General features: G+C 39.1%; 1 pseudogene; it reads left to right on the top strand.

Moving 5' to 3' along the window:
• The first annotated feature begins 31,363 nt into the window (after positions 1 to 31,363).
• LOC138842308 (anaphase-promoting complex subunit 13 pseudogene) lies at positions 31,364 to 134,410 on the top strand (annotated as a pseudogene).
• Positions 134,411 to 144,179: the final 9,769 nt, after the last annotated feature.

The following is a 144,179-nucleotide window of genomic DNA, read 5'->3' as shown; positions in this document are numbered from 1 at the left end:
GGTAAAAACTCAGGAGGGAGAAGGACACCCTCAGAGAATTCTTAGCGAGGATGCTTTCTGGCCTGAAACCGGACCTCTCCCTTTCTAAGCTGTCATCTCCATCACAAAGCATGGAAATGTATCTATCTTTGTGCAAGGCTATATGCTCAGTGGGCTGCCCTCAGCTCAGTGTCACTGAAGAACAGCTGCTGTCACAGAGCCAGGGAGGAATATCTGTCCCAAGTTCACACAAGGGGCAGCCCTTCAGAGACTACACTTCCCGGGATTTATTTTGGCATATTTTCCCTTGGGGCTTCAAGGGTACGGAAGTGAGCCTGAGGGAGGGAGGTCGGGCTGGAAACACAAACTCTGATAACTTCTGCAGAAATTCTTCTTGGCCCTACAAAAATCCACATTTTCTAGTGATCATTTTTTAAGAAGTCTGGAAATATAACAAGTATGCACAGGCCCTGAGCACTGGATTCAAAAACTGGATAGAAACCTAGTCTGTGAGTGTGGGATGTCCTGGGCTGTGATGTCTGGGAAAGCTGAAGTTCTGACTAGCCAGACAACCTTTAGAAATAATCAAGCCAGCAGAAATGCAGAAGGAGCTTTCTATGTCTACCACCTACTACCTACCATTGGAGCCGAAATGACTAGAGACATAATTAATACTGTCAGCTGGAAAGGCCAGTCGCCCAATTTCTGCTTTACTTTTGTAATTGTTGACCCCATGGTGGAAAGAGAAATCTTAACTTTTAGATCATTATACAGGTGTTTTCAGTAGTTCAACTGTTACCCATACATTACTGCTGTCTCTTCATTTTTATTACATGTTGAGAAGAAAAAAATATGAATCACTTCATTCCAATAATTTATTTTCTATTTTGAAATTACACATTCACATGTAAGTTATTCATATCAAAAGGAGTCTACTTAAGGTTTTGACAAAACAAGCTAATAAAACACAGGGTATGCTCTGTTGAAGTAAACAATTTTACAGTCCTCTTAGTTTCTGTGTTGCTATTAGAAGCAGATGCCACTCTCAGCTCCTAGTATCTAAACAGCCAATTTCTTTCCTAGTTGGTCCCAAGTACCTGTAGGGTTATGGAGGAATTATGGATACTAAATCTATTGCTGGAAGTTAGAAAACCTTTATTATTCAAAGATGCATGGGCTTCATTCATATTCCAGGGATTCTGAAGTAAAGAATAATCTTTATTAAGTATCTATGAATGAGTGTCTTAATACATTTGACCTGTTTAAAAACTTGCAATTGTCTTGTATTACATAAGTCATTAATTAAGGTACTAATCGTCATGGGTTGAACTGTATTCCGCAAAGGTGTGCTGAAGTCCTAATCCCTGTACCTGTAAATGTGACCTAGGGTGAAATAGGGTCTTTGCAGATGTAATCTAGTTAAGATGAGGTCATACTAGATGAGGGTGGCCCTAATCCAATACCACTGGTATCCTTATAAAAAGAGAAGACAAATAGAACACACAGGGAGAAGCCCATGTGACAGCAGAGGCAGAAGTTAGACTGATGAAGTATCAACAAGCCAAGGAATGTCAAGGAGTTCTGGTAACCACCAGAAGCTAAGAGAACACAAGGAAGGATCCTCCCCTAAAGCCTTCAGAACGAACATGGCCCTGCTGACACCTGGATTTCAAACTTCTTTCACAGCCTCCAGAACTGTGAAGCAATACATTTCTGTTGTTTTAAGGCAACCAGTTTGTGATGCTTGTGATGGCAGCCTCATGAAACTAAAACACAAGTTTAAGTTTTCTTTAAATAAATGATAGTTAATTACAAGGAACTTACTGTCTTATTTAGTGACTGATATAAGTAATAGCCATGGTATTTAATATGGACAAACACAAGTTATTTTCTGGCCTATGCTTATGTATTATAATTATCTTAAACTTCAAAAAGTGAATGCCAAAGTTTCAGCATTTTGATGATGGGACGAAAACAAACAAACAAGAAGTAATGAATATTGATAAAGTTTATCTCAAAACTGCATAACTAATTTGTATTTTGGCCATGTTGCCCAAGCCTGTGTCAACGTACGAAGGAAAGCCAAAAAAGTTTCAATATCTCTATGTCATCTTTCCTTAGAAGTAGCCTTCTCCAAATCCACAGACGTTAGTATTTAACAGAGCTATACAAGCGATATTTTTACCTATTGTCTCTCCTTAAGGAACTTGATATTATTTAAAAAAATGGTTGTGGGCCTCTCTTCTTTAGGTTGTTTTCTCACTGTAGGCATGGCCAAATGCTTCAAATGAAGGTGGAAAGAAAGCGAGCCAGAAAATTCAGACTTTACCATGACAAGAGTCATGTGGCTATGTGATAAATCATGTTCATGTATGAATTATTTAGAGAGCTGGTAGAAAGAGTAACCTGGAGAAATAGTAAAGGGTAGCTGGATTCTCACTTTCAATTGGACGGTGTTCTGGGCTGAAGGAGCCCCATGTGTGATGGGGCCCTTCCATCTATGACCCCTCCACCTACGCCTTCAGCTTGGGCAGCAGATTAGAGCACAGGGAGGTTCCACATGGAGACTTGGAAGCACAGTGGAATGCCCGTCTCCATAGTTCACGAGCATCCCCTATACTGGACAATTCCCACAAACACATAGATTATTCCTTATAAGTCACCTTCACATGAAGTCCTTCCTGGTCCCCAGCAGAAAAAAACTCCCTGCTCGAGGTTTCAATCCCCTTCCTCTGCCTCTTTTCTCCTTCTTTACATAGATCTTTTTTTATTTTATTTTTTTAATTTTTTGGCTGCGCAGCATTGGGATCTTAGTTCTCTGACCAGGGATTGAACCTGTGCCCCCTGCATTGGAAGCACAGAGTCTTAACCACTGGACCACCAGGGAATTCCCTTTTGTACTTATTTATTTATTTAGGTTCTTCTTTACATGTATCTAGGTACTAAATATTTTACTTATTTAGGTTGTTTATTGTCTTTTCCCCACTAGAATGTGAATTCCAAGAGGGCCTTTTACTCCTTGGATCACGGCTCTCTTCTCAAAGAACAGTGGCTGGCCCTTGGTAGGCACTCAATATATACTTCTAGAATAAATGAACTATGGAGGGAAAGACCTCTGTACTTGCTTTATTGTTAAGTGTGAGCAGCTTTTAGTGGATTTAACTAACCACAGTTTGTGTCCAAATTACAAGACCGAACGAGGAGTGTTCTAGCTTATGCTTATATATTTCCAAGGCCTGATGGGGGAGTTTCATGAGTAGATCTCCGCAGATGGGTGACTGCTTCTCTAGGCTACCCAGTGAAGCATCTGTCACACTATAAGCATTTTATCATTTTTGAGAATTGATTATCTCCCACTGCCAAAGCCAGTATGCTTAATTACTTTTGAAGCATTTACCAGTGTACAATATCTAAGGGCTTCATAAGTCAACCAGGGGGTGGATTAGGTGCCTCCAGCACCCCTAAACTAACACAAGAAATTGCTCAACGAGGACAGAATAATAAAGCCCAAATTAAATAATTCTCACTATAAGCTTCAAACATAGCAACCTAAGAAGATGCACAGCAGCAGAAGTAAATGTTTGAAGAAGGCCCAAGAGCTCTACTAACGCCTAAGGGATTGAGTAGCGAATTCTAATCTGGTCTATTATCTGAGTGTTGCTAACTGATCAACAGCAATTTGGCCAGGCAACACTGATCAGGTCCATTTAAGAAATATTGGTGAGGTAAACTACCACAATCTGAGGCAGGTGGAGGGCTACACATGTCCTTCACCATAACTTGATCACAGTTTGAATGTTACAACCAAAGCAAGCCTACCTCCAAATTCTGCCCAAAGTACCATTTTGTTATTAGCCTGCAGGCACAAAAAGCTCTCTGAGAGCACGCTTCATGAAGGGGTCACCCTAAGGCATATATGATCATATTCTGACAGGCGATGAGTCCACCTTTAACCAATTAAGGGACAGAACTTAAAAGAAGGGACTCAGGTGATCCAAGAGATCTCTAGACTTCAAAGGCTACATTACAGGTTTTGGGCTTGCCTGGCATGGAGGGACAGTGGTGTTCATAAAGTTCTTTGTTGTGAACCACCAATGAAAAATATTTCTTACATATTTTATGCTAATTAATCAGCCCTTTGTTCCTATTTTGATAACTATCAAAATATAAGCAATGTATAAGGAGTCCCCCCATAGTGTTGATTCATAATATTTCAAATGCTGAAATTTTTTTCATATGCTAAAATAATTTAAAATGAGGTTTTAAGCTCCTTTACATGCACACATACATGATACAACTCCACCTATAATGGCAGAAATGGGGCCCGAGAAAAATTTAATGCATAAAGTGCACAGTGGAGGAAAACAAAGTGAGTGCGATGACCCTGAGTGGCTGGTGGCTGGGAATTCTGGGGTCTGGCTTCATGGTCCAACTCTGTTTTTTTGTCTGTAGTGGTTGGTAGTATCTGGCAGTAGTTTTCTACTCTGCCTTAAATATCAATGGGGATGATTCCAGGTCCTATGAACTTCCAGGGCAGGAATCTACTGATTAGATGGCACGCATGTGTTTAGCTCCTTTCGTGTTACCTCTCCCTATCCTGTAGAAGTTCAAGAACAGGACCAAGTGGGAAAGAGAAGCTAATCAGCAACTAATTAATTCACATTATCACAGGATACATTATTGTAGAATTTTTTGCTACTGAAAAAAATCCTTACAGAATCCAGAAAGCTTAAAACGTAACAACATGCAGACACTGAGTCTTTTTTTAAAAATATGAATTCATTGATCAATATGATGAGTGGGTTTTTGAAAGTGTTAATGAAAAGCATCACATCCATATTCTTGGTCTATCTGGTCATTAAAAGAAAGCAAGTGGAGGACGGTTTTTCTCTATTAAGCTTTAGGAGTTTAGGTGAATAATACAAAATATGTTTGCATTATTTGGTCTAATAACCATACATGGCATAAGACCTGATGATCGTACAGATGATTTCTGGTGGCAGTCCTCTTAGCCTATTCCAAGAATCATTTTTGAGAGTCGACTATCAAGTGTAAAGTTACTCTTCTTCTCTAAATGTCCTGTCCTATATTACATCTCATGAAAGAAAAAATTTGTATTTAAATTCTGAAATTATATTCTACTTATCTGACTGCTTTGTAACTTTTGGGCTTTTCTTCCTCATAATGGCACTTTCAGCTGCACATATGCTACCCATGGAAGCACCAACACAATGAAAATAATGAACAGACTCCTCACCCAAAGGTTCTACCATGTCCCTTTGTAATTTCTCCCTCCTGCCCCTTCCCATTTGTCTCTACTGTACCACACCCCTCCCCGGGCAGCTACAGATTTGGATACTTTCACTAAAGTTAAGTTTGCATTTTCTAGAATTTTATATCAATGAAATCGTGAATATGGTCACTCCTTTGTCTTATAGTCTTCTTATACACACAATAATTATTTTGACACTCATTTATATTATTGCAGATAACAACTCATTCCTTTTTATTATTGAGTAGTATGCCATTTTATAACTATTCCACAGTTTACATATCCATTCGTCAATTGATGGATATTGGGGTTGTTCCCAGGGTTTTGTTATTACAAATAAAATTTCTGTGAACATTCATATACAAGTCTCGCATGGACATATGCTTTCAATTTCTCTTGGGTAAATACCTTTTAGTGGAATGCCTGGATCATATAATGAGTGTATTTTTGACCTTTTAAAGAAATTGCTAGGCTCTTTTCAAAAGTGATTGTACTTCATTTAATCTATAATCTGGGGGAGAACTGACATTTTAACAATATTGAAACTTCTGGCCCATAAACCATACATTTCTTCATTTGTTTCAGCCTTTCAGCAATGTTTTGTAGTTTTTAGTATACAGGTCTTGCACATATTTCTTTAAGATTTATCACTAAGTATTTCATAGTTTTATGTAATTTTACATGGTATTGTTTTATAATTTCAATTTTCAGTTGTTACTGCTAGTATGTAGATACATAATGGAGAATTTTATACTGGTCTTGAATCCTGAAACCTTAGTAACCGCATTTAATATTTCTAGTAGTTATTTTGTAGATTTCATCAAATTTTCTATATAGATGATTATGCTGCTTGTGAATAAAGACAGTTTTTCTTCTTCTTTTCCAAACTGGATGCTATTTTGTTTCACTGACTGATTACTGTTGTTTTTTTTTTTTTTTTTGCGGTATGTGGGCCTCTAACTGTTGTGGCCTCTCCCGTTGCGGTGCACAGGCTCGGGACGCACAGGCTCAGCGGCCATGGCTCATGGGCCTAGCCGCTCCGCGGCATGTGGGATCTTCCCAGACCGGGGCATGAACCCATGTCCCCTGCATTGGCAGGCGGACTCAACCACTGCGCCACCAGGGAAGCCCTGATTGCTGTTTTTATTGCACTGGCTAGAACCTTCAGTAAAAGATCAAATAGAAGTAGTAAAAGCAGGCATCCTTGCCTTGTTACCAATCTTAGGAGGAAAGCGTTTAGGTTTTTACTATTAAGCACAGTTTTAGTCACAGGTATTTCGTAGACACCCTTCATCAATTTGAGGATGCTTTCTTCTATTTCTAGTTTTCCCCCAGTTTTTAAAATCAGGAATTGATGTTATATTTCATCAAATGCTTTTTCTGCATCTCTCGGAGATGATCATGTGGGTTTTCTGCTTTAGATTGCTAATATGGTGAATTACATTGATTAGTTGTTGAATGTTAAACCAACCTTGCATTCCAGAGATAAACACTACTTGATCACAATGTATTATTATTTCATATTATTGGAATCCATTTCCAAATTTTTTGTTTAGGATTTTTGAATCTATGTTCATGAAGAATATTGGTCTATAGTTTTCTTGTACTATCTTTGGTTTTGGTATCAGGGTCATTCTGGCCTCATGGCAAAGAAATCCCCAGTCATCAATTTTCTGGAAACTTTATATAAAATCAGTATTATTTCTTCCTTAAATGTTTGGTAGAATTCACTAGAGAAGCCAGTGGGGACTGGACTTTTGTCTGTGGGAATGTTTTTAACCACAAATTAATTTCTTTATTAGATATAGGGCTATCCAAGTTATTTATTTCTTTTTGAGTGAACTTTGTTAGTTTGTGCCTTTCAAGAAATTTGTCCGTTCATCTAAGTCAGTGGTTCTCAACAAGGGGTATTATTACACGCTCTTCACCCATGGGGCATTTGGCAATGTCTAGATACACTTTTTGTTTGTTACAATTGGGACGCAGGATATGGTACTAACATCTAGGGGGTAGAGGCTAGGGATGCTGCTAAATATTCTATGATCTCCAGGACAACCCTCACAACAAAGAATTATCTGGTCCAAAATGTCACTTTTTTTGAGGTTGAGTAACCTTGATCTACATTTCTGAATTTATTGGCATAAAGTTGTTAATGACAGTATTCCCTCATTATCTTGTTAACATCTTTAGGATCTTTCATGCTATTTCTCTCATTCCTGATGCTGGTAATTTTGCCTTCTGTTTTTCCCCCCGATCTATTTGGCTGGAAGTTTATCAATTTGATGCCCGAATCTCCGCTATAACATCCTCACCAAGTTTATCCTCTGAATAAAAATCAAAAATGATGAAAAATTTACTGGAAAGGGATATTATTTCAGTTTATACAAAAGTATATTTCCTTTGGCATGTGCTCTTTGGGTCTAATTCTGCATTCTGGGAAGTCACAGATTTTCTAAGAAAACCCTTTAATAAGATATTTGAAGACATGTTCTTGCCCTAAATCTTGCATTCTCTAAGTAAAACACTTCTTCAATTATTCTGACAGCGGGTGCATTTACTGATTAGTTGATTGAGTCAAAGCTATTGAGTAAACACTGAATTTTTAAAAAATGATATCTGATACTAAATACTGTCTTTGCTGTGTTTTCATTCTTCTCTGCATCTTTAGTACCAAGAAATTAGTTGTTATAATTCTTATGAATTATGGATATTATTTTTATCTTCTGAGCACAGAATTAACAGGATATTTGTAGTCATTGTTGGTAACATTTTAAAATGTATATAAGGAGTTATGATGATCCAAGTTATAACCGAAGGAGTTATGATGATCCAAGTTATAACCGAAGTCAGTTTGGAGCAATCATAGTCTCTCATTTTCTCTCACCTGAATGTAAACCTCTGCCAGTTTCCAAGTTCTCACACTCAAAGGCATCCTCCATGCTTAAACACGGGTCAGCTTGTATGGTATATACTACTTTAAAATGTTAATATGTAGTGGTCCATATCGGTTAAGATATAGTGGTTCCAGCTGAGCAAAATCCACTTCCTTAATATGGCTTTGAAGGCTCTTTTCTGTATGGTCCTGACTACACCTTCTTGTCTTCTCTGGTCACTTCCTTTCCCAAGAGCAGATGATCTATTCCTATCAAGGCTGTTTGCCTATCAGATCTCCTTGTTTATTCTCATATATTTCTATCCGCTTCTCCACACCTGGGAAACTCCTCCTCTCTCTTTAGATCTCTCTCAAATGTCACCTATCCTCTGAAACCCTCCTAGCCTTTTCCCTGTCTGAGGCCTCCTGAAAACTGATTTTCAACTGGAACCACATATTAGAATCACCTGGAGAGGTTTTTAAATATACCAGTGTCTAGACTAATTAAGTCAGAGTAATGCCTGGTGCACAGCAGATACTTAATGAATATTTTAAAGCAAGTAACCTATTCAATAAAATAAGAATAAATAAATAAATGGCAATAATAAAATGTATCTTCAGAACATTGAGAATAGTTTTGATATGTACTATACTGTTCATTTCTGACAGTAAGGGCTGTTACTGGTAATAAGATAATATTATTTATTCAACTTAAAGGTATTATTACATGGAGAAATTAATTAATCATGATAAAGCATTTCATCCACATGCCGTGCTAACTAAAGGATCAGAGTCACTGGGATAGATATCTTAGAAAGCAATGTTTTCATTTGTAGGAAATTAATAAATGAAGCTTTTGGAAGGAGATGTTAATTGCTATATAAAAAAATCTTTTTTCTCATGCTCTTCAAAAGGTAATTTACCTAAAGAGAAAAAAAAGTATTACTTGCATAAGATTGATATATTTTAGATCTTTGCTAACTCTATTACTTTAATAATCCTTTGAAAATGTGGTATTAACTATCCTTTTATGCCCAATCAGATCAGGGATATAAGTTAACAGGTTTACTTATCTGGTGATGTATGAGAATTGTCCCAAAGGTACCTCAATTTTGATATTTATTTAGGCTTTTGCTCACAGGTTCATATACTGGGATTTCACTTTCAAAGGAGCCAGAGTGCTGACAAAGGATATGTTATCACCCTATATCATCCACAGAGCTTTCCTTTCTCTTCCTTGAGAAACAGTTTTTCCTTAGAGTTCCCGTGGCAGGGACCCAAGTGACAGTCCTGTTACGGAGGCTTAGACAAAAGAGGCCGTAAGAGGAATTTGCTGCAACCAGGGCATCAATATACCTGGCTGGTTTGAACACGTATGACCTGTCAGAGAGCACTGCTTCGAATCTGTCCATTCTTTAGAAGGAAACTGAAGGAGACATCAGAATCTGCATGATCTAACAAACCTTGAAATCAACTTTAGGATATAGGTCCTGTTTCCCTCCTTACTGATTCTAGACCAGTGAACCAGAAGCAAGCTACTTCTGGTAGAAAGATGAGAAAGATGGAGAGATTGTTTAAGGGCCTATGAGAAATAAATGTGAATGCTGCATATGACTCTATTGTTTTTAAATGTTTCTAACAAATTACTTAGGAGTTTGGCTGTAATTTAATGCAAATGAATGAATGACAGGTCAGTGGGGTGGGCAACAGAAAAGAGCAGTATATTGGTTCAAGAGGAGATGGGTAGTTCTTTGCTTGTCTCTTTATCAGCATTTTTAATTTAAGAAATTGGTTATCTTCATTGCCCATGGAGAGTACTGCTCTTGTGTTATGTATCACATGGGTAAAAATCACTGGGAGAATTAACACAGAGTATGAATTAAAATGCAGGACTAAACTATTATTTTAAAAAAGTGCTACTGCATTATGCATCAGTTTGCATACAACCAATTCAGTCTGAATGGAAACACTCCCAGCTTTAATCTTTAGATAGGAAATCACATTATTGGAAATACGGCTATCAAGAATTTATGAAGAAATTAAATGTGTTAGTAATACAATACATAGATATTTAAGAAGTATCACGTAATTATTCCCAGGTCTTCAAATATTTTTTGACCTGTCTAAATAGAAAAATACCAATACTATAAATTGACCACACTTTAAAAGATTATTAACATTTATTGATATTCATTGTGCTGACTTTAAATATAAAGCTCCATACCTACTATATGTTACCTCAACCGCAACATATAGTGTATATGGATATGGTGTATAGAGCATATGGATATGGTGTACATGTAACTGTAGCAGGCTGCTCTATTTACCAGAATATTCTATATGCCAAATTAACAAATATTTATATATTTATAGATAAAGTAATGTTGAGGATATTTGTGAACTCTAAAACCAGTATTATCTTTTTCTGTAAATTTCAGGCCTTTGCAAAACAAATGCTAGTAAATATAAAAGTACTTGTAGATCTATTTTAGAAGATTTACAATACTACAAAAATATATTTTGACCAGTAACTATATTTTGGACATAAGCAATTTTTGTTTTTTGTCTTGAAAAGTAAAATGTATTTGAGTAAAACTACACTGTGATTCAGAAAAACACCTAAATATTGACAGGCGACACTTTTATTTCCTAATACAGCTTAAGTGAAATTTGGGGGACATAAAAATAAGAATTTTCTTTTCAATTAACTTTTTTTTTCTTTTGCGGTACGCGGGCCTCTCACTGCCGCGGCCTCTCCTGTCGCGGAGCACAGGCTCCAGACGCGCAGGCCCAGCGGCCATGGCTCACGGGCCCAGCCGCTCCACGGCACGTGGGATCCTCCCGGACCGGCGTCCCTCCCAACCACTGCGCCACCAGGGAAGCCCTTTAATTAACATTTTATTGGGATATCTAAACCAGTGTGGTCTATTGGATGACCATCTGCTCCCAGATTTGGGGCGGGCTGGAAGAGACAGTTGATTTTATTTAATTGTCAGTACTCTCTAGATAGTGAATATATACTCAAAATTTTAAAAATGTTAAGTATGAATGTCCATTTAGCACTTTAGTATCACCATAACACAATCCTAATAGTACCAAAGTATGGCCTAGAGTGTTACTTCTAAGTGAATCTAAACCCTTGTACATGAACCATCCTTAGGAGAAAAAAGTATGTATTTATTTTAGAAGCAGAAGAAAAAAAGTCATAACACCGGGAGTGAACAAAATGAGCCTCCTTGATAAACGCAGAATATTTACTAATATTCTGAAATATCCAAAGGAAATAAATCATTTTTAAAACAATGCCCTCAAAATTAGATAGCACTTTGTCCCCTTCTGATTAAATCTGACACATAAACTGCACCTGTGAGTTTTTTCTCAAAATTTTAGAAATTATCTTTTCTAATTTAATTAAGAAATTAAATTCCTTGATTGTGGCTGGAAATATCTGGAACAATACCCAGAAGTGCTGAAACAAGAGCAAGTGGGAAATAATTACCTGGAGCTTGGTTATGAAAAAATTAAGAGCTGGCAAGAGTTGAGCTACGGATGCAGAACATTATACTTTCTAATTCTCTGAGGTTTACTACATGATTCCATTTACAAGTCTTCACCTTGAAGTTTACTGTCTAAATAATACTTATCTTTTAGAGATCATTCAGTGACATAGTTTAAGATTCAGAATACATCACAACCATATAATAATTAAAACCAACAGAGCACACAACTTAGGACTAAATAACTGACATGTTATTTTTATTTTTCTTAAGGAAGAAAGTGCCTACTTGCTCAGAATATATTACTGCAGTATTTCTGATGCCATTATTGAAATAGTAACCTCCTATAATTAAAGACTCCTTTTAAAAAAGCTCTAACATAGCATTTTATTTCCTCTACTAAAAATAACAGAAATTTAATTTTAGATATAGGCCTCTGCTGGTTAATTTAGAAACCAGTGAATTTTCATCTCTAGCAAGTCCTAGATTTTCTAAATTTGTCATACAACTTTTTTTTTTAACTAGGCTTTATGATGTCCATATTAAATTGCCTTGGTATGTTATCATTTAATTAACTCCTAAGTATACTCTGTATCATGTTGTCCTTTCAAAGCCAAAAAACCATAAAGCTTGCTGGATTTGTATACATATGTTTTCTGAAGATTCCATAATCATTTAAATAGCATTCATGACCCTGTTAGCCATTTTGAGTTTTTACATAAAAATAAAAGAATGCAAAGTCAAGTTTAAACAAACTTATTAAAGCATACATAGTAAAAAAGCCAAACATATTGGCCAGCTCTTAAGTCATACTATTTGCTTTCTCTCATTGTCGTCACATCTTCGTTTACCAAAAGTATGTTACTCTAATCTTCAAATAAATGCCTTTGTCACTGCGTGCCAGAACCCAACTACAAATTGAATACAGCTGCATGCAAACATTGTCTTCAAATGCTACACAGCACACCAAATATTTAGCTCTTTGTCTAGGTTGACCTCCCACCACCAGCCAAGTCCTGTCCCAGCCTGAAAAAATGCCTTAGGGGACAAGCAATGTCCTTTTATAGAACTCTGCAAGCTGGTGACAGGACACATGCTTTCAGTACTGTGGTTAACGTACACAGTTCTGAAACTTTCTTTCACACACTGAAGCCTGCCTTGAACTAATTTAGACCAACTGCTTAGATCAGCAAATATCCAAAATTAGTACTAAATCAGGACACAAAACATAACACTGAAGGTCCATTAAGTGCTCGAGTACCAACATAACACAATCCTAATAGTGCTAAAATATGGCCTTGAGTGCTGCTCTAAGTAAATCAAAACCCTTGGATATGAGCCATCCTTAGGAGAAAAAAGTATATATTTCTTTTAGAAGCAGATAAAAAAAAGAAAACATTGCACAATCAGTTAACAAAATGAGCCTTTTTTTTACAATAATCATAACATCCTGATGACATAGCACCAACACATAATATTTAAAGTGAAGATCTTTTAATTTATTTTTTATTGAAATATAGTTGAATTACAATGTTGTGTTAATTACTGCTGTACAGCAAAGTGACTCAGTTGATAAATTTGGAATATTTACTAATATTCTGAAATACCCCAAGTTAATAAGGGACATCATTGGAAAAACGATGCCCTGGAAATTAGATGACACTTCGCCTCGTTCTGATTCTGACACATCAACTGCACCTGTGGATTTTTTCCTCAAAATTTAGAAATGATCTTTTGATATAAATGAAAAGTTTTGGGTTTTTTGGGTTTTGTTTTGTTTTTTAAGGAATCATCTGCTTGGGGTAGATCACTAAAATGCAGAATTATGAAAAACTACACCAGATAGAACAAGAAATTTACCTTCAACTATTATACCTTTGATTTATCCAGAGCAACCATCACAGAGAATTCCAAGTTATCTTACCTAACATCAGCAAATTATGGTCAGTTTTTGAGCTACAACAGCAGAGTTGAGTAGCTGTGACAGAGACTCCATGGCCTGCAAAACCTAAATATTTACTGTCAGGCCCTTTGCAGAAAAAGTTTGCCAAGCCCTGACCTAAAGGATTCAGAGCTAGGCAAGATTTCTGACTTTGTGTGAGAAAATGATTCAAGCCTGAATACCCAAGGGGATTTATGTGTTTTGCACAGCAATGTAATACCAAAAAACAGAAAATGCGGTTTGGCCATACTAAAGTGCTGTAGCTGATCTAACTGTGGACCACATTATTTGGCTGAGGTCTGCGCTATGTCACCGCAATGTGTGGAGCTCTGTTTGGAACACTGTACCTTCAGCAACTTAAGTGGACAGTGGTGCCTTATCGTGACACCACCAGCAATGTCTGTGTTAACTTGATAGGTAAACAGGGCTGAGTGGTTAAGAACCTGGGTTCTAGAGCTAGATGGACCAAGTTCCACCTCCACCATTAACCAGCCATATATGTTAGGTGAGTCTATTGACCTTCTGAACCTTCGTTTCTCCATGTCTAAAATGAGGATATTAAAAATAATAGGACTTACCTCACTGGGTTGCTTCAAGGATTAAATAAATGAGGGGGTGTGAAGTGCTTAAAACAGTGTCAGGCATGTGACACATGCACAGTAAACAGTAGCTCACAGTGTCTTCTCAGCTCAAAGCTCTGGGAGAGCCAAGATGCAAGGCTGGGGCTCTGAATTATCACAGGCTTCAGAATTCTGAAAAATGTGTGTGAGTTCTACTGGCCTCAAAGGCATAAGTACTGCTAACAGTACTGTGCTTAGTTGCCTACATTTATAATCAAAATAAATTCTAAATTTCTGTCTAATGTTATTGAAAAAAAAGATGCAATTTCCCCCATCTACCTTTAGGAACCCCAGGTTAAGAACCTCTGATTTAGGAGAAAAAATGGATTTACTCTGTACAGTTCTAGAGCTGGTAAAGCCAGGATCAACTGGTAGTCATGACAAAGATATCTTTCAGCTGAAATCATAGAGGAGCCTTAGAACAATTATTTGTGTATAAATGTTCCCCTGTTGTCTGGTAAAGAAACGTATTTCCTTTCTGGAAAATTTCCCAGCAGCTTGGGAGAGTACTCTCAGGAACACAACGGAGGGTTGTAATGGCCACTGGCTAAGACCCTCCCATGAGACAGAAGAGAAAGGGTGTTAATGTCTCCTTCCAGGTTGAGTTCTAGACACCGACAACCTCAATCAGACCAAGGGGAAAATAATCGCCCGAGGGGTCTAATCCTGAGTGACCCAGCCAAAGGTGTTTGAAAGTGGTTCTTAATTTTCCCTCCTTGTTTCCTAAAGCATTCAATAGATTGCTGACTGGCCAGTATCAGGGAATTGTGCCATTTTGATCACAACATGTAAATTAATCTAGTGAAAGAAGAATGCACAAGCATTTAATAGGACAAGGTTGTTCTATTTTGACAGCATTTTAGTTATGGGTTCAAGAGTAATTACTGAAATAAATCATCAATGGGTGGTGGCAATATTGATTTTGTGTCAGCACCTGAGTAAACCATAACCCCGCCTGGGCCTGCAGCCATGTTCATTGTCTTTTGAGCCTTATTTTTGAACTGCTATCCAAAAAAGGCTTTAGCCTCTGCACGAAATTGCTTACTGAGCTGCTTTCCCCAGGAAATCTCACTGCCCGAATCACCTCTGCCTGTCCGGCTCTCACCCGGAACAGTTTCCTTGGACCATTTTACTGCACTCTCTTAACTAGCATGAAATGCTAATACACATTGCTGTGATTTTCCAACAAAGCAAAAGGAAAATGTGATTACTGGTCACAGGGTTTTATATTAGCACTAGTTTCTGCTAATTTAAAAATAGGTTGGACTGCAGGAAAACCAATTTCCTCCTTTAATATTAGTTTGTTCTGCTGTTCTTTGTTTAATAAATATCCTCTGGGTCCAAACTAATGTGAATAGGAGAAAGAGACCTGAGTTCTCATTCTATTAAATCCAAACTCGAAATCTAGCCTGATTTAATATTGTTGGAGATGACTTTGAACTTGACCTTTAAACCAAAATAAAACAACTTCTTTGGTTTTATTTATATTTTTTGCTGGCTGGCTCAGATAGGAAATCTTTGATTTTTCAAGTTTAGTAAAGGTGAGTCAGGTAACTTCGAACAGTAGGGCACTGAATCCAGATAATCTAACCTGAAATAAACTCAGATTAAATAGTTTTTGTTTCATACCAAGAAATGCTCCTTTGGGTGATAACAAAAAGCAGATAATGAAGCAGAGCACATAAACCGAAGCTTCTACATTTGCAGAACCACAAATCTCCATCTCATTTAGTTGTCGCTTAAATTTTGAGGACTAGCTGTATGCGGGTCCTAGAAACATAACTGTTCCCATTCCTCTTTAATTGTGCTATGTTTTTTTTTTTTTGGTTTTTTTTTTTTTTTTGCGGTACGTGGGCCTCTCACTGTTGTGGCCTCTCCTGTTGCGGTGCACAGGCTCCAGACGCGCAGGCTCAGCGGCCATGGCTCAGGGGACCAGCCGCTCCGCGGCACGTGGGGTCCTCCCGGACCGGGGCACGAACCCACGTCCCCTACATCGGCAGGCGGACTCTCAACCACTGCGCCACCAGGGAAGCCCGTGCTATGTATTTTGAATAAACGTTTTTGACTTTTCTAGTTCAAAATCCAGACTCCTTTCCATTTTTTCATTTTTCCATTATTTTGCCTCTGTTGATACATATAGTATAAAAGAAGCTTCCCTTCTTCATAGCTCTACACCCCAGTCCCAGGTCATAAACCATGCATTCTCTCCGCTTCACCTGGCATTTGCTTCTGCTCATCTCCAAGGTTTTCAGAGCATCAAAAAAATTTATAATAAATATAGATAATGATACCATTTTGGCATTTGTATACCACTCTGTATTTTATTAAACTGTTATAACCTCATTTGAGAGAGGTATCATCTGTATTTTACCAATGAGAAAACTGAGCTTCAAGGAATTAATTTATGTGTCCAAGATCACACATTTCCTAAGCAGAAGAGATAATACTCGAATTCTTGTTTTCTATATCATGTCTTTCACTCTTCTACTACTTGCAGGTCAAGCAAGGTTCTTTGATTATAAATGTTTTCCAAGTTTCAACTCTTTTGCCCTTTCCCATTGAGTTTGTCTTCTTCTTCTGCCTATGTCCCGTGCCTGACTTCCCAAGTCTAAATGCCTATGTTTGGGTTGCCAGGAATACACCTGGTTCTCACAGATAAGTCCCCATACGACACATGGACGTGCATTTTTGAACCCCTGCCCAGAACAATTCCTTAATAGCGAGTGCCATTGATGTTCTATGTAACCCGCACCTTGAAGATGTTATGTTTTACCTGAGCACAGCGCCTTGCACACAGAAAACATTCAATAAATGTCTGTAGAATGAATCTGTGAGTATACCTTAGAAATCTCTAACATGCCATCAAAACATTCCCAGGCCTTCTCTAGGGGGTGTCAGGCTAATGTAAATATGAGCAGAAAACTCAGCAAATGTCAAAAGGCTATAAATAATCACTTGGTTTATCAGTGCAGGGAATTTACATATACAGACATTTCCTTTGATGAATACTAAACCTCATAATGAAAAGGAACATCTATTTAGAAAAATTAAATATACAGTGAAAAAGCATGGGCTCTGGATCAAAGGCTTGACTCCCAGTCTCAGCTTGGCTACTTTCCTCAGACAAGTTACTGAATACTTCTGAGCTCCAGTTTCTTCATTTTAAAACAGCCTCGATAACACCTCCCTCACATGATTATCAGGAGGATCAGATGGGATAATGTTTGAATTGTGCCTTTTGACACATAACAGGTACTTTATAAATGTCACTTCTATTATTTTTCTCATAAATCATGAGGGTGACATTCAAGTGTGACTTTTTAAGAAGTGATAAACTACTGAATTATCCAGATATCAAATTCTCTATAAGCATGTTACAAATATGGAGACTTCAAAAAGTGTTATTTTAAAGACTTTGGGGGGGACACAGATGCCTCAAACTCTGATCTGGGCAGAAACAGGACTCTGCCCTGTTGGAATCTTGTGACATATATTCCTTCATCTATATCGTAAGCTAGGCTCTTGAGACAATGAAAAAAAAAAGTATGGTGTGGTCCCTTTTATCAGGAGTTCAGTTTAGAGGGGTAAGGGGCACACATATGAGCAGTGAAATACAACTGAGTAGGTAAGTGGTCATATAGAAGTGTGGGCACAGTAGCAAAGAGTTCAAAGGTAGAAGCCACTGAGCTTGGGATAATTGTAGATGATGTCTCAGAGGTTATAACATTCAAGCTACTCCAGAAATTCATTTAGACTTTTTTCTACCTGCATAACAGTGTTGGAGGTGAATATCAAACAGTGTGGTTTATTCCAGGCCCCAGGCTGTCCTTGCCTTTGACCTTGAAATGTCAGTGGCTGTTGACTTCTGGCGTGTGCTTTTGGCCTTTTTCTGTAGCCCCATCTGTGACTCTACTTTGACACAGTCCCTACTGATAGTGAAGGGCTGCTGTTTGCTTTCCTTACTGACACCAAGTGAGTATGGCTTACAAATACGTCCTAGTTTAATAAAGTTTACTGTTCAAACCTGACCCTACATAAATCTCACTCACCTGTCATCTATCTCTGGGATATGTCAACTCAGAGATATTAGCACAAATCCAAGGCCGGGGAGGTCTCACTCCTCCCGAGTCAGGTTGACTGAAGTAACTCAGGAAAATAGCATCGAGGGACAGGAAGCTGAGAGCTGACAGCCTTTGCTTAATGATGATGCTAGAAACAATAACAATCAAAGGAGGAGAAAACTATTCTTAGTGCCTACGATTGTCCTAGACAATATCCTACGGGCATTTAAATACACACTTCCCATTAAATTTTTACAACACCATGAGACAAGTACTATTACCCCCAGTTTACATGTAAGAAAGCTTGGTCTAAAGACAGGGCCAAGAACTGAACACAAAAGTCTGTCTGATTACTCCAAGACCCATGTGCTTAGGTCTAAATCATGCTGTGTTTTGACTCTAGGTTCTTACTCAACTGCCAACCCTTCATTCCGTATTCTTATTTTCTGGTATTTGTCATAACATTTCAAGGGCCAATTCATATGTTTTTCTCAACAGTTCTGTAGCTTTGAAGCTTTATTGTTCCACATTTGTCAAAATTTATTGACATAGGGCTTCTAGTTACACAAATTTCTCAAAGGTCCTCTGTACTTCAGAATCCTAAATTCCTTTTTAGTCTGTTGAGTGAAGCAAGCACTTCCTATATATGCTCCCTTAACACTACACATATTTTCACAATTAAATATCCCATATTGAAAGTGGGCCTCTGTACTGTGAGCATCTCGAGGGCAACGGCTGAAAGAAAGGAAAACAAGAAAGAAGGAAGGAGGAGGCACCCGAGCTCTGCCCCTTTGGTTCCTCCTTTGATAGACTGATTTTTCCCCCTGAGTTTAGCGACTTCATTGACTCAATATTTGAGACGAATATTTTAGTTCGCAGCATGGTCTATCACTTGAGATATTTCCAAATGCATTCAAAAGCAAACCCTACTCAAAGGGTTAGTCAAACAGGTGAGTCTAGATAGAGGTAGGCGTAATTCTGAGTCAGTTACTCAGTGATGTTACCAAGGACCCAGTTTATTTACATCTCTCCACTCTGTTTTCCACAGGGTCAGCTTCATCCTAATGCTGGTTTCCATCATGGAAGCAAAGACAGTTGTAGCAATTCTAAGCATCACACCTACATACTGCGTAGTCCAGAACGGGACAGAACATTTCTTCCAGCAACTTCCTCAGAAGTTTCTAGATTTCTCTTCTATGTCTCACTGACCTAAATTGGGTCATAAATCCTTTCTTAAACCAATCTCTGTCCAGACTGGCCAGAGGAATTCCATGAGCTGATTGTGTAGGTTATCTCAACCAGTCACCACAGTGAGGAGAATCAGACTGTCCTGACTGGTTTAGACTAATATTGTGTCCACTCCTTAGCTGAGGAAAGTGCCATCTTTTCCCAGAAGCCATGAGGTACAAGTCCACAGAAAGGAGTAAGAGAGGAGTGAACACTGGGTAGACAACCAACAACAAACAGTATCCATTTATATAAAAGAAAACAAAGTAATCACCAGAATGTAAGAAAATACTTCCTGGACTAATGCTCTTGGTAACACGGAAGGGTGATTCTATCTCTAGGAGGAGCATATTAACCCTCCCAATCTGTCTATCAGTATATCATGGCACAGCCTTTTCAGAAATGTTGTCCGATCGTCTCAGGTGCTTCAAAAGAACAAGTTCTCTGTTTTTCTTTTGGACTCTTTCTAGCAATTGGCAACCAACGTCATTATTCTCAAAGGAGTCTTTTACTATCAACTGCATTTTTTGTTAGAAAGCAATTGTCATTTACTCATTTGAAAAATATTTTTGAGCACCTACTAAGTACATGATATTGCACTAGGGCCATGAGGGATACACATAAAAGATACAGTGACTGAGTTTAAAGGGCTTACATCTAACAGGGTTGAGAAAACATGCTTTTAAATAATGGATGTAAAGCAGTATTGGTACATGCTTAATGTATGGACAAAGAACCTGAAAAGTTCAGAGGCAGACAGATAATTTATAGCCATGTACACTAGGCAAGAAGAATTTGGGATGGTAATCTTTTCGAATCTGCACACTAACCAATTAAAACACTCATCGGGAAGTGCGATATTTAGTCCAATATGGCTGAAAGGATCAGCTGGATGAGAAATTTTGAACTTAGCCTTCTCTGAGAGTAGTGTGTAGAGCAGAATATATATGAAGTAGTTACAGTGTATATTAGTCAGTCTCCAACTAGGAAAACAGAAACAAATCTGTGTATTTAAAAAGAGTATATTTGGTGCAAACACTTGTTTACACAGGGAATGGAAGAGCTGAGAAGCCGAACGTGGACAGTAATGTAACCTGCAGATAAACATGGTGGGAGGCCACTGTTACCTTTAGCAGAGAGGGAAAGAAGGCAGATGTGAAGTAACCAAGACCAGAGGCCTGCATCACCCGGCAAAATCTGGAATCTTAGAGGACCTATTCAGAAGGGACTGGAGCCAAGGAGAAGATGCAGCTCCTTCTGGAGACCTACCAGAGGCAGTGGGAGGGGGAGAAATATCCCAGCTTCTTCCTCTCCCTCCCCAATCTCATGCCAGTGCCCACTCTCCCACTGGCCCAACCCTGCAAGAATCTAGCTGATATGGGAGCTGCTGGAGTCGGTCAACCACATGTGATATGGAACAGAGCTGGGAAAAGTTGGAAAGTCAAGGAATGGACCTCAGAGTAAACAGGCCCAGGAATGGCACAGTAGGAAAATGCAAGGAGTGCCACAAAGTCTTTGCCAATGATGCCCTAATAGGTGAGGCCACCTGGCAGATCTAAACAGAGTAAATTGAAGGCATAGGTGGTCCATCATGTGTGAATATTACATATGTGAACTGGGTTGAAGTTGAGATGAGGCAAAGAAAAGGTTCCTCAGTAGTTATTTAAATGAAATAGCAACTGAGAAAACAGATGACCCCTCTGAGAGAACAATGCCACCATGGGAAAGCATGGAACCAGAGGCAGAAGCCTGATGTCTTCTCAAAGAAATCAGACAATAAAACAGTGGTCCAAGCAGCACAGTCATTACACACTTCCATATACTTCCTATCTTAATGTAGGCCGACTTTTCATTTCTTTGTCAAAATATAAAAGCATATACTACATATATTTAATTATGTATTTAAAGAGTCAGGTTAGGTGAACTTTCCACATCAGAGTTTCCCATTGGGTCAAACCAATGATGACATTTCTCAGAGCAGAATCTCAGATCCCCCAAACAGCTTTTCTAGCATGACAAGAGAGCACAAGTTTTCTTTGTTGGTTGTTTTTTGATGTCTCCAAAATTGTTGTATTTCTTGATATTCTCTGTGTCCATTCATGGTTATGATGACAGTAATGAACGTAGTTCTGAAAAATTAGGATCCCAGTTTGTTTCATAACAAACTTCCGTGTATACATATTTCTCTACATAAGAAAAAGTCTGATGTCTGTTAACCCCATCATTTTATTACATTTCTTCAACTATTTTGCACAGGTCCACCCCAATTTAGTGATCTAGAACTTTTACAGAGAAAAGCAAATACAATAAAATTGTAATGATAAACTAAATGGCACTGAAGCATCCGTCACAAGTTTTTAAATACAGCTGGATGACCAAGGATAATCCAAAAGACCAAATTGTATCTCCTAATTTTGGCCATATTTCATAAAAATAGATACTGTAAATACAGTGGTGAGAATGGAATAGGGCAACAGCAGATGACACACTGTCTATAAAATTACCCAAGGGAATACAAATGAGTTCACATATCAGTGTCCAAACCCCAACAATCTAACAGCTGTGCGCCTTCTCATACTTGTCCTCAACTAATCACTCAGGCCCCTTCTTTATTTCTTATCATTCTTGGGATTGAGTCTCATCTCCAAAATTAGTCTGTTTCAGCAGATTCTTTCAAACACCCACACTTGCTATAACATCTTCAGAAATTAATGTGGCTTCAAAATAATAAGACTCCTTTGGGAGATGATTTTAAGTACCCAATAACAGATCAGTCAAACGACTAACTACATGCCCCAATTCTCTTCTCATGTCAGTAAAACAGAGAGAAATAAAGAAGGAGCCTTCTCAATGTATACTTCATATGCTATAACTCATAGGAAATGAAACCCCTATTTATTCATCTCTTTTAGTAGCATGCATTTGTCAGTTGCCTGCACTGTGGTTTATAAATTATTTTAAACTCTTACACTGCTGTTCCAAAATATAAATGTATGTGTTAATAATATTGTAGGCTTGGACTCTGCTGCTGATAATACAAGGAAAATTTAACTAGCTTATAAATGTTAAAATGTAAAAGCAAAGGAAGTCCTGCCATTCATCTTCTCTGCAATATTCAGACATTCATGAAATTGAAAGTTAATGTACCAGGGACTTTCATTATCTGACCCATTCCATCCTATCTATTAGATTCTCAAAGCACTGGAGACAGAGGACCAATATGTCACCAACACAGGACTGGAAAGGTCACAAAAACGAAGCACCAATAAAGCACTACTTCTGAATTAAATTTCACAGTGCTCAGCAGAAAATACGTTCCACAGACGAAGAGTATTTGTAAGAATGGAAGTGATAGCTAGACACAACTTAAAGAAAATAGAAAAGTATTTCTTGATTTTAAAAAGTGATGTTAAAACTATATATACCTACACAGAAAAAAAGTACGATTTTATATGCCTAATGCAGAAGAAGAAACTGCAGTGGAACCACAACAAAGTTTACAGTCACCGAGCTCACTAGCAAAACAGTGCAGTCTTGTTAAATTACTCTTCTTTCTTTTCTTAAGCATTCAGTAGAATTCTACATAGGACTTGTAAAATCAATGTGGTTTTCAATAACTTTCCATAAATTGCAACTACTGAATATATTACTTTATTTATCATGGCTTTTGCTATTTTTACTGTCTGAAATATGTACGCTTAATTCACTTGATAAAAATGAATACACCAAAATCCATGACTTCTTTTAGCTCTCTAAATTTTGAATAATTCTGAACACTAAATTATTCAACAAGTATATTTTCAAGACTTGCTGTCAATAATCTTAATAGGTGCCATGAAAATGAAAAGAGAAGTATTATGTGAGGCTTTCTTTTAAATTAGCTGCAGATATAGGAATATGTGTAAAAAGATGAAAAGCAGCACAGCCTAGGCTGAGTGGCCAATGAATCATGCAATTAAACTTATAGGAGCTCCGAGGAGGAAACAACTGCCAAGGCCTGATGGGAATAGACCGTCAACCACTGGTTCTCCAACATTAGGATTTCAGTTCCAAAGGGTCTGAGGGACTGGAATTGAGTTTCTATTTTTTTTTTAAATTAAAAATAACAATCTTGCTATTTAAAATCATTATTGCTTTACTTCTAAAAAGGACATTTAACACTAAACTTTCAAGAGAACACTGAGAACAAAAACTATGAAATAAATGGAGTTTAGTGACTAACTCACTATGTTATTATCATTTTTTTTTAATTTTGGGGAATTTTTTTTACAGACTAGGATTTGGAAGCCTTTGGTTAATTCTAAGTGCTAAGTGTATGCTTTCCTACAGAAGTGATTTATTCCTGGCCACAGGAGCTTACAGTCCAGAGAAAGAAGCAACATATATTGATGTGATAAAGTAATTAGGTAGTGAAAAATATTCATTGTGCAGTAGACTAGATACAAAAGTAACTGAGGTGATCAGAGAGCTGAGTGATCTTGGTCTGGGATGGGGTGTGACTTAGCTTGAGAGGAGGAGGGGAAGGGACATTTTAATTTTAAGTAAAAGGGAGATTTGCAGTTGATGGTAGGATGGAAAGAATAAAAATAAATGAGGTTGGTGATCAGGAGACTAGACAGATTGCAGGAACAATTTTATGTTGTGGAATATTGGGGGAATTCTCCTAAATGCACCCGTCAGTAAAATCAATGGGAGTTAAGTACACATAAAGAGATGAGGAAATTCATATCTTTTTATGGTTCTGTCAATGAAGGAGACACATATCAGTTTGGATAATAATACAAGTGAAATTAAATATGAACATTCATTCCCATCCCTTATATTTTAAAAGAGAATTTGGTAAGCATTACATTAAAAAAAATATAACACTCTTAAGAAAGGGAGAAAAATGTTTCGATAAGATTAAATTTACTTTTAAATTTAAACTATTTTTATAAGTCCCACAGGCATTTGTCAGCAATAACAGCTTTCATCCCAGGCATTACCTTTCCCTTCTCTTCTTGATATGACAGTGTTATTTATTTTCTCTTTTCCTTGCCTTTTCTACCATATCACACAATCCAACTTAACATATTCTAGTGTTAGAACACTGATTAGACAGTTGAGATTCTACTAAAATAAGAAAGAAACAGACTACAGCTTCTTGGAAAATGCAGTATAAGATCATTTCTTCTAGATTTTAATAAGAGATTAAAATCTTAGTTCTTTGAAATCAAGGAAGAAGCAGCCTGAGGTTCTACTAAAGGAACAGGGTCTTGCTTGAACAGTCCAAATGTCACTGATTCCTTAACTGTCTTGATTGAATAAATTTTTTAAAAAAAGATTTGGCTGGAAAATTTCAATGTGTGCATTCACTAATGGCTGTCATAAGTGACCACTATTTCTTTCCAGATCACTCTTGCGTACTTGGCTGCTTACAAACACTGAACCATCCGCCAAGTTTCCCTCAATCAGTCTTGGGGATAAAGATCTTGTAAGATATTTTAAAAATAACTCTTTCTCTGTTTCCCTGAACACACGGCTGCCACGTTCCCTAAGCCTACAGGTCTGTTTTAAATTCAAATGGAATCTGAGGATCTTGACAGAAAGGACCCCAGAGAGGGCCTGTCCAATTGACGATAGAGAATCCAATAAGTCTTTCCATCTTCAGCCCGAGATGTTGTGTTGGGAGGAAAAGAGGAACAGCAAGGCAAAGGGAATGCTAATAGCTGGAGCAGATTTTTTTTGTTTTGCTCCTCACCATTCACATATGCTTAAATTTACCATAAAAACTTTAAAATTAATAAGTGTGATCAGGGGGCTGGGGAGGGATGGATTGGGAGTCAGGGACTAGCAGATGCAAACTATTATATATAAGACGGATAAACAACAAGGTCCTACTGTATACCACAGGGAACTATATTCAATATCCTGTAATAAACCATAATAGAAAAGAAAAAATAAAAATTTTTATAAGTGTGATAGTTGCACAAATGGAGAGAGAAGTTAAAGCTTGACAATTTGACCTGCCTTTTTTTTTTTTTTTTTTTTTTTTTTTTTGCGGTACGCGGGCCTCTCACTGCTGTGGCCTCTCCGGCTGCGGAGCACAGGCTCCAGACGCGCAGGCTCAGCGGCCATGGCTCACGGGCCCAGCCACTCCGCAGCATGTGGGATCTTCCCGGACCAGGGCACGAACCCGTGTCCCCTGCATCGGCAGGCGGACTCTCAACCACTGCGCCACCAGGGAAGTCCTGACCTGCCTTTTCGTAGGATTTGGATTCTTTGATATATTTATTCCATATTAAATATCTGATTTTATTTTTAAGATGAAAAGAATTTGTATTCAACTTTGGCTGTTACTTAAAGACAAGGTGTTTTAGTCAGATCTAGACATTTTCACTTCATCCTCACATGAGAACAAAAGAGCAGATTTTCTACATTTCGACAGGAACCTCTATCCCTCTTAACGTTTGCCAGAGGGTAAAGCTTCTGTGTTTGGAAGATGTATAAAACTTTGCACTTCAACAATTCTCTGGTACCCGAGACTAGATTTCTTTGAGAAAAGTGCATTGTAAAGGTCAGAAGAGGTAACAATAGGAGAAAATAAACCACCTACCAATAAACCACCTACCCACTTAACACATTTCCTGTTACTATTCTCAGCCACTGCTATTAGGGCTTAATTAGATCTCCGTAACAGAATTCATTACAGAAAATCCTGGCTTAGTGAAAATACAAGGAACCCAGCTCATTCATAAACTATTAGTTATTCTGCTTTTAAGGAACTAGAATGATTTTTTTTTCTCTTGTCTTTCTTTTCCTTTCTCTAGAAGACTTGAATGAAATGTAACAAGTAGAAAAGGAGAAAAGGAAAGCACAGGGCGGGAGGGGGAAACAAATCCCCAAAGTTCACCAATCTGCCCATCTCCCAGGACATCATCCTCCACTTAATGAGACAGAAGTGTTAAGTGGAAAGAGCTTACTGAGTGGGACTAGAGTAAAACGGGACTCTGCAGACTCCTTCGCATCCTTTCCCTCCATGCCCGTTGTGACTTGTATTTGCAGGCCCTTTTATTCCCTCCTCTGTTAACAAATCACCTCAAAACCCACTGATCTCTTTGACTTCACTGTTGTAAGCAGTCCACTTTCCATCTACTTCCAGAAAGAGCATCCTCACATGTAAATTTCATTTCGTTCATCTCATGCTTAAATGGTGTCCCATTACTTATGAAATAATAAACCCACTTACAACAGAGGGACCAAGGCCCTCTCCCCCCCAACCCCGTGATCTGGCATCTACAGAGATCACCAACCTTATTATACTTCATCTCTCCTTCCTGGCACAGCTCACCTCACCCAAAGTTCTGGCTGCCCAGACAGAAACATCTGCTACTCCTTAGAATGAGAACCGCCAAGGCTGAGCTTTAACACATAAAGGCTGCCTTTACCTGGAGTGTCCTCATCTCCATCCTCATCCACCTGGAGAACATTCAGAAATCATGGGGTTCTTGGTGGACCACTAGAAAATGTTCCCTAGTGATCTATATGTACACACACATTACATAAACATATACATTCATGTACATGTATCTATGTATACACGTGTATGTGTACACCCATATACTCTGGAGGCAAATCATCACCTATTAGAGTTTAGCAAAAATAAGCTAAAATTTCAGGAAAAAAAGGATGGGAGAACTTGCCTCTCCCTTCTTCGGTATAACTGTGAGATCAGGCACAGAAACTAAGACCACGCTGTGCATTAAGTCCACTCCTTGTGAATTAGGAGAAGACCACCAGTCTATCTTAGTAGAATACCACTCCACCTGGAGGGCAAAATCTGAGAGTCACCAGGAACAGGAGCCAGGTCACACACAGAAACCTGCAGGAGGCAGGGGCCCAAATAACCAACCTACTACATGCATCCCACTGGATCCAAGTCTTACATGTCCAGTTTATTCAAACTCTGAGAGTAATAAACCCCATTAGTAAATTACTTTATATGTGAAGCAGTACCTCCTTCTGGCCTAAATTCATCTCTCTAAAGTTGCAAGGAAAGTTGGTACCCTTGTAATAACGGCCCAAAATTGGATGAACAAATTTGTGTTCATCATATTCATATTCCTCAGAGGTTTTAGACTTTGATTGTAGTTCCCTCAATCTTCATATTTAAAGGGCTAAAGACGTGATGGTTTAATCTGTCCTCCTCTGGCCTACCTGGCCGGGCCCCTATTCCTTTGTGTATTCTTACTGTGGTTACAATATCGTTCTTTAGCTTCCCTGGACTTTTACGGTCTTCAGTTTCCTTTGAATTTAAGGTCCAGTGATCTAAACTGCACAAAACCTCCCAAAGTGCCCAAACCTTGCTTTTATTTTTGCAAGGGCAGGGCTAGGATTTGTTTGGGGTTACCAGCCTTCTCACTGATTTAAATAATTTCTTTGGCATTTTAGGAAAAGAATCTGTACAGTCCATTTCCAGAACTAATGAAATTCAATTCAGTTCAACTCAAGAAATACTGAGTAAGCGATGACCATGAGCTCAACACTCTCATAACTATATTAACCAATGGTTAAAAGCCATCATTTTATGAGCTTAGTAAAGACTGGGGCATAGAACGCAATATTAGCGCTGGGCAGGATTTAGGAAATCAGCAGTTCCAATAGGCTTTACAACTTTTTATAATCCAGGAAGGATATTCTTCAAAAGAAAGCTCATGATAATGCTCAGCAAATAAAAGCTGAGCTGGTCTACTCCAAGCAGTTGTTCAGGAGACAAAAACGCTTCCGACGACCCTCCTCCACTGGATTTACACACGCATTCACAGAACACAGAGGTGGCTCTGGCCTCATCATTTAATTTACAGAAAGGCGACTGAGGTGATGAATCCAAGGTTACAGGTGAGTCAGAAGACCAAGACTGTCTGATTCCTGATCTAGTACATACTCGCCTACATTGTACTTTCATCCTTGTATTTTCCTCGTATAGAAACTCACCTAAGGAATTCCCTGGCGGTCCAGTGGTTAGGGCTCTGTGCTTTTGCTGCTGAGGGCCGGGGCTCAGTCCCTGGTCGGGGAACTAAGATCCCAAGAGCCACGTGGTGAGGCAAAAAAAAACAAACTCACCTACAATTTTTGTAATGACATTCCTCTAGATCGACTTCCTGGGTTTATCATTTACTAAGTCTGTTCCCTCTCTCCTTCCCTTCTTCCCGCCTTTCTCTTCCTTCCCCCTCCACCCCTCCCTCCCTTTCTTCCCCCCTTCCTTCTTTATAAATAAATGTGTTTCTCACACTCCCCTGTATTTGTTTAACTTTCCAAGGTCTTAAGTTGGCAGAAGCCTGACCTCAGGCTTCTTAAGTTATGCTTCCACTCAATCAGACAAATCAATCTCTATTTGCACTCTGAGCTAATTTGTCCTGAATGCATTCAGAATGCATTTACTTGTTCTAAATCCTTTAACCCACCTCATTTTCCTACATTCCTCTCCCTGATCAAGGAAGATGATCTGATTAGGGTTTCTGCTGAAAGCAGCCCCATGGTCTCTCAAAGTCTCTTTGATACCCTTGCCGGTGAAGGATGATTGGCATTAGTAATAGGCCCCTGTCAGCTCTTTTGTAGACTGTAAGCAGCAGCTGAGGCTGCTGCAAAATCCGGTGCTGCATGTTTTGAGACCTGACGAGAAACAGCAATATGCCAGCATACCTGGCAGCAACAGGAGCACAGTCCTGAAGGATGAGGATGCATCTAACAGCTGACGGAACCATAATCACACAACAGTGATAACCCTGGATTATCTGTTGCAGGGCCCTAGCATACTCTTCCCACATGGCCTGAGTTATAAATGTAATATGACACAAATGAATGACGGGCAAAGAAAGAACTTGGGCTATTTTAATTTAGAAGCTGTCAACATTTTTAATGTCAAAAGTAAATATAGGAAAAAAAAGAAAAAAAAGTAAATATAGGGAGGATGGGAGGGAGGCTCAGGAGGGAGGGGATGTGGGGACATGCATATGCATATGGCTGATTCTCTTTGTTGTACAACAGAAACAAACACAATACTGTGAAGCAATTATACTCCAATAAAGGTCTATTTAAAGAAGACTAAAAAAAAAAAAAAAAAAAAGAGATAAAGAGACCAGACAGTAGATCAGAAATATGAAAACTAATTCTTACCCCATCCTCACGATGCTTTGTTATTAGAGCCCATGACCTTCTTTGAAGAAGAGTATATGTGAGGAAGTTGAAAAACCATCAGTACAATATTCTGTAGCATTAGAGGCTCCCAAGATTGATGCTGCCCTTTAAAATAGAGCCTGCTGAGCTTGGCCAGACATTAGTTACACATCTTTTCCTTACGGCTCTGCATTATCACAAATGATCATTCTGGTCATGCCAGCCATGGAGGATTACCTCACCACATTCTAGCAGGAGGGTCAAATGAGTGGAGGATGGAGAGACAGGGAAAAGGGAGTAGAAATTGCTCTAATTTCCTAATCCAATGCGTTGTGGCTACTAAACTCAATAGGAATCTATTGACTGAAAGCAAGAACAACACTGCTGCCCATCACGGTGCCACCTGTATTTCTAATACACACATTAACTATAGTAATATCACGACTATCAACGCACACATTTAAAAAAGGCTCATGGCATATTCTGTTCAAGTTCTATGTTCCCTGAACAAAACTGTTGCTATGGAAACCTCTACCATAAGGCAGGTGTAGTTCTGCAAAGGACTATGGGCTATGAAATCAGGTTCCCATGGCAACATTTTTGTTCAAAGCCTGAAGAATCTTAAATACATATGCCAATACATATTATTACCCAGCAGGATACACAGGTGGGATTAATAAAGTTCAATATTTGCTCAACGAAAAGTTGTAATCATGGTAAAAGTAAAGGAATTAAAACCAGTTCCTATGGTTCATTTATATAAACAGAGTTTGGAGTTGTTATACTACTTCCACACGAATAAGTAAGTAGATGTGAAATATTAACAGATTACTTTCTTTCATTAAATTCAGCAGGCAGAGAAATCTTCACCAAAATGATGGGATTTAAAAATTTCAAATATATCTTCAACTCATCATTCATCCATGAGATTAAATCACTCAAATTTACCAAAGGAAATTAAGATCACACTACCCACCTGCCACAGAACCAATTATTATGGTAACCAAACAGCTAAGGGAAAAACGTCAGGATGATTCATCTATGTTATGTGAACTCATGCTAATAAAATGTGCCAGTTGGAATATTTATGATAATTGCCATTTCTAGAGCCTCAAAACATCCATATAAATATGCCAAGAACCAAATTAAGAAAAACTTATCCCTTTATCATTTACAAATAACCCAGAAAGTAATAATCATTTATTACAATAATATATTTCAGAAAATATATAAAGAAGATACACTACAGAAGGCAAAGAAGTTATCACATGGAGATGCTCGAGTACGTTTTTAAAGAATTTATCCTTCGGGGCCTCTGGAGTGTGGAGTTCCGGAGTTTGGAGGTAAGGCCTGGGTGAGGCTGTGTGGGTGTGGTTTAGGCCTAGCTCGGGGTCTCCGAGTGTAGAGGTGGGGCCCTGGGGCGGGGTGTAGGGGCGGGGATCGGGCTCTGCTCGGCAGGAGGGAGGCTCCGAGGGCAGAGAATTAGGCCCCGGGAGCCCAACAGACTCCCTGGTGCCTAAGTGGACAGGACAAGCACTGGCCCCGTTCCCTTCGCGCCCCTCCCCCACCATCTCCCCCAGGGTCTCCCTCATCCCCTTTGGACCCCTAACCGTGTGTGGGCGCCGCTGGGTGTCGGAACTCCTCCCCTCCCCCAGCCACCCCTCAGGGGTGCCGGTCCTGTAGGCCCGGCCTTTGCTTTTGCTTGCCCTTCCCTCCCTCCCGCTCCCTCAGGACCCGCATGGCTGGAGGGGCCTTGGTGGGCAGAGGATCAGGCCCGGGATCTCAGCAGCTTCCTGGGGGCCCAAGTGGGCAGGGGAAAGCTGGCCACGCTCCCTTTTGATCCTCTGCCCTCCCAATGGTTTCCCAGTTTCCCCCTTCGGGCGTGGGATCCCTTCCCCTCCCCCAACCGCCCCTCAGGGACGCCAGTCCCGTCCCGCCTCCACTTCTCCTCCCCCTTCACTCCTCCCACGCCCCACGTCCTACCCGGTCGCTGGGGGTTCCTCCCGTGTCCTTAGGTGTCCGTGGTCCCCCACCGGGGCCTGGCAGGTGCCCTAGTTGTGAGGAGACGCGAATTCCACGTCCTCCTAGTCCGCCATCTTGACTCCGCCCCTACATGTTAGTTTCTAAGAGAGTAAATCCTAAAAGTTCTCATCACAAGAAAAAATTTTTTTCTATTTAATTTTGTATCTATATGAGATGATAGACGTTCACTAAACTTACTGTGATAATCACTTCATGATATATGTAAGTCAAATCATTATGCTGTACACCTTAAACTTTTTCAGCGCTGTATGTAAATGATATTTCAACAAAACTGCAAGAAAAATTCGTGAATAAATAAATAAGGGAATGGAGGCAGTAAGTCCAACTGATTGCAGTTGAGAAGTCCAGTATTTTATCTTTCAATCTACTCTTTGAAAAGGATATTGGATAATATGTATGTCTTCACTGGGTTTATTATTTTTTTTGAGATGCACATTTTTCTCCTCTAACCTATAAACGTATTAAATACTACTCAAGGATTTTCTAACGTTAAACCTTTTGAAAAATAGGAATAAACTCGCTTGGTCTGGAAAAGCAACTCTTTTTGCATTCTCTAGGAGCTGTTCCCCAGCCGAAAGGCAAAAAGAGCTTCTTCCCCATGCATATGGTGACCTGCCATACTAAAGGAAACATTTTTCTTTTTAAAGCTTTTTTAAACCGTTTTTTTCTTAATTTCTATTTTTTTCTTGTTTTCTTTTAATTTGTATTAATTTATTTGTTTTTGTATTTTGGCCGTCCGGCGTGGCATGCAGGATGGTTCCCCAACCAGGGATTGAACCCGGGCCTCTGCACTGAAAGCACCAAATCCCAACCACTAGGCTACCAGGGAACTCCCTAAAGAAGACATTTCTTATTCCAGTTCTCATCTTCTTTTTATTCTAGTAAGAATCAGATGGGATAGTATCATTCTTTTTTTTTTTTTTTTTTGGCTGTGTTGGGTCTTCGTTGCTGCAGGCGGGCTTTCTCTAGTTGTGGTGAGCAGGGGCTACTCTTCGTTGTGGTCCGCAGGCTTCTCATTGCAGTGGCTTCTTTTGCACGGGCTCTAGGCTCACAGGCTTCAGTAGTTGTGGCACATGGGCTCTAGAGCACAGGCTCAGTAGTTGTGGCACATGGGCTTAATTGCTTCGTGGCATGTGGGATCTTCCTGGACCAGGAATCGAACCTGTGTCCCCTGCATCGGCAGGCGGATTCTTAACCACTGCGCCACCAGGTAAGTCCCAACTACATTTTCTTTAATTTGCTTTTTTTTATATTAGAAAAAGAGAGAGAGAGAAGATTTCCAACTAAACTGGATATCAAGAGTTCTATGTTTTAGAACTTTAGGGTTCAGTTTATCATGCTTTCAAAAGTTTGTGCAAGGCATACAACAAAGGCCCTGTTTCCGAGTGGGCCTAGCAATTTACCCTAGGGGCAAAAAAAGAAAAAAAAATACCCTCCATTATTGCTTTTATTAGCCCCTGAATATTAGCCCCCATTTTTAACTTTATACTGTGTGGGCTCAGGCAACCTTATTAGTTTCCTTTAGTATGTTTAATTAATACTGCCTGAGCAGCAGATTTATGTGCCCTGTCTTATAATACCAGGCAGGGGAAGCATTCCCTAGTGAGACATAATGCCTTTCCTGATAGGGATAGAATAGGATAGTTATACAGGTAGTTGTAGAAGTCCCAATAGGGGACTATACATAGAGAGGGAAACCTAGGAAACTTTGGGAGACCACTGTAAGTTAATGATCACTCAAGAAAGCTACTGGAACGTTGTGGAACGAAGCAGCCTTGCTTAACTATAAAGCCATAAATAAAAGCACAACATATGCCCCGGGCCATTAGGTGGAAGAAAAATGTCACCACCTTTCTACTGATAATCCTAGTTTGACCTCATAGGGTAAGACACTCTCCAGCCTGATATGAAGGAGGAACTAGTGATGTAAGCCTCATGTCTACTCGAAGAAGGTGATATTTTCCCCTCCCCCTTTCCTTTGACTATAAAATTGTAGCCCACTTAATCCTCAGGGCAGAGCTCTCTCACCTGCCCGCTTGCATCTCTTACCAGTGTCCTATATTAATAAATCTACTTCTTGCCTATCAAAAACAAAAAGGAGAATTTATCCTTCATTATCATTTGACATTTTCCATAGAACTTCAAAATAAAATTGATGAGCACTATAGTGAACACTCTATGAGGTTAGAAACTGTGTTTGGTTTTGCTCGTCTTTGATCCCCACAGTGTCTGGAACACATTAAACATTCAGTAAACATGTATTGAACGGATGAATCAACACCTTATCAGTTTGGGTAGCAAAGAATCTGAGGTTACTAATGGTGTCTTTCACAAAATTATATAATTAAAATTTGGGTGATTCAAGTGAAATATTCCCATTAGTTCACATTTTAAATTTAGAAATGCTTTATCATTTCTAAATTGTTTTGTAATTAGTATTGACTCCCAAACCTTTAGCAATGTTTCCTTCTCTATTTTCCCCCAGCCGTTTCATTAAGTGGTTAATGATCTACAATCAAACATATAAATGCACCAGGAAAGCTGAAAACATAAAAAAACCCTGGGGACCTTTTTATAAAGAATTCATTTTTTAAAAAAATGCAATTAACCAATTTCTAGTTTATCTGTTCTGTGAGTTATTTTTTTCTATATTAGGTTTTGGTTTTTATTTTAGTGTGGCACATCTGTTATATATATATATATATACACGCATATGTATATATATACACATATATACACATATGTATATATATACATATATAGTGAACTCTGATCTTATTTTTAAAAAATTTTTAAACCAAATTTCATAGAATTTCTCATAGTTCCCCAGAGATGCTGAAATTTTAGTCTCAGAATATGACCAGTTAACAAATTCATTTCCAGAAGTTCATGTGTTAGAATTACATTCTTAAAAGAGATAAGTGTATCATAATTTCCCAAAGCAATACGTCAGCTACAGCTTAAAGACAAACAATCCAAAAACTAGAAGATATCTCTGAAGTGCCAAGGACATTAAGGAGCCTAAATGTGGAAGAAGGGCAGGCCCTGAGCACTGTGGAAACTCATCTGGCTCTGAAAATGGGCTGCAGCTCCATCCAGGTGTCCCTGCTCAGCTGAGAGCCCTTGGATAAGCCACAGTCCTCACTAAGCCTAAACTCTCTTATAATTTAAAATGGAAATAACTCTCAATGCAGAGCGTTTTGTGAACACTGAATGAGACAATGTGTATTAAAGCACACCATGGAGTTATACTTCTTACCTCTACGTATATAAATGTAAGTTTTGTTGCCATTATTATTATTTTATTCAAACTCCCTAACTATTAAATAAACTGAGGAATAATCACAGTGGGATGATTTTTTTTTAATAGCATTTAACAGCATACATCCATTTCTCTGTTGCATCAAACTCAAGTCTGCTAGTGCCTAATTATTTTCTAAAAGGTTGGTATCCTGGAGTGAGACTACACGTTCTATCACTAGTATTTAAACCCTAAGGAGTTAGGATTTTATTTCAAGCAGTTTTGTTTTGTTTTTTTAAAGTCACTGGATTTAAACTCCAATAATACCAAAGAGTTAAGGCAATCTAATAGTTCTCAATTTTAGGAATTTCTTAACTCCTGGGAAAGTTTGGGTTGGGGACAATGTGATACTCTTGGAGAAACAGTTAGGAGGTTTGAAAGTCTCCCAAAGTTTAAGATAGGTAAATACTTCTACTATTTTTCAGAAATCTGCCAAAGAAATATGAACTTATTTTTAAAAATCCAGTAACTATTTCCATCACATTAGAGGAGAAATAGCAAAAATATAAGCAAATCAAACATATAAGGAAATATGCAAACAATTACTTAAAGAATCTAAATCAGGCCACATTGGTGGTTTTTCATTTATTCACCCACATAAAGTACATTTAATGCAGTGTTTCTTAAACTTTGGGGTAGGGAGGGCGGAAGGTATGATTTCTGGTTTTGCAAATCCTATGAAAATTAAAAGTCTGCTTCACCTGGATGACTCCTTATAACCAAGAGTTAACATATAAATAAAATTATTCCAAGTTTTCCCAGAGAAAACGAGTGGGATAATTGAAACCTCACAAAGGGGGTGTAGCCACGAGGAATGCAGAAACCTGGCTGTGGCCATGAGGACCATATTCATGTTGTGACCAGATAGACTGACTTTATATATGGCATCTACAGTAGGTATGGAAGTAAATAAGCACTGAAGAATTTCCACATACAGTATTTTGAAAAAATGAACATTGTATTTTGAGGTGCTCTATTACATTAATCAGCTTTTCAAAACAAATGGTGATTTAAATTCATGTTCACTGTTAAAAGGAAAAATAACCAAAACAATAATAACAAATCAAATCATGGTCCATCATACTCAAAACTGTAAGACTCAGGTTGACAACTGAAAAAAAACTGCCCAAGCAGAGACTTTTTTAAAATTCTTAAGCATGAAGCCAGTTTCAGCAAAACAACATCACCCGTCATGTTAAAGTTGTTAGGACCACTTGAATTGATTACATGAATTGGTGGCATTTACTATACATTTCGTTTGGTCTTCTGTATAATAGCTTTGTATGAAGGAGTTCATATTTACTTTCAAGTTTGCGGGTGTAGACCTACGTACAAATAGATGATATTAGAACATGTGTTTTTGAGTCAACACCGGAGACTCATTTTTTTAACCTTTAAAAAGTGTACTTCTATTACTTCATTCTGAAAAATACTAGATGTTGTGCCTGGCTCCAGGGATACAAAGATGTAAAACATCTGGAAAGACCCTTCTCTGGAGGCATGTGTCATCCGTGGTGGAGGAGGAAAACACATATAAACACATCCATGTAAAGTATGAGGGTGTGTGAAAACAAGTGGGCATCAAGAAAAGAGAGAGACTAAAAATCTACTTTTTTCTATTTTGGAGCAACTAAATGAACAAAATATATTACCTTTTTTCCCCCAAGCTATTAACAAGCATACTGCAGGATAACTTTCCCAATCATCGTCTGTTTTACTAGAGAACTAAAGTGAAAATTGCAATCTGTCTGCTGTAGAACATACTGGAGCAGGATCTCAAACTGATTACAGACTTGTCGAATTGTATCAGCATCGATTTCTAGCACAGGGCCCTGCGGCGTATCAGTGTGGTGCCACGTCTTAAATGCAGCGCTCAGGCTCTTGAACTGGATCCTGGGACAAACCCATGTGAGCTTTTGAGCATCACTTTTATTACAATCAGGTTGCTGTTTGGACCCTTCAGAGGTTTCTGCAGAACCATTTTAGGGGTGGCGGTGGAGGAGGGTACTTGTAGGATCCTGAGTTTCTTCACTGAGCTAAAATACTGTCAGGGATATAAAGATCACTGAACAACAGCCTATGTTAAAAACTGTATTCCTAATCTTACAAAGGCATCTACTGAGACGAAAAGTAATTCTATGAGATCACGCATTAATGTTTGCATTACCAGAAAAGGATAGGAAATACACATTTTAGACCAAAATGAAAAAAGCTTTCCAGAGTAGGATGGTATGAGTAAGTCATACTCTTGGGAACCGTTGCTTAAGAGAAATTTTGTTCATTCATTCATTAATACATAGTCACTGAATTCCTACTATGTGTCAGGCACTGTAGTTAGCCATGTGACATGGCATTAGCTGATCATTACTATGAGTACATTTAAAAAAAAGGAAAATCCTAAAACCAAAATGAGGTACTTTTTAATTTACAGAAATCACTTGCTGCTTCCTAAATAAATTAAACGATGCACAAGCTTCACCAGGTTCTACTCTGACAAATGTAGTAATCAAGGTGGCTAGGCAAACAACACTATTATGAAGCACTGCCGTTTCACCCGAGTCACGCAGGAAATATCTTTCCTTTGATCTTTACCCGCACTTACTGATAGAACTCCTCTGTCCAGTGGATAGGTCAGACACCTCTACCGCTGCACAAATATCATTCAAGAGAAAACACTATCGCCCAACTTGATTCCGTGGAAATTGGTTTTGTACAATAGAAGCCTTTTTGTTCAGACTACTGTGGCCTCCTATGGTGTAACTTTCTTTACACAGTTAATAGACTGTTAATAGAGATGGATTTTGAATTTCCCACATATGCACAAAAGGCTCATTACCATTTACATTCGTGCCTGGCTAACTAAAACGAGCAGGGGCTACCGCAAATCATTAAAGCCGAAAAACGAAATGGAACCGAGGTAAGGAAAGCCTGTTTTCTTTTTTTTTTATTTATTTTCGGTACGCGGGCCTCTCACTGTTGTGGCCTCTCCCGTTGCGGCGCACAGGCTCCGGACGCGCAGGCTCAGCGGCCATGGCTCACGGGCCCAGCCGCTTCTTGACATGTGGGGTCTTCCCGGACCGGGGCACGAACCTATGTCCCCCGCATTGGCAGGCGGACTCTCAACCACTGCGCCACCAGGGAAGCCCGAAAGCCTGTTTTCTTAAAGCTCATTTAGTATGGATTAACGTTAATTATAACAGGATAGCCCAACCTATAAAGAAAAACTGTGCTTTGTTTCTAGATGTTCAGAAATGTAGATAGGCTCCTGGCTTAATTTTAAAGTTCATTTTAACATCTGGACATTGGGATGCTAGTTTGTCAAACATTCATTTCTAAAAAATAAGTCTGAACTTGAAACGTTGATTCTAATTAGAAATGAAACAAATAGTTTTCAGGCAAGAGAATAAGAAATAATGGAGGTAAAGGAAGGGATATAGAAAAACCATGTGTACTTAATTTCTCCACCTGAAAGCACTGAAATTCTTACTCACCCTCAGTGGGTCCAGAGGCCACCCTAACCCCCATACCCCACCTCCCATGGATTTGGAGATGCTGCCGCTTCCACATCCCTTCTGTTCTCCCCGTACAAGCCCCATGCTCCTGGTCTCCTCAACTTTTCTGGTTTCCCTCTTTCTCCTTACCCACGTGTGAGAGTATACCTTCCTCTGGATGTGTGGGAGTAAGTGGGAAAGAGAGAAAGTCTCCACCATGACTCTGGGAATTACTGGGAAGGACACACCAATTGACATCCTACCTCCTCCTCCCTTTCTTCTTCTTCTTTTTTTTTTTTTTTTGTGGTACGCGGGCCTCTCACTGTTGTGGCCTCTCCCGTTGCGGAGCACAGGCTCCGGACGCGCAGGCTCAGCGTCCATGGCTCACGGGCCCAGTCGCTCCACGGCATGTGGGATCTTCCCGGACCGGGGCACGAACTCGTGTCCCCTGCATCGGCAGGTGGACTCTCAACCACTGCGCCACCAGGGAAGCCCTGCCTCCCTTTCTTAGGACCTCTTCTCACCCACGATGCCCTCGAGTCCAGCAACGTATATTCCAATCCTCTTAAACTCTAATCCCAGCCTCAGCTCCTGGGCCCAACGGCCACACATCTGGGAAGCCCCTCTCCAAGCTCCAGACAGAAGATGGAGATGTGTTCCAGCTCCTCGTGTTGGGAACAGTAGGACTGAGATTCATAAACATAAGGTTGTCTTTTACTGTTAGAAGGCTCCTTCACACAAAAGCAGTTGCCCTTGGATAAGATTCACTTGGAATTTGTAAACTCTTTCTTTTTGGCACTATTCCTACAGTTTTGTCTGCATTGCTTGCAGTGAGTAGCAAAAAAAGAATGTACGGAGGAGTCAGATAAATGTAGGTGAATCTGACATTTCAATGTATTAAGACATCAAATTGACCATGTAGGATGAAAGGGTCCCAAGGGGTAACTGTAACTTGCTGGTGTCACAGTCCTAAATCCAGATTCTGGATTATAACCAAGTTCCTAATGTCATCAGTGATGGGACATGCTGCTTCTTCTCTCCAGGCCAGAGACAGGTCCAGGCAAGCGGTGATTGGTCCAGGATACTGAACGGGCATACCCACGTTTATCACAAAACCCATCCGCTATTTTTTATCTTCCTGTATCTTAGAAGGAGTGATGGATGGTTGGAGGAATGATACCTGTAGGCATTTGCCAGGTGAAGCACATTGGCGTTGGTCTCAGTTGTCTTACGTGACTCTTCGTGAGAGACCTGTATGGGGACTCTCTAATCCAGCACGCTAAAATTGACTTTTAATTATGGAAGTATCACTAACACACAATAACTGCACCTGTTTAAAGAACACGATTTGCTAAGTTTTGACATATGCGTGCCCCCATGAAACCATCTTCCCATTCAAAATAGTGAGCATATGTATCAACTCCTGAAGTTTCTTCATGCCCCTTTGCCCAGCACACTCATATTTCCAGCATTATTTCAATGGAAGAAACCGCCTGATTTATTCTCCAAAATGTACCACAGTCTCAGGTCAATTCCATATGACATTACCTTCCATTGAAGTATCTAGAACTCAAGTTTCTAACTGTCCAAAGCTCAAAATGGTTTGGCTTATTCCATTAAAGAGATGTGTTCCTGCGTGTCCGTGAGTGTTCACATAATCAGGTACACACCCTTACATCTTAATGGAATATGCAGTCGAAATAGTGGTTCTTCCAAAATATGTTACATTTTTTTTTAACTAAAGCAAAATTTTGGAAAGATTTCTTCTCACTGAGATGTCTTTTCTTTTCACCATATGGAACCACCCTTTCTGGCACATTTTAGTTACAGATTTAGAAACACGATTATTTGAGCTTCAATTAGCCATTCAGATTATTATGCAAAACAGTCAACTTCGTGGGATTGGAAGGACACAAATGGGGGCCAAACAATTAGCTCTTGTCACTCTTGCTGTGTGAAAATTGAATGGTAACACTCACAACAGGGGTGTCAGGCTCTGTGAACTGGTAGCATGGATGCTGCTAACCAGGCAGTTCCTGGACACCACACAGAAACCAGGCTCCCCGGAGGTTAAAATGATCCAACCAATCCCTTCGCAAATCATTGTTTTCTGGGTAGCGTCTTTCTACAAACCATACAACTATGGTTTAAAAAAAGAGAAGTTTCTGTCTTTTCATATTTCTAAGAGTGACTTGTTTCCTGCATACCAGGTAGCATGACCTTAGCTGAAAGAAAAGACTATTTAGTAAGAGAAAAAACCACTGTGGTTCATGTCAGAGGCCACTAGCTTTATGAAGAAACCTCTTCCCTTGCCACGTGGCAACTGGAAGGTGCATCAATCAGTCAATCAATACTTGCTGAGATCCGACGTAGCCACTTTCCTTCACTACTGCAGTTGTCAGATTTATGAAATAAACAGTTTGCTTGAGCCTGAAATGAAATAGTTTCTATTACTACTGCGTATGTACCTCACAGAATACTGGACCCTTCACTTGTTCCATAAATACGTATTGAATTTCTACTATGTTCAAGGCACTATGGGGCATATAAATATAAGTATGACATAATGTGGCTCTCAGGGAGTTTACATCATGGCAGAAATGCATATGGCACTCAAGAGAGCATTTAACTATGGTGGTGATGGAAGAACAGAAATCTGGCAGGAAGTCTGAAGCAACGCCTTTCAAACCTAAGGCAGTTAGGGATAAGCGAGGCAAGGTTTCCATTTTAATTAACAACTTTCTCTTTGTAACCTGATCTGACTTCCATTATTAGACGTGTTAGGTGTCTTTGCTTTTTTGGTCTCTGTGTCTCTTTCCTGAACTAGACTAGAGCCCCTTTGAGGCCATGGACACATTTATCTTTTATGTCCTTGTATCAGCATACAGTAGGTGATCTTGTGTTGCTCAATTAACAGAATACAGTGGAAAATACATCATCTTCAGTACATGACTTTCAGGCCAGCCTCATCATAGTAGACTGCTTTCTAGGGATGGTTTAGAAGCATCCCTACTGTCCTTTCATGAGGGAGAACCTTGTGTAATTTGCTACTTCCACGATGTAGTCCCAATAGGAAAAAGCATTTTTTCTGTTTATAAAATAAATGTAGCTTCATTATATACAGTTTTGCATACATACAGAAAACCATAAAAAAATTGTCCTTTGTACTCTGCTCACTAAGATTATGGCCCATTTTCTTATCTTTTTATGTAATAATATTACATAAGTACTCTGTACATATTTAATATTTTATATTAAATATATACTCTGTACACATTTAATATTTTAATACCACTTGAATATATGTATAATTAATTAATACTTTGATCTAGTAATTTATTCATCTTTCTAATATATTTTTCGTAGAAAAGTCCCATAAACAAAAGGGGCATATTAAGCTTGAGCTCTAAAAGGAGGCTGTTCACTCTTTTTTTTTTTTTTTTTTTGCGGTATGCGGGCCTCTCACTGTTGTGGCCTCTCCCGTTGCGGAGCACAGGCTCTGGACGCGCAGGCTCAGCGGCCATGGCTCACGGACCCAGCCGCTCCGCGGGATGTGGGGATCTTCCCGGACCGGGGCACGAACCCATGTCTCCTGTATCGGCAGGCAGACTCTCAACCACTGCGCCACCAGGGAAGCCCCTGTTCACTCTTAATCTGCTATCAGAGTGTTTTTTTTTTTTTTTTTATCATGTCGTTCAGAATGGAATTGAAGCCAGATTACATACTCTGCTACCAGTTCTATTTTGGGTATAAATCATGTGACACTCATTCAAGATATTCAGCCCCCACTTGACCCCTGGGAGGGGTACCGTTCAACCAAGATGGCAGGACTACCATCTGGGACATTTTCAGTAAAAAGCAAAGGCCAAGCCCCAGATCTCTTATAGGCACAGACCTTTCAGAAGAAATAAAGTTGTTTAGGAAGGCTCCAAAGTGCTTTACTAAAAGAGTTATTAAACAAACAAACAAAATGTTAGAGCATGTCCTTCCCCTGCCACGTCTCAAAGCCCTCCCACAACTTTCCTGCTCCCAGCCTCTTTCTGGAATCATTTCCCTGCACCGTCTGCCTCAGGCATCATCCCCATTGCAATGCCCTTCCTGGTGGCTACTGCCACCTAAGTTAGAGTTGAACACTCCCTCCTTGGCACCCTCATTATTCCCATCCTTGCTTTTCCTACCATGCCATGGACACCTGGACACACCGATTAGATTGTATGTCTTTGTCTCACTCTTCAACAATTGAGTCTTGAAGGGACAATATTGTGACGTTCATTTTTATATTCCTACTGTTCAGCACAGCACTTGTCACACAGAGGTGCACCTCATGTTTGCCGAGTGAGTAGCTAACTGCATGAGGTCCTAAAGGGCGCACAACAGTTGGAAAGGCAGAAGTGGACATGGGGAGCCCACTGCATGATCAGATTCACTGAGCTCTAAGAAGGGTCACTTTACCAATCTTTGGCATGAAGCCTTGCGTTAATACCATGCTGTGGAATCTACACAATTTCCCAATATTTTTCTAAGTAAGAGTCTCCAGAGATGGCCTATTGTGTAGGTACTTAGGCCTGATCATCCCTTTCAATGCAAAGGCTGACATCATTTTTCTAGCCTCTCCTCAAATGCCATTGCCTGATCCTCAGCAGGGGATCCTTCACTCAGACCTACCCTGTTTCCCCCTGAATACTCAAGATTTGAGGAAAACATATAAGACCTCCCTTCTTGCCAACTACAGCTCCCTCTGGACTATTCACTGCTAAACACTGATATTTTCAGAGCAAGTTTCACCAGAAAAAAGAAGCCAAATGAAATTTGCATGCCAAAGATACACATATCATTTTAGGCATGCAAATTATTGTTTTTAGAAGAATAAAAGGCTGTAAATATTTTGAGAAGTGGGCCCCTAGTGCCTCTTAAGTATTCTAAACTACACTGTGTGCTTCATAATTATGTAATATATAGAATACCAGCTGCTTTGAATGGTACTCTGGAGGTTTGGATGATATCAGAAAGCTCTCCTCCCCCAGTGAGAGCCATATTCAAGCAAGCAATACTATAAAGCCAGATCCAATTGACATTGAGTTGCTGGATTTTAACACACTTTAAAACAGACGCTTAGTCTATGTGGTGTGGTTACAGAGGAGCATATTTTTGCCTAAAAAATAGAGTTCTATGAAGTTGTATACCTATAAAGTGTATTAATATTTATTATCTCATTAACATCTGTCTGAAGGGATACATACACAGCTTTACTTTTGGATATATGTGAATATACTCATATGTTACATATTTAAATATGTATATCTTTGCATTCAAAAACACACATGCATTTAGTTAAAAGACAAAACCATAGGGAGAGGAAACTAGATGGCAGAGTAGAAGGACGTGCACTCACTCCCTCTTGCGAGAACACCAGAATCACAACTAGCTGCTTGACAATAATCGACAGGAAGCCACTGGAACTCACCAAAAAAGATACCCTACATCCAAAGACAAAGGAGAAGCCACAATGAGATGGTAGGAGGGGTGCAATCACAGTAAAATCAAATCCCATAACTGCTGGGTGGGTGACTCACAGACTGGAGAACACTTATACCACAGAAGTCCACCCACTGGAGTGAAGGTTCTGAGCCCCACGTCAGGCTTCCCAACCTGGGGGTCTGGCAATGGGAGAAGGAATTCCTAGAGAATCAGAATTGAAGCCTACTGGGAATTGATTGCAGGACTTCGACAGGACTGGGGGAAACAGAGACTCCACTCTTGGAGGGCACACACACAGTAGTGTGCGCATTGGGACCCAGGGGAAGGAGCAGTGACCCCAGGGGAAACTGAACCAGACCTACGTGCTAGTGTTAGAGGGTCTACTGCAGAGGCGGGGGAAGAGTGACTGTGGCTCACCGTGTGGACAAGAACACTGGTAGCAGAAGTTCTGGGAAGTACTCCATGGTGTGAGCCCTTCCAGAGTCTGTGACTAGCCCCACCAAAGAGCCCAGGTAGGCTCCAGTGTAGGGTTGCCTCAGGCCAAACAGCCAACATGGAGGGAACCCAGTCCCACCCATCAACAGTCAAGCGGCTTAAAGTTTTACTGAGCTCTGCCCATCAGAGCAACAGCCAGCTCTACCCACCACCAGTCAGTCCCTCCCATCAGGAAAATGACACAAGCTCTTAGAGAGCCTCATCCACCAGAGGGCACACAGCAGAAGCAAGAACTACAATCCTGCAGCCTGTGGAACAAAAACCACATCACAGAAAGATAGAAGAGATGAAAAGGTAGAGGGCATGTACCAGATGAAGGAACAAGATAAAACCCCAGAAAAACAACTAAATGAAATGGAGATAGGCAACCTTCCAGAAAAAGAATTCAGAAAAATGATAGTGAAAATGACCCAGGACCTCGGAAAAAGAACGGAGGCAAAGATCGAGAAGATGCACGAAATGTTTAACAAAGACATAGAAGAATTAAAGAATAAACAAACAGAGATGAACAATACAATAAGTGAAATACTACACAAGAATGAATCAATAGCAGAATAACTGACGCAGAAGAACGGACAAGTGACCTAGAAGACAGAATGGTGGAATTCACAGAACATAATAAAGAAAAAAATTCGCAGAACATAATAAAGGAAAAAGAATGAAAAGAAATGAAGACAGCCTAAGAGACCTCTGGGACAACATTAAACGTAACAACATTCGCATTATAGGGGTCCCAGAAAGAGAAGAGAGAGAGAAAGGACCAGAGAAAATATTCGAAGAGATTATAGTCGAAAACCTCCCTAACATGGGAAAGGAAATAGCCATCCAAGTCCAGGAAGCGCAGCGAGTCCCATACAGGATAAACCCAAGGACAAACATGCCGAGACACATTGTAATCAAATTGGCAACAATTAAAGATGAAGAAAAATTATTGAAAGCAGCAAGGGAAAAAGAAAAAATAACATACAAAGGAACTCCCACAAGGTTAACAGTGATTTCTCAGCAGAAACTCTACAAGCCAGAAGGGAGTGGCATGATACACTTTAAGTGATAAAAGGGAAGAACCTACAACCAAGATTACTCCACCCGGCAAGGATTTCATTCAGATTTGATGGAGAAATCAAAAGCTTTACAGACAAGCAAAAGCTAAGAGAATTCAGCACCACAGCTGAACCAGCTCTACAGCAAATGCTAAAGGAACTTCTCTTAAGTGGGAAACACAAGAGAAGAAAGGACCTACAAAAACAAACTCAAAACAATTAAGAAAATGGTCATGGGAACACACATATTGATAATTACCTTAAACGTGAATGCATTAAATGCTCCAACCAAAAGACACAGGCTTGCTGAATGGATACAAAAACAAGACCAATATATATACTGTCTACAAGAGACCCACTTCGGGCCTAGGGACACATACAGACTGAAAGTGAGGGGATGGAGAAAGATATTCCATGCAAATGGAAATCAAAAGAAAGCTGGAGTAGCAATACTCATATCAGGTAAAATAGACTTTAAAATAAAGAATGTTACAAGAGACAAGGAAGGACACTACATAATGATCAAGGGATCAATCCAAGTAAAAGATATAACAATTATAAATATATACGCACCCAACATAGGGGCACCTCAATACATAAGGCAACTGCTAACAGCTATAAAAGAGGAAATCAACAGTAACACAATAATAGTGGGGGATTTTAACACCTTACTTACACCAATGGACACATCATCCAAACAGAAAATTAATAAGGAAACAGAAGCTTTCAATGACACAACAGACCAGATAGATTTAATTGATATTTATAGGACATACCATCCAAAAAGAGCAGATTACACTTTCTTCTCAAGTGTGCAAAGAACATTCTCCAGGATAGATCACATCATGGGTCACAAATCAAGCCTCAGTAAATTTAAGAAAATTGAAGTCATATCAAGCATCTTTTCTGACCACAAAGCTATGAGATTAGAAATGAATTACAGGGCAAAAAACGTAAAAAACACAAACACACAGAGGCTAAACAATACGTTACCAAATAACCAAGAGATCACTGAATAAATCAAAGAGGAAATCAAAAAATACCTAGAGACAAATGACAATAAAAACACGATGATCCAAAACCTATGGGATGCAGCAAAAGCAGTTCTAAGAGAGAAGCTATACAAGCCTATGTCAAGAAACAAGAAACATCTCAAATAAACAATCTAACCTTACACCTAAAGGAACTAGAGAAAGAAGAACAAACAAAACCCAAAGTTAGCAGAAGGAAAGAAATCATAAAGATCAGAGCAGAAATAAATGAAATAGAAACACAGAAAACAATAGCAAAGATCAATAAAACTGAAAGCTGATTCTTTGAGAAGATAAACAAAATTGATAAACCATTAGCCAGACTCATCAAGAAAAAGAGGGAGAGGACTCAAATCAATAAAATTAGAAATGAAAAAGGAGAAGTTACAACAGACACCACAGAAATACAAAGCATCCTAAGAGACTACTAGAAGCAACTCTATGCCAATAAAATGGAGAACCTGGAAGAAATAGACAAATTCTTAGAAAGGTATAACCTTCCAAGACTGAACCAGGAACAAATAGATAATATCAACAGACCAATCACAAGCACTGAAATTGAAACTGTGATTAAAAATCTTCCAACAAACAAAAGTCCAGGACCAGATGGCTTCACAGGTGAATTCTATCAAACATTTAGAGAAGAGCTGACACCCATCCTTCTCAAACTCTTCCAAAAAATTGCAGAGGAAGGAACACTCCCAAAATCATTCTATGAGGCCACCATCACCCTGATACCAAAAGCAGACAAAGATACTACAAAAAACAAAAATTACAGACCAATATCACTGATGAATATAGATGCAAAAATCCTCAACAAACTACTAGCAAACAGAATCCAACAACACATTAAAAGGATCATATACCATGGTCAAGTGGGATTTATCTGAGGGATGCAAGGATTCTTCAATATACGCAAATCAATCAATGTGATACACCATATTAACAAATTGAAGAATAAAAACCATATGATCATCTCAATAGATGCAGAAAAAGCTTTTGACAAAATTCAACACCAATTTATGATAAAAACTCTCCAGAAAGTGGGCATAGAGGGAACCTACCTCAAGATAATAAAGGCCATATATGACAGACCCACAGCAAACATCATTCTCAGTGGCGAAAAACTGAAAGCATTTCCTCTAAGGTCGGGAACAAGACAAGGATGTCCACTGTCACCACTATTATTCAACATAGTTTTAGAAGTCCTAGCCATGGCACTCAGAGAAGAAAAAGAAATGAAAGGAATCCAAATTGGAAAAGAAGAAGTAAAACTGTCGCTGTTTGCAGATGACAGGATACTATACATAGAGAATCCTAAAAATGCCACCAGAAAACTACTAGAGCTAATCAATGAATTTGGTAAAGTAGCAGGATACAAAATTAATGCACAGAAATCTGTTGCATACCTATACACTAATGATGAAAAATCTGAAAGAGAAATTAAGGAAAGACTCCCATTTATGACTGCAACAAAAAGAATGAAATACCTAGGAATAAACCTACCTAGGGAGACAAAAGACCTGTAGGCAGAAAACTATCAGACACTGATGAAAGAAATTAAAGATGATACCAACAGATGGAGAGATATACCAGGTTCTTGGATTGGAAGAATCAATATTGTGAAAATGACTATACTACCCAAAGCAATCTACAGATTCAATGCAATCCCTATCAAATTACCAATGGCATTTTTTACGGAACTAGAACACATAATCTTAAAATTTGTATGGAGACCCAAAAGACCCCGAATAGCCAAAGCAGTCTTGAGGGGAAAAAACGGAGCTGGAGGAATCAGACTCCCTGACTTCAGACTATACTACAAAGCTACAGTAATCAAGACAATATGGTACTGGCACAAAAACAGAAACATAGATCAATGGAACAAGATAGAAAGCCCAGAGATACACCCACACACCTATCGTCAACTAATCTATGACAAAGGAGGCAAGGATATACAATGGAGAAAAGACAGTCTCTTCAATAAGTGGTGCTGGGAAAACTGGACAGCTATATGTAAAAGAATGAAATTAGAACACTCCCTAACACCATACACAAAAATAAACTCAAAACGGATTCGAGACCTAAACGTAAGACCGGACACGCTAAAACTCGTAGAGGAAAACATAGGAAGAACACTCTTTGACATAAATCACAGCAAGATCTTTTTTGATCCACCTCCTAGAGTACTGGAAATAAAAACAAAAATGGGACCTAATGAAACTTAAAAGCTTTTGCACAGCAAAGGAAACCATAAACAAGATGAAAAGACAACCCTCAGAATGGGAGAAAATATTTGCAAACGAATCAACGGACAAAGGATTAATCTCCAAAATATATAAACAGCTCATGCAGCTCAATATTAAAGAAACAAACAACCCAATCCAAAAATGGGCAGAAGACCTAAATACACATTTCTCCAAAGAAGACATACAGATGACCAAGAAGCACATGAAAAGCTTCTCAACATCACTAATAATTAGAGAAATGCAAATCAAAACTACAGTGAGGTATCACCTCACACCAGTTAGCATGGGCATCATCAGAAAATCTACAAGCAGCAAATGCTGGGAGAAAAGGGAACCCTCTTGCACTGTTGGTGGGAATGTAAATTGATACAGCCACTATGGAGAACAGTATGGAGTTTTCTTAAAAAACTAAAAATAGAATTACCATATGATCCAGCAATCCCACTACTGGGCATATACCCAGAGAAAACCATAATTCAAAAGGACACATGCACCCTAATATTCATTGCAGCACTATTTACAATAGCCAGGTCATGGAAGCAACGTAAATGCCCATCGACAGACGAAGGGATAAAGAAGATGTGGTACATATATACAATGGAATATTACTCAGCCATAAAAAGGAATGAAATTGGGTCATTTGTTGAGACGTGGATGGATCTAGAGACTGTCATACAGAGTGAAGTAAGTCAGAAAGAGAAAAACAAATATCGTATATTAATGCATGTATGTGGAACCTAGGAAAATGGTACTGATGAACCGGTTTGCAGGGCAGAAGTTGAGACACAGATGTAGAGAATAAACATATGGACACCAAGTGGGGGGAAACCCCGGGGGGGGGGGTGTGTGGGGATGGTGGTGTGCTAAATTGGGCAATTGGGATTAACATGTATACACTGATGTGTGTAAAATTGATGACTAATAAGAACCTGCTGTATAAAAAAAAGACAAAACCCTAGACGCTTCTTTTCAACTATGACAAAGAGCAGAGATACATTTGAGCTTCTGGAGAAAAGCGTGTAGCATACTAATGCTTTCCATGGGGCCCTATTCCTGTCACAACTATAGGCATCTTTTTGAAGCCTTCATAAAAGGATAGGCTAATTATTTAAAGTCTTAAAAATCCCCTTCCTAGTTGCATATATTTTGAAAAAAATTGAACTGTGTAAGAACTTTGCCTATAAAGAGAAAAAGGATGGGGCAAGGACGCTTGACTTCTCCTTCTGGGATTTCACACATGGCCAAGCCCAACAAGGAAATGGTAATTTAACAAAATGCTTTCAGAATAAAAAAGACAGAGAGATAAGAAATGAAAAGTCCCATAGCCTCCAGATTACAATGTAGGCCTGTTTCTGCAACCATCAGCTTCCCCTTGGAAATCACTGGTCTTGAGTTCAAAGTGTTACTTCTGCAATTTCTTTTAGGAAAATGGAAAACTGTAGCTGTCCCCAAAGACCAGAGCAAAAGGACTGTTGTCTCTAGAACAACAGAAAATAGGAATTCTATTCATGAAACTCAATGGAACAAGTCACTCAGAACTTAATTTGGCTAAAGCTGCCTTTAGGACACAGGCATTGGAGGCAGCCTGTCTTTGATTCCAGCTGTATAACTTACTAAGGGTGTGACCTTAAGCAAGTTACCTGACCTTTCTGAGACTCAGTTTTCTCACCTGTCAAAGGGCAACAATACTTACCTTGAAGTGAGATATCCTGATATAGTTGTTGCATCTTACGGGGGAAAGACAAACAGGCAAGTCCTTACACAGGCCTTCCTACAATTTCCCAAATTGGTAGAGTCACAAAGTACTGTTAGTAATCGACCAGTCCGTATGTCGGCACTGCACACTATTTGCGATTTCAATTCTATTTGAGTTTGAGCAGAAAAATATACCTAGGAGAAGACTGAGATTGATAAGTGAACAGCTTGCAGAAGGTGTAAAAAAACTACCATGAATGGAAACACTTCCTATGCATCTGCTCTTATACATCTCTACTGCCCTGTGTATGTTTCTCATGTAATGTCCACACTCTGACTTTAACTCAAGCAGAAAAATTTGACTACTTTTTCATATATTACAAAAGACAGATAAGGCATGCTTACCTAATGATTTAGTGGTGCTACTCTTGTTCTAATAATTACTAATCACCAATGATGCTAATATAGTGATAATCATATTGCAAATTTATCTTTGTTCTACTGCCACTGTCAATTACCAGTGGTGTGAAGACAATCGTATTAATAGGTAACGAGTGGCCAATATTGACTGGGGAATAAAACATTTTTTGAATAGAGATGTCTCATGGTTTAATTTACCAGCATTCTCTTAGCTGCCATACATGTCCATGACAGCCACTCTGTCACAGCTACATTAAATTAGAGCCCTACATTTCCTCCTATCTAAAAATAATCTCCCCACAACCTTGTTTCTCATTCAACAAATATTTATCTAGTGCTTTTGATAAGCCAGACTCTCCTTCTCTTCCTCTCCATGAAGAACCATCAGGAACCCATGATCTATACCAGAAGGGCAAATTGCAGCCTCAAGGGCTATGTCCCATCTGCAGACTTGCCTTGTTCAGTTTGGACAGAGTTTTTAAAAATTTGAGCCAACATTTTCAAAGGTGCAAATTTCACATCAAAAAACCCCTGGATTGTCTGTTTCTTTTGAAAAATCAAAGCCACTGGCAACACGGGGCTCACATTTCCACATGGAAATAACTGACTAGGGCTGAAGTTGGGCATGGGCACTTCCACTCACCATATGCTTCTCCTACACACACACGTGTGTGCACTCACTCGCTCACATGCACGTGCTCCTTTCAAGGACTGACCCCGACGCTGGAAGTCCAAGGTGGGTGTTTGAGTTGCACCCTGTTCCATGTAACCACTCAGCCTCTGCACCCCAACACTCCTTCCTCACTTGCCACGCATGTCTACCATTTGATCTCAAAGTCAATTTCATCCTCCTTATCAAACGCATGACCAGCCCACTTGGTCCTTCTCCTCCCCCTCCCCAGACTATAATATCTGAATCCATTGACCACCCATGTTTTCTGGATTCCCCCTCCACCTGGGCTTCTTGGGGTCTCTCCCTTGGTTTTCATCCGATTTTCCCCCGACCTCTTCCTTCTCCTCAGGCATGGTCACTGGTTGCTTCACGCCACCCTTTCCATGGAAAATACAGCTTTTATCCTTTCGCCAGTTCTTATGACTACAGCAGCCTAGACAACCTCTACATTTCTATCTCCAGCTCAGGTTTCGGTCCTGGAAAGGACATCTGTTTCTTGCACATCCCCAAACAGATGGCTCCTTGAACTCAAGAGGTCAAAAGGTAAACTCGTGAGCGACCCCTACAGCTCATGTTGGAGTTTTCTGGGTCTGCCTGATCACTGCGCAATCCTTCCAAGTACTCACTCCCAGTACCTAAAAACTTTCCTTGATCCTTTTGACTTGTGACAACTCCCTCCTCCATCTCTGCCAGACCCAATCAGCTCTGTCATCTAAAGGACCCTTCTGTCTCCCTCCTGATGAGGCCTCACGAGCCCCTTCCATGGTCTCCAGTGCAACGGGCTTCTGATTACGCCCCTGGACACTACGCTCCTCCACTCAGATCCATCCTGCATGTCAACAGCAGACAAATCTTCCCAAAGCACTGTCACTCTTCTGTTCAAAAGCTATCCATGGTTCCACGTTGCCTAACGAAAAGTTCCAAATTCCTTAACCTGAGGCTAATGTAATGATGTGGCCTCAACCTACTCTTTTTACCTTTTCTTCTTCTAGAAAAGGAGGAGAACCTACTCTTTCATGCCACAAAGAGACTAAACTCTAGGCTCTTCCTGTTTTCTGAGCTTTCCTGCACTATACTTTTATGGTATTATTTCCTCCATTAAGAACAGATTTTTCCCCCCTCTGTTACTAGATGATTAAATGTTGGTGAATCCTTCCAGCTTTAGTTAAAATGTCCCCTCCATGAAATCCCTGGTACACCAGGTGGAAAAAAAAAATCATTCGATTGTTACTCTTCTACTATATAACATTTATTAAGTAATTAATAAATGCAGACACTGTACTTTCAACAACCTCATAAGGTATTAGCACGGTACCAGTTTTAAAGATCAGAAAACAGGTTTGGAGAAGGTATATAACTTCCCAGTGGTGCAAGGCAATCAACAGAGCACATGATTAAATCCTCATTTATGGCAGTTAACATGTCTGACTTGGGACTTTGTATATTTGATCATCAACTCCACCAGAGGGATATACGCTACTTGAGGTCAAGGTGAATGCCATGTATGAACACATGGTAGCACACCCACAGCACTTAGCACATGGGACGCACTTCAGTGATATTTATGGAATTAATGAATTATATTACTTAACTTCTCTGTGACACAGTTTTCTTTCCTGTAAAATGGAGATAATAAAAGCACCTTCCTTGTGCCCTTGTTGTTAGCATTCAGTGAGTAAATCGAGTAGCGTTCTCAGAACACTATACGGCACACAGCATGTGCTACCTGAAAGTTACACCAGGAGCTGCCATGTTGATCGCTGCCAATTTGTGCCTCTTAAATGTCCGAGATGAAAGTGCTAACCCTAAGAGGAGAAACATTTGAGCATTGTGCTGGGCTTGTACAGATTTTCTTCCATCTTTATTTACTGCCTTAATTTCTTTGGCAGGTGACTCAGAATCACCGCATTCTCCAGGAGGTACTCAGAACCATCACTCAATCGTGCTGCCCAGTGGAATGGGACTAAGTCAGCACCACATGCCGGGTACTCCTGGGTCATGGACTCCTGAGGGCCAGGTAGAATCAAAAGGGTCAGTATCCTTTCACCAGCCTTTCCAGAAGATACCCCTTTAATAAGATCAGATTCACGGCATCTTCAAAAGGAATGATAAATATACTGACATTAATGTCTATGAGATGCATAGAATATGCCAGTATAATATGAATTTATGATATAATTATAACTAGTGAAGAAACAGGAATAAATAATTACATGAAAATTGTTATCCTCGTAATAACAAAAGCTTTCTAGAAAAAAATATATCGAAAGACCTCTCTTAAGAAAACACATATATTAATATATTTAGGCACAAAAAATGGTTACATACATGAAGACACTAGTTTCAACTTTCTGTTTAGTCATTCAATTGACATTTGCTGGGTAAATGCTAGAGCTAGACACTGCTATGAACCAGGGATGCAAAGATGAATAGTTAAGTTTCTGTATTCAAGAAATATATCCAGTGGTTCTCAGTGGGGGAGGGGGTGACTTTGCCTCCAGAGGACGCTTGGCAGTTCCTGGCTGCATGGGGAGGTGGCGGGGTGGGAGGGGGGCAGTCAGTGCTACTGGCATCTAGTTAGTAGAGGCCAGAGATGCTGCTAAACATATTACAATGCACAGGACAGCCTCTAAGACAAAGGGTGACCTGTCCCCACAAGTCAACGGTGTCAAGGTTAAGAAACCCTGATACAGACTTAGGGTGTTAAAACCTTATTCCTGATAACCTGAATCTGAGACTGGAAGTAAACTCAACATCTACACAGCCATATGCAATAGAAGAAATGAAGGACATTGTTCCACATTGAATTTTCTGTTATTTTGCCCAGTTGATAAATTCTCTGGTGCCTCCATACTTTATTAATTGCATTTGTTCTTTAAAAAGAAAATGACCCAAAACTTTGTTTTCCCTAAGGCGCCACCCCAAGAGACATCAGCTTCAGAAACCCTGTTTCACTGATTCCCATGACTCAAGGGCAGAGCCGTGTGGCACGCTCTCCACAAAGTGGCTCCTCTGATGAGGTCTCCTCATGTCAGCTGGGCAGGGGATGGGGTCACGACACCCAGGCTACAGCACCTGAGTATCTGTAATCTGTCCCAGACCTGACTTTCTGGATGAGATCTAAATTTCCATGTTAAAGAAAAGCACTGAGATTTTTAGATTCTGCAAACACCATCTGCTATAGAGAACGGAACAACAAGGAAATAATGTAAATAGAAGAAATAGAAAGAGAAACCCATTTTGACAAATGGCAAAAAAAGATAAGCACAGGTCTCCAGGACAGATCAGTGATTCTCATAATAAATGCCTGTTTTATTGCAAAACGTTAAATTCTATTTTTTGCCATAACTCACTGTACACGCAATCCAAGATCCATTAAATTAAATCTTAGCATCGTAAACTTTGCTTCTGTCATTTATAAATATATAACAAAATTATTGGATGGAATTCTCATCTTCTTTCAAAAGGCCTGTTTAATATGAGGCAATGCAGTGTTGGTTCAGGCCACATACGTAGTAACGGGATCATTTTGTCACCACTGCCATTTGTATGTCTGTAAATCTGTGGCTCTAGATCCAAACTGCTGACCTGAGCAGAGCTGCTTCAAACCAAGAGATGAACTGGATTTCATATACAGCTGATGAAATAACATTAAAAGAACTACTATGATTCAATATATTAGACATTTGTTTCATTTTTTTTTTGTTTTGAACTGGGAAAATAAAATAGTTGAAGTTTTGCTTAAAACTAAATTTTAAACAAGCCATTTTCCCAACAGGTCTACACCTGGAGATACAAAGTTGATTCTGATAATTCCTTGGAAAGAGTTTCACCCTCTTAGTGACAGGACAAGCTAAGATTCAGCCACCTAGAGGGCACAGAAAATACAGGACCACATTAGTGTCCACGGTTGCTGCCTGGCTGGCCTCTCATTTTGGCCTCTTAAGAGAAATGCCTCTTACTTCAGAAAACACTCAAAGTGGCTGAGGGGAAACTGAGACTCAAATTTTTACTTCTGTTTTCCTGATGCATATTCCTATTTCACCAAAATATGACAAAGCACTATCACAATGAAGTATTATCCAGAAGAAGCCACATGTATCTGGTGTTCAGCTAAGTGCTCTGTTATGGAAAGTCAACAGACTTAAGTCCTACAGCCTAATGATTTAGAAGTAGCTTGGATACCCGTGCCTTTATGTAAATCCGTGTGTAATGGAAAGGAAAGATAAGCCCTCGATAGAGATGCAAGTAAAATACAAAAAAGGCGTCTAAATATAGGAAGTCTAAGGTTGTCATCCTCAATATCTTACCCATAGCAAGATGGATAATTTAAACCTTATCTCCATTTCAGTAAAGGCATGTTTACCATGGGAGTGGGGAAAACTATTCAATCTTTAATGCAGTACTGTGTGCTGAAAAGAGCAAAGATTTTTTTTTTACTCAAATAGAGGATTAATTAGCTAAATTCTTTAGGTGCTTTGTTCTCTGAGTCTTGTTTTCCTCATCTGTAAATTTCTGTCTATATTCGTCATCTCAGGTTGCTATAAAGAAAATACCATAGACTGAGTGGTTTAAACAACAGAAATTTGTTTCTCACAGTTCTGGAGGCTGGGAGGTCCTAGATCAAGGTGTCAGCTGATCACGTTTTTGGTGAGAACTGTCTTCCTGAAGTTCAGAAGGCTACTGTCTGTGTCCTCTCTCTCCTCCCTCATGGCCTCATCTAAACCTAAATACCATCACGTGAGAGTTAGAGACTTCATCACAGGAATAATTCAGTCCGTGGCACGCTCAAAGTTGCTGAATGGATTGCACAGTGCTTGGCAGGGAAGGATCTCAAAAACTGGGCAAGGTAGACAGTGCAAAGAACACTAGGAGTAAAGACACAGGGAAAAGGAAATTTGGGCCGGAAGCCAACAATCAACTTGAAGGATCTAGTGAAGAGGTGCAAGTCAGGCAAACAGAAATGATGAAGCATGCACGTGCTAGAGTCAGAGCGCAGCAGGACAGCTGAGCCTCAGCGAGTGGGTTCCCAAAGTCAGGGCAACGAGTCAAACAAACACATGGCACCATCAGTAAGAGGTTGCAACCGGGCAACTCGTATCTCTACTCTGTACTCTGACAGGTACCCATGGTGGGTGTTGAAAGATGTAACTATACGTGGTAGCAAGTGAATCACCATGATGTGTGTGTGAGGCGGGGGCTCATTTTCAATGTTTTCTTATTCATGAATAAGAAGCAGTCTACCCATCCCTGGTGTCTACTCCTACATTGGAGTGGCTTTCTCCTAGTGTCCCTGTCAATCTAGCTGCATTTATAATCTTGCCCAAGGATGTCTCACTGGCATAAACATACCCCACTGATTCACCTACCAGCAGACTAAGAGGCCTGGGAAGGACCGATGTGTTGGCACCATTCCTGCGACTGTCTTCCTCGTGGATGGGGCTCCACAGCAGGCACTACCTGTGGCTTTCCTTGTTCCTCCCCTTGGTTGCTGTCACAGCCTTACCAAACAGATGCCTTCCTGTTTGCTGTGGTCCCCAGGTGAACCCTGAGGCTGCCTTGATGCAGCCAATCATGAGGATGAATCTAAGGCTAAGCGGTTTGCCCCCAGCAGTACTGTAAGCCCATTCTCCTCACAAATTCGAGAACTTTAGATGGATCTGTTATCCGATATCTTGTACCTCCTTAGGTCAGCAAACTGTGAGTAATCCTTCAGTATTTTTCTTTTTTTTAAATTTTTATATTTATTGTTTTTGCGGTACGTGGGCTTCTCACTGTTGTGGTCTCTCCCGTTGCGGAGCACAGGCTCCGGACGCGCAGGCTCAGCGGCCATGGCTCAGGGGCCCAGCCGCTCCGCGGCACATGGGATCCTCCCGGACCGGGGCACGAACCCGTGTCCCCTGCATCGGCAGGCCGACTCTCAACCACTGCGCCACCAGGGAAGCCTGAGTATTTTTCTTTATTTTGATCTATTTGCACTATACCTGGTAAGACATTCCTAAAATGTCAGTCAGTACTCTTAAGTTTCTGCTGCATTGCATCTTTTACTGTCTTGCTAAGCATATTGAAAGGAGGCCCCTATATTTCCCGCTGTGTATTTTCAGGATCTAATACAGGGCTGGGCATACATGTTCAATGTTCAATAAACGCTTGTTGGCTTGAAATAATATTTTGATTTCAAACTTTTTCCTCTTCTTCTCTTTCACCATTCCCATTTTTATCAGCCAACTTCCCCTACACTAGGTCTATTCAAGTCAGTTAATTGTTATCATCTCAGTAAAGGCAGTTACATTTCCACTCCTATAACTTAACATAATGAATGGAACTTAGTAACATCAGTTGTATGTAAACATAGCTAAAATCAGGTAGGGCAATGAGCGACACTGAAAAAGACACCCACTGTTATTGATACCCATACTGGAAATGGAAGATCCCACGCCTGCCCATGGGTATTTACAAGCTGCTACCATTCATACTTAATGCATTCAACCAGTAATTCATATTACTAGAAGCACATACACAAAAGAAAATTCCTCTTAATAAATATCACACAAATAGACATTAAAGATGTTACATTGTTATAATTGAGGTAGAAATTGCTAAAATGACATGCAATTGACTCTCCTTTGCAATAAGCCCCACCAAAGGAATAAAAGGAAGAGACTGCTAAGAGTACGATTAAACTCCAGTAAGGTCTATGTTTTAGTTCCTTTAAGATTGCGAGTATTTTATTTAATTTTCTATGTCTATACTTGGAAAGGCTATTTGAACTCATCATAGGTAGTTACTGAATACACCTTTTTAATCTCACCTTCTTGTTTATAACAATTCTTTTTCATTTCACTCTAATCAAATATGCCATTCAAGGTCTAGAATTTTATAGAGACATAACAGTAGTTATTTATATGCTGGGAGCAATCCATTTTTTGAACAGCTGGCAAAGCAGCTTAATATCTCAGCCAATCATTTTAAGCTCTAAAAATTCCACATTCTCCAGTGCCCCTAAAGAATAACCTCATAACGCTACTCAGCCCAGGAAACAAGATACCTCATCTCCATTTTTTCCCTCCTTTTTGATTTTTGAGTTTTTCAGTTGAGCTTTAAACCATTTTGTGACTAACAAATAATTTACAGTGAGAGATCAAAATTAGGCAAATGCAACTTTGATCCTAGAGTGTCTGGCAGTAAAAGGTTTGTTTCCTCAACAAATAATTACGGACCTGCTTCTTTGTACGCTAAGGAATAGAAAAACAATGATGAGGAAGACAGTCTGCTCTGGAGGAGCTCCAACGAGGGGACACATAAACATAAACATGTCTTCAAAATAAAAAATGATGAATGTGGGAAAGGACCCATGACCATCATGCCTGTGGCTGAACACAGCTATGGGTGACGCTTCACCTGGAGGAACTCAAGTAAAGCTTTCTTAAGGGAGTGACTCTTGAGTGGGAACTTGAATGAAGAGCCTGCAAGTCAGAAGGAATGGGAGCTCCAGAAGGAGGCATGGGAACAGAAGGTTGGATGTGCAAAAGGACACAGGGAAGCCAGTGTGAATGGACGCTGCGAGCCCAGGGCTGAGGTAGAAGACTAGTTTGGGTAACAAAGTCTAGAGGCAGATTATAAAGAGAGGCAGTATGTCTAGTGGACATGTATTTGGGCTCTGCAGTCAGACAACATAGGTTCAAGTCCTGACTTTGTTACTGCTGGCTACGTTTCTTTGGGCAAGCTGTTGAACAAATCTGTTAACTGCCTCATCTGGCAGCGGAAGGGAGTAACGGCACTCACTTCGAGGGGTTACGCCTATGATTGCACGGGATTATAAACATAAAACATTCAGTCTAGCACATTTTAAGGTTACCTTCATTTTAAATGTTATGATATGCCTTGCGGCACAGGCATGTGGACAGTGGGAGGTTTTTAGTTAAGTGAGAAGTATGGACGTATTGGAATGTTAGAAAGGTAAGGCTTTAGTATGAAGGAAGATAGATGAAACAACTGACCAGATGCAGGGATATTGGGTAGGAGACTCATGTAATGTCCTGGTGAGAAATGATGATGGCTGTACATGGTAAGTACAGATGTGGAGAGATGAACTGGAGATACGTTTTGCAAGTGGAATGATCATGACTTTCTAAATGATTGAATTTGGTAGCAAAAAGTCAAAGATATGTGTAAGCATCAAGTAAGAAACATCTACAACCTACACAATTTATATGCATGAGTAGCTTACTCATACATATAAGACACATGCACACGTGTGTATTTTTTTAATAAATGGTACCCTATAGCATGTACACTTCTGAGTCTGGTTTCTTGTACTTAGCGGGTTTTCGAGCTTCTTTTTTTGTGTTATGTCTGTTAGTACTGAATTCCTTATTAGTTAAAGGAATAGTTATATAGTTAAAAGAAATACTTGTTAGAAAGTATTTCATTGTATGAATACATCACAATTTGTTTATCCACTCGCTATTTGATGGACATTTGAATTATTTTCAGTTTTAGACTACTGTGAATAATGTTGCTATGAAGACTCTTGTACAAATCTTTTGTGGACATATGTTCTCCTCTTTTCCTCTTTTTTTTGGGGGGGGGTGAATACCTAGGTGTGGAGTTGGTGAGTCACAGAGTAGACGACGGCATGTTTAATTGCCAAGCTGTTTTCCAAATCGGCTAAACCATGTTACACCCTCTGCGTAATTCACGAGCTTTCCAGTTGCTCCACATCCTTGCCAACATTTGGTGCAATTAGTCTTTTTAATTTTTAGCCATTCTTGTGTTTAAACAATGGTATTCTTTTGAGGTTTATTTTGCATTTCTTTGATGATGGATAATGTTGAGTACTTTTCTGTGTGATGACTGGCCACTTGCATATTTTCCTTTTAAGTTGCTATTCAAGTCTTTTGCCCATTTTATTTTTGTAATTTGTAATTAAAAAATCAGACACTTTGCCTTCCTACAATTAGATTATAGGAAATATTTTAATATTCTAGATACAAGTCTTTGGCAACTATATGTATCATAAACATATTCTCCTGTGTGTGAAACATTTTCTCTGTGGCTTGCTATTCATTTCTTAGTTGTGTCTCCTAATGAACAGATGTGTTTGATTTTTTTTTTTTTTTTTTTTTTTGCGGTATGCGGGCCTCTCACTGTTGTGGCCTCTCCCGTTGCAGAGCACAGGCTCTGGACGCGCAGGCTCAGTGGCCATGGCTCACGGGCCCAGCCGCTCCGCGGCAAGTGGGATCTTACCGGACCGGGGCATGAGCCATGTCCCCTGCATCGGCAGGTGGATTCTCAACCACTGCGCCACCAGGGAAGCCCGAAGTGTTTGATTTTGATAAAATCCAACTTACCAATTTTTTTCTGTGGTGATTAATAATTCTTTGTCCTAGGATATCTACATTTTCCAAGGTCATAAACATATTCCTCTTTGTTTTCTTCTAGAAGCTTTATAGTTATAACTTTTATGTTTAGGCTTATGATTCATCTCAAATTAATTTTTATGTATAATATGAGATAGGAGTCAAGGTTTATTTTTCCACATGGATATGTAGGTATGCCAGCACCATTTATTAAAGAGACTTTCCTTTCTTCACTAAATTTACTTGCTACCATCCTAGAAATTAATTGACCATATGTGTATGGTCTAATTCTGGTTTCTCTATTCTGTTCTATCAATTTGTTGATCTGTTCTAAAGCTATTACCGCAGGCTCTTCTCTCTTTGGGCCCCATCTCCCTGTGTTGCAGTTTGGAAAGTCCAGGTAGAAAGTCAGGGTGAACGTGGAGTTTTCACTTTCTCAAGGATCACAGCCCTGTGCTACCTGGAATGCCCGGCACTGACCACACCAGGCCAAGGCCACTCCTCCCAAAGATTAGCCTCACCACTTTGGGAAGCTTTCCTTTACTTTTCCCTCAGTCCACACCAGCATTGCCCAACACACACCCCATCGGGGCCGGGGCTCCTGTTCAATAGTTCTTGAGCTGGTTTCAGTTCTCACCTCTGTCATCGATCCTCGTGTAAGGTTTTCAACCTCTGCTTCTACTTTTGTCGCCACCACTGAACATGAACTCCGTGAAGTATTTGTCCTTGTGTACACAGTGCCTAGCAGACTCCCGGGCTCAGGTAGAAGTAACTCAAAATACAGCTGTCAAATGAGTGAATAAAGTCACTGAAATGATTTAATAGTGATAAAATTAGGATTTCATAAAATAAAGACATTTCTTTGACCTCCACTGTCTAGTTTGTCAAAATTTTTAATGATGGTGGGATATAAACACTTGTACTATAACAAGCTTCAGTTTTATATAATATCTCAAGGAGCACCATACGTGGAGGAACAAGCCTCTTTCTAATTATTACTAAAATGCATGTATTTCACTTGTAAATTGTAATCCCTCATTAACAGATTGCAAACATTATTTATGCATTTGATACACTGTGAGGGCTATTGTTACTATTAATGCTATTTGTAACACACTAATAACTCATTAGGCTTTTAAAGCTTAACATTAAACCACTAATAATGCTATTTCAAGCCGTCACTCTAACAAAAATCTTTTCAGGTCTTTTAAAACTGAAAGAATGTGATACATAGTAGGTATTAATTCATTTTATAATGAGTCCCATTACAACAGGTTTCTGGTGTATATTAAATACTATTTTATTACCTAGACCATATCAGTTACCTAGTGGTACCACTCTGAGTAACGTCTTAACTTTCCAGAACGGAACTCAACAGTTCATCTTCCCGACTTCACTGGTCTGGCTGCTCCTGCTGGTAGTGTCAGCATTAAAGCCAAATACCAAGTTATATAAAATAGATAAACAACAAGGGCCTACTGTATAGCACAGGGAACTATATTCAATATCTTATAATAAACTATAAGGGAAAAGAATCTGGTAAAGAATATATAACTATATATAAAACTATATATATAACTAGATCACTTTGCTGCACAACTGAAACTAACACAATATTGTGAATCAACTATAGTTCAATTACAAAAAATAAGTTTAAAAATAAGAAAAAGAAAAAAAAAGCCAAATACCAAGTGAGCCCAAGAATGATCTGTTGAAAGAGTGGATCTTTGCAGGCTCTAATACCCAAGGACACTGGAAGAAATTTTGCATATCTGTTCTTTATAGATTATTCTGTGGCTCATGGATATTCAATTTTTATGCTTCTTATACTTTATCCTGCGTGAACATATCATATAAACTCAAATTGTCAAACATTCAATAGAGAAATCTATAAAAATTCTCAATATTCACTTCATACCTTTACCAAATTTAAAAGTATGCATTTATACAGTCGCAAAGTTGTGCTTTTAATAAAAATTTAATACTTTGTCAAAAACCATTAACTTTAAAATTACAAATGTTTAATGTATCCTAGAGTAAAATTAAATGCATTTATACGGCAGCAGGGCTTTTTATATAATGCAGTATTGTGCTTTAAAGGTGTATGATGTTAAACAATACTTAAAGAAATGATAAATCTTGTACCAGACTATTGTGTGATGTTAAACTCTGCTCAAGGTTTTTTTTTTAATGAGAAAATGGGTTAAGTATAAGAATAATTAACATTTATTGAACATTTTTAAATCTCTAAGCATATTTAACTCTTACTAGCCCTCTAATTTAACTCTCCTAACAATCCTGGCAGTAGACTACAACCGTTGTCTAGTGAGATGTTTATCAAAGAAAAAAGAAGAGGATTAAAATATTTCAATATTCAAATTTATGCATTCAAATAAGTGTTACCATTAAATAAAATACCTGGGAGGGCAAATACATTTTTTCCAATAGTGTTGCAACTGCTCAAATATTTTGAGGGTCAATATCTTCCCAGTAGAGGCAAATTTTTAAGAATGGATTTGAATTTGTGAAATGGTAAACAATTACTGAGAGCCAAGTATAATAATTAAGGAAAGGGATCATGACCTGTAAGCTACTTTGCAGCTATCGACAGACTCTAAAATTTACATGGGAGGGCAAAGGAACTAGAATAACCAACACAACACTTAAGAAGAACAAAGTTTGAGGATTCACACTATCCAGTTTCAAGAGTTACCATAAAGTTGCAGTAACCAAGACAGTGCAGTATTGGTGAAATAATAGATAATGGAGAGTCCAAAAATAGACCCAAAGAAATATACTCAATGTCTTTGGTGGGATTTTTTGGTACAAAATATAAGTATTCAAAACCATTAAAAAGAGTAAAGAATAAAATGGAAACAACCCAAAGAGTCACCCCTAAATATTTGTATCCTCATATTTTCTTTTTTTCATCCACAAAATGGAATAATACCCAGCTACTAAGAAAAGAGATCTATGAATACTGGTATGGACATTGGTTTACATGTATATACATCGTTGTGTACATACAATTATTTAAATTCACTAAAGTCCACATTTTATTTGGATTTCCTTGATTTTGATCTAATGTCCTTTTCTGTTCCCGGATCCCAATGTAAATGTAATGAATCAGAAGGAAGGAGAAAAGGCTAGAATGATCTACATATATGGTAACAGATTAGAGCTGCAGACATCTCTTATGAACCCATGTTTAGCTTCCCATCGATACATATGGATATATATAGAAACAGTTATACCTATGCGTATATGTACAGATTCCTATACAGCTGAAAGGGCCTAGAAATAACAACACCCTGATAGCAACAAGTGTACCTTGTGCCCAGTTCTCTGGAACCAGGAACCAGGGCTCCCTGGAGAAACAGACGATTCTAAGTCTGGGATAGGAAATATACAAGATGAGCCAAGAGCATCTTGTAGTGCCAGGAAGTAAGGAAGTGCTGGAAAACCACCACCATGGGGTCACATCAGAGGGACACAGGAGCCAGCTAAAAGCATTCCCAGTGGCCAAGGCTGGAATAATTTGAGTAAGAGAAGAAAATAGTAAGTCAGACAGAGAAAGACAAATATATGATATAGCTTATATGTGGAATCTAAAAATATGATACAAATGAACTTATTTACAAAAAAGAAACAGACTCACAGACATAGGAAAGAAACTTATGGTTACCAAAGGGGTAAGGAGGGAGGGAGGGATAAATTAGGAGTTTGGGATTAACATATATACACTACTATATATAAAATAGATAAGCAACCAGGACCTAACGTATAGCACAGGGAACTATACTCAATATCTTGTAATAACCTATAATGGAAAAGAATCCAAAAAAGGAAAAAATATATATATGTGTGTATGTGTGTGTGTGTGTGTGTGTGTGTGTGTGTATATGAATCACTTTGCTGTACACCTGAAACTAACACAACATTGTAAAACAACTATATTTCAATTTTAAAAAAAGAAAAAAAAAGAAAGTAGCATTGGATTATAACTCAAAGTTCAAAATAAATATCTATGAGTTCATACTGATGTAAACAAATAATTGAATAAATAAATAAATGGGGGAAGAACAGACAAATCTCCCATGGAAAAAGTTTCCAAAAACTTATGTATATAAACTATCCACAAAGAGGTGGAGCTTATCTTCCCACTCCTTAAGTGTGGGCTGTGCATGGTGACTCCCATTCAAAGAGTGCAGTACAGGAAGGGGGAAAAGAGTAACTGGACAGTGACAAGAGAAACCTGACAAACACTAGCTCAGCCGGGTGATTAAGGTCAACATCAACAATGATGAGTCATGTTGATAGCATGTGCTTTTTTTTTTTTTTTTTTTTTTGGCGGTACGCGGGCCTCTCACTCACTGTTGTGGCCTCTCCCGTTGCGGAGCACAGACTCCGGACGCACAGGCTCAGCGGCCATGGCTCATGGGCCCAGCCGCTCTGCGGCATGTGGGATCTTCCCGGACCGGGGCACGAACCCGCGTCCCCTGCATCAGCAGGCGGTCTCTCAACCACTGCGCCACCAGGGAAGCCCGATAGCATGTGGTTTTGACAGAATTTGATAAAATGAACTCTCACCTCTGTGGTCTTATTCCCAAAAACCCATAACCCCAGCTGACTCAGGAGAAAGACACGAGACAAATCCCAAATGAAAGACATTTTACAAAACACCTGACGAGTACTCCTCAAAACTGTTAAGGTCATCAAAAACAAGGCAAGTCTGAGAACTGTCATAGCCCAGAGGAGCCTAAGGAGACATGGTGACTAAATGTAATGTGGTATCTGGGATGGAATCCTGGAACAGAAATAGGACATTAGGTCAAAATCCAGGAAATGTGAACAAAGTACGGACTTTAATGTTAATAATAAGTATCAATATTTATTCATTAATTGTAATAAATGTACCAAAACGTGTAAGATGTTAATAATAGGGGAAACCGGGTGTGGCACATGTGGAACAGTGCTCTCTTGAGTAAATCTGAAACTCTTCTAAAATAAAAAGTTTTTTTAAAAAATCATCCCCCTAAAAATCAACTCTCAAGAACAAAAATACAATATCTGGGAGGAAAGCAGGAAAAGGAAGAATGGTTATAAAGTTATACCTCTCCTCTGTGTTTAGGGTGGTATTTTTTAATTGGTCCCAAATCAAAATTTATCAAAGAAATTACTCTTGCAACTCAGTGGCAGCACTATCACACCTCCACTAGTCAAGGACTAATATTCATGTAGTACTTAATAGCTGCTACAACTGTCCTAAAAACTTCATACACATTCTTAACCACTATGCTATGTCATCTCTTGAAAGTGACTATATCGAATGGGAAAATCTTACTGTGAAAGTATCTACACAGGTGCTTCTCCCATCAATTATCCCACCAAGGCTAGACTTGTGTAGGGATAAATGCTGGCATGTTTCATTTTCTTTTCTTTATTTTTCTTTTTGCATGTTTTTTTTAAGTCCTTGTATTTTACAGTCACAATTAAAACATCTAGAGTCCTCAAGGGAAAAAAGTTCCAAACACTTCATGATTAATTGTATAGTCAACTTCCATTTGTCTCTCAATATCCTATTTGAGGTGCAAGTATATGATGTTTCATTAGAGAAAGTAATATGCCAAAGTCTGCATGAACATCCTCTTTTAGCATTTCTGTTTACATTTTATTGGTGCTCTAAGCTATCTGCAGTTGTACCAGGTTTCAAAGTCCTTTAGGTAGCCTTAATTATAAGTGCAATGGACTTAAAGATCCCAGGGTTCTGTTTCTATGTAAACACTGCACCCTAAACATTTTGGAAACAAAAGATGAAGAACTGCAGACCTTCAGGGCAGACATCTGTCAGTGCAGAGTCTGCCATTTCCAATAAACCCACCCATGCAACTCAGATTCCTTAATCAAATAGCAAGCTCAGCTGTTTGGGTTGACATCCAAGCAGATTTTTTCAAATTATTGTCCCAAATCACAAGAAAAGCCTTGTTAGCCATTCATCTAGTCCTTTTGTAACCCCTGATGTAAACCAAATTTGCTCTTTGATAGCTGATAAAGAAGCACAGTAGATATCTGTAAATGAGTCTTAATACTATGTAACTAGTGATAGTACACTTCACTCACTCTGCCTTTACAATAAAAATGTTGTGTTCAATAAAGACACAATGAATACTGCACAATCAAAATGCCAATGTATCCTTTCCAAATCTCTTTTTGGAGAGGATACCCTGTGCTTGACCAAACAGAGAAAAAAAAATGTCTTGCATTGGACAGAAGCAAATGCAGGGCTTTCATATATTGGCGTCATGACAATATTTCATCTTAATACAAACTGGTCACAACACTACTGCAGAAAATTGCTCTCTATTTGCTGGCACCCTGAGATGCCATCAATACTGACAAGACTGAGAAACCCGTCAATGACGATTCAGGACTCAGTCCAATGGTAGTATCCAAATGCAATGTAAATGGATTTTTTTAGGGCTCTATTTGTGGATCTCTTTAATTCTTATTCATGTCCACTGGTCCTTGACTTGCATGAAAATTCAATGCAATAAAGGCTTCAGCTCAACTGAATTCAATTTCAGAAATTATCAAAAAGTAAGATTTATAAAGTAATTTTTAGAAATCCCTTCGACTACCCCCGGTGAGACAAACTTGGAGGACTCTGCATCTGCCTATTTCAGAGGCACTGTCCTCCTCCATCATGGAGGACATCTATTCTATTTCAAGTTAACAAGGTTTAATTCCCTTTCCATGGGCAATTGGCAAGAATAAATTAGCCACTTCACTGAGCCTTTTCTGTAACAAAACTCTTTATGATTGGAGCCCACACCACACATTTTAGGTACTTTCTATGCACGTATAAATAAATCTATCAGGATAATTTTTGAAGGTTATTTGCTTAACATTACATCACAACTTCTGGCTAAATTCCTTATACTTGTACATTTTCTGTCATATATTACTTTTCTCCTCCAATGTACTTTAATGAAATCACTTAATTTTACATTCAAGGTATTTGACCAAGACTAAGGGCAAATATCCTTGCAAATATTCTATATGTTGGGAACTTAAAAGTTTAAGAAACCAATATGACTGTAGAGTGTGGTTTGCCTTTTGTTGTACTTAAACTATCATGTGAAACTAGCAGAATATTCCAGTCTAGGTGATGTCAAAGCCAAGATTCCCTCACTCCCACCTCCTGCTTAAAAGAGCTTGAAAAAGACTGAAGGACTTCAAAATAAATTAGGAAAACATTGGCAGCAATATGGGAGGCATCAAAATGAGTCCAATTCATGTAATTTAGGACAAGCAAATGAAACCATGCCAACCATATGCTAACAGTCTGCTAGTCTCTGCACCTGAGAAAATTTTCCACATCAGCTTCTCTCCTTTACCAAGTTTAAAGCCAAGGCAAATACATACACTTTGCCTGATGAAATTCAGAAAGGACAATTTTGCTGCAAGGTCTCTTAACTAGGTATGCATGATATATTCTGAAGCAACGAGAATAATCATCTAGATTTACCACAGGGGAGTCCATGAGCTTATATTCGCCTCACAAAATGAAGTTTTGACTTTCCAGATGAATAAATTAGACTGCAGATCACTATATTCATCCATATGGAAATAACTATCATACAGATGCCCAATTTTAAAAAGCATTTAGTGTTTTTCAAGGACAATAGATTATTATGGAATGTTCATAATTAAATAAACAAAAGCACAGGCAATAATAGTAAATGAAAGCCAGGTACTTCAAACTTTAGCTGATAGTAATGTTATAAAGCTATCAAAATCTGCTAAAACAATAGGCAGACTCTTGCGGAATATGTTAAGAGCAAGGGAGCTGGAGATGAATTGGTTTAGGAGACATTTTGCAGAACCCAAATGTCTTAGTTTCTTTCTTTTTTTTTTTTTTTTGAGATGCAAATGTTTTGGGGTTTTTTTTGTTTGTTTTGTTTTTTTTTTTTTTTTTTTTTGCAGTACGCGGGCCTCTCACTGCTGTGGCCTCTCCCGCTGCGGAGCACAGGGTCCAGACACGCAGGCTCAGCGGCCATGGCTCACGGGCCCAGCCGCTCCACGGCACGTGGGATCCTCCCAGGCCAGGGCACGAACCCGCGTCTGCTGCATCGGCAGGCGGACTCTCAACCACTGCGCCACCAGGGAAGCCCCTGTTTTGTTTTTTTAACATCTTTATTGGAGTATAATTGCTTCGCAGTGGTGTGTTAGTTTCTGCTTTATAAAAAAGTGAATCAGTTATACATATACATATATCCCCATATCCCCTCCCTCTTGCATCTCCCTCCCTCCCACCCTCCCTATCCTACCTCTAGGTGGTCACAAAGCACCGAGCGGATCTCCCTGTGCTATGCGGCTGCTTCCCACTAGCTCTCTGTTTTACACCAAATGTCTTAGTTTCTTAAAGCTCAAACTCCAAAGTAAACAGAAAATGTGAAAAAGTGAGCATGCTTTCCTGCCGAAATTACAGAGGCAATTCAGTCAGCTGGAGAGGGATGAACCAAAGTTGAAAATCAGCCAGAAAACACACGTTCACGTCACCATCACTGCAAGAACCACCAGGAGAATTCCGCATAGTGTAGATGACAATTATGTGGCTAATTCAAGAAGCAATTTTTATATTTAAATTCTTAACTTAGAAACTAGGAATTTATCAAAAGTCATTATCTGGTAGGAATAAAATTAACAGTCTCTTGAAACCTTCCTGTAAAACCACTGTTAATAACCAGTGCCTTTTTTCCTCATCATTTTGCTTTAGGGTCCCAAGAAGTATTTTAAACACTAGCATTTATGCCTTTTATTCTGTGTACTCATTAAGCGTCCTCTCAGATGTCACCACACTGTTTATATATCAACTTTATATGAGTATGTATATAGCTATAAGAGGTATGTGCACACTTCTAAAATTAAATTCTCAATATCAAAAGGAGGTCTGGGGGAACTCCCTGGTGGTGAAGTGGCTGGGAATCCGCCTGCCAATGGAGGGGACATGGGTTTGAGCCCTGGTCCGGAAAGATTCCACATGCCACGGAGCAGCTAAGCCCACACGCCACAACTACTGAGCCTGTGCTCTACAGCCTGCGAGCCACAACTAGTGAGCCCATGTACCGCAACTAGTGAAGCCCACGTGCCTAGAGCCCAAGCTCCACAACGAGAGAGGCCACCACAATGAGAAGCCCGCGTACCGCAGTGAAGAGTAGTCCCTGCTCGCCGCAACTAGAGAAAGCCCGCGCACAGCAACGAAGATCCAATGCAGCCAAAGATAAATTATTTAATTAATTAAAAAAAAAAAAAGGAGGTCTGGGCTTAGGTATTGACCAAGGAGGTTCATGCCTGGGGAATGTCAAAATCAAGGCCGAGATGTGAGGACTTGTGAGGGTCTAGGAAGGAAATCAGGTTCATGTAAACAACCTAGTAGAGGTGGGCCCTACTAAAGGTGATCTATGCCGGCGACCTGCTGGAGGGCAGCAGCGGGGGTCGGGGGGAGGTCCCAGAGGTGGGTGAAGCACCGTTTCTGGTATACCAAGAGCTGGGACATGGAGCCCATGACAGTGAGGAGGTCTAGGACAGGATTCCAGCTCTGGGGGTAAGTGAAGCAGGTAAGGAAGGAAGGTACTCTGGCATAGGGTAGTCTGACAGGTAGTTTCAATTCTCTAACAGGAAGCCAGCACGGTTCCAGAAGTGGAGAGTGAGAGGCATGGCGGGAGCTTTATTTTCAGATATTTTAGTGGGAGGAATGACAGTCAACATGTTCATACTTCTTTTTAAGAAATTGGTAGAAATAATCAGAACATATGGATCTAACAAGGAATCCTTAATTTTCAAGTAATTGGGGCAACAATTATAATCCACTTTAGCAATGCACTGAAAATAGCAAAAAATATAATGCCTAATTAAAACTTTGTGTCATCTGAATTAACTTAACTAGTTAAAAAGGAAACTTTCACTAGCTTTATTATCTTAATTTTAGAAGAGGTATGTAATCACGTATAATACAGTTTGTTGTAGCTAGAGCTATTGACTTTAAATACCAAACTGTCATTCATTTGATTTAATAAAGTTCAGGGGGGGAAAACAGTCTTGATTTTCATTACCAATTTCCTTCGCTCTATAAAAGGAAAGCCACCATCTCATTATAAACTTTGTATTTATTGGAAAAGAACTTGGCTTGTGGCTAGTTATCACTGGCATTAGACAGCATCATTTGTATTGTCTCGAAGGAAAAATCCAGGGCATTACCTCTGAAATTCAATTCACTGCAATAATTGCTGCATTTGCAAATTTGCCAGGCAGCTTAATGTAAAATATATCAATAAAGTTAGTAGAGTCTGGCAGTAAACAAACATATATTTAGATGTCACTAGGGTTAATAAGAAAAGTTTCAGTTTATATGGAACACAAATTACAAGATTGTGTTGTTTGGGCAGATAAGCTAGCAAAGCTACAAGGGCTTCAAAACAACCTTTCACATGTGTTGTATAAAATGATCATGAAAGCAGAGAGAATATTTACAGAATGTTAAATTGTCTTCGTGTCATTTTGTTAGTCTCAGTTAATTATTATGTAAGAAGATATCAGCCATCTGTGCCTTCTATGGGAAAAACAAAAAAAAACAACTTTAGTTTAAAAACAAAATCTCCCCATATTCTAAGGAAGTTAATTCTGCTTCCAATGGAAATATCTTTAAAATAAATTTTCTCTTCTAGTACCACTGTTTGGAAGGGTGGGTAATGGCTCTGAAAGTATTCAGAGAAGGTCAAGGCAAGGGAAATGAGAGCAGTAGGATAGAAATGAGTGTGTTCTCATCCATGCCATTGGACCCATGCAATTTCCTTCTCCTGAATCTGTGGACCTCCCCGAGGGCCCTTCCTTGTTCTGTTCACTCCACAGCCAGGCCCAGGCAAGGCAGATTCAAGTCGAAATTTTATTTCAGATTCTCTCTCTTAATCTAATAATCAATAGCATTTACTTAGTGGCTCACTAGAAAAAATTTGGCAATTCCTAATGTCTAATTTTTTCTAGGAAGAACTTTGGTAAAAACGTATCTCAGTAAAAAGAAACTCCCCGTAACTAAATCTCATTATAAGCTAACCAGAAAGTGAAATAGGGAAATACTAACATTATTTTCAAAATTGAAAATTTCACAAAGGAGTAGATTTTATAGATAATGTCTAATGTATTTCAAGATTCAACACAGCTATTGTTCTGTTGATGTTCTTGTACATTATTAAAGTCGATAGTTTTAATAACAATAGATATCACAGTCAGATCGTAAGCCTTTTTGAATTTGGGAATCACACATATAGATATAAGATTTAATAGCTGCTATCAAATAATGTTTGGGTCAAAGAAAACATTATAATTGCTATTATGTTTACTGACCCAAAAAAGAAAATCAAAAATAATATGAAGATTTGTATTATATATAAACTGGAATATCATAGATACACTGTAAAAAGAAAAGTTCCCAGAGGTTGCAAGAAGTAAATGCTCTTTGTTCATGTTGTTTTAGTATACAATTAAGTATAAAGGACTCCCTACCCAAAAATCATCTCCCCAAATAATCAGCTAGAGTAAAACAGTTCCAGCACACCCTGGCTTAGAGGAATGCCAGAACACAATGGCAGCATGTTACCAGGAAATGATTGTTTATTTAATGCTAGTTCAGAATTCATCAGAAAGGGACCACTTGCTGGTTCAAGATTTTAATTTTTGAATAAAAAGCTTCTTCGTAAAATGATCTAATACCTTTTAGTCTCTCTTTCCTAAGCTCCAGAAAGTAATGGCACATGATTTTTCAACAAAGCCTTTACTCTCTGCCATTAATCCTTTCTGAGTAAGCCAATAAGTAATCCTTTTAATCACCAGGGCTGATATACCCTATTGGTGAAACATCAGATAGCCCCCTGCCGATTGCAGAAGAATCACTTCCATGGGCAGGGAGAAGGGCAGGATAAACATCTCCATATAGGATGTCATGGCTGAATTAAAAAGCACTGCGCGAGGAGCAGAGATGGATTATTATTTTATTGCATTATAATCCGTGGCATCATTAACTTGGATGGCATGTTCATATACTCATATCCTTCTCTCGAGCTGCAGTTGTGTGCAGCTAGCTGGCGTCCATTTATACGGGGCTATATGAGAGTGAAGAGAGAATGTAGCTGGACACAACTCTGAAGTATGAAATACTGTGTCTGCCATTAAGTGTTGGAACTTTGTCACATTCTCTAAGTGGAGCCATTTAAATTAATCTCTTTCAGCCTTTAGGCCTAGTGCTGAACATATTTATTTTCTTTGACCTCCCCCAATGTGTGACTTCTGTCCATTTATTCCTTTTAGTTGATTTTTTTTCTTATCTCAAAGAGCTCAGTGGGATTTTAGAAAACAGAATTATTAAACTTGAATGCACTGCATCAACAGCTCTTAGAGTCATTTTTTTAAAAAGACATACATATGCTTTAGCAATAAAATTAAAACCCACTTGCATGGCATATTGTCTTCCATTTCATATTGTCCCTTTACCCAGCATGCAAGATAAAAACAATGACAAAACATTCTTTTTTGTTCCTTTTTGATATCCTGGGAAGCTGAACATCACCACAATCATCATCGTCACCACCACCATCAATGTCATAGCTAATAACTTTGGATTACATATTGATTGTCAGGCACTGGCTCCAAGCCATATGTGTGTGTGTGCGTGTGTGTATGCACACAAATTTTATATATATATATATATATATATATATATACACACACACACACAGAAATTATATATATATTATATACAAATTATAATAACATATAGCTATATTATGTTAATTAATATCATATATACAAATTAAATCCTAACAACAATTCTGTGACAGGGCTTCTATTATTGACCTTATCTACTTAAGCCTATTTAGGTTAATCTAAATACATCATCAGAAGGTTTCAGATGGATTCGAATTGTCAAAATGTATACAAATTTAAATAAAACAAGGGAGTTTGCTCTCAAGAGCTCAGAGGCCACATCAGATTTAAGGTACATGACAAAATTAATTTTCATTGTCTAAAATTAGGAAAATTGCAAAATCAGAAAACTATGAACACACTGAGTTTCTGTACGGAGTGTCTCTCCTTTTCTGTTGGCTACCCAGCAGCACTTAAATTGTATTTTTTTATTTCATTGAATTTGAATATTTTTTCAAATTACTGAATTATTTTGTTATATTTAATAAAAGCTAAAAGTATCTTATGAAGAACAATGAAGTTTCCAAAGAGTATTTGAATGAATAAAAGAATTAGCAGGTCAGGCTGAGCATGGTCTTAAGTCCCATTAAAATAAGTCATCATGTTCTTAAAATTTCCAAAAACAAATTATCATATTTTTCCCTGAATAACTTTCTACTTCTTTTAAAGGAACTTATTATTATATGAAGAAGTTAATTATTTTTAAAGGTTACTAGAAAATATTGCACTCTAGGGAAAAAGAAATCAAAATCCATCTGAATAAAAGATTTTCCATTTCTTGGATTGACTCAATTTTTTATTTTTTAATTTTTAAACATTTTTTTATTGAAGTATAGTTGATTTACAATAACCCGGAATTAGATTTTCCATTTTAAAAAAATTTACAGAATCAATAATTCCTCAAAAATTACTGATTCACAATGCTTTGTTTTTGAAAAACGAATCCATATTTGACTCAGAGGATATTTCTTTAAGGGGTTTTAAACTTAAAAAAATAATAATTGAAGAATTAAGTCATAAATTGATGGAGATTTTGAGATAATCTATACAGGAGGGTATGTGTGACCCAACAAAAATAAAACTGAATGAAACAAAGCCTGCAAAAATGCCTAACAGGATGTCCAGCCCAGTGGCTGGAACAGCAGGCACTCCAAAGCTTAGTCCGTTTGACTTGAATAAGGCTTAAAGTATGTTTTAAAATTTTCTTTTATTCTTTTATCTTATGAAAATAAAACATGGTAGGAATAAAAAGTAATAACCGTACCAAACAATATCCATATTACAATTTACACATTCCTTACATATGATTGTAGGGATCCTCCATGGAGACAGGAAGACCTGAGGCCCATACACTCCTTTTGCTACTAACAGAAATGAACTCCAGTGTCTCAAAGATGATTTTCCCAAAGCCCACAGAAGAAGAAAACGCCAGAACCCTGGCCTACAAGTATCTGCTCCACTATCTCATGCTTTCCCTCCACAAGGAACCAAGAAAAAGTATGATTCTCCTTTGCAGAAAATACTCAATACCGTCATTCAGCAATTATTTTGTGGATGTCTATCAAATTAAAAAGGTGACTTTAGGCCTTGAAAAGAATGCAGAGGCCAAGGCATTGTTCTGCCTTCAAGGAGCTTAAAATTTAATGGAATCTGTAACCCCAAGCACATTTTGTAAATTCTGTGGTAATAATGATACAGTCAATTTATTATTCATATGCCATCAATGTTTTCTAAATCATTTAGTGCATTTCATATTATAATAGCAACGTTTTCCTCTCTCACTCAAAACAAAATTCTTAACAAACTAACAGAAGTGGAAGAGAAAATGAGTGTGTACGAGGAGAGCTTCAACAAAGCAGGATTCTATACAACTAAAAGTAGCTACAGCCAAATAATGCATGTTCGGTACAGAAATATAACTGATCAGGTTGTTCAATATCCTCTCTTTCAGAAGGTGTTCAATACCCTCTCTTTCAGAAGGAAAATGTCTAACATGGCAAAAACACTTTCGGCTCAACTAGACATATTTTGGTCACATGATAGGGTAGGAGTTATCTGAAAAATCCATTTTCACTGGAAAAAAATCCAGGGAGGTTTACTGTGTTTATTTGTTTCATATATAGAATCTTGATTTCGTTACTTCCTCAGGAGCAGATACACTATCTTCCACTTATTCTCCATCCATCCATTCAACAAGTATTTATTGAATCAGTACTATTCTAGGCACTGGAGGATCAGCAGTAAACAAGCCAGACAAGGTCCTGTCCTCACACTGGGGTGCAGGGGACACAAATATATATGATGTCAACTGCTATGAAGAATAGAGCAGGATAAGGGGGTTGAGAGTGTTGGGGCAAGGGCTGTTTTATATGAAGTCCTCCCTGAGCAGACAGGATTTGAACAGAGACCAAACAGAAGTTCTGGGTGTATTTTGAAAATAGACCCAACAGAATCTGCTGGTGGATACAGGGGGCAAGGAAAAGAGAAACGTGAAGGATGAATCCAAGGTCTGGAGTCTGAGAAACTGGTAGAATGGAGATGCCATTGACAGATACCGGAAGCCTGTGGAAAGAGCAGGTGCACGGTTGGTAGGGGATGGGGAGCTTGGAACATGAGTATCATTTTGCACATTTTATTGTTGAGATGCCTATTGAATATCCAAGTAAAAATACCCACAATGCAATAGCTTACTTAAGTCTAGAAGTTGGGGCTAGCAATATACATCAGCATGTCCATGGTATTTAGACAGGAGATTCCACCAAAAGGGTGGAAGTGGGAAGAGAAGAGACACAGAGATCAAGTCCTCAAGTGCTCCAATGATGACAAGTTTAGAAAACAAGACAGAACCAACAACGAGATACCACTTCACACCCATTAGGTTATTATTTCTTTTTAAAAAGGAAAATAACAAGTGTTAGGATTTGAAGAAATTGGAACCCTTGTGCTGGTAGGAAAGGAAAATGGTGCAGCAGATGCTACAGCAAACAGTTTGGTGTTTCCTCAAAAAGCTGACATAGAATACTATACGATCCATCAGCTCCACTTTGGGGTATAATCCAAAAAACATTTGATAACAGCAAATCAAATGGATGTTTGTACACTCATGTTTATAGCAGCACTATTCACAATCACCAAAAGGTGGAAACAATCTAAATGTCTATCAACAGATGAATAAACAAAATGTGCTATATACATACAAAGGATTATTACTCAGTAATAAAGAGGAATTACATCCTGATACATGTTACTATATGGACGAACCTTGAAAATATTTATGCTAAGTGAATAAACCCAGAATTAGAAGGACAAATATTATATTATTACACTTGTATGAGGTATCTAGAGAAAGCAAATTCATAGAGAGGGAAAATAGAATAGAGGTTACCAGGGGCTGGAGGAAAGGAGAATGGAGGACGATGCCTTAATTGTTACAGAGTTTCTGTTTTGGGTGATGAAAAAGTTTGGAAGTAGGTAGTGGTGATGGTTACACGACATTGCGAATACACTCAATGCCACTGAACTGCACACTTAAAAATGGGGGAAAAAATGGTTAACATGGTTAATTTCATGCTATATATATTTCACCACACAGAAAAACTAAAGTGAAAGATAGAGCCGGCAGAAGAGACTGAGAAGGGGTAGCTAATGAGGTAGGAAGAGAAGTGGGAGAGAGTGGAGACCAAGCAAAGTGCTTCATAAAGAAAGAAATAATCTTAAGGGTTCCAGGCTACTGGGGGGCTAGGTAGGATGACTGTGGAATGAGGGTGAAAGTGGGTGGGCAGCTCACAAAAGCTTATATTATTAACCGAATTAAAAGAGCCCTTGTCCTTGGAAGTTTCATTCAATTTCCACTAACCAATGTTATCAGCACAAATCTTGGCATTATTGAAGCACGGTAAGAGTTCTAACTCACTGCTACAGAGCAACAGAAAGTGTAAGGGAGAAGAAAAGAGAGAGAGAGAGAGAAGAGGTCTGAAATATTCCAGCACAGACACCGTTTTTACCAGGCCTAACATTAACGCTTTTAGTCCCTGACCTCCAAAGTATGAAATTAATCTATTTTAAAAGAAAATAGGGGACAGGGTACTGATTGAAACCAATCAATCAAGTTGGGAAGTGATTAATAGAAGGCAGTCTTGTATGTGCTGCAGGCGTATCTACAATGCAGGTAGAGAAGTGGTCATTTTATAGTTCATTACATATCTGTGTGATGTTATTTATTGTTTACTTAAGCAATAGCAATTGAAGCACAGGCCAATTCCCAGGAATTAATGACCCACCGGGAGAGTCCATTACCTCCAGACATTAACCTCAGTCAGTTCAGTTTCTCCAGGAAAATCCCTTCGAAGAACTATTTGTTCTCCATCCCTTGTCACCACATTTGAAAACAGTATTTTAAAATATTCCTTTAGTGTAAGGTCATTGAACTATACTCACAGGTCTACGCTTTTGAGAGCAATAGTTTCTTTAAGATAATGGGGCAGGGGGACTGCAAAGCCCACCGCTTGAAGGCCTTCTGAGTTTACCCTACTGTACACAGCCACTTACAGAACAGAATTTTTTTTAAAAAAGAGGGTGAGTTAAAACTCACTTCAAATGTTTTAATAGTCCTAGTTTTAAAATAAACATTTTATCTGAAGCATTTTCAGGCTTTGAAGACTCCCAAATATCTCCAAACCAGAGCTTAAAGTGTGAAGGACTCACAGTTCTGGTACTTTCTCTTGGAAAGAGTACAAAGGAAAAAAACAAAGGAAACATTAACAAAAAGAATTCATGTGATTAAAATACCGGCCCAATTATGAGGAACAATCTGTAAGCAGCCAGAAGACTGGCCCAAGTGCTAAAATAGTTCTTAGCGGGTTATGTTTATAAAACTGAAATTCTGCCTCCCTTTACGTTTTCCAAAGCAATAAACAGCCAGTATTTACTAGGAAGGCATAATCCTGATCATTACCAAGACAACGGCCCAGAGGACGTGAAAGCTGGACAGAACCCGAGTCATCCCCAAGGCCAGGACCCGTGACACCACTTGCTTCAGGACAGAGAGAACTGGACTCTCCTCAATGCCTACTCTAGAGCTGCTCTCACCTTAGCTTTGCCAATGCCATTTGGTAATAACAGTAATAATAACCATATATGTGTACCTATTGTGTGCCAAGTATCCTCCTGAGAGCTTCAGACACATTGATTTATTTAATCTTCACCATCACACTATGATCTGGGTACTGTTATTATCACCCCCATTTCATAGATGAGGAAGACTGAGGTACAGAAACGTTAAACAACTTCCCCAGTGTTACCCAGCTGGTAAACGGAAGAGCAATGTCTAAAACCTTGGTAACTGGGCTCCACAGCCTATGCCTTTTTTTTTTTTGCTTTTTGCTGGGACTTTATTAACAAGAATAACAACAAGAACTCACATTTGGAAGATGCCTTTCAGAGTATAAAATACTTTCACACACAATGTAGATTTGATCCCAACAACCTTGTGAAGCTGACTTACATCTTATTATTCTCATGTAGCAAGCGAGCAGAGAGTCTCAAAGTGGTTAAGTGACCTGCCTTGCACCCGAAGCTGATAATGTCAGAGCCCCATGTTGGAACCCAGGCTCCAACCCTGTTACTTCAAACTCTTTGAGAAACAGTCCCTACAGTCAAGGAGCTGACAGTTAAGATTAACCCACTTAGTAAATCATCTCAACAAAAGAGCAAGCTCTCTGGGAGTTTCCTCTACGGCTGTTACCAAGGAAGTGTTTCCCCTGGTCTTAAAGTTTCTGAAAGAATTGTGCCAAACACAGGCTTCTGCAGGCACACATTTGGCCTCAGACTTTGGGTTAGGCTTCGTCAGGCGTTCGCATCATTCCCAGGGCTAAAGACATCCCCCACTTAGACTACTGACCCCTCTGCACAAAGCTGTAAAACACAATAAACCAAATTTGATGGGAAGATAAAAACACGAATTGGCAGATATTAACTGAGGATCTGCTCTAGAGCCCTTGGGACCTGGGGTTTTCTGAGGAGATAAAGAGTTGGGGTAGAAACAGCCTATGCCTTTCATCAGGAAGGAAATGACCTTAACTGCACACTCTTTTTCCAACACCTAGTCTGGCATTAAAAGCAGTTAACCAACACTTATATTATACTTATTATGTCCTCCAAATATTAACTCACTGAGTCCTCGTAATAACCCCGTAAAGTGTCCTTATCGCCATCCCCAATTTACAGATGCTCAAACTGAAGCAGAGAGAGGTTAGGTAACGTGACTGAGCTCACACAGCTGGGAAGCTTCATGGAGCTGATATTTATATTCAGTCTGGCTCCAGAGCAGGTACGCTGTCTCTCTTTCCCAAAGTTTCAAACACTTGAGCCCACGGCCCTCCTATCATAATCCTCTGTCTTCCTTCTCCCATTTCCCAATGGACCCATGATATTCCTTACATATCTCACCATAAAAGGAAGAAAAGAGTGCAGAAACATTTCCAGACACTTCAGTCATAAACTTAGCCTGGCACTGTGCAAACTTTGTACTCATGTAGTTTACTGCAGGGAATTTTCATGACTATTCAATATTATTCGTATTCTCATTTCACAGATGAGAAAACCGAAGCTTAGAGAGGTTAATTCACTTGCCAAGGTCCCACAGCTACACAGCAGCAGAGTCACTTCCGAGATACGCCAGGAGGTGTCCCTTCCTGGCTTTGTCTAAGCACTTCACTTTGGGCTCTCCTCCTGTTATCTCAAGGCGTCAGGGAAGTGAAAGGAATCATACGTGTTGGTCGTTTCTACACAGGCACCAATTTTATTTTTAATTGTGTGTGTGAGGGGGTAAAGGGAGTCTGGTTCAAACACCGGGGTAAAATTGCCAGAAATATCATTAAACGTTAATGATGTTAAAATTTAAATTGTAGGAAGTCCTTCTGGTCAGCTTGGCATTTCACACAGGTTATCTCATTCAGTTCTCCAATTCTATTGGCCGCTCTTTCTCTTTACAGATGACAGAATTGTGATTCTGAGGCATAAAGTTGCTCAAGGCTGCACCATCTATAGCTGATGGAACTGGTTCTTAAACCGAGCCCTTCTTTCTGGAAAGTTAGATGCACTGGTATAACATGAAATTAAAAGGTAATGGTCTGTTGAGAACTGAATCATAAATACAATTTATCAATTTATACACACCGTTTATCTAGTGTGTACCCCAATATTTCCACATACAACATCCATCTGGCAAGAATGCACTTCTGAGCCTGCAACACGACTATGGAGGGATACCGGAAAGCCACTGGAGCAGAGAGCCCTTGGGTTAATGGTAGAAAATGGACAGTGGATGAAAGTCCTTGGCTTGTGAATATCCCAGTCCATCTCACTTCCAGACAACAACCACATGACTTGCTGGACCTCCTTGTAAGAGCCACACTATGTGTAAGTGTCCTTCCATACCAGCAAGTCCAAACACAGCATAGTGAGGACTCTACTCACTGCCTGAGTCATATGTTTCCAAGACAACTTTACACACCATTATGGGCTGAATTTTGTCCTCTTCAAATTCATATGCTGAAGCCCTAACCCCCAGTACCTCAGAATGCAACTCTATTTGGAGGCAGGGCCTTTAAAGAGATGATTAAGGCACAATGAGGCTGTTAGAGTGAGTCCTCATTTGGACACATAGACACCAGGGATGTACGTGCACAGAGGAAAGACCATATGAAGACACAGCTAGAAGGCCACCATCTACAAGCCAAAGAGAGAGGCCTCAGAAGAAATCAAAGTGGATGACCCCTTGATCTTGGGCTTCCACCCTCCAGAACTGTGAGAAAATACATTTCTGTTGTTTAAGCCATCCAGTCTGTGGTATTTTGCTTTCACAGTACTAGCAAACTAATACAGACGCCAAATTTAACAGTGCCCAAATTTGCCTTTAATATTTATCCAGAAGGTAAGCACTTAAGTGTGAGATATTTTTAGATTCTTTGATATGTGACCATCTAGGATGAAGATGCTTTCCCATCCTTTCCTGAAGTTCTGAGAATCCCATCTGTCCACCTGACTTCTAAAACTTCTAGGGGTACCTCCTGTTTCATTTGATGTAGACTCACTTTTCCCCTCAGGAAGAATTTTTAAATTAAATACCTTCCTAAGTTATCTGGAGTATTCCCAAATAATGTATTTGACATTTCAGTGCAAATTGCAATTGCATATTTAGTAGCAGATCTCATATCCTGGAACTCAATTACTGTCCCGTGAAGGAGAAGGAAAGGAGACCTATGATGTCTGAGACTCATTATGAAATAAGATTGGAATTAACTCCATATATACATGTGGTGATAACAGAGTATGTAGACTCACCTTTTCAGAACAAAACTTTGAAGCAACTAAATCAAATTTAGTTCCTTTCAAAAACATTTACTGAGCATGTAGTATGTGCTGGGAGCAGACATACGATAATTTAATGTAGACACTGTGACATTGGGGGCATTTGGATTAGGCAAATTTGTTTTGGAGTCACTTTAATTAGAAATAAAATACTGTGTTTTTTAAAAAATCAAGGAATGTTTGCAGTCGAGAGTCCATCTCTTCCCTTTCCTTTTTGATGAATATAAGGGTGAGAAGGAGGTCACCAGTAACACAGAGATGGGGTGCAGTTGGATGTGGGACCAATGTTTGTAAAGGGGTGCAAATCAGGGTTCACATCAGACTCGGTTTTCCACTTATTATTTGCTGATGAAAAACTTTGCACTTTGAGCCTTATCAAAACAAACCAGATCAGAATGTTCCATTGAGGCCTGGCCTCACATTACCCTGGAGATGCAACAATGAATAACATTGACCCTCCTGCTAAGACACTTAGGATCTGAAAGATATTGTCTCTACACGAATCCACTCACTTGATAGGGAAAAAATACATTCAGATTAGAATAGGAAAAAAGGAAGAGGCAGAGGAAGACAGTAAGGTACTTTGCACGCAATGATTACCAGAACCTTCATCACATTTTATAGCCAGGTTAGAGTTCTGCCACTCTGGGGAAAGGGAAGGGAGTGAGGGAAAGGACAGAGAGAAGCAACACAGTCACACCACCGGGGCTTTAGCCGATAGTAGCCTGGGTCACCCTGGGCATACCCACTGCTTAGCCTGAAGGAAGAAAATTGCAAAGAGAGCATTTGGACCACCAAAAGCATCCTTGAGAGTCAACACAGACCTGTTTAGGGAAATGTTTTTTGACAAGTTGCCACAAACAGCAGCCTTTAAGCCTCAACCTACCATTTTTCACCCCTTTTAGGGTCCGTAAGCACCTTTCAGAAGCTTGATTTATCCTCAAGGCATTGACCTGACAAAATGTCAAGGAAACAAAGGGTCAGTAACATTTCTGCCCAAGAAAGAGCCGTTACTTTTAAATAATTTTGAAATTTTAGAAAGGCCATTCTCCCCATTCTACAAGTCTATGATGACTCTCGGATGCCTAAGGATTTATGATCCATGGTTTTGTAATCTCTGTGGAACAAACTTGACTTCAGGGGCAATCACTAACAAATTGTTGGCATTGTTTCCTTTTGTGAGGCTGCACACCAGCTCCTAAACTGTGAACACCTCCTCCCAGCCATTTCAGTTGCCCAAGGTCTGAAATTTATGTTTTAAAAGATGTTTACTTCTCGGGCTTCCCTGGTGGCACAGTGGTTGGGAGTGCTCCTGCCAATGCAGGGGACGCGGGTTCGTGCCCTGGTCCCGGAAGATCCCGCATGCCGCGGAGCAGCTGGGCCCGTGAGCCATGGCCGCTGAGCCTGCGGGTCCGGAGCCTGTGCTCCACGGCGGGAGGGGCCACGGCGGTGAGAGGCCCGCGTACCGCAAAAAAAAAAAAAAAAAAAAAGTTTTCTTCTCAAGATGGATTGCAAAATAAAGATTCAAAGGACTATAGTAATCATTATTAAAAAAATAAAAAGCAAATAATCTTAGAATTGACACTCTTAACTTCTCTTATGATCTACTCCATTTGAATCTGCTCCATTTGCAAAAACAATGAACAAAAAATAAAACTCCTCGAAGTATACAGTAAATTGGATTTTTTTCCCATTTCATATCAGATTGAGGATTAATATTGCCCAAAGAATAGTGCATAAAATCATCTCAGTTTTATGGTTAACCCAATTAGTCAATTACTGGGAAAAGACTCAGATTTCCTGAGTCAGCGCTCTCATCAAAGTCATGCTGATACTCATAAATCCATGTGGACTTAAAGCAGAAATTGTCCCTTTGAGTAGCTCCATGACCTGTTTCCCTACGTGAGAAAGGAGATCCTCCTTTTTACTGCACAGACCTCAACCTAAACTGAGACTAGGTCTTTAAAAAAAAAAATTAAAGTACAGTCAATACGAACGGAAGGCAGAAGGGACCAAGATAACCTCAAAAGGCAGCTAATCCAAAATGTGTTTAGATTTGGCTAAATGGAGATTTAAAATGGATAAACTGGGAGCTGATCTGATCATCATCCCCAGCTACATACCCCTGCATTTCTTTTTTATTCTTAAAATCATCTCCTAGTTCCAACTAAGAAACTAAAGCCCGCAAGCATTCAGCCTATTCCCAAGGAGCACATAATTCTACAGCTAAAATGAAGGACATTGATCAATGGCACCAGGTGTTAGTTACTGTAAGGACTTCTGGGCCTCAAGTGCCACGAGATTCACCACACTCTATGCCGTTTCAAACTCTCAGTACAGTTTACTCTTCTGTGACATTTAAGTAGACTAAAGGCAGAGAAAGTATAATTTCCATTTCCAAATAGTGAGACAGACCAAGAAAAGACACATTATTGGCTAATGGCAGAACTGGATCCTAATTTCTGGCCAAATGTCACAAATCTATTCTAACGCCACAACCTCCTAAGCATGGCAAATAGAAATTGTGCAACAGTAAGTGAAAGCCTCTCAATATACCAAACTGTGTAAACGTTTTCCTTTAGACCTCGGGAATACGTTGTTTGCATAAACCTTAAAAGGCTGTGATGAAGCTTTCTTCTACCAATGGAAAAACATGTACAAATTATTATAATTTATTAACCTTATTTTCCCTTCCAAAAGTATGGCAGCAGAGGACGGTAATATTATACCTGATTCTACTGTCACTGAAAAATAAGGTGATTTCATGTGTGTTTGGGAAAGGAGAAGGGTGGGAGAAACCAAGTACAGGGAAAACAAATAATTGAATGAAATGCTTTACAAAAGCTTCAATTTTATACACTTATGTCTATATTCAAGAAGGAAGAGGAAGACAAAGATAAGATGATGCAGAACTGAATGTAGTAAAATTAATGATATTTAAATAAAAGAATGGAGTTTCACTCTCTAGAAGTGACCTGAGAGCACTTGATCCATTGTGACCCTGATTTTTTTTTTCAGGCCAATATATAATAGTGGCTAACTCTCAGTGAGCACCTACAAAGGGCCAGACACAGTCTCTGTGCATAATGTGTCTGAATTCATGTCATTTTCCCAAGGACTCAATGACCAGCTAGTAGTATTATACCTCCTTCACAAAGGTGAGCTCAGAAGCACAGTACATTTAAATGACTTGCCCCAAATAACCCCCACTACGAAATTGTGAGACCAGGATTAGAAGCCAGTCTGGCCCCAAAGCCTCTCATTCACTTCCAATGATGGTCACTTCTCAGCTGATTCATTTGGGACAAAATGGACTATTCCTATGCATGCAAGATACAGGATTTTTTGTTTTAAACTACTGTTGATCTCTAACACATGAGCAGAGTACCAAGGAGGAAAATAAGGGGGGAAAAAGTTCATAGCTTCTCAGCTCCTCCCTCTGGCCAACCCTGCTTCCTCCAGTCCTTAAGTGTTGATCCCAAGGACTTGCCTCAGCAAATTTCCTGCACAGAGTATGCTTCCCAGGTAACCTAAGACACTGTAGACTTTCTGTCATGGCAGTAAATCTAACACATGCACACACTTCCTTTTCTCTAATCCTCTCAATATAGTTATATCATAACTTTTGGTTAAATCAACAGCCACTGTTTATGTCACTATGACAATGAAATACTGTTCACTGCTGAGCCAAACAGCATCCTATGATTACCATTCCTTCCTCATATGCATTTTGTCTTGGAATTAACAAAGCTATTGCTTGTGCATCTGCTGAGCTTCTATGAACTTTACCTTCTCCCAATGTGTCAATGCCTCTGGCAAATGCTTCTCAATACATTTTGCAAATCTTATATATAATAAATACTCTAGCAGCTCTGTTTGGTTCTCAAATACTTCTCCCCTACAGCCCTCCACCTTCCTGCTCCAATTTGTACTTATTTCCCGGTATCGATGTCCTCCTGACAATTCCTTTCCACATTCTTCTGTGTCAGACTTTCTATTTCACAAATCCCACATATTTGTCTGTCTTGGTTTATTCCTTTGTTTTGCTGGAGTCTATTCTCCGGGAGCTTCCTCTTAGAAAGCATGCATGGGACGTATATTTTGGGGATACCGCCACATCTGTTATTCTTCACTCACACGTGATTGATAGTTTGGTTGGGCATACAATTCTTGATTGAAAATCACTTTTTCTCTGAATTTCTGTTTTCCCTTACCCATTGTTTTTAGTGAAAAGTCCAAAGCCATTCTGATCCTCCCTCCTTTGGTATGAATGACTAGTTTTCTCTCAAGGCAAAATAAAACATTTTTTATCCCTAGTGTTCTGCAGTGTGATGATGTGTTTTGGGTTAGCCTTCTTGAATTCATTGGACTGGGTGCTTTGTGGACTTGTTTAATCTGGGTTGTTCTGTTCTTTTGTTCTAGAAAATTCTTCTTTATTACTGCTTTGATAATTTTCTCCTAATTGTTTCCTCCCACCTCTCAGGAATTCCTTATAGTGGGGATAATGGACATCTTAGATGACTTTTATAATTTTATTTTCTATTTCTCATCTCTCTTTTTTTCCACTTTCTGGAAGAGTTCATTCATTACATTATGTTCCCACCCTTTCATGCTGTTTTTTTTCTTTTGGCTACCATATTTTAAATTTTCAAACACCTTCTTGATCTCCGTTTCTTTTTCAGAGCTTTCTGTTCTTATTTTACAAATATAGTCCTCAAATATCTGTGGAAGTTTTGAAGTTTTCTTCTGCTCCTTGCAAAATTCTGTTTCCTCCAGGTTTCTACTTTCTCTCAACTTGAGGCTTTCCTAAAATTTTGGGTGATTCTTGACTTTTTCAATATTTACAATTGAAGCCTGTCTTTATTTATCCTTGGGACTCCCTTCAGTCTTTAACTGGTATCCCTGAGTTTCTCCAGGGAAAAGAGCCTCAGTGTCCTCCAAGGAGGATGAACTGGGGAGAAGAACTGATGTACACCTGTTGTGTGAGAGCCCTTCCACCGAGGCTGCTCTTTCAGCCCCATGCCTCACCTCAGCCTCACCTCAGTGGAAGGGTGGAACCCCCTAGATGGGGTTCCAAGGAGCATGATGTCTAATTTGTGGGTGATCTTGTCTTCTTCAGGTTAGGTAGTTATTTCTTCTGCTCTGATAAGCCAGTTACCATCTTGCTTCAGTAATGTTTGTTAAAATATTTTTCCACCATTGCTTTCTTTCTGGTTTTCTTTGCCCTTGTGAATTAATATCTTTTTGGTTCTCTTGGTGCACTTTAGCCAGCTTTAGGGAGGGAAAAATGCATGTGTGGGCATGCTGTCATGTTTAAGTAGAAACCCTATGTTCTATTTCCAAATATTTATTTATTATTTCACATGCCTTATGATGAAGAGTCATTTTTAACACAAGAATTTATCCTCTTGAGAGTCTTCTTTCTTAAACTTTGAGAAAATAGTTCAGTCAAGGTGCAAAGCCAACATAGGAGAGTTTTCTCTTTAAAGACGAAAAAGGGGGGAAAAACCCAAGTGTTCAAAGGAATAGTGATAGCTACATTGTAAAATTCAATACAATTTTTAAAAAAAGTGTTCTTAAATACCTTTCTTTACAGAGCCATATTGTATAGTGAAATACTTAGGCAAAGATATACATTCTTCATTTTGCATAGAGCAGTCAAGCTTAGACAAGGAATCTTGACATACATTGTTTCCATCATGCAAACCTCTCCAGAGAGAGACAAACTCTAAACCAGGAATGGTAACTTTCTGTGCAAACAGTGGCAGCAATCAGAATGATGATATCAAACTATTATACATCCAAACAGAAGGCACAAGACCAATCTCAACATCAAAGGCAATCAGCAAATAATTGAATGGACATGGCTACATGATTAAATTGTTTCATGTACAACATGTGTAAACAGAATATAAGAAATTAGGCCATGTGATAAAGTAGAGCCTTTCTTTTAAGATTCTGCTCAAAATAGTTTTTCTGTGATCTTGTATATAAGAAAAATGGGTGAGAGAGAGATTCAGATGAATGGACTAAAGAATATGGGATGTGTGTGGGACATTTAAGTCATTTCTGGTAGAGTTACTGCTCTGCCAGGCATAATGACTCCTATAAATTATTGAAACTTCCAGCTTTATAGTAATGATTTGGTAACAAGTCCAAATACATTGGGGCATAAGTGAACATCAAAACATTACACTGAGTGTTAAATGTTATCGTCTGGTCCAGAAATTATTTCAGTAAGTAACATCTGGTGAAAATAATTATACTGAATTTAAGTTGCAAAATGATGAGATATTTTGGAGAAGATTAAATACAAACTTCTTATTTGTTTATTATAAGAATTCAAGAATTCTTATTCTATATTCTAAGAATATAATTCAAGAATTCTTATTCTATATTCTAAGAATATAAGAATTCAAGAATAATCTTCGAAGTAAAAGTGGAATGCTACTACATGTGATATGATTAAGGGTAGACCCATCTCTGGCTTCTGACTTGTCAAGTTTATGTCTTCATTTTATTACACTGGTATGAAGCCTGAATCTGAGAGCTCAGATAATACGTAAACTATGGAACTTGGGATATTTACAATCAGAAATTCGTAGCCTCATCCATAAACACCAGTTAATATACCTGAGTTGTTTATGATAATATGCTCCTAGTTTGCACTGTATCCTAGAACATACTTTCTCACACTTAAGCTCTCTGCCCAGTGGGGACTTAAGGGTCTTCTTTTGGATAAAAGTAGTCAAATAGACATCTCTCAAAAACAAAAGAAAGTACTCTTTGTGTGTGTGTGTGAGTGTGTGTTTGTGTCCATATATGTATCCAAGTTATATGTGTACCAAGGACCAGGGTGGGGCAAGTAAAGCACTCATTTCAGGTGAAAATCTAAATGGACGCCCCAAAATCTCAGTCATCATAATAAATAATATTTTAATGTAACATTTTAAAAATCAATATAAATGCAGAAATATATACATGCTACAACAACTAAAGGCAATGAGTCCAAGATGGGATCCTGGAAGGACAGTAGATTAAAAACCAAAGAAGTGTGAATAAAGTACAGACTTTCGCTAATAAAAAAAATACACAGTGAACAAAATGTCAAATTTTTAAATAAAGACAGCTGTATCACTGATTTTCACTTTTCCATCAAACTCCAACATACCTTGGCACAGCACAGGTGTGTGCTTGTGTATTTATTTATCAAGCCTTTTTTGTTTTGTTGTGTGTTCAAAAACAAACAAAAAGGTAGTCAGATGATGACTAGTATCTGTACAATTTAAAAGTTAATAAATTGTACCAATGAATACTATTATTTATCTAAATAGTCTGTAAACTCCTTAGCTACAGACCAAACTCCCTGAACACTGGAAATATATTTTACTGTACCCATAATATTACCTAAAACTTCAATATTTTACATGAACTACTAAATAAATATTTGGACTGATATAGGACTGGGTAGGGTAAGGGGTATAGCGGTAAACCAGAAGTAAAGAGCCCCGAGTTCTAGTTCTGGTTCTGCCACTGTCCAGGGCAAAGCACTTAATCCCACTGGGACTCAAGGATCTCACTTGTTCAACTGACTGAGTTGCATTATCTCTAAAGCTCTGCGACTCTAAGAGACTATAGATTTGTGATTTTTTAGTTTATTTTTTTCCAGTTAGGAATAATTAATTACGAAAGCCCTATTAAACAAAATATTACAACACAAAAGAATTGGCTTTCTCACTGTTATTCATTTGGTATCATCAAAAACAGAATTAAAGGGTGTAAATTATCACAGAATCCATGAGTTCTTAGTGGACAAAAAGCTGAACATTGTATTGTGGCTACAAATTGGACATCTTGAGAGATCAGAACACCAACTCGACAGTTGAAATGGACAGATACACCCCTGGCATCCCAAATACATATTATAAATGGGATTTCCTATTAAAAATGTAAAACATTACTTATTTTATTACTAAGTAGTCCACAAAACTCTACTTTTAAACCTGTGATTGACCTGGTATAAATAGTCTTATAGAATCTAACACATTTGTAACAATTATTTTCTGGGAAAAAGTACTTAATATTCTAAAACTACCATATACGTTTTATAATATAACCATTGTTTTATAACAACTATATTATAATTAAATATAAGTGCTCTATATTATACACTGAATTTCTATACTGTGTAAAGAATTCTATGTACTATTCTATGCTATAGAGAGAATTCTACACTGTATTATAAAATGTTACAAAAATTGTGCTTCTTTATCACATCAAAAATCATATCTTGTTTTATACACTCAGGTCTCTAATCTTCTCTAATAATGCCATATTTGGGCCATAATATCCTCATTTCTGGATTTCACAATGTCACAAAATAAATGATAATCTATCTCTTGTCACTCATTTCTAACAAGCAAGTTATTACATTTAAAGAAATTAATAAAATAGTTAACATAACACAATACTATGCCTTAGACCCTCTAGGGTATATATTATCACTTGAGTATTTTGTGGAAATGTGAGGTACTAAGGTTGAAATTAAATTAAAAGTTTGAGTCAAAGATTATGTTTTAAATAAATGAACTTCCCCACAAAGGTATAAAATAAAAGTTCCAGAGGATTTTATTTTGAGAATTGTTAAGAAATTATAACTAGAATTGTTTACTGTAAGCTGCTATAGGGATTCGCAATGTATTTCATGTTTTTCCTGTAGGTAGGATAAATATTTGTACTTTATTTGAATTCAAAATAATTTATCATCTCCTTTCCTTCCCCACACAGAAAGTTAAATGTATATGCCTATTAATTTTTTTTTCCACTAATTTTGACTGAATAGAGGCCAACAGAAGGCTCTAGAAATTGTGAAGGATATAGGTCAATGAGGAAGTTTAGGCAAAGCAAGTACAGGAGTTTAGCTAAAGCCAAACATTCTCGAATCATTCTAGATATTGACATACACTGTCCCATTTACCTACATTCACACGACTTTGTGAGAAACAATCACTAAAATTCAACGTCAGTGCTTCCAATACTGTAAAAACGAACTCCCAACTTCGTGTGTGTTCCTATCTACAAGGCATTTCAATGCCTTAAAAGAGAGAAGCTTTACTAAGTAACTTTTAAGCTATTAAAACGGCAGCTTGTTAGTTCCATGCTCCAGAAAGCCAAAGCCTATGGCTGTGCCTCGCTAGGGTTACTGAATCTGTTAATTCCTTTTGTGCTTTTTAAAAGTTACTATATTACCAAATATGATGTCTTTAACAAAGATAGTAAAAAAACCATAACCAAATAAATCCCATAAGCTTTTGGACTGTTGTGAGTTTTACCTATGGTGTGCTTTCATATAAAGCTATTATTAAGAGACATCCAAATTTACACCTTAACTGTCTACTGCTACTAGACAGATGGCTGTGGAAGGGAGACCTGTCATTTAAATGAGTCACCATTTTCATCAATATGTTCCTTGGTTACCAAGCAAAGCTAACTTTCTGGCCTCGGATGTGAAAAATGATCCATTAATCTATGTAGCTACAATTCTAGTTCCTTTTTCTAATTCTGTATGTTTACCTGAAAACCTGAACAGTCATTTGTACCTGAGCCATTTAGAAACATTAGATATAGTCCTGTTTATTTTTCTCCAATTTTGAGCTATATTTCACCTGATGCATTCATAGGGAAAGAACAGAAATGGAATTTTCCTTGAGGTTGTACTCTGGTCAAGAAGAATGATGCTTTGAGAATCCACATATCCTGTATGGTAGTGGGAAAAAAATGAAATTGCATTTGAGTTTGTTTTTCCAAACTCCATTTGTGCTTTGGTTCTAAAGAAAGATCATACTGAGGTCTTGGAAATAATCCATATAGAATACACTGATTACTCCATTTTGAAAATATACTGCCAAACGCTGACTTCCCTTCACTGACTACAGATAATTCCCCCATTACTCCTGCCTTGGGAACCTAGACTTTGAGAAAGAGTTGTTTATTCTGAGAGTTGGCAGCTGCATCTTTGGTAAAAAAAAGTAAAAACCAAATACACACACACACACACACACACACACACACACACACCCCTCACCACCAAAGACAACAGCTTCTGCTTTTGATATATTAATGTCATCAGACCATTGTCAAAACCAAAAAGAGTTAGTGGCCAAAAAGAGTACGCCCTGGCCTGCCCTGAGACACAGCTGCAATTCAGTTGGCCATGCTAGGCCCCATCTGTAAGAGTTGGATGCTTGGTGACCCTGGCCAGCCTGAAGCCTATTTAAAGGAGCCGGAGAAAGCTAGGCAGACAGATGGTAAAGCAATAGAATAATGAAGAAAATCTAGCTTATGCTGATATTTCTTTTGCCTTCCAAGAGGATGTCGTTAGTACCAAATAACACTCCATGATGGGACATCTATCACTCACAGGCATGCAAATATTTGTTCTCAGTCACAAAATATCAGTTAAGTTGGTCAAAAATTTCAAAAAATGTAAACAGAACACAACAACATTCAGCTACTATGACAATTAGCATACAGATTGCATACAGCAATTATTAAGCAATTACAATTTCGTTGCCTTAGCCTCTACCTCTTTTTTCTCATGAGGAGGTTTTTGTTGTTGTTTCTTTTGTTTTATTTGTGCTATGTGCCTTAGCTTTAGTGGAACTAAAGATATTAGAAGTAATGGGTAAAGCCAAATGCAGATCAAACATCACTATGGCTTCTCTCTCTTCTATCTCTCTTTTTTCTCTCTTCTCTCTCTTCTATCTCTATCTTCTCTTCTCTCTCTTCTCTATGAGTACCCCAGGAGGAGGGAAGGAATACTCAAGGAACTGAAAGGCAGCCAGCAGCATGCAGGAGGAGGGTTGCAGGAGTTGAGGTCAGGTCACTTTATGAGGTTGGATATAATTGTAACTGCAACTGGAAGGCACTAATGGGTTTTGATTGGGGGCGGATATCATGACTCCATTTACATTTTAAGGCCTATCCTTCTACTGGATGGGTGGAGAATGGATGGGAGGAGACTAAGAGAGCCAATAGTAGGAAAACAGATTAGGAGATGGTTTCATTTTACTGCAAAATGAACAGTCCAGCTTGGGGCTGAAATATCATAACATTTGCAACACAGCTAATAGGATGGGGGGATGGGAGGGCACCAGGCTGTGTTACTGGCCCTCCCTGGCATGCCTCATTTCTTTATGAAGTTGCTTTTTGTGCCTTAAATCTCAGTGCCATTATGATTTATGACTGCATGAAATCTTTTAAATTGAGATTTGTTTGATTGTCTGTTTCTATTAAGGTGACCGTAATAGCAATTTTCCTTTTTCCAAACAAATGTTCTGCAGAGCACTGCAACTCAGAGTTCGTGTATGGATCGTGACAGTGATTAATTTCTGTCGCTAAATTCTTTATTTTCTATAACTAATTTAAGATAGCTGCCACTTTTTAATAACTAAAGGATATAAATCCAGTAGGGTATTTTTCTTAGGTAATTGATATAACATCTTCATATTAGTGACTATAAATTATGACTCTGTTACCCCATTCCGTCACCTAGCAAAGCTGTTTAAAGTATGTATATCCCAGCTGTCGCTGTGCAGTGGTGCATACAATTTCTCCTCAACTAAACAACAAATCATAGGGCCAAACACTGTCTAAACCAGTAATTTAGGTAGGATTTCATTCAGTCAAATGAAAAAGTCACTGGTCTTACAGTGCTGCTTGGTTCGGTAATATTTTTTAAAGGTTAGTGTTTACCAAGTTAAAGAAGTCACTCTAGGTAGAAAAAATATTGGGGCTGGAAAGGGGGGAGACTATCCACTTTATTTTAACAAAAAAAGTGAGTTTCCCAAATTTGCCTATCAGTAAATAGGGAAATCAAATTTCTCAAAATTTCTGAGGGCTACAAAATGTCCAACCGTGGTCACTAATTTCACCTAAATGGAGGCAATTCTTCTCAGCCCATTCACACATCACTTCTTGAAAGGTACATCCACAAACATCCATGACTCTCAAACAGAATCTCTTGCTATGATACAAACAACAGCAGAAAACTGAAGTACCAGAATTGATGCCAACTGTATAAATGAACTTTGGATTACACTGGTGTTCGCTTATATGTAACATAATTTTGTCCCTTAACCAAATAGTGGGGGGAAGGGTGCTAACCAGTCTAAAAATGGCATCCAAACCAGTCAGAGAGAATGGGGACATCTGTGAGTATTTATACCCATAAAAACATGTCAGTACATTCTTACATCAAGGGATCCCAGCTGCAGATGAATGAGGGTCCCTGATATGATGCTATCAATCTCAGCCATTGGCAGCAAGGACACCCCTAGAGCAGCACCCTGAATACTGACATACAACTGTAATTGATTACATTTAACTTTATATGATTTGTAGATAAATGATGGCTGCATGTTTATGCAAAGTGTCTCCATAAAGAAATGAGACTAATTTTCTTCTTGAATAGCTTGTGAAAGCAGAAGAGCAATCACACTGCAGCAAGAATATATGGCAACGTGTTTCAACGAGCAGCAAGGAGTATTTCCAAGTTCAGCCAGTCAACTGTCATACGCTAACAGCTGCAGTGGATAGTGCTTTATGTCAGAACAAAAATGTGTGATCGCTAAAAGCAAAAAATTAACGTTGAGCTCTGTGTGATAAATCTTCAACATATCCCCTTGACATGATAAAATAAGCTTCTAGGAACAAAAGAAGGTTGAAAGTCACAATTTTGGTGCCAAGAAACTTTTTAAAAAGGTCATGGAAGATGTTTATGTTGCTATACAAAATGATTACCTGGTCAGTCTTTGAGATTCATTCATAAAAATGTGAAAAATATCAAGGATCCCACTAATTTAATTAAGACAAATGGTGGCTAAGGGCCTGAATTTAAGCAAAGAAGAAATAATGATAAATATTAGGGCTAAAAAGGATATTCATGTTCATTCAGTCCAGCCTCCTCTTTTTACACATGAGAAAACTAAGATCAGACTCAAACGACTCCTACATGCTAGAATTAAAACTAATTTCACTTGTTCTGAAAGGAACTATGTCATGAGAAAAGTTTCTGAAAAGATTATGCCGGGTATTTTGGACAACAAAAAACAAAAAAAATTACATTGGGTCATTTTCTTTCATTTTCAAAAAAGAGTAGGTTAAAACGCACGTTTTAAAGTTTTAAATATTTTAAAAGTATAACCTAGATATAAGATATTCAATGACTTTATTGGAAAACTCCCACATCCTCAGGATCCCAAAACACATGTATCGAAATTATAATTGAACACCAAGATTTCTTTCTTGATATCTGGTTTTGTTGAAGGAGAAAGTCCTGACTTCTGCATATGCTGCATGTGGTACACCACATGACCCAAATCAGTTTTAAGATGTCAAAATGTTAAAAGCTATCTCAACCCTTAAGGAATTCTATATAACGCCAACACATTGGCTAAGACCGGAGATTATCGTCTTTATTACAACAGTTCTTTGGCTCAAAACATGGTTTTTGGTTTAACCAAATGCTCAAAAATGTGACATCAGTTCCAAAAGTGTCTTGAGAAATAGTTCAATTATTAGACAAATTTGTATTATTTGCTCAAGGAGACTAGCTTGACATAGGAAGCATTCAATAGAGAAGATTTAAAAATGTTTTTAGGACTAAGTCAGCAATATAATTTATATTTTATAGTTAAATATCTTTATTTACATTAGTCCCATTTCTACAGTTTAATTATGAACTCTGAAACACTGTATTTTCTTTCACAGCTCCCTACGGTCCCTGGAATAATGAAGTGTTCTTACACAGCCTGCATTCAGTAAGGGTTACTGATGCAATGATCTTAAACTCCTCTAGGTTAAGTTCTATCCCCAAAGTCTGGGACTGCATGTGATTGACATTAGGAGTGAGAAAGCATATGCTTAAATACCACGGACCCATGCAGGCCTACTGCATAATGGGCGGGGGGGGGCGATGGCGCTGAATTGTACAGTTAGAAGATAGAACTTGGCTTTTATATCTTTAACAGAAAAATCATTCCACCTTGGAGGGCAATTTTCTCACTTTTTAGGGTAAAAAAAGGCATCAAAATTTAGAGTACCAGTGACCTTAGTTACCATATATTTATATTTTATGCTGAAAATTACCTTTGCACTCCTCAGCCACACTCTTGAACACTGAGAGGACAGTTGGCTTTGCGTATCAGCAGGTTCCACATCCACGATTCAATCAAAGGCAGATTAAAAATATTCCAAAAAAGAAAAGTTTCCAGAAAGTTGCAAAAAGCAAAACTTGAATTTGCCTCTCACCAGCAACTGTTTACATAGCATTTACATTGTATTTGGTATTATAAGCCATCTAGATGTGATTTAAAGTATAGAAGAATTTTTTAAAAAAAGTACAGAAGAAGATGTGGTAGGTTATATGCAAATACTGTGCCATTTTATATAAGGGACTGGAGTATCCATGGATTTTGGTGTCCACGGGCCAGGGGTAGGGGTGGGGATCCTGGAACCAATTCCTCGTGGATACGGAGGGATGACTGTATTGTACTGCGAGCGAAGCAGCTGTAACTACAGATAGCGGGTGCGTGTGTGTGTGTGTGTGTGTGTGTGCGCGCGTGCGTGTGTGTGTGGTGATTTCTTGTTCAGTGTATGCCTATGGCCTGGTAAGCACTGTGCTAGATCCAGTTTATCCAGATAAACTCCTGACCAGGGCCTGCCTTCCATGAACACTGCACTTTGCATGTTTAAGTGATGTTGCAGCAAAGGAAAGAAGCACTGACTTTCTGAATGTCAGAATCAACACTGATAACAGGGATAATGTTGAAGCAAATGCAACGACTTTTAAGTTTCTTTTTCAAAGTTGAATCAGTCATACTCTCCGTAAAATCGAACGAAGCAAGCATCACATTCCAATTCTGTTATATTCTGACAGTTTACTGCAATAGGGAAGAAAGGCAAAAATAAATGCAGCAAACCACAAATTGCTTCCAATTGTCTGAGAACTCCTGAAGTGCACAGTAAGTAGCTCTAAAAGCAGAAATCTGGATTCCAAACTAATTCCAATATGCTTCAAATTGCCTCTTAACATATTTCTTTGGGGAAATGCTTAAGTGTTGAGGTCTCTTCCAGCTAGTGTAGCTGCCTCTGTTCATTCCCACCTTAACTCAGCCCATCGTGAGGTCAGATCCCACCAGTGTATCACCAGAGGACCCTCTATGGTGTCATCCTCAGTGCCAGTATATGTAAATATGAATCAATTTCAGGGAAATATGATATAATTAGAGGCTATTATTATGCAGTCCTCTATGAGCCCTAATTTGCATGTTTCCAATAAAAGTACACAGCTCACAGTTAGCACACACAAGCTGTCATTTTTTTCAATACAATAATTATTACTTGCAAGCCTTGAAAAATATCTCTATCAATTCCAGAAGAGGGTCTGAGAGAGATTACTGCAAATGACGATAGAATAATTATTTCTTTCGCTTTCCAAAAATTTCCAACATGGCAATATATCGAAAATTTCATAAGTGTATAAATCACAGATTAAAATAATCACATTATTAGGGTTAAACTTCAGGAGTTAAAAAAAATACCTAAGAAAGATTGAGAACTAATATCACAGCAAGACATGATTGCATTAGTCGAAACTTGGTATCTCACTCTTGTTTGTGTTTTTAATTAAGGTACCAGTTTATTTTTAAATCAAAGGTGATGAGTTGGATTTTGCACTTGTTAGAAAGGCATTACAGAGAAGATTTAAAATCTAGATTTCAAGAACAAGGTGTTTTTATCCTCAGTTTTACCACAGAAATACAAGGAATAATACAAAGATATGTTCTTGTACTACTATTATTTCTATTATATCAAAAACTTAAAATATAGAGCCATGGATGCAGCTGGTTTTAAAATTATGATATAAGGCTACAACAAAATCTCATCAGTTGATATTTAATATACAATGATAGCTTCTATTAACATTTATTACCGTCTATTATATTACTAGAGTTTGAAAAATTATTTATGCACCCTCTTTTACTTATTATATGCTTATAAATTATTTACTGTAAGTCAGCTCAGATCTTTTCTAGAAAAAATGAACATTCATGAAAATATTATCTGTAAATACAAAGACAAAGAAAAAAGAAAGTTCTTGGCAAAGGGAGAGTTAGCTTCTCTGCCCAGCAGAGACCTTAATTAACTCTTTCATCCAGTATAGGGCCAGGCTTCAGTCATCTGGTTTGATCAGTTTCTTTATGGGGGTTAATAATCTCACCTCTCTCCGGACATAGGCTCCTGAAAATCAAAGATTTCCTATAAACTCCTTGAGGGCTGTGAGCCTTCAGCATGAATTAATTATAACCATCACTGACTGTGCCACTTTTGGGTGGTTTCAATAATTCTTTTGGAACACTGTTATAAAATCTTAGTTAATCTTGATTATTTGCTCATTCAGCAAGTATTTGTTGAAGTTACTCGTACCAGGTACTGAGAATACAACAACAGGAAACATGCCAACCAAATATAAACAATCCCTATATTTTGGGTGCTTAAGTTCTAGTAGGGAGACAGAGGGAGGAAAAAACACTATAAGTAAATACAGTATAACATGTTAAATGGGTGAAGGATAAATGGAAGAAAATAAAGCAGGGAGTATTGTGCGGGGAGGGAGTTGCAACTTAAAGCCCAATGGCCCAAAAAGCTCTCATGAGAAAACAACATCTAAGAAAACATTTAAGAAAAATATCAGGGAAAGAACTTTCCAAGCAGAGGAAACGGCAAGTGCAAAGGCCCTGAGGTGGGAACAAGCCTGCTGTGTTCTAGGAACAGAAAGGAGGTCAGTGATTTGGAGCAGTTATATGGTCCCTTGCCCAGCATCATCACCTGAAACTTTGTCAGAAATGCAAATTCTCAGACCTTCTTGGTCATAAACTGGGACCGGAGGGTAAAATGGCCATCTGTGTATTGACAACTCCCTCCCCTTCCCAGTTATTTTGACCACAATGAAGTGTCAGAACATGGTCTGAAACAAAGTGAGCAGAGGAAAGATAATAGCAGACGAAGTCAGAGAAGTAATGGGTCATTGCAATTCTACTCTGAGGGAGAAAGGAAGTCAGGAGATGTGTATCACTGGAAAAGAAGGGGGGAGGGAGGGAAAGAGAGGGAGAAAAGAAAAGAAAAGAAAAGAAAAGAAAAGAAAAGAAAAGAAAAGAAAAGAAGTCGGCAGATAAATTGATAATATAACAACCCAAACTGAGAATATGGAGCCAATAAATGATATACGTTGTTTTTAAGAAATTTAGACTTTTATTCGCATTTATTTAACAAAAATGCTCACTCTGAATTGCTCTGTTATTTAAAGAATACATATGCAATCTATGCATATGCATTCAAGATCTACCATTACCTCATATTTATATTTTGAGCTCTAACAAGCAATTATTTTGCTTAAGAAAAAACCCACTCAACACATTCAAACTCTAAACAGGTAGAGACTGTGTTTTCTATTAATTCTGTTGAATACTGCTATGGACTGAATGTTCATGCCCCCAGCCCTAAAATCATAGGTTGAATCCTAACCCCCAAAATGATGGTATTAGGAGGTGGGGTCTTTGGGAAGTGATTAGGTCATAAGGGTAGAGCCCATATTAATGAGATGCATGCTCTTATAAAAAAGACCCCAGAAAGATCCCTTGCCCCTGCCCGCTGTTGAGGACACAGAAGAAAGATGCCATCTATGAACTACAAAGTGGATCCTCACCAGACACTGTACTGCTAGTACCTTGATCTTGGTCTTCCCAGCCTCCAGAACAGTGAGAAATTAATTTCTATTACTTATAAGCCAGCCAGTCTGTAATATTTTGTAATAGCAGCCCAAACGGACTAAGAGAAATACAAAATTCTATGTCTCCTCCAACAGGAAAGCACCCGTATGTGCCAAATACCTTGATGTATTTTATCTTATACCCTATAGTGAAACAGTTTCTGTGTAGTGAGAAATGTGAAGTGCAAGCAGCAGATCAGGAATAAGAAAGAGGAAAGAAAAGAATAAATTTAACAAAAGCCTGAATGACAACAATAAGAACAGTGATGACAATAAGGTTTTATGTGAGAAAATTCTGATTTAATTGCTGTTTGTACATATACACCAATAAACACACAGATACACACACACACTTAGTAACAGGACAGAAAATCACATTTCTATTTAGGGGATTACAACTTTCCTTACATTAATCACAGCAAATGATTATGAGCATCATGCCAAGATACTCTTGTAACTCTTTTCCCTCTATTTTCAGTCAATATATTCCTTTGAATACAGTTCAAGCTGCCCCGCCTTCCTTGACATTTGTGGCTATCATACACTTTATACTTGCCTTATTAAATTAAGCAGTTTGGTATACACTGTCTGAAATATACTCCTACTCATTCAACCTCTATCACTAAGAACTTATAATATGCCATTCAGGTTCTTCACCCCTAACAAGATTCTTCTGCACGTTTACAGCATTGTTTCTATTAATAAAAATTATTCACTAACAGGCACAATTTGCTATCAAAAACTTGGTTATCAAAGCAAGTTATAATACAGAAGCCAAAGAGATACCTCTCAGGATGTCAGCAAGTTGAGGTTATTAGCATAAAAATATCGTTAAATGCCATTAACTAAAATGCAACTGAGGCAGATAGAAGGCCCTTAGCCTTTAAATCAACAACAGTCAGTACATGGAAAGTAGCTTAGTAGCCATCCACTGACTTAATTGTACTGCCAGAGCAAACCACTGATTGTCTGGGCCCTCCAGCTTGGTTCTGTCCCTGGATGAATGCAGCAAATGTGAAAGTTACAATAATGAATCAATGGCTGTTTGTACAAACTCTTGAGATTTGTTTTTCCAGGGAATTATCATCTGTTGATGCTCCCTGGACTTCATCTCCCGATAGAGATGAAAAGCTGCATAATATTGTCTGTCATCTCTTTCCCCTCCTTTCTTTCACTGCTTCCCTCCCATTTTCATCTGCCCTTACTTCTGATAGGTTTTGAGAATAATAATGATAAAATAAACTACGTAGCACTTACTACCCAGGCACTGCTGTGTTTCATATATAATAAGTCATTCAACCATCATCACAACCATATGGAGTACGCACTATTTCTATAGTACAGGTGAGGAAACTGAGACTCCGAGAGTTTAAGTAATTTGTCCAAGGTCACATGGCTGGTCGGTGGTAGAATCTGGTTCTAATCCAAACTATCTGTGCTCTTGAACAATCCCGCCTCCTCAACTACCCATGTGCAAGGAGACTGGTCTTGAGCAATGAACACACACCTTTTTCCCCAACGTGTGATGGACTCCATCTCAAAGGCTCCTCATAACAAGACTTGATAATTGGGATAAATCTGCACTTTTCGGAATACCTACTGTGGTGAGAATATATTACTCCTAAGTAATTACTTGTTAAATTCAGCTGAGTTGGGCTGAAACTTCAACCTGATGATTGGGGCATTAAAAGTGTAAAGAGTTTTTGTCTAGATATGAAGAAAAACTTGTCTGCTGTGATTAAGTCAGAAGAGGCCAGAATTGTGCCCATGGAGAGAAATATTTTCCAAAATCCAAGCATTTCTCCTCTGGCCTTTGTCTTCTCAGAAAAAAACAAAAGCAAAAGCAAAACTATACATTTGAAAACTTAACAGCTATTTGAAAACAACTGAAAATGGTCTTAAAAGGAAAATGTAAGAGGGCAACCATGTCTAAGACTAAAATAATGAAAACTACATGCTACCAGAGTTAACATTTTTATGTAACTCATTAAGCTATATTAACATTGTTTTACAGAAGATTCAATTAAATTATTACTGACAATCAACCCAGTAGCTGTAGGAATACAAGGATGAATAATGCAAAGTTCCTATCTATGGCTTATAAATACAGATGATGAGATTAGTTGAAAAAGCATCATTAATACAAGGCAAAATTACCACTTGAGTGGTATAAGATTTAGGAGGAAGGGTCATATTCAATTGGGTAAAGTCAAAAAGAATGTCCCCTCAACCCCAGCTTTCATGATTGTTGGTCAGCAAGGCCATTACCTTTATCCCCTGCACAGCATCCCTCCCCTCCACGTATATGGTCAGCCCCTCCGGATAGGCCTTTGCCACTTCTGGCCTGGACCACTGTAGACTCCCTGTCATGCTCTTCACTGTTGCCATGAGATCCCTGTGGTAATATTTCCCCAGAATTAGCTTTAAAAACTCCTCTCTTCTCTTTCTCCCCATATTCAAATGCTGTAAGACAGTGTTCATGTGTCCCACCAGGATTCTTTTCTTCAAGCTAAACATCTCTGACCCAGTCAACTACTTCAGGACTTACAATTTCCAGACCTTACATCATCTTCATGGTCAGCATCCCTCTAAAACATTGGTACCCAGAGCAAAGCAGACCTTTCTTTTGGTATGGTATTCAAGAGGCTGTGAATGTTAGTACGTGCTGTCTAAGTGGCTCAACTGAGAGGGCATGCTACATGAACACTGAAATTCTGATAGAGCCATAGGTTGTTGCAGCCCCATGACCCAGTCCGGTAACCCCAGAGTTTAAAGGAAATTTGCCTGATTCTGGACGCCTTTTTCTTGGTGAGTTCCAGGTCGCCTCCTAGTAATCCCTGCTTTGTGTTCTAGATGTTTAGTAAAATATATCAACACTAGACCTTGATTCCAGGCTACCACTGTAAATATTAAGTACCTACTCCTAGTTTCTAAAATCCATCTTTTCCCACTTTGGGTTCATTACAAGCCTTCTAAGACCTTCCATCACACTCTCCTAAAGACATCTGCCCGGCGCACTCACTATCTTTCTACCTCACTCAACTAAATTTGTGCCTTCTCTCATATTTCCTTCTCATCTTGCGTTTCCCCTTCAACCATGACTGCTTCAGTATTTGCAGACTACGGATTACTCGAGTTGGCAAAGTACACAGAAGCAAAACAGAAAGTGAATACTACAAAACCCCACCACTTGAGCCACCAAAGCCCTTAGAAATAACCTAACGTGTGTGTGTGGAATCAGCACAGAGCAAAGACGTCCTAGGGGATTTCACCTACACTGCTTAACTCATTCATCACAACCATCCTCTAGACTGAGAAAGCTGAGGTCCGAGAGAATCCAGGTGGCCCAGGAGAACACTTCTAATTTTTACCCAAACTTGAGAAAGGAGGGAGGCAGGCAGAAGTGAGAAAGGCAGCCAGGAAGGACACATTTCTAAGCCTTCATTCTGTGCCGAGCACTGAGGATGCAAATACAAGTGTGTTTCTTTGTCCAATCCCTTTGAAGTTCTCACAGTTTTCAAATCACTCATCATCACACATCCCAGTGAAATAGGTACTAAAATAATAATTTTTATAGGTGAGGAAATTGAAGCTCAGATAAGGAAAGTAACTTGTCCAAAGGCACAGAGCTAATATGTGAGCCTTTCACTTTTTAAAAATTGAGGTATAGGAACTTCCCTAGTGGTCCAGGGGTTAAGACTTCACCTTCCAAAGCAGGGTGTGCGGGTTTGATCCCTGGTCCAGGAGCTAAGATCCCACATGCCTCGCAGCCAAAAAAATAGACAAAACATAGAAACAGAAGCAATATTGTAACAAATTCAATAAAGACTTTAAAAATGGTCCACATCAAAAAAAATCTTTTAAAAAAACCTCATTTGTCATTTAAAAATAAAATAAAATAAAAATTGAGGTAAAGTTGACATATAACATTATAGTAGTTGCAGGTGTACAACATAATGACTTGATATTTATATATATTACAAAATCACCACAATATGTCTAGTTAACATTCGTCACCATACACAGTATATTTTCCATAATAAAATATACATACAGTATTATTAACTATAGTCACCATGCTGTACATTATATCCCTATGACTTATTCACTTTATAACTGGAAGTTTGTACTTTTTGACCCACTTCACCCAGTCTGCCCACCCTCCATCCCCGGCATCTAGCAACCACCAATCTCTTCTCCCTATTTGTGAGCTTGTTTTCTATTCTTGTTTTTAGATTCTGTCATACAGTATTTGTCTTTCTCCATCCGACTTATTTCACTTAGCATAATCCCTTCAAGGTCCATCCATAGTGTCAAGAATGGCAATTTTCTTTTTATGGCTTAACAGTATTCCATTGTATATATACCAAAATTTCTTTCTTTTTTTTTTTTTTTGTTTTGTTTTTGGCGGTACGCGGGCCTCTCACTGTTGTGGCCTCTCCCGCTGCGGTGCACAGGCTCCAGATGCGCAGGCTCAGCGGCCATGGCTCACGGGCCCAGCCGCTCCGCGGCATGTGGGGTCCTCCCGGACTAGGGCACGAACCCGCGTCCCCTGCATCGGCAGGCGGACTCTCAACCACTGCGCCACCAGGGAAGCCCCCCAAAATTTCTTTATCCATTCATCCATCAATGGACACTTTGGTTGTTTCCGTATCTTGGCTATCGTATATAAAGCTACAATTTACAGGGGTGCATGTATCTTTTTGAACTAGTGTTTTTGATTTCTTCGGATAAATACCCAGAAATGGAATTGCTGGATCATATGGTAGCTCTGTTTTTAATTTTTTGAGGAATCTTCATACTGTACCACAGCACTGTTTCCATAGTAGCTGTACCAATTTACATCCCCATTAACTTAATCTTCTAAGTCACCAGTGACATTCAAGGTGGATGTGATTAACATGAAGTCTCCCTACACAGCTAGCACTTTGTTTAAATACCACTTTTGTGGGTGGTACTTACCTGACTCATCCACTCTGGACAACTATTCTGTTTGATTTAGGCATCTATCTCCTCAGGAAGATAAGTTGGTTAAGAGCACAGACTGAGTCCACATTATTACCTTCTAAATGAGTATAATAATCAGACTTACCTTACAGAGCTGTCTTAAAGATTAAATGAGATAATTCATCTACAACACTCTGTAGATGTCAGATATTATTATTAACTGTAATAACTCTGAGAGAATAGTCTTTCCACTAAAGACTTTTTCCTTTCTTTTTTTCTGTTTAAAATATTTTTTATTATGGAAAATTTCAGACATGTATAAAAGTAGAAAGAACAGTAAAATGAACCTTCATGTACCTTAGCTACATCCCAATTTCAGTGTTTATCAACACTTGAACAATCTTATTTCATCTGTATTTCTACACACACACACAGTTATTTCGAGTAAAATTTGCTGTAAATTTCATCTGTAAATATTTGTGTATGTATCTCTAAAAGATAGGAACTCTTTTTAAAAAACACAACCACAATTGTCACACTTAAAATTGTAACAATAGTTCCTTAATGTTATTAAATAGACAATTGATGTTTTACAATTTTTTGTTGCAGTTTAGTTAGATTTAGTCAAACTTTATTCAAATAAAGTTTATACTTTGTGATTGTTATGTCTCTTAGACTCTTTTAATCTATAGCTTTCCTCTTTCCTATCTTTTTTTTCTTTATAATTTTTGTTGTTGTTGAAGGAATTGGGTCATTTGTTTCAGCTGATATAATTTCCCACAGAATCTTGTGTAACTATATAAAAATCAATTCTCTCTTCACATTAGCAATCCGACTTTCCTTTTTTTATCTCAAGGATAATTTTCTACTCATTATAATTTATAACAAGCACTTTTGTCAACTGTATAAAAATTTGCCTGAGAAATATTTATAGGGATTTCACTTAAATAAACATTTATTTAGCACTTCCTCTGTGTCAGTAACTGTTCTAATTTCTTCACAAATATCAGTTTACTTAACTATCATAAAAATGTTATTATCCCCCTTTTACAGATGAGATGCTCAAGGCTCAGAGAGGTTAAGGAACTTGCCTAAGGTCGCACAGCTAGTAAATAGGTAAACAGCTCTATTTAGAAACTAAGGTTGGGGGAATAGTAAAGATTCACTTAATCTAACCATTTTTCATCATCAGTGTTGCACAGCTGAAAAGGCATTAGACTTGAATCCCATGTAGACAGCCATTTCAAGAGTGAACTATGAAATCTCTTTTTATAAAACTTCACCTTACGCTAAAAAGGAATGAAATTGGGTCATCTGTAGAGACGTGGATGGACCTAGAGAGTGTCGTACAGAGTGAAGTAAATCAGAAAGAGAAAAGCAAATATTGTATAATAATGCATACGGATGGAATTTAGAAAAATGGTATAGATGATCTTATTTGCAAGGCAGAAATAGAGACACAGACACAGAGAACAAATGTATGGATACCAAGGGGGAAAGGGATGGGGTGGGAGGAATTGGGAGACTAGGATTGACACATATACATTATTGATACTATGTATAAAATAAACAACTGATGGGAACATACTGTATAGTACAGGGAACTCTACCTAATGCACTGTGGTAACATAAATGGAAGGGAAGTCCAAAAGGGAGAGGATATCTGTATGTGCATGGCTGATTCATTTTGTTGTGCAGTGGAGGCTAACACAACCTTGTAAAGCAACCATACTCCAATAAAAATTAATTAAAAAAAATTTTCACCTTATGATAAACCACACCAGTCAGAAATGTAGTCCACAGCCTCTTTAAATTCTCAAATCTTGGGGCAGCTTTTCTCCAGTAATCAGGCACGCATATCATTTATGAATCAACAAATATTTACTAAGTTGAGACTCTGAGTCACAACTAAAAGGCCCAGCGTGAACTAATTGCAGGATGGTTTAATTAAAGAGAAAGCAATTGTCATCTGATAAAAATACAGAAAATATAATGTTAAAATAGTCAAAAGGGGCTTCCCTGGTGGCGCAGTGGTTGAGAGTCCGCCTGCCGATGCAGGGGACACGGGTTCGTGCCCCGGTCCGGGAGGATCCCACATGCCGCGGAGCGGCTGGGCCCGTGAGCCACGGCCGCTGAGCCTGCGCGTCTGGAGCCTGTGCTCCGTGACGGGAGAGGCCACGGCAGTGAGAGGCCCGCGTGTCGCAAAAAAAAAAAAAAAAAAAAAGTCAAAAGATTAAAAAGCAATGAATATCACTTATAGTTTATGCATTTGCTTCAAATAAAATTATTGAACTTTAGAAGATAAATTTTCTGTTTTATATATCTAATAAGAACAATCTATAGGATGTGAATAGTTGAGGAATAAGCTAAATAGACTGGATTAAAGTTAAACCGTAAACCCAAATTCAAGTATAAACTTATTATTGATCTTATTGAGCTTGGGTGTTAGCATTCCCAGAACAATTATCTCTAATAAATTGAAGTGTGTGCTCAGATTACTTTCGTAAATTGATGGATTGTCAAAATAATGTGATATCTGGTGCTCTTCAAAATTCCCTTTAAATTCAGTTTTACAGTAATATAGCAATTTAGAAAGAAATGGCTTTCTTGTCTCTCCACATTTTAAGATTTATTTCAAATGCACTTTCACAGATAGAACACAAACTGACATCCTCTACTTAAAACAAGTCAAATTTGTCAAACTCAACTGCTTTGTTTTTGACTTCCACTTTTTTAAGGAAAATCATAAATAAGAACTTAATTTTTTTCTTGAAGAGGCAAAATAATTTTTAGTGGTTCATCTGTCCTTTAAAAAAACCTGCAGAGGCATTCAGGAAGAAATCTCATTATCTTGATCTTTTGGAAGCCTTTGTTACATTCCAGTGACCAAATGTCCAACTTCATTAACTCCTGCTAGAAAGAGCATTCTTCCTTCCCCCACTTAAACAGGAGAGGCCCAAAGCTTTCTTTAGAGTCAATCTAAATGCTTTCTCAGATAAATCAGTAAGAAGAAAAGTCAAAGCCCATTCCAACTCTAAAATAACGAATGAAATGTTTTCCTGGTGTGATTTGTGTTTGTTTTTATCAGATAATAAGTTTCTATGTCATAGAAACTGCATGGTTTGTACATCAGACAGAAAAGTCCAAGACAGTTTCCTTAAAGTATGCAGGTCACATGAAAATTATTGTTGGTTGTGTGTGTAAATTCAACAATTACAAATTCAACAATTACAAATCAACAAACACCTTAGACTTAGGGCCCTATAACAGACTACTGCACTTAGATGAAAGGAAACACACACACACACACACACACACACACACACACACACACGAGTGAACGTGCTCAGGAATGAATAGGGAAGAAGTCCACTCAGACCAGAAGAAACCAACTGTATTTTTGTTGTTATTGTTTTTTTTTTGTGGTACGCGGGCCTCTCACTGTTGTGGCCTCTCCCGTTGCAGAGCACAGGCTCAGCAGCCGTGGCTCACGGGCCCAGCCGCTCCGCTGCAAGTGGGATCCTCCCGGACCGGGGCACGAACCCGTGTCCCCTGCATCGCCAGGCGGACTCTCAACCACTGTGCCACGAGGAAGCCCTATTGTGTTTTTTGCCTAGATAAAACTCACCTTTCTTTTTTTTTTTTAAAGGACATCTATTAAACAAAAAGTCCAATGGTTACTGACCGGAATCTTCCCTTAAGTTTTATTTTCAAACTATGTTGTCAGTCTTTGTATTTTAATGTAAGTTGTGAACTGTGATTGGTAAGTCCTTGATTTGTTTCTTATATAAACACACACACACACACACACACACACACACATACTGGAAATAGACGTGTGTAGCATCTAGTTTTGAGGAACCTAACATAAAAACTTTTAAACCTCTTCAAAGAAATGCTGACACGAGGAGCTTTGAAAATGTAAGAGAACAGACGAGGAAGGAAGCAAAGATGCATGCATGTCCACACACAGAGGAGTCATGTTTTACGGTAAAGCACTTGCTGCCCTCCCGTTGGGCACATACTAAGTATCTGATTTCCACATATTCAAGGTTCTTACTCAACCATTTCCCCTTCTGTGCGGTTATAATCAGACACGGTGTACTGCCCAGACCCCTGGGAATGGCTCATGGCTTACATGCCAGCAACACATGTGAGTTTTATCACTAATAGCAAAGACACAAGTCATTTAAAACCTCCCTCCAAAGAAAAATACCATTTCTGTTTGCTTTTCTAGGTTAGCGCTCATCCAACCGTATCTTGAAAACAGATATACTTAAACAATTCAGAATACACTAGTCCTAATAAAATCAGTATGTTACACATTGAAGTCATTGTGCAATTCAGTCAAACTCTTAGACCCCTGCAAACGAATGTGAAACTCAAGAAAATTTTGAACAATTATTTAGTCAAAGCCTTTTGAAGCTTCTTTATCAAAGATCCCTAGGGCAACAGAGAATGCAAATTTCCTGGGAGAGGGTGGCTGGTCCAAAGGGGCCTCATCTGTCACAGGATCCAGGAGGGAGGTGGGCACATCAACCCAGGGGCTCTGTGCATCCTGCAGACCCCCAACGCTGCAACACGTTTTCCCTGGGGTACCTGTGCTTAGGTTTCTCAAACCTCTGGTTTGATCACTAATCATTAGAGAAATGCAAATCAAAACTACAATGAGGTATCACCTCACACCAGTCAGAATGGCCATCCATCAAAAAATCTACAAACAATAAATGCTGGAGAGGGTGTGGAGAAAAGGGAACCCTCTTGCACTGTGGGTGGGAATGTAAATTGATACAGCCACTATGGAGAACAGTATGGAGGTTCCTTAAAAAACTAAAAATAGAACAACCATACGACCCAGCAATCCCACTACTGGGCATATACTCTGAGAAAACCATAATTCAAAAAGAGTCATGTACCAATATGTTCACTGCAGCTGTATTTACAAGAGCCAGGACATGGATTCAACCTAAGTGTCCATCAACAGAGGAATGGATAAAGAAGATGTGGCACATATATACAATGGAATATTACTCAGCCATAAAAAGAAACGAAATTGAGTTATTTGTAGTGAGCTGGATGGACCTAGAGTCTGTCATACAGAGTGAAGTAAGTAAGAAAGAGAAAAACAAATACCGTATGCTAACATACATGTATGGAATCTAAAAAAAAAAAATGGTTCTGAAGAACCTAGGGGCAGGACAGGAATAAAGACGCAGATGTAGAGAATGGACTTGAGGACATGGGGAGGGAGAAGGGTAAGCTGGGATGAAGTGAGAGAGTAGCATGGACTTATATATACTACCAAATGTAAAATAGATAGCTAGTGGGAAGCAGCCACATAGCACAGGGAGATCAGCTTGGGGCTTTGTGACCACCTAGAGGGGTGGGATAGGGAGGGTGGGAGGGAGACGCAAGAGGGAGGAGATATGGGGATATATGTATATGTATAACTGATTCACTTTGTTATAAAGCAGAAACTGACACACCATTGTAAAGCAATTATACTCCAACATAGACGTTAAAAAAAAAAAAAACCCTCTGGTTTGAAAAGTAGGGTTCCCTCTCTTTGCCTCTAGGAGGTCTAATATCTACTTGTCTTACTATAAAATCAGGACTTTGACCCAACTCAAGATTCCCTTGCTTTCTTCAAGAAGAAGCCAAGAAAGAATACCAGAGCTGCCACTTTAGGGTGAATGCTTGAATGTATCCTGGAGAAATAAATCTCCCATTTTTCAAACCAAACAACACGCTTAACGCAGTCCATTTTAAAGCCCAGGCCATGCCCTTATCTAAGGTAATGGCAGGCTTCTCAGAGTGATCCCAACTGCTCTGACAGGTAACTGAGAAACCTCAAGACAGAGAGTTAGCTTAACATCGAGTAAGCCTTGAGTTTTTTGAAAAACAAAGTAATCAAGGCTAAAATGCATATAAAGACAGGTGACAGCCACATTAGGCAATTCATTTGCTCTTATTATTTATAAATTTCTGCTTCTTTTGTTTTAAAAAATCAATTAAGTGCTTAGAAAAAAAATGAGCATATTAAACATCACCCAGTTTTTCCTGCTTTCATCTGTACATCTAATAAAACATTCTGAAACAAGTCTAAATTGCAGAAGGGGAAAGTTGCAGTATGCCAAGGTTAGGCTTGTGTGAAACTGAAACTCTGGAATCCAAGCCAAAAAAAAAAAAAAACAAAAACTAGGACCTAATGTTTGAGTAGAGCAGCATCAATGAGGTTTTGGATTCATGCATGTTTGACTAGGCTGTTTTGATTTCCATGATGCTTTTCCCCCAAACACTTTATCATGGACAGGCAGATCTTTAAAACAGTCAAATGATCACCCAAAGAAACCACTGAAGGGGTTTCCCTGGTGGCGCAGTGGCTGAGAGTCCGCCTGCCGATGCAGGGGACGCCGGTTCGTGCCCCGGTCCGGGAAGATCCCACATGCCGCAGAGCGGCTGGGCCCGTGAGCCATGGCCGCTGAGCCTGCGCGTCCGGAGCCTGTGCTCCGCAACGGGAGAGGCCACAGCAGTGAGAGGCCCGTGTACCAAAAATAAAAACAACAACAACAAAAAAAGAAACCGCTGAAGATGTCAGTTTGCCATACTGTGCTTTCTCCTAGGCCTGATGCTGCATCGGTAATTCTCCGAAGGCTTAAGCAGCAAGGGGCCCACAGGCTGAGTCCTGCCCACAGGTGGCTGCGTGGGTGTGGTACTCCGTTCACAGAATATGAAACAGAAGATTTTGAATTATTTCCAGAAATTTCAAATCAAGATATTTCATGTATCAATATCCTAATTAATGGCTTCTCTTTAACAATATAACAAAACAGAAAAAGACTCACAGAGACAAAGAACAAACTAGTGGTTACCAGTGGTAGGAGGGGTGGAGGGAGGAACAAGATAGGTGAAGGGGATTAAGAGGTACAAACTGCTAGGTATAAAATAAATAAGATACAAGGGTGTAATGTACAGCACAGGGAATATAGCCAATATTTTATAATAGCCTTATATGGAGTATAATCTATAAAAATATCAAATCACTATGTTGTACACTTGAAACTAATATAATATTGTAAGTCAACTATAGTTCAATTAAAAAAAATTTTTTTAAATTGGAGGTTGTACCACCTCTGGGCAATGCCACAATCAGGGGTAGGCCCCTGTGCTCAGTTTAGGGTTTTTTATCCCGGGACTGCTTCACTCACCCGCAGGACCCTGTTTGATCCTTGTGGACACTGACTTTGTAAAACCTTCAGATGGACCTTTAGATGCATTTTTCAGGCCCTTATGGACGTTATTCCACCCTCTGCTATGGAAATGTTCATAACTACATACCTCTTAATATATATAACATGTTGAGAACAAAAAGCATGTAACAAATTCTCAAAAAGTGTCCGCTGTTCTCATTATCATACCATATCCTCTCTTTCTCCATCCCTCTCAGCTTATACCATTCCTTTCTCTATTTTTTTTTTCCTCTCTGGAGATTCGATTACAAAATAGCCAGCATCCTGGCTTGTGCGTAAAACAAACACATATGTTCCTATGTACACATGTAATACAGGTGAAGTTTGAAATACGTATGTGTATACTACGGGAGAGGTTGTTTGGGAGAATTCTGGTTGTTTATTCATCCCACTCTGTTTCAACTGAGGAGCAGAGAAGCCTGACTCTAGCACCAGTCCATCTGTTTCCTTTCCAAACCTCTATATCGTGTGTAATTTAAACCTCCTTTCCAGGATTACTTTTATTTTAAAACTTCCAATTCATCACTGTCCTAAAGGAGGGGCTGCTTTTACTTAGATGTGCCATAAGACAGACACTGCCTTCGGCATTCCAGCAAAACAACACACAATGGTGGCAAAAATATGCGCCAAAGAAAAGTCAATACATCTTATTACAGTCATCCTGCAATAGCATGGGATCAAGATGATTAAATTCACAGCTCCAATAAACAGCACGCAAATTACTTCTTGAAGGGAGCGGCATAATAATACCTGGAGCATAAAAAGAGGAAATGAACTTTAATTAAGTGTTGGCCAGTGAAATCCTACCGGAAAAGTACAACGAAGGAGGAAAACAGAAAGTCCAGCCTGCCTAAGGATGGGAGGGAGATGCTATCAAATATAAAAGACCCTGACCAAAAAAAAGTGTGCACATATTATCACACATAATATATACTATAACACACATATAATAAATAATATAGCATTATATGCTATATAAAACACACATGTATTCTAAAATTAATCTAACCAGGGATCAAGCTTCTCTTTTTAAAATATTTACTAAAGTATTGATTCATCTTTTTATTTTTAATAACACTACTATTTCATAGAGAGGAATTCAAAACCAAAATAGGACTACTGTGTCTTTTTTAGTTAATATGAATAAATACTAATGTCTTTAGCCAAAAAAAAGAAATTAGTGAGTTTAAGAACAGGCACCAGACTAAAATTTGTACCTTCAATCAGGACATGATGTGTTAAGAAAGAAAAATGAGACACAAAAGAGAAACCCAATTTTTCGACTAAATACTAAGACACGTACTTAAAGATTAGTTTTTAAATATAGTATTTTTAGGTTTCCCTTGGTCAATATGGGGAAAATGTGGTTTCTTTGTTTGAAACGGCCATGTGAGCTATCGTCCTCAATGCTCAAGCCCATCAAAACGTGCTCTCAAGAAAGGATATGTCTGGGCTTCCCTGGTGGCACAGTGGTTGAGAGTCCGCCTGCCGATGTAGGGGACACAGTTCGTGCCCTGGTCCGGGAAGATCCCACATGCCGCGGAGCGGCTGGGCCCGTGAGCCATGGCCGCTGAGCCTGCGCGTCCGGAGCCTGTGCTCCGCAACGGGAGAGGCCACAACAGTGAGAGGCCCGCATAACGCAAGAAAAAAAAAACAACAACAACAAAAAAGAAAGGATATGTCAACAGTTGATACACAGCGATGTTAATCCCTTGCTTCCCTGTGATGTAACCCTCCTGAATTACACTGGGCATAGTAGCTGTTCAGTGAATGTAAATTGTATAAATTAATCTGTCATTCTAGAAAACAAGACTTTCCCTCTCATTTATGACATTTCAAACACTTCAGATCAAGGATGTAACTTTGTGGTAAAATTTTCAGTTAGTATCTTGAATGAGTGAATTAAAGTATATAAAATGACCATGATTTATTCAGCACTTATTATAATTATGATACTAAGAATAAGAAACCTTACATACCACTGACTAATACTGTCCTGGTTTTACTGATGAGGAAACTGAGACACTCCAATGTGACATAACTTGCCTGATGTCATACCACTAAAGGGTGGCAGAGTCATGATTTGAAGGGACACAGTCTGCCTCCAGAGCCTCTTCTCTTAACTGTGTGCCAAGGGTTATGATAAAACCTTGTGATGGTTAATTTTATGCATCAACTTGACTGGGCCACAGGGCACTCTGATATTTGGTTAAACATTGCTCTGGGTGAGTCTGTGAAGGTTTTTCTGGATGACATTAACATTTGAATTGGTAGACTGGGTAAAGCAGATTGCCCTTCCTAATGTGGGTGGACCTCATCCAGTCTGCTGAAGGCCTGAAGAGAACCGCGAGGCTGATTAAGAGAGAATTCTCTCTTCTGGACAGTCTTCAAGCTGGGACATCAGTCTCCTGCCTTCAGATTCAGACTTGGACTGGAACATCCACCACTGGTTCTCCTGGTTCCCAGGCCTTTGGACTCAGGCTGGAACTGTACCATCAGCTCTGCTGGGTCTCCAGTTTGCTGACTGGGGATCGTGGGACTTGGGATCAGCCTCTATAACTGTGTGAGTCAATTCCTTATAATAAATCTCTGTATATATATCTCCTATTGGTTCTGTTTCTCTGGACAACCTGGAATGATACAGGCTTTAATATATATGATCTCACTTAATCCTCACATCTACCAAACTAGAGAAATAATACCAGTCACATTTTTATAGGCAAGGAAACGGATCCCAAAATGATGTCCAAATTACACTGCTAGGGAGCAGATTTTGCAGTCAGGATTTGAAGCCAAGTCTAAATCCAGAGTCCATACACTTTTCACATAATTGTAGTACCTCTCTGAACATCGGAAAACAGATGAGAAAATTTCAGGCTAAAAGAAAACATCGACTCTCTGGTCTTTCTAGGAAATACCCCAGTTCCACAATGCTGACCCATTAGACATCTCTACAGATAACTGCATACCTTGGAACCCCAGTGAAACTCCCCCTTGAATGGAAAAGAATACATAGACTTATTTTTTAATTATAAAATAGATCATATAATCTTTGAAACTTTTAAGACTTCATACTATCCCTTAATTTTTAATTAAATCAGTGATATTTCAATCAACCATACTTAGCACTTTTAGTTCTTATTTAGGAATCTCCCCATCTCCACTTTGATTAGAGATCCTTTCTGCCTTGAAGCTGAGAGGGCACAGAAAAAATTAATTAGAAATACTTAGGCTTTTAGATGAGTTCTTAGACTACTGTAGTTGTATTACACTGAGCAGTAATAGAGATCAGGCATCCCTTCATGCACACACACAAAATAGTTATTTCTGATAACAATCAAAAGCTACAACAAAAAAACTCTCTTCTAATATTCTGTGCCATTATAATAGCTGTCTTTGACAACTAAATACCAAATAATCAAAACAAACGTTAATTAGTACCCAGCATTTACTAGTCATAGAGACAGGCTTAATTATCAGGCCAATAACAGAGTATTGATCACAAGTTGTCAACTTGGAAATAATTGAAACCAGTAAAAGAAGAGTAAGATCTTTCAGTAAACAATAGGCTTTCATTTCAGAAACGCTTAGCCAGCTCTTCTATTGTACTTTACCCTCTTTGTCGATAAGTGCTTTTCATATAATTGTCTCTCTTGATTGTGCTGGGTTTTTAAAACAAAAATTATGTGGTTTAGTGAGAACATATTAGGCACATATATCATTTTGGCAGCCAATATCAAGTCATGATGGAATTAAGGGAGTCAATATCGGGCAGAAGTCATACAGTCACTGTTTCCTATGTGCGTGTACCTCAAAAGACTGTTAGTTAAGTTTGTTTTTCATGCAGTTAAAAAACATTTACTGAGTGCCAACCACGTGCTTTGTAAATGTGGATTTAAGTATTCAATATACACTTTCGTGTTCTAAGTCTTAATATTCAACACAAAGATACATAAAGCAGTCAGCTTCACAGAAAGGCAAAACCCACTCTTTGCTTTGTCTTAAGAGTCTTTCGTCAACGGAAGGTCAGTTAATCTAAAAAGGAAAAAAATGGATTCCACTGGAAAACTGTCTTGAAACAAACTCCTTTACATATTACCCCTTCTTTAGTCATCCTTTCTTCTAAAACTTTAATAATAATTTTGCAAGTAAATGCAACATCTAAGGACTAAAACCACTGAAAGCATGGATTTATGGCCAAACCCTCTCTGACACAAATAAGCTATCACTGTGCCTATTAAAGTTCTCCAGTTTCCACAATACAAATGTTTTTATGTCATAAGGAAAAATTTATGTCATAGAGAAAAAACAAAATTTTGTTTGTAAACATGAGTTAAGATTGAAATGACTCTTCTTACCTAATTCCTGGTCCTATCCAGTTCGGAAGGAGGAAGTAGAACAAGGATAAGTTAAAATTTCAAGGAACTAGATACTAACTCAAGCTGCTGATAATTAACATTGTCCAAGGGAAGAAATGGCCCTCTTCCAGCTGTAGGGACAGGCCAAGTGTTTTTAACTCCACAAAATCTCAGCAGCTCACCTTAAAATTGGCTTTACAACAGCTTTCCTGTAATAACCATGGTGCCCATTTTCTGCCTGAAGAATTTCCATTTTGAATCCCAGAAAAACATGAATCATAATGGAAATTCTGACATAACATTAACTATAGCAATGCTTGGATAAGGGAGGAGAGAATAAAATAATTGTAATGGCTATCAAAGTTCTACCTGGAGAATTCAATGGCTAAATGGATAACCCCTTGACTTTTAACCCCTGAGACCGTAGTTGGGATTCAAGACATGACTGGAGTGACTAAAAAATCATTCTGCCCACTGATGTGAGAAAGGCCCAAAGTGAAATGAGAATCATGGTCTCAGCCCAGTTGTTTCAGGGCTGTATTTCCAAATCACAAAACCACAGCAAACGAGCACTCTCTGCGAAGATATACACAAAACTCGTGCTTCTAGGAAAACAGAAAAGGGTAAAAGATACAAACCAATTTTAATGAACGATGACTCACACAAATACACAACCCAAGTAAAATCTTGTTATAAAACATATACATTTTTAAAAAAGGCTTTGGCTATTTAATCATTGACATCGTTTCAAATTCTATATTGTGTCATTAGTGCTTTTGTTACGAGCTGCTAAATGTTAATGCAGGAAAATGGTAGATTCACTCAACTATTTAAACAAAAAATATTATCAATTTCCATTGAACTCACTTCCATTATAAAAGAAATAAAACCTAGACACGTCAAAACATCAGCGGCCTGATACACCAAACTATGATGAGATGGAATCAGCTGGCAACTAAAGAAATACAGAAAAGCTTCCAGGAATGCTTAAGGGCTTTCTTAAATGAAGGAGTTCAAAGCCCTAGCAGGTTTCAAGAAAAATACCCTCTGCTAAATTACAAATTACAACCAGCTCCGTGTTTCGTTTAGCGAATAAATCAGTCGTCCCTTAAATTCTTTCTCTATATCTGATTTAAAACACTGCTTCCCACAACAGGTGCTTATCCATATAAATGACTCCCAATTCTGCTGCAGAACAGCTGATTAGGAGCAGAGAAGGGAAAGATGGGGCATCGATGTCAGAGCCAGATACCCTCTAACAAGATTTCAAAAACAAATACCTTGGCAAAACATATTATTGCACCGGGGAAAACAAGACCCATTCCACCAAAAATAAATCTGAGCTCAGTCGAGTAATATACCCATTTTTCATAGTGAATTACACGCAACATCCCTGCCTCATCATTTTTAACTGTTTGAGGAGACCAAGCTCTCACCCTGACAGTTTTTGTGTTTGCGATAGACCTTCTGCAAGAATCCAAGCTTCATAAAGCGACAGGAATTAGACAACGGTTTTGTTTTTCTATAGATGACATTACTGAGCTCCCCTATTTCAAGTTCTGTATTTGATTTAATTAGATTAGACAATTATTAGCAAACCTAAAACACTAACTCATAGCGGTAACATATGAGAGAAAGTGCAAAACCAGTTGGCATGCCCTGTGTATAAGGAAGATTTTCAAGTATTGCTCCTTTTAAGACGCCTGATTAGAAGGCTGTGATTGCAATCACTAATTCTTTTCTCAAGGGTCACGCAATTGTTCAGATGGCCTAGAAATTGCAATTACAAAGCAAGATGAGGGATGCTGGCTGATCGTCCTTTTTCTGAAATCCAATTCACTTTTAAAGTACACCGCATTCCAATAATTGCTTCTCATCAGTTCTTCATTTAATACTAACATTTTATGAATTTGCATTTTCGTTGAAAAATCTCATTAGTCCACAAAGCACTGGGCTTGTGTGGGTTGTCACATCATCACAAGACTTGTTTTCCGGTTCCAAACCTCAGAATTTCTAAATTTCAGAAATACTGTGGTCAATCTGTTTGCTGCCACGTGTTTACTTGCAATTATGAACATACATAGGTCTTGCTTCTTAATATGCTACTGACATAATTCTTTATCTTTGACAGCACTTTGCTCCACAAATACAGAAAGTGGATGAATGACAACTAGCCACTCCAAATTCCATGGGTTGCTTTAGTCTTGGAGCCAAAAACAATAAATGAAAGAATGAATGATTCATGGAAAAGTAGTGCATTCAGGATACATTTTTGTAGTGACTGGAAGAGCAAAAAAGAGAGTCAAGTGTTGAAAAATAATTCTAAACATGGATTATTCACTGGGCAACTAACCAATGGAAAGAGGTTAGGGTGGCAGAGAGGGTACAAAATACAGAGACTAGAGAATAAAAGAAACAGATTTTCAAAGTTTGACTGCCAACGTCTCATGGTTTTGCTATGTCACTAAAAATCGTGTCCAATATCTTTGCCCTAAGCTTACTTGCCATAAACATCTTTGCCAAAAACATTTTCCCTGCATAACTAATTGGACATAAGGAAACTTTCTGGTTTAAGAGTTTGGTTTCAACTGTTTTCTTCTAGCTAGCAAACTTATTGATAGCTTTATTGAGCTGACAGATGATGATAATTTGCCCCAAACGTTGGTTTCTTACTTTGAAACACACTACACTGGAGGAGAAAGAGGCTGAGGGCTTGGAAGGTAAAGAGTTGAACCCACATTTCCCATAGGACTTTGGAACATCTATCAAAGGATGTGTGACAATATGTCAAGAATACAAACAACAGTGAAGGGGCTTTCATAATGCAATACAATGCTCAGTTACAAATATTCGTCCCAGTGTTTAGAAACTGACACCTCTCTGAACGAAGGAAGAAATTTTAGCAAAAAAGGAAAAGTGCAATGCTCTATTCACAGTAGCCAAGACACGGAAACAACCTAAATGCCCATCAACAGATGAATGGATAAAAAAGCTGTGGTATACGTATGCAGTGGAATATTATTCAGCCATAAAAAAGAATTAAATAATGCCATTTGCAGCAACATTGATGGACCTAGAGATTATCATACTAAGTGAAGTAAGTCAAAAAGAGAAAGAGAAATACCATATGATATCACTTATACATGGAATCTAAAATATGACACAAATGGATTATCTACAAAACAGAAACAGACTCACAGACATAGAGAACAGACTTGCAGTTGCCAAAGGGGAAGGGAAGTGGGGGAGGGATGGAGTGGGAGTGTAAGGTTAGCAGATGCAAACTATTATACATAGAATGGATAAACAGCAAGGTCCCACTGTATAGCACAGGGAACTACATTCAGTGTCCTGGGATATACCATAATGGAAAAGAATATGAAAAAGAATGTATATATATGTATAACTGAATCACTTTGCTGTACAGCAGAAATTTACACAACATGGTAAATCAACTATACTTCAATAAAATAAATTTTTTAAAAAAAGAAAAAGTGCAATGCTGAACAAGGAGATGAATCAACAAACACAGATAGATAGAGTATAACACGGAAAGAAAGACTTGGAAGACAACTGCTCACGTATAACCCACAAAATAAAATCAATTATTTACACAGTATTGCCATGAATCTACACACATCTTAAATGTATTTAAATACTTTCTATTTTGCCTCTTTAATTTTGTTATTCATATCTTATGTTTCATTGCGCCCTTTTTAATGTCCCTCTTTTATTTTTTATTATTGTATCTTTTACAGTGAAATTGCCTTATGGCCAATTAGCTATGCAGCAAAAATGTTTGTGGCAAAGTTGTCTACAGCAAAGATGCTTAGGACAAAAGTACCTAGAACCGCTAAAAATAAAATGAAGGGTTTTTTTCCCATCACAGCTGCACACGAACATCCCTCACTGGGTTAATAGTTTATAACGAGTATAGTAATATTTTTACAAATATTAACCTTCTTAGACCTTCTGTGTTCCATCTTCTGATCGACAGTGGCAGCTCTAACACTGTCATCATGAAAATATTATTTTTAAGCAAAGACTTAAAATGAGATGGTATAACATTTGAGCACTGGAGTGAAATGTCTGAACTCCAACCTGCTTTCTCCACTTGCCAGCTGTGTGTTGTCAGGCAAGTTACTTCTTTCTGTGCTTCAGTTTGTCACCTATAAAAGGGGAATAATAGTAACCTCTCTCATACAGGTTATGAGGATTGAAAGAGTTCCTTAAGTGTTTCGAAGAGCCGTACCTGCCACATAGTAGAGGCTCAATATTTACCTAGTATTTTCACTGTTACTATAATTCTAAAAGAGCAACACACACTTTGTAAAAACCAATCTGAATTCATAAAACAGCATAGAGCCGACCCTCCACATTCACGGGTTCCACGTCCGAGGATCTAGAAGGGCTGACTGTCCTCTGCCATTTTACAGAAGGGACTTGAGCATCCACGATTTAGGGGGTCCTGGAACCAGCTGCCACCAATACCCAAACCACTGCACGTGAAGAGTAAACCTCCCGACGTCTCTCCTTTTCCTTTCCAGTGAAATTTCCTGAAAACGTTGTGTGTTTTCATCATCTCCAGTTTCGCTGCTTCTATTTTCTCTTAAGCCCATCTGCCCAGGCTTGCCCAACCACCTCCCTTTAAACTGCTCTTATCAGAGTTACCAAGGGCCTGCACATTGCTGGTGCCAACGGACAATTCAGAGCACTCATCTCATTTATGTGCCAGTGTACTTGCCACCGTGATCACATCCCTCCTGAAAACTTCCCCTGCGTCCAGGTCACCACATTCCTGGTTTTCTCTGCTTTCTCCTTTCTCAGCCTCCTTTCTGGGGCTGTGTTTCATCTAACAGTGCAGTGTCTCAGGGCTCAGTTCTTGGACCTGGTCCCCTTTCTATATATGCTTAGCCTAGGTCGTCTGTCCCATCTCCTATCTTTTAATCTCATTTACATACTGATGTCTCCCAGATCGCTCCCCTGAACCACAAGCTGGACATCCCGAATGCAGTATGTCCCGAACTGAAATCTTGATATTCCTCCCCAAACTGCTCCTCAGGAAAAGGCAACTCTACCCTTGCAGCTGTTCAGGGTCCAAACCTTGGGGTGTCCTTTATTTCTCCTACTTGGCTCTACCTTCAAAGATATCCAGAATCATTACAGATGGCCAAGAGGCACATGAAAAGCTGCTCAACACACTAATAGTTAGAGAAATGCAAATCAGAACTACAATGAGGTATCACCTCACACCAGTTAGAATGGGCATCATCAGAAAATCTACAAACAACAAATGCTGGAGAGGGTGTGGAGAAAAGGGAGCCTTCTTGCACTGTTGGTGGGAATGTAAATTGATACAGCCACTATGGAGAACAGTATGGAGGTGCCTTAAAAAACTGAAAATAGAACTACCATATAACCCAGCAATCCCACTACTGGGCATATACCCTGAGAAAACCATAATTCAAAAAGACACATGCAGCCTGATGTTCATTGCAGCACTATTTACAATAGCCAGGTCATGGAAGCAACGTAAATGCCCATCGACAGACAAACAGATAAAGAAGATGTGGTACATATATACAATGGAATATTACTCAGCCATAAAAAGGAATGAAACTGGGTCATCTGTAGAGACGTGGATGGACCTAGAGACTGTCATACAGAGTGAAGTAAGTCAGAAAGTGAAAAACAAATATCGTATATTAACGCATATATGTGGAACCTAGAAAAATGATACAGATGAACCGGTTTGCAGGGCAGAAATAGAGACACAGATGTAGAGAACAAACATATGGACACCAAAGGGGGAAAGTGCGGGGGTGTGTGTGTGTGATGAATTGGGAGATTGGGATTGACATGTATACACTGATGTGTATAAAATGGATGACTAATAAGAACCTGCTGTATAAAAAATAAATACAATAAAATTCAAAAAAAATTATCCAGAATCTAAGCATCAATCCCCCACTTCACTGGACCAAGCCTCCTCCATTTCTTGCCCAGATTACTGCAGAAGCCCCCTTACTGTTCTTCCTACTTCAATTCTTGTCCCTCTTTAGTCTATTCTCAATACGTCAACCAAAGAGATCCTGTTAAAATGTTAAGTCAGAGAATTTCCTGCCTCTGTTCAAACTCTTCCAGTATCTCATCACTTGCAAGGCCCTTTGCTGACTTCCTCTATTTCTCTCCCTCTCATTCACTCAGCTCCAGCCACACCAGTTTCTTTGCTATTCCTGGAACACACCAGAAGCATGAGCTCTCAGAGACTCTGCCCCTGCTGCTGCTCCTGCTGGGAACGTTCTCCCCCAACCACGTGGTTCACAATTTCACTCCCTTTGATTCCAACTCAGCTTCTCTGTGAGTCCTTCCCAGGCCATTCTGCCTAAAATTGTGACCCCCTTCCTGATAATGCTTTTTTTTGCCCTAGTTTTTATTCCTGAGCACTTATCACTACCTAAAATATATTTCATCTTACAGGCGTTCCTCATTTTATCGTGCTTTACTTTATCACACTTCACAGATATTGTGTTTTTTTACAAACTGAAAGTCTGTGGCAACCCTGCATTGTCACATGATGGTTAGCATTTTCTAGCAAAGTATTTTTTTTTTTTTTTTTTTTTTTGGTGGTACGTGGGCCTCTCACTGTTGTGGCCTCTCCCATTACGGAGCACAGGCTCCATACGCGCAGGCTCAGCGGCCATGGCTCACGGGCCCAGCCGCTCCGCGGCATGTGGGATCTTCCCGGACCGGGGCACGAACCCGTGTCCCCTGCATTGGCAGGCGGACTCTCAACCACTGCGCCACCAGGGAAGTCCTTAGCAAAGTATTTTTTAATGAAGGCATGTACATTGTTTTTTTTAGACGTAATGCTATTGCACACTTAATAGCCTACAGTATAGTGTTAGCATAACTTTTATATGCGCTGGGAAACCAAAAAATTCCTGTGCTTTGCTTTATTGTGGTGGTCTGGAACTGTACCCACAATATCTCCAAAGTATGCCTGTGTTTATGCTTTGTTTCCTAACTAGATTTCAAGATCTGTACAGAGAGGAATTTTGTCTGTATTGTTCAACATTGACTCTCCAGCATCTAGAACAACTCCTGGCACATAGTTGGCGATCAATAAGTAAGTGTGTGAGGTGAATGAATTCTTTCACTGAGGCACTTTTCAATATTTTTCAAGGTCAGTCTTCTGGCATATAGTATTGAAAACAGTTAAGGGAAACATAGGCCTTGTACAATCACTTTTAAAAAGAACACTTTTTGTCATATTTACTGTAAAATATTGTAAAATTTACTCTAAAGCAAATGTATCACTTAATGAGTTTACTATGAAGCAAATATAACTGTTACCCAGTTAAAGAAATGAAACTCCACCAGCCACTTCAAAAGCCTCACCAATCTTGTCCATATCTCAGTCCCCTGCCCCACAAAAGTTGCCACAATCTTGACTTTCATAGAAATCACTTCCTTGTGTGTCTTTATTATTTTTATCACCAAAGAAGAATTCCTAGACACTTCAGTTTAGACTTGCCTATTGTAAAAATTTCATGTGCTCCTAAACCTCCTTTAATCTACAACCCCTCACCTCACCTGCCATATCCTTCTTTTCATTACAATTTCTATTGAAAAAGCTGGGTCATTTGTCCTGTAGGGTTTCCCACAGCTTGCACACTGGTGGTGCAATTCTGCACTTGCTGCAAATGGGTAGTGTGATCCCAAGGCTTGATCAAGAATCAGGGCGGGGTTCCCTGGTGGCGCAGTGGTTGAGAGTCTGCCTGCCAATGCAGGGGACACGGGTTCGAGCCCTGGTCTGGGAGGATCCCACGTGCCGCGGAGCAACTGGTCCCATGAGCCACAATTACTGAGCCTGCGCGTCTGGAGCCTGTGCTCCGCAACAAGAGAGGCCGCGATAGCGAGAGGCCCGTGCACCGCGATGAAGAGTGGCCCCGGCTTGCCGCAACTAGAGAAAGCCCTCACACAGAAACGAAGACCCAACACAGCCATAAATTAATTAATTAATTAAAAAAAAGAATCAGGTTCAATTCCTTTGGGTGGAACACAGGTTGTGTCTTATTTATTTTTTCCATCGGGAGGCACATGACAACTGGCTGTCTCTCTTTTTGTGACATTAGCACTCTTGATACTCAACACCTAGATCTATTAACCCACTAGGGGTGCATAATGGTGATACCCTAATTCTAAAATTTAATGTTCCTTTGCTGATTGGAATACTTTTATAAAGAGGCAATCCCCCTCCTCTACTAGTTGATTACCCGCTGGTGCAGTTTACAGAGAAAAGGCAGGTGAAATGCTAGATTCTTTCCCTCTATTTACCAGTTTTCAAAATAATGAGTTGGTTCCCTATCATACTTCGAATGTGATCATTTAGTGTTTTAAGAAATATCTGGACTTCCCTGGCGGTCCAGCGGTTAAGTCTCTGCCCATCGAACGCATGGGGCATGGGTTCAATCCCTGGTCAGGGAAGTTCTGAAGGCCGTGCATCACGGCCAAAAAAAAAAAAAAAATCTTATTAGCTATTCTGGATGGAAAGATGGTATCTTTCCAAGTTTTTTGTTTTTGTCTGATGCTTTTGGGTACAAATACAAAGCACTCTTTCTATTAGCTGAGGTAGCAAATGTGGGTATTGTTTATTTCACCTTTTGGCTCTGGTGAGCCTTCAGTAGACAGATCTGGAAAAAAAAAGAGATCCAGGTGCCAATGTCTCTAGTGGTCCCACTGTTGAAAACCCATCCTGGGAGGCACCAGGTTTACTCTCCACATTCATGTACTAATAACTTACTGAGTGCCTGCTTCGCTCTGGACCCTGGGAATATCTGGTAGAATAAGACCATATAACTATTCTCAGTGGGGAAACAAGACCAAAAAGACAATTAGTTTCAATATGATGTGGTGAGGGCTGTGACAGAGGCACACACCAAACATTATAAGAGCAGCTAAGAAGAGCACCTGCTTGCTGGGTGGCGGAGGTGTGGGGAGCAGGGGTCCAGGGGTGACTTCCTGGAAGGGGCAATGATTATGCTGGCTTTGAGGGATGCTCAGGAATTTGCCAAGCAAACCAGTCAAGGAATGGCATTCTGGACAGAGGCAACAGCCTGTACAAAGTCACGATCTGATTAGGGAATGGAAATGGTTCCCTCTTGTTGGAACAAAATACACGTGAGGGCAAGTAGGCAGGAGACAGTTATGGGGACTACTGGCTACTGCAATAAGGACTCCATATTCGAGCCTGAAAATTAAAAGGTTTTGAACAAGGGAGTGACATGAACCATTCTGTATTTCACAAATGCTACTTTGCCGTTATGTCAAGGAAAGTTTGGAGAGAGGTGAGGCTGGTGTTGAGACCGATTAAGAGACTATTAACAAAAACTAAGTGAAAAGAGGTGGCAGGAAAACGAAGGCTGCTTTAAACCTAATCCTAAATACGACATCATCATAGTAATACCATGGAGGGCCTGCACAGTGATTGAGTCAAGCCAGGCGTTGTTCTCAGCACTCCACGCTTATCCCTTGGAATCCTTAAGACAACCCCATGCTGTCTGTGTCCCATTTCACAGACAAAGGCTCTTAGGCAAAAGGAGGCTAGTAATGTTCCTAAGCTAAGAAAGCTCTGCCGGCCGACTGCAGAGTCAGGATTCAAATCCTGGCTATCAGACTCCAGAGTCCTTGCTCCACCACGGCCCATAAAAGCGGACAGACGGACGGACGAAGTCAAGAAGTTCTGCAAGGTTCAGAGGCCCGGACCTGGGAGCCACACAGGCCTCGTACAAAGGCTTGCTCTGAACCCCCATCCAAAATAAAGTGTTACTTGATCTTACTGAGTTTAAACTATAAAATCTCAAAAACTCTTAAACCTGGAGTTTTGCAGGTTATGACAAATAATAATATAATACCTGTCAGGTGGATGCATGATGTCTAGGCACAAAGAAAGCACAAATGTAAAACTGTGGTTAATGTTATTGTGAATATTCAAAAATATTCTCTGTATTCCCCACGGAGGTGATACTCAACAAGGTAGGAGAAATGGGTGGACAGGTGGGAGAAGCAGGAGTGGACAGCACTTAAGGGGCAGCAAATGATCACTTCAGGATGTTTTCAGTGGTGAAAAGCATTTTCAAGGCAGGAACCAGATTATACTTCTTTTATTTCTGGCAGTTTATGGCAAATAGTAGTTTCTCCAGAATGTATACTGGGGTTATAGATTTAATTCATAATATAATACTAATATGCAGGGGAACATTCCTTTATTTCACCTGTAACTGATCTGTTTTCCTTATAAGCACCCCCTCCACAGGTGAATAGTAGAAAATATTTTATATTCTTATCCAGTGTAAAGCTTAGTTGGATCTAATAGTTTAATTAATCCTTTCAGGTAATGCTAAGTCTCTCTTTAAAAAAAATAACAATCTCAGTCTTTCACGTGGTTTCCTTTTTTCCTCCCGCCTCTCTTCTCCCTTTCCCTAAAACAGCATCCAGGTGTATGCTTCAAATCAGGATAAACCCACTCAACATAAGACTTCCAGGAAGCAGGCAATGAGGCAACAGACTCTTCAGATTCTCCAAAGTACTCCTTCTAAAGGTAGGTCTGGCTCAGGTCCTGTGAGCGTGCTGTTCTTTATTCCCACAGTGTGTGAGGATGCCGCCTTCCACATCGACATCTGCTTTGTATGGTGGGATATCAGCCACCACACTAGTTAGCCTTCAAGGCCAGAAGAGAACTAAAGATCTCCCCAACTGATTAATCACATGTACCTGATTAAAGTTTAGACAAGTATGGCTATCATACATTGCAGAAGCTGCCTTTAAAGGTCTGTCAAACCCAGTTATATGTAATTTATCATAAAAGTTTGGAAATAATTTATCTATGGGACAAAGAAGAATAAAACCTTAGAATGGAAAATAAATGGAAAGGGATAACGTTATGCCTATCAATAAAAAAGATGATTGATTTTGAGGGTTCTGACACTAGTTGTATGTAGGCAGCAAAATGTTCTGCAAGAAAACTAGCTTTAACTAGTTCTTTTCTTGAGGCAGAGCTATATGTATGTTTGTCTGAAATTAGCAATAAACGTTAAATCACCGAACTCTTAGGTTTGGGTACTGACATTTATAGGATATGGGAAGTCTTTAAGAAATGCTTTATTTCTAAGTCAATATCTTGCTTGGTAGTTTCATCTTTTGAAGATGAAAATTGATTTTTCTCAACACTGCAAACAGGCTGCTCCCCTCCCCCATCACTACATAGTGCTAGAAGCACAAGCAAAGCCCCGAAGACTGACCATGAGCGGCCTCGTGGCTTTGCCATTTCAGCATGTTCCACGTAGAGCATGGATAAGGTGACTTTTCCAACATTGCACATTTTAAAAGAATTTTCTTTTTTTATTATTGACAAAAAAAGATAGTCAGATAGTACTTTTGTTACAAGCTGTCATAGTTATTTTACCTGAATTTTTTTTTTTCAGGCAGCAAGTGAAAAGGATTGGCTCAGATCTGACTTAAAAATAACCCAGTGTGTTTATTTGTGACAAGCTCATTTCTCTATGAAGACGGAAGGATTAATAGTCATTGGGTAAAGCCTGAAATCTGTTGCTATTTAATTTATGAGCGCTTCAAAAAAAAATCAAGCCTAAAGAATAAAAAGCATTTTTCTGTACTATTTCACTTTCACTGGAAGAATTGAGGAAAAATGTTAAACAGAAATGTTGAGGTATGTCCCACAATATGATATGTGGATTTTTTGAATGAGGGAAAAAAAAAAGATCTCCATACAGTTTAAGGAATGTCTCTTCTATCACGACGTTCTGCTGGCTGCTGGGGCACTTGTGAGATCATACCAGGGAAGTTCCATTTCCACTTGGGAGACAGAAAAGCCACCAAAATTACTCTCACCTTAACAGTGAAAAAAAAAGGCAGATAATCTATAAAATCATAACTTTTCTGGAGCCCATCAGAGAGCTGAAGTCACAGGCAAAGAACAACAAATTCCTCCAAGAAAAGACGGGACACACAAACTGTTCTGCCCCAAGGTATGGGAAAACCTGGTAAGAAGAAAGAAGGTTGAATTTTATGAATTTTCAAAGACAGCATGCGAGTTAGCATGACAGTTTAGAATGACTGGGGACCCCAGACATGAGAAGGATCCACACCATCTCACAAGTCACAGTAGGATGATCTTGAACACGACTGAGGGCAGGGGAGAAGAATGAGGGCAGCGGTACAAGTGTCAGGAGGTGACCGGCTGCCACTTGGGACAGCACTTCCCCAGACCATCTCTTATATGAAGCAAATGCTTTAAGTTGCTGTGGGGGATGAGGGCACAAAATCCTCTTGTCCCATGGCAGAGTCAAAGATCCAACACTTTACGGGACAGATAGAAGCAAAAGCTCTCTGCTCCCTGGGGCGGACAGGCAGGGAACTCACTTGGGCCCCAAATCCTGTACTGATACCAAGCAGACATCTGTAACTGCTAGAAAAGGGGAAGAAAACTCTCCCACTCAGAGTCTGGCTGCTGTGATGAGGGGAGGGGATGGTGGGACAGTAATGCCGAGAAAGCCCTCTACCCAAGGCTCAGGCTCACAAGACCTCCCTAAAATTGGGGATGGATCATGAGAAGTGAGGAACCCTCCCACCACGCATCCAATTCCCATCCCGCACCCCCAACTCTACTGGCCCCACCACATGACTAGCACTTAGTAACAAGCAATCACAGTCTATTCCTGGGGGAAGGACAAGAATGGCCCAGCTGTGCATGAGCTGCTGCAATCTGAGGATGGCGCAGGGACACTAAGAAAAATCCTTCAGCACTGCAAGATCTACTCTAAGCACAAGATTAGAGCAGCCCACCACTGGAGAAATTTGAAGTCCACGGTGCACTCAGGGTTAACTATAGCAACAGCAAAGCCCAAACCCAACCCAACCTCAGACTGGACTGGCTCAACCACACACAATAATGACCTGAGAAAATAAGAAGTGTGTTCATTTCTGGATCTTAACACTAATTACTTCAGTCTCTTTTGTTCTTCAACTCACAATGTCTGACATTTGATCAAAAATAACAAGGCACATAAAAAAGCAAGAAAAAAGATGACTAAACAAGTCTGTCTTCATTAAGTTCCTGCTTGGGGGAGAGGCCTGTTAGCCAATACCTAAAATGGATTATAACATAAAACTGTATTAGAAATATTTCAAAGTGTATTAGAAGTATTACATACACAGGGAAATGAGTAATTTTTGCCTAGAGGAGGTGCCAGGGAAACCAAATAAGAGACATTAAGTGAGAATTTGCCATGAGGACAAATGGAAAAAGCATTTCAGTAGAGGAAATTGCTGTGCAAAGGCATGGATGGATGAAGAGGACATGAAATATTGGCAAGTTCACAGTTAGGCCAATAGAGCCTTAGGGGAAAATAGTTCTCTCATTGTTTGGTGCTCTCCTCATGGTGTCTGTTAAGGTGCATCAGCACACAACGCTAATTGTTCTCTGAAAATAGAAAAACAAATTGACTATATGCAGGGGGTGCAGTGACTCCTAACACAGTGGCCTCTGGAAGAAAGATTCTTGAATACCCTTGAGCTCATTCGTAAACTGCTATCGACAAGGTTAGGTTTTCTTGCGACGGGTGATAGCTGATCTTTAATTTTGAAAACACTCTTAAATGAAAATAAACACATTTATAATCACTGAAGCCTACTGAGCATCCCAAAGACAGAAGAGCTTAAAAAAAGGCATATTGGCATAAATTTGAATAAATTTCCTGCATTCCTCTATTCATAGGAAATAATACCAAACATTTTTCCCCTTTCTTTCTCATTGAACAGTTGAATTAAGAGAAATGTATGGCTTGTAACACTTCTCATTAATGGTAATTAGTTTCTGTATTTGAACAACGTCATAAACACTCACATGTATGTCTTTGTGGAATATAAAAATTATAACCTTTTGGAAATCACCCCAACAAAGCTAAACTCTAAGAGCTTTTGAATATAAAGTCTACTGTGGAAATGGTGCAATTGCATGGACCTTTCGATAAAATTGGCTTAAATTGATTTCATTATGAAGTTTAAACTCTCATATATAGTTAGCACAGTTTATTTATAGGCTGCCACTGAGCAGTTTGGGAAGCTGTACAAATGCTATGTCATTAATCTTTACTTCCCTCCCCATCTTCTCTGTGAGGAAATTGACTTCCTCAGTGCAGGTATAGCCACTACACAGGCTCGGATGGACTGTGGGGGCTCTATGGTTGGGGGCTGCTGCGGAAGATTTAAGTCTCCCTTGGAGTCACTGATCTCCTTCTTCCCCTCTTTCATCTATCAGTAGATGGGGAGGGACTAGGCACTCCAGATTTTATATTGACCACTCACCACTCGTTTATTTACACATTCATTGTAATCCTGCATTTCTTTATCTAAATCTGGGCAGGACAAGTTGGAATGCAGCCCAGCCAGGGCAACAAGGATTATCTGCATACCTTTCCTTCTCAGACAGGCAGGTGTAGGTGTATCCCCAGGGGGTATGCAAAGTGCGCTGAGAGTTCAGGCACTAGGATAGCTGTGGAACATCTTCCTGGATCATTAATTTCCCTCAAATATTTTTGGAGAAAATCTTATTTTTTGAAAATAAATGTCATTAGGTCATGAATTGGAATGCAAATTAGAATTAGAATATGTTTAAGCTAAAATTTAAAAATTAAGAAATTGCCTTTACCCTTGCCCCAAGATACTTTCCCAGATCCAGCCGGCTCTCCTGTTCATGCTTTCCTATGAGAAGTACCATAGTGGATACTGTAAGAAGCTCTGACACTTGCTAAGGTGAGTTAATTTGTGAAGTACAGGAATCTGGGGGGATGGTATTAGCTAATAGGAGGCGGTTCAATGATAGCCATGATGTCATTCTTCAAGACGTCACAAACATTAAAAAATGCATTAAGCAAAAACACAGCTGCCATGAAGTGCCCAACAGAGGAGTTGATGAGGCTAGAATTTCTGCTGAGCCTGGTTTCTCCTGAGTCCAAGAGCCACAGGTCTTCAACAGAATGTATCCAGATATCATTTTCTCAATGTTCTAGGCTCAGCACCGCCACCTTTAAGATGGGCACTCCAGGGAAAAAGCCACAGCCCAATAAAAACAACCCAAACAGCAAGAAAAATGTGTCCTTGAGATTTGCTTGTGCTGCCTTGGAGCTCAGATATTCTGACACCTGTCTTCCCGCTCTGGGCTGTGATATGGCTTTTCCCCAGGAAGTCAGTTTTCTGACCCCCGGAAGAGCTCTCAGAGCATCCTCTTGACAGCACTGACCCCTCCCTATAACTAGTACATGATGCTGACTCTCCCCAGTGCAAGATCCCCCTGAACACCTGCTGATCAGATACAGGTCACTGGACTCCAGCTTGCTGTTTCCACGAGAGGATTTACAGTGTGAGGAGACTCTGCTGGCTCTAAAACTCCTCTCTCCCCCTTTTACAATGACTATTTCTGCTCTTCTCACAGAAGTTGCCCTACTGTGTAAGGGCTAGTTGCCCTCTGAGCTATGTGAGTGTTGGGAAGTGCAAAAGACAAAGGAAGGCACAGAGGTCAGAAGCAGGGAGATGCCACACTCACCGCCAGCTTTCCCCTATAGATGAACAGACCTCTAGGATGTTTTCTACAATACAGCTAAACCAACGATCTGTCCTTGTAATTAAAACAAGAGAAAGGGCTGCTTCTATAAATTCTGCATTAAAGGCACACCTTCTAGCAACAATGCTGCTACTAAACCTGGTTCAACCATCGATTCCTTAAAGTTTCTCCACATCTCTGGGCCTACTTTGCCTTTGCTCCATCTAACGGAGCTCTACTATTTGTACGTTGTGGGAATTGCTTGCCCTTGAGATAAAGATTCACGAGGTGGTAAAGACAGACAACCATTCAGAGATATATGCGAAGGACACATATTAGCAGCCTTCCTGTTCATTCCCCTAACTTTCTTGCGCTTAGTTCAACAGGCTAGAAAACCACGGAAAAAATTGCTTTTACTGTGAAGCAGCCTTCAGAGACATCCCCAGGCTTTGCGTGCAAGGCCTGATTTAGACTTTCCCCATTCACACTCAGCGTGGGGTGGGGAGAGGGGGTGGGCACCAGTCCTGGTGTCTTCCCTTCAATGCTCAGCCCAGTAGACAATAAATAAACCACTTTTCAGAAAATTACCTCTTCCAACATACTAAATGATACCCTGGTGCCCTGTACGTGTTGATTTCTGTCACTGTAAAAATTAATTCATCTCATACTACTTACTTACTACTACAAGAAGTAATCTACTTCTTGAGAGTAATTTTTTTTATAGGATCAAAGCCAATACTTTTCAAAAAGGGGGAATTTCTCTTGTGAACTGCACTACAAATGGAATCTTGAAGCTGGGACATTTTTTCTTTTACTCCAGATATTATATAGATGACGGTTATGATCTCCTATTTTCGAATAGTTAATGAAAAGGAAACAATGCCAATATCTTGTTGGTGGCTTCTCAAAAGACTTTTGCCCTTTTCTTATTCATTGTGGAAAAAATGAGTTTTTTGACTTGTAAACCAGGACAGACTGGAGGCGAAGGAGAACAGACATTCCGTCAGTGATTCTTGAGCAAACACTGGGAAGCCATCGAGCCAGTCAGAAAGGCTGATCTTCTGAGTCCCGGCCAGAATCCATTCATCACGGCTCCGTCTCAAACAAGCTCAGCCACTTGACCTCAGTGTCCGAAAAGAACTTGGCTGGACTTCAGGGACCCATAACAGATCAGAATCGTTTATAGGCATAAAACCTGGGAAATGATATGCTCCTTGGAGTGTCATCAGTACCAATGGGAAAGACCAGCTGTAGGTTTGGAAGGAAACCCAATCCAACATGCACTTCAGGTTCTCTGGAAGGGATAGCCTTTCATCATTCATTCATTCTATAATTAATTCACCAATATTTGTCAAGCATTTATTTTGGGACAGGTACTGTACTAGGCTATGAGACTATAGAGATGAGTGAGATAAAGACATTTAGCCGGGCTGCACCATAAAAGAACATTATAGGTCAAAGTGAGAAATTTGGATTTTGGTCTAAGTGCCTTGGAAATCATGAAGGTTTTAGGTAAAGGAGTGATGTAATATGGTTTACATTTTTTTTAACTTTTTTTTTTTTTGGACGTGCCACGTGGCTTGCAGGATCTCAGTTCCCCCACCAGAGACTGAACCCAGGCTATGGCAGTGAAAGTCCAGAATCCTAACCACTAGGCCACCAGGGAACTCTCTGGTTTACATTTTAAACTACAGTGGAGAGATGTATGGAGAACAGACTGGAACAAGGGAAGTGCAACTGGTAAGAACTTGTCAAAAGTCCATTGGTTTGGAAGATGCATCTGAGTAACAGATTCAAATAAAGTTTAATAGGAAGGGATAATTTTTCCTTTTTCTTGAAAACCTCAGCAGTTGGCTTACTTTTTCTTCCTTCTTCCTTTCCTTCTTTCCTCCCTTCACTCTCTCATTTTGAAATGGGAGAATCTTTAGTGTTTTTGCTGAATATAAGAGAAATAAAAGCTTATCATTAAAAACTGCCAAAATACACCAGTGTAGAAAAGATAATGTAAAAGACTGCCCCTTCGCTGTATCTCATACCAGAAGATAACCACTGTTTCATGTCTGTATGTCCAGGTTTTCTCCATGAACATATAAGAACACGTAAGCGCTGTGCTGGGCCGGGTACTGATCTGGCAAGATCACAGCTGCAGGAGAACGGACAGTGAGGTACGGAGAGATGGAAGGATCTTGGATTTGACTGATGATGCTTGGCAAGACGACAAGCTGTCTCGTGAGGATGCTGCGATCCCACTGAACGAACTTCCTGCACCACAACAGTGGCACCACAGAAATCTTTTAAAGAACAAGAAATGAAGTGGACCAACTGAGCCTTATAATACCTCCATGGGAACGTTTCCCCCATAGGAAACTGATGTCTGGTTCCTTGTTCATGGACAGATTTTTTTTTTCTTAAAAAGGCAACATCCTGGGTGTTACAAGCTCTGGGTCATGATTCAGGAGGTCTGAACATTGGTTTCATTTTTGCTATCAATTTACAGCTTAACTTTGAGAAAGATGCCTAGCATTCCTGATGGTCTGAAAAACAGTTTGTAAAAATGAGTTACGATTATCTATAGGAACCAACAAACTGCTCCAACCCCATCCCTCTGGGTAGGGTAGAGTAGAAATAACACTGAGCTGGAAGATCTCAGGTGAATTACTTTTAGTCTCTGGGCTTAGTTTCTCATGTGTAAAATGAGGAAAGTTGGATGTGAATCCCTTTAATGTCCCATGTTGAAAAGCCTAGGACACTGGGTTATAGGAGATTAAATGAGCACAGTATCTTTTCTCTCCTTTGGACCCATAGTAATGGTAGTTTGTTTTTTTTTCTGTGGTACGCGGGCCTCTCACTGTGTGGCCTCTCCCGTCGCGGAGCACAGGCTCCGGACGCGCAGGCTCAGCGGCCATGGCTCACGGGCCCAGCCGCTCTGCGGCATGTGGGATCTTCCCGGACCGGGGCACGAACCCACGTCTCCTGCATTGGCAGGCGGACTCTCAACCACTGCGCCACCAGGGAAGCCCACGGTGGTAGTTTTGAAATCCCACACACATAGCTTCCAATGTTGCCTGGGCACTGGGAGAGAGACAGTATATGGACGACCACTCCTGGTCATTCTGTAGAGGTTACATTTGGAATGGCACAGGTCACTTCTGCTTAACATTCCACTGGAGAGAATGTTGTTGTTTCCTGAAACTGCAAGGAAGCCTGGAATGTGCATAGTAGGAGAAGAAAATCTTTTAGTAGTTAGCTAGTAGTCTCTGCCACAAGACAATGGGAAAGAATTTAAGTGTGTCAATGATATGTGTAAGAAAAAAGAATACAACTACCTGAACGGCAACTGGAATTAATGACTAAATGATAAATGACCAAAAGGTAAAAAAGGAACTGTGAGCCAATGATTACTATCACATGATATTCTGAAAGATAAAACTATTCTGATTTTTTTTTTAATCTAGCAAAGGAAAGGGTAATTAATAAAAGTATCTATGGTTGTATGCTTAAAAAAAAAAAACAACACCTAGGACACAAGTAATATGCCCAGATAAAATTAATCAGTTGTTTTCCTTCATCTATTTGATGCTAGCCTGTGTGGGTGTTAGAGCAGAAGTGGGAGGTTGACTTTGTAAAGTTAACACCCCAAAATTGCTTTCAAAATATAATTAAGTTGCTTGGCGGAAATCTTCCATTCAGAATCAAAGTACACTTAGAAGACATAAGATGTGGAATAAGTATTGTGCTTTAGTTAGATAAAAATGGCCAATGGAATGTGATTGTGCACTTTAATAACTAGTATTAAAAAATTCTTACAGTTTCCACTCTGTGTTTAGGTAACTGAACTTTTCTAAAAAATGTCCTTGTTGCCCCACTAATCTCTTTTGCATTTCTGTGTGAAAATGCTTGTTTCTTTACCCCAAGGAACCAGAGATATGTCATGTCAGCTTAAAATATGGTTGGTACAGGCCTCAGAGTGAGCCCCTGGTGTTTGTTTAAATAGGCCTTTTGATTCACAAGCAATAAGCCATTCATGACATATGACACTGTAACTGATGTCATTAGAGCAGCTAATTAAGTGTACTTATGCACATGACACTCCATGATGCAAGGGACTCAAAGTACAACCATATTTCCTGGTTTCTGGATACCACAGACTTAATAATTCGGCTGGAATTCATCACGATCTGATTATGCGTTTGGCAATGACCCCTTTGAAGAATGCAAACTGCTCGTTTCCCAAGACATTTAATTTGGCATTCCTAGCCTTTTCTTTACTTTCTGCAATATTTCCTATACCTTCAGTTAAACGAATCAGCTCTGCTACAGTCACTAATTTCTAGTGATTAACAAAAACAGGCCAGTGAGTTTGCTTTGAGCTTATTTCTATTTCAGCCTAAAGCACAGGAAGTCTTGGGTAATGAGCAGCAGCTGAGAATTAGACCTGCCTGACTTGATCTCGACTGTGGCAAATATGCACGGTGATCAAGTGACAGCTCCTCTATTTGCTCCATGCGTGGCTGGGAAATGTAGAAGGGAGCCCAGGGTCAGAGGAGGAGCCCAGGTCTGGAGATCAAGCAGATCTGCATTCAAACCCCAGGCCCAGGGCTTCCCTGGTGGCGCAGTGGTTCAGAGTCAGCCTGCCGATGCAGGGGGCACGGGTTCGTGCCCGGGTCCGGGAAGATCCCACATGCCACGGAGCGGCTGGGCCCGTGAGCCATGGCCGCTGAGCCTGCACGTCTGGAGCCTGTGCTCCGCAACGGGAGAGGCCACAGCAGTGAGAGGCCCGCGTACCGCAAAACAAACAAACAAACAACAAAAAAACCCAGGCCCACAGCTTACTAGCTGCGAGACCTCTGACAGCAGGCTGAACCCTCTGAGGCCCACCTTCCTTGTCTGTAATTACAGATAACAACACATCCTGTGAAACATTTTTTCCAGAGTGGTGACATCAAAATATACTCCCAGCAGCAATGTATAAGATGAGCTCCCCAAATTCATCAACACTTGTATAGTCAGTCTTTTTAATTTTAGCCATTTTGGCATATTGGGGTATCTCTCTGTGGTTTTAATTTGTATTTTTCCAATGACTAATGATGTTGATCACACTTAGTGGCCCTTTTGAGATCTTTTTCTGTGGAGTACCTATGCAGGTTCTTTGCCCATTTTTAATTGCATTGTCTCCCTTTTTCTTATTTATTTTTAGGAGTTATTTATGTATTTTGCATATAAGTCCTCTGTCAGATATCATGTGTTTCAAAATCTTCTCCCAGTCTGTGGAGCATTTTCATACTTATGTTATTTTTTGATAAATAGAAGTTCTTAATTTTAATAAACACTAATTGATAAACCTTTTCTTTTATGATTAGTGTTTTTGTGTGTCCAGTTTGAGAAATCTTTGCTTATCCCAAAGTACTGAAGATATTTTCCATTTTTTTTGTAAAGAAGCTTTTTTTTTTTAAGTTCTAAAATTTAGGTCTATGACCCAACTTGAATTAGTTTTTATGTATGGTGTGTGATGAAGGAATTGTGGTTCATTTTTTTTTTCTATAACCAAATCCAATTGCCCCAGCACAATTTATTGAAAAGAACATCTTTTGTCCACTGAATTGCAGTGGGGCCTTTGTCATAAGTCAAGTGAACTATATAGGTGAGGGTCTGTGTCTGGATTCTATTCCACTGATCTAATTGTCTATGCACAAAAACTATGCTGTCTTGATTACTACTGTATTATAGTAAGCTTTGAAATCTGGTAGTTTAAGTCCTCCAACTTTGTTTTTCTTTAAGGTTTTCTTGTATATTTTAGATCCTTTGAATTTCCATATGAACTTTAGAATTAGCTTGTCAATTTTCTGCCAAGTAAACTGTTGGAATTTTGAGAGAAAAAAAAAACCAATTCCTGCTTCAAAGAGTTGTTGGGAAGATTTAATGAAAAAACAAACTGGTACAATAAATAATAAGCTCACTACTAATGCCGTCCCCCTTCTCCCTGTACCCCCATTTCCCACTTCCAGCATTTTCCATTGCTGTCTCCCTCCCTCCCTCCCTCCCTGCTACGGCTATTTCTCTTCATACTTCCTCTTACGCATTTTAGACACTATAACAGGCAAAAGACACTGTTCCTGCCCTCAAATACTTAGTATCTAGCGGGGAAGACAAGTAATAGGTACTTTTTTTTTTAACATCTTTATTGGAGTATAATTGCTTTACAATGTTGTTAGTTGCTGCTGTATAACAAAGTGAATCAGCTATATGTACACATATATCCTCATATCCCTTTCCTCTTGCGTCTCCCTCCCACCCTCCCTATCCCACCGCTCTAGGGGTGGGTGGGACAGCACACGGAAGGAACGTGTAATTCAGTCCCAGAGCAGCAAAGCTTAGGTCGAGCAGATGGGGAGCAGTGAGAGAGCTTGTACACAGCAGGAACATCACATGTAAAGGCCCGGAGGCAAGAGAAGGCCCGGACCTGCAGGTAGTTCTGTGTGGCCAGAGGCAGGACACAGAAGGGTGGCTGTCGGAACTTGGAAGCAGGCAGAAGCCAGAGCTTAAAGTACTTCGTAGACCTTGTTGAGAAGTTTAAACTTTATCCAGAGAGCAATTAGGTGCAACTGGAGGGTTGTAAGTAGAGAAGAGGCAGGATACAATTTGAGCTTTAAAAAGACAAAGGAGAAGGAGCAGTAGGAATTAGTCAAGACAGTGAGGCCAGATACAAAGCCTGTGAAGTGCTCCAGGGAAAAAGGACGGCAGCCAGAACCAGCGTAGGGAGAATTTCTATTCACCCTTCCTGAAACTGAGAACAGCCTGGAAACTTCTGTGAAGTTTCTAGGTGGTCAAATAGGCTTACCACTGTTCCCACTTTGCTGGGTGTCAACTGCTTGTAAGCACGACTACTTGCTATTATCACTTATATATTTCCTTTGTGAGTCATGGTGCGTAAGCTAGAGTTAGGGTCCAACTATGGAGAACAGTATGGATGTTCCTTAAAAAACTAAAAATAGAGCTACCATATGATCCAGCAATCCCACTCCTGGGCATATATCCAGAGAAAACCATAATTTGAAAAGGTACATGCACCCCAATGTTCACTGCAGCACTATTTACAATAGCCAGGACATGGAAGCAACCTAAATGTCCATCAGCAGATGAATGGATAAAGAAGATGTGGTACATATATATGATGGAGTATTACTCAGCCATAAAAAAGAACAAAATAACGCCATTTGCAGTGACATGGATGGACCTAGAGATTGTCATACTGAGTGAGGTAAGTCAGACAGAGAAAGACAAATATCATATGATATCGTTTAGATGTGGAATCTAAAAAAATGGTACAAATGAACTTATTAACAAAACAGAAAGAGAGTCACAGATGTAGAAAACAAACTTATGGTTACCAAGGGGGAAAGGCAGGGCGGGGAGGGATAAATCGGGAGATTGGGATTGACATATACACACTACTATATATAAAATAGGTAACTAATAAGAACATACTGTATAGCACAGGGAACTCTACTCAAAACTCTGTAATGACCTATATTGGAAAGGAATCTTAAAAAGGTGGATATATGTGTATGTATAATTGATTCACTTTGCTGTACAGCAGAAACTAACACAACATTGTAAATCAACTACAGTCCAATAAAAATTAATTTAAAAAATAGAGCTGGGGTCCAGCTGATGATTGCTGTGGAGTCCGTCCCCTTCCTCAGTGGTGACCAATGTCTTATTTCTGTGCGAGGAGAGCCTTCGTCACAAAATTACCTTCAAACCAAACCAAAGAGAACAAAACAAGAAACTTGACTAGCCTTCTAGAGAATCTATTTGATTATAGTTAAGATTGTACGTGTGTGTGTGAAGGGGGAGACTGTTTCATGAAATATAACCTTGCCACTGAAATGATGTTTCATGAAATATAAGCTTGCCACTGAAATGACCTTCCCTAACTACTGCTGCTATGACTTGGGAAGACCCATTAGCGTTTAATAAAACATGCCACATCAATGCAGTTGAAAGGGAAAGCAGTTGAAGAATTCTAATATCTTAAGAAATGTGCCGACCCTGACATTCTTATGAGAAACTCAGGCATTTTAGAAGCAATTACTCTAACTTACAATTTTATTAAACTTCAAATTAGAAGGAATTACTCTTTGGAAGTACAAAATAAGAAAAAAAAATCTTACACTTATTCATCTTGAAAAACAGCTTGCAAATAAAAGAACTTTAAAAAAACTTAACAGCAGAAAGGCTTGCAGAACTGACATCTGGCACGTAGAACTGATGTTTAGAATGTTTAACTAACGCTTAACAATGTGCCGCAGATCCACATAAATACAGTAACTGCTGGTTATTCAGAGAGGAGCAGGAGTGAACAGCAGGAGGCATCTTTTAACACCAGCCATTTTTTAAATTATTTGGGCTCACAATACTTCTTTGCCAGAGAGCGATGTAGTGTGAAACCAATCCAACGAAACCAGATAGATTGGGACACCACTACTTCCATATTTTTACCAAGCATTCAACATGCAGGCACCCTCTGAATTCTACGGTTCAAGATCATAAAGCCTCCTGTGAGGCTCATTTATCATCCCAAAGGGACAACTGCAAAAGAAAACACAACTGAATACTGTCAATCCATAAATGCTCATATGTTTGCATGGGACCTAACTGAAACAAAAAGACACTCCCTTGTATTTTCTTCCAAATCTACCTCCATGCCCATAAAGGCCTTGAGAATGCAAATATATTTCTAAAAATGTTTCCACTTTTGTTCTCTTTTGTCACCTCTGGCCATTTTATTAAACTACCATTTGTTGAGCGTCTATTACACAACACTCACTATGGCAGGCACTTTAAATAGGATCTTACCTAATGACACTACCACGAAGGAGCTTGTATTCGTTTGCTAGGGGTGCCATAACAAAGTGGTACAGACTGGATGGCTTACACAACAGAAACTGTCCTGTTTATCTTTTGAACTTGTTTGCATTGGTGTGGTCCAGCATGAATTGCCTCACAGTTCTGGAGGCTAGACGTCTGGGGTCCAGGTTGGTTCCTTCTGAGGACTGGGAGGGAAGGATCTGTTCCAGGTCTTTCTCCTTGGCTGGCAGATGAGTGTCTTATCCCTGTGTCTTCACAGCGTCTTCCCTCTGCCCATGCCTGCGTCTAAGTTTCCTCTTCTTATAAGGTCACCATTCATACTAAATTAGGGTCCATCCTAGTGCCTTGTTTTAACTTAAGTACCTCTGTAAACACCCTGTCTCCAAATACCATCACGTTCTAGGGTACGGGGGGCACAAATCAGCCCAGAACATAGGTATTATATTCCCATTTTACAGATGAAGAAATTTGGGCTTGGAAGGTCCAAGGCCACAAAGAAAGTTGTGAAGTGAATATTCCTGTGGAACTGCCTGATTCCAGAGAGCAAGCTCCTATTTGCCACCCTAAACTCCTCTCCAGCCCCAACCCTACCCCATACTGTATCCCATCCCCCTCCATCTGTAGCCTCACCATAGGTATGAAAGGGCATCAGCTGATGAGGCAACGTAGAAAAATATTTTTCCACCAGGGATAATGGGAAATGTAAGCAAAGACACCTTGAAAGCTTTAATTTATTATCTACTTAGCATTGGATGGTAATAAGCATCTTAGAAACAGAATGTAAGAGAACTTGACCCTGCAATCTAGGATCTTTCAATTAATGATAGACAACACCAATGCAAACAAGTTCAAAAGATAAATGGTAAAAGCTGAATAAAGGTCTTCATTAACTAGATAATGAAAGGATTTCCACTAAACAAGAGCAAAGAGATAAAGTGGAGTCAGAAGGAAGTGGAGGGAGTTTCATATTTAGATTAGGCTGGACTGAAGGAAATCTTCATCTCTCTTCCTGTTATTCAAGACCAACTGTGGGAAGGGTTTCGGGAGCCTCCGAAAACAGTTCAGTGTTCTCTCTATTTTTTTAAGCTCATTTCCATATTTCACACATTTTGCTCACTGCCTCAGCAATGTGTCGCTATTACAAATTTTGTAAACACAGTCCTAAACAAAATAGCACAGTCAGAAAATTTCAGTTATTCGAGTCATAAAAATGAAGTCTAACATCAACTGTTATGAAAGTTGGATTCTATATCAAAACATCAAAATTAGCCGAAGACACATCTTGCTAAGTTTTTCAGTCACTTAGGAGCAGGTCAGGAAAAGTCTGCAATATCCTTACCACCGTATAAGCACCAGTAAGTGATCATTCTGAGCATCTTACGTATATGAAATACGTCTTTAGAGTAAACTTCGGGTCCTCAAGTGACACAACATTAGCCACAGCTTTCTGGCTGAAGTGGCTTTAAATGAAGTTTATGAATAAGGAAAATAAGGAAATGTTCGTCCATATCATGTGGGAAATTAATTTGGACAAAATTAAAAATTGATTGATCACATACCTTTTTTTTTTTTTTTTTGGCTGTGCCAGGCGGCATGCGGGATCTCAGTTCCCCAACCAGGGATCGAACCCATACCCCCTGCAGTGGAAGCACGGAGTCTTAACCACTGGACCGCCAGGGAATTCCCTTTTGATCACGTATCTTAACATCAAGGATGAACAGTGTAGATCTCTAAATATCAGTCCCACCCCTGGAGTTACACACAGGACTATGAAGAATCAGAGGAAGGCATCTTTTACCATCATCCCAATGAGTTACTTACATCGGAAACCCCGATTTTAGCCTGTATGTTTAGGGACAATCTATTTGAATACCTTTTTCCCCTTTCTTTCATAAAGATTTATCAAAAGGTAAGCATCTTTGGTCCAAGGCACAACCATTACCAAAGAATAAAATTTCTTATAATGCAAAATTTGTCAAGAAAGTGTGGGTGCACACACACACACACACACACACACACACACACCCATTGAATTTTAATACACTCAAGCCTAAGAAATGGCTTCAAGCTCAGGTGTATAAAGAAATATGATACACAACTGAGAACTGTAAAAATTAAAATCCAGAAACAGATGTCCAGAAGCCCTTTTCCTGGTTTCTTTGGGTGGGACTGTATCTGGTGAAAAATGCAGCCCACTGAAAGGCCTAACAATGGACTCTTATCTTTGGAAACTATAGTGTTACCTCAAACAATAATACACTGTCACTATTTCTCTTAATTCCACTTAAAAGTACAGTGACACAATTCCAATGCATATGTAAATAATTACTAAGCAGCAGATAATTATGCTCAAATCAATAGCTGGACAGCTGGGTTACTCTATGTCAAAACCCAGGCAATTCAATGAACGCTCCCCTGAGGAATATTCTTGGTTGTTAGGGTGAATTTTGCTGTTACTTTTGCATTTTGATTGATTAATACACAATGCACCTTGGCATATTTTTTATTTGGAATGCAAAATGCTAGTAACACATGAGAAGACACGGTTGAATTCTCCTACTATTTCTTAAATGGAATTTTTCTTTAATCTTTCAGAAACACAGCAGAAATGTTAGGTTTTGTACATTTAAAAAGACTTCACTTCAAAAATCTAAAAATAATATGCTGACCTAAAGTAGCGTGACTATTTAAGTGGACAGATGCGTCAAGAAATTTCTAGCAAATTATTCCCTTAATAATATCAAAGAAAGAAGTTGATAGCAATTCTTGGAGAGGTATAAATATGACACTATAAAGTATACAGTTAATTTTAGAGATTGCTATACTAGTTCTATATGCATTCACAGCGGAAATTTATGTATTCTCTATGGGGAGAGTACATATAATGTTTGTTCACCTTCAGAGGGAATGGATTTTATACAGAAGATGAAAAATTAGAAGGACATTCAGAACATTAAAACGTATTTCATTGGGCAGTAGTGGAATCTGGTTCCTACTCCAGGTTCCTTATTCTGTCTTAAAAAGTTTGCCTCGATCTTACTAGTCCAGTGGGGAGAATTAGAACATCCTTTATACACAAGTGCTCCAATCTTCCTCTCCTAAATCACTACTCACAATCCCCATCTCACTCTCTCAGTGCTCATAGCCATACTTTGTGGTGACAAAATGTGGTGTCTTATGCTGGATGCCTTGTAGGGATGACAATTTCGTTTAACTGATGTGCTGTCTCAACAAGACTGGTGACATGATTCAGGGAGGTGACCCGAGCT

Source organism: Globicephala melas, chromosome 14 (assembly GCF_963455315.2).
Source record: "Globicephala melas chromosome 14, mGloMel1.2, whole genome shotgun sequence".
NCBI lineage: Eukaryota > Metazoa > Chordata > Mammalia > Artiodactyla > Delphinidae > Globicephala > Globicephala melas.
This window is presented reverse-complemented; position numbering and strand designations above follow the sequence as displayed.